Source organism: Ciconia boyciana, chromosome 5, assembly GCF_034638445.1.
Source record: "Ciconia boyciana chromosome 5, ASM3463844v1, whole genome shotgun sequence".
Taxonomy (NCBI): domain Eukaryota; kingdom Metazoa; phylum Chordata; class Aves; order Ciconiiformes; family Ciconiidae; genus Ciconia; species Ciconia boyciana.
The window spans coordinates 41,422,752-41,566,930 of record NC_132938.1 but is presented as its reverse complement, the minus strand read 5'-3'; the positions used below and the strand labels follow the sequence as shown (position 1 = coordinate 41,566,930).

Sequence of the window (144,179 nt, the reverse complement as noted above, 5' to 3'; positions counted from 1 at the left end):
AACTCTGGCTTTTATATTCAGTCATTGTTTGGCTTTGGGCACAGAATTGAGGCACTCCATACTTTACTTTTTGTATATTTAAGAAAAGGGAGAGATGGCAACAGCGTACTTACCCACCTCCCCTTTTAAGGGATGATCAGTTAATGCTGCTACGCTACTTTGAAGATAGGCTTTCCAGAACTTAAATATGATTAGGCATTTATACAGATAATAAAACATCCATACTTACCTAGGATAAGATACGGGGGATTTAAAATACTCAAGCTTCCTGGCATAACTAACTGCTTGAGATTAGGAGGGAAACCTTTCCTACAGGCAGGTTATTACTCAGGGTATTACTTTTGGTGGTTATGGGGTAGCTTAAATGTTTCTTTGAAGCATCACACACTGTTCACTGGAGCAGAATACTAGGTTAAACAAACGGCTTGCCTCAATGAGAATGGCAAGTCTTAGTCTTCTGTGTTTCTAGATCCTCCCTGGCTGGTGGAGATGAACTCTTTTGCTTCTACATGGCTCAGTAAGATGCACAACGTACTTGGCTAGGGCTACACCATATGGCTAAGACATGTCCCACCTTGTCAAGCTCTTAGGTATTTCCATTTTTCACGTGTTGTATGAAATTTTAAAGCTTGTGGTTCTGAGTTCGTTCAGTGGACATAGTTCAAATAAGAAGACCCTTACTAATTAAAACCTTATAAAGCAACCCAGGTACCTTTGGCTGAACTCGAGAGTAATTACACGAGCAATTGTGATGACAGATTTGGGGTTGGGTCTTCTCCACTGACAGAACCAGAACAGCACACCTGAGTATCCCGCTGGTATACCCCTACTCTTCTCTAGCCATTGCCTACCCATTTTGGGGGGTGACTTAAGCCCCAGCAGGCTGGCAGAAAAGACATTAGGCCACCTTGTATCACTGACTGCAATGCCTGTGAGCTGGTCACTTGCCATCGTGGTGCTGGAGTAGGCAATGAAGAATCTGTTTGAAAGTGGTTTGCTAAGACGTACTGAAATAGTAAAATTGCTGCCAGAATGAAGTCCTTTGTTGGACTATTTCGAGCAAAAACAAAAATAAAGCAATAGATATGGGTTTACTACTAACAAATAAGAACATTCCTCCTTAAGAATATGCTGTTTGCAGCTTTGCCCTTAAATACACACAAGTAGATGTGTTTGTGTAATAACTAGCTTAATTTCAGGCCTGATTATTTTTTTAAACTTGCTTATCAGACAGCATGTCTCATTTAATTTTTATTCAGTTCATAGTTTCTGTTTTGCTGCCTTATTATAGTCTTCAGGCTCACTGGATATTTCTTTCTCTTCACCCTTTTCCCCCCTTTTTATACACTTTTTATATAGAAATATATATATACACAGAGAGAGAGAGAGAAAAATAATCGCTCATGAGAAATCTTGAAACCCTTTTCCTTCCCTAAACAGCAACAAGAGATTTAAATTTATAAACAGGGAGCCGGGGGCTGGGAGGCAGAGCACTAACACACGACAGCAGTGAAGTTATGCAGATAAATTTTTCAGTTCTTTTATCTAGTAAACATCCTAATGATCAACATCAAAGGCTGAAGAAAGAAGCCGTTCTTCTCTTCTGTGCCAGACTGAGAAAGAGTGGGCTCTTTTACATCTCATATGGGAGATATGAGGAGCCTTTGAATGGATCATTGCTTTTTATGAGTAGTAATGAGGTGAGAAGTATTCTAGTGTGTGGCACAGGCCTTCATTAAAAGCGTGAAACAGAATGGCTTATGGTTAAAAGGAGTAATTTGTTCTAACATACTTGCTAAATTGTGCTGTAACCATGCCAGGTCACTGGACTACATTTTCCATAGGATTCCCGAATGCATTTGTGTGTAATTATTCTGCCTGTACAGAGTTCAGGGATTTTTCCAACAGCTTGTGCTAACTAGTTGACAACACTCATTCCTTTACTGGAAACTTCTCTAAATGCTATATTTTAAGAGGTGTGGAAGAGCCCAGATTCTGTTGCTCAAGCCTATATTTCCTCAAAAGAATAAGAACCAGCAAAACAACATAAAATACGCATAACTGATCTGAAGGTCTTACTAACACGATGAAACAGCAGGAAAACCGTCCCCACAGTCTCCATCCTCAGTCTGCCAGGATTGTAACAGGGACGTCCACGCAAACCGAAGGTAACTAAGCTGCTACATACTGCTGTCTCATACAGCTGCTACATACTGCTGTAGCGTGTTTGAGCAGGCTGGCTTCCTAAAGCGCTGCTCAGCCACTCCTCACATCACAGCCGATGGCAAGCAACGATGGTCGTCACTTTGGAAAATCAGCCACTTGTATTCTGGTGCTGCTGAGAAACATGATAATAATTATGCAGCAGCACAGATAACACAACGTGCAAATGCGTTTCCAAGTTCTCATTCCTGTCGTGCTTGAAGAGAGGAAACTTAGATTATATGTTCAGTACAAATTTCTGCCCCAGTAATTTTTTTCAGACAGAAAGAGGTATGGTCCCTGGGAACCACACTCTTGAACTGTGAAGGACTGGAATAAATTACACTGGCAAAAGAATAGTTTTTCCAGAGCAGGTTATACGCACAATAGGAGTCTTTTGTCAGCAAAGCACTCATAGCATCCAGATCTGACCTTTAAGCATTAAAACCACGCAATTTGCTGAGGATTATGTGTCCCGTCGGTGGCAGAATAAGGAAGAGAATGCAGCCTACAGCCTTCCCCTGCTCCAGTCACTGCATTGCAGCACTGCTCTGCTCTCTAAACATTTCTCTGTTCCCAGCACTGACAGAGCAACTGCCTTCAATCCTTGCCACACAAAAAAAATGGCAGGTCTGAGTTTTAAGCTTGATCCAACGTAGGCGTAACAGCTGATCAGGAGATTTTCTACGAAGCTTCTTTAAAAGGAAGTGCTAATTCATCTAAATAAAAAATGCAGAAATGATCAGCTTCAATTTGTGTCTTTTAAAACAAGAAAAAAAAATGAGGGAAAATCAAAATAGACAATATGTCTTTTTGTTTTATTTGTCCTCATTTTAGGACAAATAGCAATATCTCAAAAGAATAAAAATCTTACGAAAATATTTTAATTAATGCAAGCCAAGCTTTTGTTTGGAATGCACATTGATGAAAATTTATGAGATTTCAACTTTTTGCCCTGAGTCAGAGCAGGAAAATGTTTCAAATCTCAAAACCGTCTCATTCCTAGCTTTGAACTAAGAGAAGGGATGGGACTGTGTGTGTGCGTGTGTGTGCACGCGTGTGTGTGTTTGGCAGCAATTAAAATATGAGAGCTGTGCTTAGAGCCATATGCTTCCTCAGAAACTGATAGAAGTTGCATGTGTATAACTGATGGAGAATTTGTCCCATAATGTTAAGACAGCTGAGTTAAGTACAGTTGTTTCTTTAAATCAGCTTACTATTTCTTCCTGTACAAATCAGGACAGGCTAGTCCGCTTTAACCTATTTAGAAGAATGGAAAAATAGAGAGATATTTTGTGAAGAACACATGAAACCCAGTCTTTTTACCGTTTGTCTTCTGAGCATCAGTCAGTTAGAAACTGAATCTGAGAATCTGAGAAACAGATGAATTAGTTTCTCCACATATTTTCCAGCCATATTGTGAAATATAGAAGACTTCAATGTTTTATGTTCATCAGTAAGTGTTGTGGTCATTCCTCGTAATCATATTCACAACGTTTTGGTTTAAAATGTTAGTGACAATGATTTAAATTGTTTATTTCAATGATGTGAAAAAAAAATAGAATAAAGCAGAGAAGTACAGCCTGCTTTACTTAAATAGCTGCTCCCCCAAAAGTGTAGGTATATACATATGAGTGTGTGTGTATGTACATAAGTATAGTGTATATATGTTATTATATATGTGTGTATATATATTATTATATAATGTATATACATTACACTGTTTGGACAAGCAACAAAATACAATGTTAGGTTTTCCTATATGTTAGATTGTTTGTCCTAGTTTTTCAGGCAGAGACGCTAAGTGACAGGACAAAGATTAGGTAGTATGTCAATAGTCATCTGGCTACTGTAAGAGCCTGGCCAAGCCACTGTATTTTCTCCCTGAGTACAAGTGAGGAAACTCATCCGGGTTCTTACAACAATGGGGTGAACTCAGGTTGTTGTGAAGGTTTCCAAGGATGCCTCTGACAAATGTCAGCTACTTGCTTGTTGGGAAGATCTGAATGTCCTGGCATTGAAAGATCTTCGTGGGATGAACAACAAGATGAATATGCTTTCAAGCCAGATTAATCAGAATGCTTATATCCATACACTCTAAAGTTATGGTATTAATAGAAATTGTCAGTTTTCTTGTGTTATGAATTGCGATTTTTAACATACATTTTGGCACTGATGCCTTCTCTATGGTGTTTGTTAAATGGTGTTTGAACTGAGATCTCTATTTTTTATTGATGTCTTGGAATTTAGGTCTGCAAAGCCAAGTTTGGTCACCTTGCAAACACCATAGAGTTTTTGCAGCAACTACAATTAAAACGCATTTTAAACCAAAACTGACTTGAATATAATGTTACTAGACTGCCAGTGTTGCCTGACCTTCCCCTTTCTCCCACTTCAGCTGCGGACTGGCTTTGAAATCATTTGTTTGAAATAGTTTATTCCATGAATAATTGCTTAATTGATAATTGCTTAAAAGGGCAAGAAAATAAAGATGAGAAAATCAAAATCACTTGAGGCTCTTTGGGAAACAGGAAAATGCAATACTCCATAGATACGGCGACCAGAAGGCAGAATCCTCCTGACACAGTTTGGTGCTCTGGAGCCAAGTTTACCCATGGAAGATATGAAGATCTAGAAAATGTTGGTCCCAATCCTGCCCTGATCTTCCAGACAGTATTCCGATATATTTTTGTTACATGGAAACGAAGGTTTTTAAGTTTGCAAAGGACTCTCAGATTCTGATAAAAGGACTGTAAATGCTATTAATGCCTTCTTTATTAGCAATTATTAAAAAAGCAGGAATACAAGCATTGTAAAGAAAGTCTTGCCCTGTGCCTCAGTTTCTCTTTACAATGTGTGTACAATTCTCAGCAGATTTCTATATCTGAGTTTCACAGAGTTCAATTGACTTGATGGTATTCAAAGACTTTACTAACAGACAGAATCTGAAAGGGATATGGTTGTGTATATATAGTTGCTTTGTGCAATAATGCCATAAATTACTCCAAATGTCTCTTGATTAATCTTGAGCCAAATTATCTTCAATCATTTGTCCACATATTTCTTGCCTCACAGGACCTAGCAGTGATGATTAAAAAAGCAATATCAGAAAGGAAAAAAATTTACAGTGAGTCTAGTCTCCATGCTGTTTTTAGAAATCTGTGTCAAGGTCCCATTATCCCTATCTATTCGTAAAGCATCACACAGAAGAGGAGCATATCTGTCCACTATGTTTTTCTCAGACAGTTCCATTACAACCAAAATCCTGCTGCGTTCTTCCTGTTACGAGTCCTGTGCATGGCCCAGTATCAATCTAGCATTCAGGAAGAAATTATAGAAGGCAGGGATACATGCCCTCTTCATTCCTCTAATTTTGTACAGGACTGGATTTCTAATTTATGTTATTTTTTTGCCCAGTACAAGTTTCAAGAAAACAATTGCATTCTTTAAGGTGACTGATCACATACTTATGCTAAAAGTTTTACTCATTTGCCTTCTTCCCATGTCTCTTGCCTTCAGACACAGGACAAATCTTCAGCTGGCAGGCCAGGCTCCATTCAGGCTTTCCAGGGCTGCTTTTTGGGTTTTGGGCCTCAACGCTGTGCCATGACTCCTGCAGGGAGCCGCAGCCTTGCTTCGCATTAACGTCCATGCGCTGCCAGAATCTTTGATTTACTCACCCAAAATTTCCTTGCCCTCTGAAAGGCCTGAGTATGTGCTGAAAGGTCCGGTTTGCCAGTGTAACTCTTTGCTTAGAAAGAAGCTTCATTTCTTGCCCTTGTCCTCCATGCAGGCATATGGGGCAGATCTCATCCAAGTTAAGAGCTGTGTGAGCATGGAGCTATACGCACTCCAGCGATCCCCTGCCACTAGATGTTGTACATTTATGGACCTTAGTGACCTGCTGAGACAGTAAGGGGAAAGGATAAGGGGACCAGAGTAAGAATTAGCACATTAGTGGTTTCAGCCATGAATAGGTTATCTCTATCCTGGTACTAAACTTTTCTTTTTGGTATAAAAGCTTGCTTGGCATAAAGAAATTCCTTTTGTCACTTCTGGAAAAGCTGAAAGCCTGTCCTGTGGAATAGGATGTTTCTCTATTAAATTTAGGATTAAACCTAAGCCAGCGGCTGGAGTTGGGCAGACAACCAACCACAGCAATCTCCCTCTCTACCCTGCCCGGGGCAAGAGACCTCGGCTGTCCAAATGGAAGCTGCAGGTCAGGACGTCTCCCTCAGTTTTCTGTGCTTAAAGATACATCTAAAGCAAACAAACCTTGGTGACTTTGCATGTGCATAGTACTGAAATTTCACCAGTGTGGTATTCCTCTAATTAGAATCCCCAAAGTGTGGAGTGCAATGAAAAAAAATAACTCATGGTGCTAACTAAAAGTGTGACATGGAAATGTAGCTACAAGGAATGGAAATAATTCCAAAAGGAATAATTTTCCGAAACTATTGTTCAGTTAACAAATACAAGAAACATGTGACAGTCAGTGAAAGGGAAAATTACTGCTGCTTTTTTTTTTTTGAGGTCTTTTGTAACATTTTATACCACTGCACTGATCTGACATAGAGCACAGCCATATAAACTTGCATTGGCACAAGCTGAGCAGGCAATAAATTGGAGCTGGGGTTGACGGAATAAGTAGATGAAACCAGAAAAAAATAGGAACATCTTTTTCTCATTTTGCTGTCAAATTAATCATAATTTGAGACCAAACCTGTGCTTTATGGAGGTTTAAATTCCTGTCCCAGGTTTATGCACATCTCAAAACACCAAAGCAAAGGAAGATTTCCTGGTAGGGACAGTTGGACTGACTGTGCGCTATAGCAGCGGGGGACAGTGGATACAGTGCAGAATATTGAAATGTATTAAGTACCATATAATGTTCTGACCTACTGAAAGTGAAATCCGTGGGCCACTGCTTAAATTGCCATTTCCCATAAAGGCTGCACTATTCTAATGTGCTTGCTGCCATTTTTCTTTTAAAATGCCTAGAGGAAACGAATTTTTATAAAAATGACAGTTAAGCCTGACCCTCTGTCCTTAAGCTCCTACTTGTGCCTTAGAGATCCAGCACATATGGTACAGTATGTTACAACCAGCTGCTAATTGGGCTCCCTGAAAACATGTCTATTAAGGTCAACTGAATCAAATGAGGACAGCTCAAGCTTTAAATCCAAGGGTTATGTGCCCTTCTGCTGATTGCACACAGCTCCCTTTACTACTGGTGAGAGTAAAATGGACTTATCCAGAAAGAATAGGCTCCTAGCCAGCTTTGTTATTATTCATAACACTTCTAATATTATTATCCACTTATAAGTGCATTTGGAGCTATACATCAGAAAGTGCATGGCCCGTTCCTCAGATACTTTGAAACAAAAGTGTATATACTTTTGATTATATAACATCTAATGCATACTGAATTCATCCTTAAGTTTCTGTCTTGGACTTCTTTTCAGTATATTTAGATAAAAATGAAGTGTAAAATTAAAAAACGAGAAATATTAATATTTCAGAATGCATTAGAATATTAGAAATCCTAGCCCTTCTGTATTGTGACATATTGTGACATTAACATATTTCAAACATTACTGTGTTAATCTTGTTGATGCTGGCATATGGTAATAGAGTACTACTTTTAGCAAGTTGAGAGGATGCGAGACAAAGCTTAGGAGAATCCAGCAGCACTGTCTAATAGCAAAAGTCTGCTAATCTACATGCAATCTTGACAGTGGCCATATAGAGTATTTTTTTTTTAGACTGTTGCTTTGTGAACATCCTGCCAACAGAGCGTGAACCTCGCATACATCTTAAGCTTGACTATCAAAGTCAACAGAAAATCTCCCATTGCTCCCAAATGTCTATATTAATAAACTGTGTAAACAAAACATTCATGGATACCTCACTGGGTCTGAAGTCTTATGGAACTGTTGCTGATTAAGGAGTCTCTTTACTTAGCATTTGTCTTTCACATTTATTTTTCAAAGTATTTCCGTAACAGGCCAATGTGACTGAAGTTTCCTGACCCTCTGCCAATCACAATATAACCTTCAAAGGAAAGAGATAACCTCCCACTGAAGTGAGCAACAAAGAAATGCTCTTCAGAAGAAAATCCAGTAAAATTCAAATAGTAAGTGCAAAACTGGAACTGTTTTTGAGAGCCAAATACTGAGATTAATTTAACTCTTTAACTGGTTAGACCCATAGTGAAGGGGTTGATTTAAATCAGAGTTCCACTTACCTAACCGTGCTGCAGAGAGTAAAAGCAGGGTGAGATAAGACCTTCTGTGGCAGACACTTTGAAAGGCAGTGAGAAGCAAGGATCTTTCAGCTAGGACTGCTTGATGTTTATCAAATGGGAAGAGCTGAGATAAGCAAGACCTGAATCCTTGTTTGCATTAGAACTGAGTGAGCAGTGAAGCTTTGGTCCCTTGACGTATTCTGATACACTGATATTTATTTTCATCCCAAACCATAATTAAATTTGGAACATCATGTTTTGTGGGTTTTTTTCTTTTTTAAATGAACAATTCCAAATGAACGTGATTTTGGAATGATGGATTGTTTTGACTGCATTTGCTTATCATGCTACGTGGCCTCATGAGCGTGGTAACCCAGATCCCTCATGCCCAAATCCTTTTCATGGCCAGATTTTCTGGGTGGATGACATTTCTTTTCAGGTACCGGATGTACCGTATCTCGATCAAAGGAGTTACTGCAGAGAATAATAGAAAGTGTTGCAGGAAGTGCTACTCCTATGACAGCACCTATGACAATGATGAGTCTCCATTTATAACCCTTAGACAAAGATGATAACCTCCCCCTGATATAAGCAACCAAACCAGTGTTCTTTAGAAGGAAATTCAATTGACAGAAAATAAATATAATTTTTTTCATGCTTTACCCAAGTTTCACAGAAAGGGTAATTTCCACTGAGCACATTTTTTCATCTATTTGTCTTCTCCCTAGATGAATAGCAAAATGATGCTATTTAACTGGTGAGAAACTCAGCTTGTTTCAAGTGCTATAGTCAATAGTGTTACCAAATCGTCACTAGAGGCTTTATCTATTTTCAGCATTCTTTTTTTTCTTTTTTTTTTGTGAATGGCATTTACATAACTTCCTAGAAACCCCACCTTTTGGGCTGAAAGTGGAAACTCTTTGTCTGTGCTCCATGGTGGGCAATTCTTTTCTTTTTTATTTTGTTCAAATTCTGAAGGGAAACAACTCGGAATCAGTCTGTGGATGGCCCTTGCACAAAGCATAGGCAACAACATCTTTTCTGCTTTTGAGTAACCTTCAGGAGCATGTGTATTCATTTGGAATACGTGTCTGCAAATATTGCTCACACCCTCACTATCTTCTTTGAATGGAAGAAGATTAATTAGCCATCTCTGTTAAATGCCACAATAACCCACCATTGTTTTAACCAGCACCAGCCTTGATTTACAGATGTGAGACCAAAGAAGAAACCGCTGTCCTTCTTGCCTAATATTCGGTCTAACTTTCTAAGCAAAATGCTGTGTTCCCTCTCATGAATCAAATTATTTTTTATTTGCATGGGTCCAGTGCTTGCTGAAGTCTAGAGGAGGAAAAATGGGAAGAGACTGTACAATAAATGATAGCTCAGAAGTTAGCTGATTGTGAACATAGAATCATTATCATCTGGATAATTATTTTTCTCAGTGGAAGTTAGTCCCTTTTCATTTTGCACACTAGAAATGGAGATTAATTTACTTTTTTTAACAAAATTCCTCAACTAATGAATTCACTTAAGTTTACCAGCTTTGTGGTAGGAAGGTTGTCTCATCCTCTAACAGAAGCTAACAAGGCAGATTTCAGCTGAGGCAACAAATATGGTGTTATGACAAATGTTTAAAATTAAATATTGTCCTTGAATTTTTTCCTTGCCCAGCTTTCACGAAGGCCACTTAAAGTTCTGTTTTGGTATTAAAAACAAGGGAATATGGAAGGAGAAAAGGGGAAGAAATCCCAGCTTGTATCTTTAAAGCTCTGGAATGGTGTAAATTATTACAGTGGTTTCACATTTTCATGGGATCAAGGCAACAACAGTAAGCTCATAAAACAGATACCACTAATTATGCAGAGGAGAAGTCATAAAGTCACTGGTGGAAGCATGTTTTATATTCATGAACACATCATTAAAATTTTAAGACGCGCTATCAAATTCTACATTTTAATACTACACCCAACAGCATTAAACTCTCCCAACAAGAAAATCAGATTGTTTAATGATCGTGTTTGTCACACAGGTTTTATATGTCTGCCGTTGAAGCAGATGTGGACTTTTCTATTGCTGGACAGCTTTTATCACTGGACAATTAAAAATAGTTTTTATCCAAATAGTTTATAGAAAAATTAAATACAACAAAAAGAAAAGAAAATCACCAAAAAGTTAGGAATGTTTAATTGCAGAAATATTTAAATTTACCAAATCACATAAAAATCTTTTTATAGCATTGTCATTTGTTTTTAATTCTCTTGCCTTTTCTTTTTTAATTAAAGAGTAATTTTAAAGTAAAAAGATAGTGATTCAGGAAGGCTACAACCCAGCACACAAATGATAGGTATTTTAAAGGACTCTCTAAATTAAATGTGGCTTTAACATAGCCATTTAAATTAAGGGAAAATCTAACGAGATATTTTGGGCTCGGCTGCTCAGCTGAGTCTCTTGGAAGACCAAAGAGTGTCCTGAGTGACTTTCATTACCGTCATGAAGTGACTGAGGCCACTGTGAAAATACACATATGAATTTTAAGGGTCCAAGTCCTTCAATATAGAAAGAGGTGCAACAGATGGTAAATAGACGGATTCTTGTCGAGACATCTACAGCACAGGCAACACTTTCAAACCTGATTCTTGTAACCTACAACAAAGACTCCTGTTTGTGGGTTTAGACTAACAGATGCAAATAGCTGTGCAGTTCCACATTCACACATGACGTCCCTCCCATACCTCTGGTGTGGACAATGCAGTCTTACTGCTCCATTCCCCTTCACTTCGGAGTGAACTGTGTTGCTTCTAACATTTTGGACCTCTAGAAATAACTGCCCCTCTAGAAAGAATGGGCACAGTCAAGCAAATTAAAAGTTATTCTTATTTACCAGTGTTAGAATCTAAAACCTCAAATACTTAACGCTGTATTTAAAGGACATATTTTTAACATTTAACAACTGATTTTTGTTAAAACCTTATGAAAAGAACTAAACTGGTCTGTGTCTAGTTAATTACTATATGATGTCCAGGTACCAGCTAATACCATACCAAAAAGTCAAGTGAGAGTTTCAATTATCGACATAAAATTGTTAAAGTGAATTCTGTTAGGACTCAGTGAAGACTTCTGCCTAAAAAAATCAGTGGCTCAATGTGGCCTAATATTAGGTCTTTTCTAAACCTGTCTTTCTCCAGAGCCGATATTTGGCCTACACTATCTGCCAGCATCTTTTAAATGAGAAGCACACATCTAAAACCTCTCACAGCTCTCAAAATTTAGAAGTAAATATTTTTAAATTAAAACCGTATGCTAAGCAGTGCAGATTTGCTGGTGCAGATGTTATTTTTGGCTCATTTTCTTTAACTGATTCGTAACCAATATACATCAGCCTATGTTTCCACATTTATTATTATTTTGAATGCCACAGATATAGTGAAAGACGTTAATAGCGTAATATCTCAAGATATTTTAGACAGTTTTCTACTTAGCATCAAAATTGCCACTAAAATTCTGTGAATAAGGTGTATCCTCAGGACACTCTACAGAGCAAAAGTGAGAAAAAAGAGAAAATGGAGATAAAGATGACTTAAATAAAGAATGGGACAAGAAGGACCATTTTTTGTGAAATCTAACACTCTGCCTCTCTCAAGAGCCTCACACAATCCTTTGGCATTTAATTCCTGATTGCGCTACATAGTTCTGCAAGCACAGTACAGTCATGTCAGCTTTTAGGGTTTTGTTTATGATGTTCCCACATTCATTCTAATTATTTAGGATTCTAATAATGTCTATTTTTGCTGTTTAAATTCATGCCCACTATCCACAGTGTCATTCTTCTCTGGAAGAAACTGAAGTCTCTGGTGAAAAGCAGAGTTTTCCACACTCTGCTAATTCTTAATTAATTCAGAATTAGTTAATTCTCTGGTTATGAGGGACCCTGTTGTCAGCCTTATTATATTGGCCAATGGTTTATTAAAGAATGGATCATGCATTTTTTCCATAAATTGATGTAATTAGCCTTATTCCTTCAAATGTTGTCTATTCTTGGGATCTTGAAACCACGTTATCTCAGAAGAACATGGGCATCTTTTTTGGTCCTGGATAGAAAAACGCTAACATATTTTTTGGATTTCAAAAATTGAGATCAACTCAGGTTAACATTCAGAATGGACAGTATGGTGACAGAAGGCTGAAAGCACAGAGATGTTGTTCATGCCATTTACAATGGTCTGTTCAGATATTTTCCTTAGAGACCAAAATTGCCAGTTCTTAGTTCAAGCGTGAACAAATTCCTTTCAGCTGTATTTAAATAAGGTGAACAGGTTTTGACTGTGTGTGATTATACTATTCTTACTGTTGTGAGGAACTACTCTGTAAATAAATATTTTTAATTTGCATACCATGTTGGGTTAATATGGGACTAATTTTTAGCCCAAATTTACTTAGAGAATTGAAATATTGAAATACAATTGTGACACTGGGCAAAAGGATTTCTTTAAGCAAGCCAAGAAATGTGAAATTTGAGAATGAGAAGCCCCTCAGCCATGAAGATGAAATAGTAGTCTAAAATCAATTAATTATACATGAGCTTACACAGGGAGTCTGAACATGTGTTTAGAAAAACGTCTGGACACTAAGGATCCAATCCACTAAACATCTACTAATTTTGTATACTAGTATGATAAGTAGGCCCACAACTGCTAGAGAACTGATCAAGGCAGTAAACAGCAAATACAGCTTTTGCAGGATCAGATCTTCTGGCAGAACTGCATAGGGTTTGCAGACTTCCCATTTTTATGTCTTTAAACATTTTTGTTTGAGATCTTTCTGTTAAGTTTTGCCAATTATATCTTAGACCTATATAAGATACTTTCCTATTTTTGATGATGAAACTGTAACTTTGTAACTTTTCAAAATTTCTTTAATTACTAGCAAGCTATAAAGTAGAAAAACTAAGTTGTTCTGGGGTTCTTACATCTTTTGAAATGATTTTCCCAAAATCATGGATGTTTTGCAGAGTGTCACATTTTTTTTGAAAAGAAACAAAACCCAAACCTGCAGGTCATTCATTTTTATTGCCCTCTGGAACAAAACAGAAACATGCAAGTGATGGGAAATGTCAAAACCAACATTTTCACTGAATTGTTAAAAAAGTCCTGATATTTTGGTGAGAAAAAATTCAGGAAAAAAAACTTTTGAATGACATGTTTACGGACTGTCATTCCATAAGCAGAAGGATAAATATTTAAAACAGATAATTCCCTTGACCAAATCTAATAATGACCCCCTGCTAGAGGCGCTGGCTAATCAGTCAGTAACTAAATCTAGGTATAATTTATCAGACAAACTTCATTAAATAAATTTTATATTGTATATAGCACAAAACCAAACTCTATAATTGGGATTAATTGCTACCTTCATCAGTTTTAGCAAGGTCAAGGATTAAGTAGGCTTGGAGAATGATCTGACCTTTCATTGCAATTCTGCTTCCACTGACATCTTTAGCTGTCAAATTCACAATTGTGGGTTTCACAGGAGATTGCCACAAAGTAGGTTTTGTTGCTGTATGGTATTATCCATGCCTCACTTTACCTAGCCATGAAAAAGACTTTAACAGAATAGCTGTTTTGAAAAGCAATGTGAAAATCATATTAACATGCAAATTTTTCCATGTTTTGGTGGGTTTTGTTACAGAATAGGAAATAAAGCTGAAAAATCAACCAAATTAAAAAGAAAAAAGATAAAGCAAGATTATTTTTTATGTTTATAGGAAGAAAAAGCTTGAAGTTAGTGTGGCTAGCTGAAAATGTCATATAAAAACTCTTTTTCTATGGAAAAATGGTTTATGATTTCAACTTCTCATGAAGATGCCCCTAAACAAAACATTTTCAACCAAAAACTTGTCTGGTTTTGGTTATTTGGGAGGGAGGAGGTTGAGGAAGAATTAAAATTTTACAATATGGGTCTAGAAGTGCTCTTCTGCACTTGGTTATGTATATTTAAGACATATCTCCCTCCTGGCATGATTTGCAACACAATAATGGAGCAATGCTGAGAAACCCACGCTATTGCTCTTTACTTAAATTCCCAGAATTGTCAATCTGGCAGCTCTCACAGTACAACATTTACATAATTTTTAAATTACAGACAATTATACAAAACCCTTCTCCATCAAAGAATCAGTTTCCTTCCCCACCCTCCCCCTGAAGTCAATAGCAAAGCGTCCTTTCTAAGCAGTGGAAACAAAAGTGCCTTGGTTATACTTACAGAAGAGCACTGTATGCTTAAAATCGTTATATTTTTGCTTTTGCTTAATACTATGGTATTTAAGAAAGTATGGTAGTAATGGGGATCCTATAAACAGTAGCTACGAAGACTTTGATGGTAACCACTGTTCAGGGAGAACATATATGGTGACTATTTATAGAATGCTAAGAAATAAACAGGTAATGATGGATTTTGGGGTTTGTAAAACTGCAGACTCCCGTGACTTGAGATGAAAAAAGGTTTACCAGGAAAATTACTGATGGGGGTTTTTTTGCTTTTGGTTTGGGTTTTTTTTTGTGAGGCAAAATTGGCATTTTCTTAAATGAATGTAAATTGCAATTGTCAAACAAGGAAACACAGTTCCCCTAGTGCCTCCTTTCTGTTGCCATCAACTCTTCAGCTCTATGAGAATTACATTCTTTACAACTGTTAGTGTGAAACAACACAGGATTGCTCTTATCTGTCACTGATACTGTGATTTTTTTTAACCAAATCGTAGACAGATGGATAGACAGATGCAAATACAAATGACTTACCACTCGTTTCATTTCAGATGGCAATGTAAGCATGTGTGCGTATGTGTATATAATATACAACATTTATGTGTAGGTCCACATACGCACACATGTATTGTGACTGGTGTTTGGCTTGTAACTGTGAAACAAACGAGTGAAAGAGAGAACTTGACTGATTTTTTATACTTTTATATAATGATTCACAAAAATGTTTAGTTATAAAAAGCTAAATCCAAATGCTTTTTCTTTTGCTAAAGCAGCTGTTCATGCGAAAAAAGAAAACCAACAAACCCAGCAACTTTTCTTTGATTTTACTGCAGGATACATGTTCAGTTGCTCTTCTTGTGATGAATAAATAATGCCCACAGTGCCGTGTAGCAGTGGACCTTGCCCCTTTTTGTAGTCAACCAGTGAAAAAGGCTGCATCTGCTTATTCTCAGACATTAATACAGCTAAAGGAATAAGACATCAGAGGCCTGTGAATGAGAAGGTCTTTTTAAATTTACAAAGCATTTGCTCCTGAATCCACCTCAGCCAGTTTGGGGAAAGCGCTTTTGGCACCAAGTCACCCTTCAGGGAAAGACTGATAATGATCACTAAAGACATACTACGGGCTCCTGCCTCACTCACTTCAAAGGCCTTCTCTCTTAATCAACATTAAATCATCATTTTGCCTTGGATATAGGGACAGCTGTACACAATCTATTTGTTTTAAAACAGATTAGGAATGGTTTTTCTGCCAGAGTATAAGCTGCACGATAAATGTACTTTAAAGACATAACTAGGAAAAACATTGCTCCCTTCGTTAGCTAGATCCCGATACTAGCTGAGAACACACAACATCGGCCCAGGACTGGATCCTTCTTCAGTTGTTTGGCAATCTCCAAGAGCACTCAGGAAGTACGACAAGTTAAAAAAAATCAAGTGTTTGTTGATCTTAGCTGTGCATTCTGGTGAGTTGTCCGTGAAGAGCAATAGTCATAGTAAGTAGCATAAGATCTAGATCTGCTTTCTTCTTCCTTTTTTTTAACTTTAGAGTTGCCCTATTTCATCCACTGACAGTCTCACAAGGTGACAACAAAGGCCTTTTGTTACCCAATTAAAAGCTGATAGATAGTTGTTAAATAATTAAGTAAATTAATTAAATTACAGGGGAAAAAATCCCTCCTCTAGATATTTTTACATAGTTGCTAAGCATCTCTCTACAAGCTGGTTTTCTTACACAATACAAATGCACTGATGTGCACAATTTAAAAGAAAAGTCTAGAAACAAGGCATATTTCCAGAATAGGACAGTATGTATTGGAAAGCAGTGGTTCCAGAAAAAGATTTGGGAGTCAAAATGAGTACCCAAATGAACATCATTCCTAGTACAACTTTGTGGTGAAATGAGCTACTCGGTTTTTGTATGTGGAGAGACAATATTGATAATGGAAGACTGTAATGAGTCCACATTTTAAAAAGATGTTGAAAAATTAAAATGGGCGTATAAAGATATTGCAAAGAATATGTCTCACAATGAGAAACTGAGAATGTTCAATCTGTACTGTTTTTCCAAAAACCAAGAAGATTGACAAACAACTTGATTGTATGACACTTGTTCCTTCATGGAGAGAAAATAGTGTTTGTCATCCTTTAGATATTAGAGAACTACAAAATTAGTTTAAGAGAGTGGAAGCTGAAGTGAGACAAATTCAAATAAAAAATTAGGTCCAGCTTCTAAGAGGGACCAGTAGAAAAATCTATCAAATGAACTGGCCCCTTCTGCGCTTGTTCCTTCTCTTGCTGTCTTTAAGCCAAAACCAGCCAACCTTTTGGGGCATGTATCTTAAGCAAGCACTGGCTGCTTTAATTCAAATTGTATTCCATTCAGAAGGAGCTGACTGAAATGTAGTGCCTTCCGAAATATGTGTGATGTAACTAGACGGGGTGATCTAACAGCCCATCTTGTGCTCAAGCCTTCCTCTCAAGTCCAGGTGCCACTGTATGCCTAGCATTTTCATGAGGCTACCTTAACCGTGAGCATAAACCGTAGGCCTGTGCATGCGAATTGACATGCCTATGGGTGTCACCAGTTACACAAAGAGTATACATGCAAGGGATTAGGACTGTTGTGTCTACACAGAATGACAAACGTGGCCACCTATTAAGACGGTATTGTTCATTTCTTAAAATACCCACTACTGTTAGGACCCTTTTCTAAATCCAAGAAAATAAATTACCAAAAACAAAAATTCAGATTTTTTTACGCTTTTATGATAAATCACAGGTTTGCCTTAACCACTTAAATGTCTCTTTAAACATTCATTTCAAAATGAAGAATGTCTGTTCTTGATGCCCTTATGACAAAATTCAGACTATTCTACTCTAAAAGAAGTCTAACTGATTAATATTTCTCTCATATATATATGACAGTAGTATCTTGTGATAAAGATAATACAAGATGAGCCAGCTTGCCAGAAAAGTGGAACCCAGTGCAGCAAGGCAGATAGTACTACTGACTTCAGTTTTCACGCTGTGTTTATCACATGGTGGATAGGGAGTAAAGGAGAAACACAGCTTAACTTCTTTATATGGGGGCTGTTATAAAGAATATTAGACTTCCAAGAGGCTATTGCCAGGGATGGGAATAAAGGGAGAAGAAAAGATGACTAAATTAAATTTTAGCTAGCAAACAGTACAGGGAAACAGCTAAGCAAAGGGAGATCAGGATATAAATGGAGTAAAAACTGGGTAGATTTTTGACAAAAAAGGATTAAAGATTGAGAGGAGAAAATCCTGGTACTACCGAGCAGAAGAAACTACGCCACATGTGGAAGAACTGTATCCTAGCTAGAAAAAGGCTTTGCTCGCTAGAGCAGTGCGGAAGTATTATTTTGAGTGAAGGGAGGCTCGTTCCTTGTCCTCCCAGAGAACCTATTTCTCGGTGGATGAGAATGCACCAGATGATCTAGCTAGCAAGCAGGATGCAAGGAAGGAAAAAGCATATAAAATGAATCGTATGCGTTTGAAAAACAACAGAATGCAAATCAAGGCAACATAAATTAAAGAGAGAGGGAGAGAAAGTTACTCCAGGGGTTTTATCCCCCTCCCCCCACAGGATACAAGCTATTTCCTTTGACTTTGCAATAGTAATTTCAGAATGCTACTTCTGGCACTGTCTGAGCTGCATGTATTTTCAGCACTTGGCAAGAAGACATATAGAAGATAGAGGTTGTTCTTTTACTTGGGAAAAGGAATTAGACTTCTTGCACTGTGACAGTAAATAATGCATTTCTCCACTGAGGTCACCATTGCGCAAACAACAGTAAATTTGGCATTTCCTAATTTTTCGCTCCTTGACTTTGCAACCTAAATAACTTTCTTCTCTTCATTGAGTAATTGACCACATGGAGTCCATTTTTATTGTGCGCGTGCTCGTGGCTAGCTTCAGGCACAGGGAGCACGTACAGTCCAGGAATGGACTACATGTGGATAACACATTTCAAAGAAGTACAGTTCCTGAGAGGTAAATAACTCCTTACTAATGTACAGTACTGAGAAAATTAAGATCGAATTCTCTGACCATTGCCAATGCAAATTACTGATCTTTCATAATGTGCAGTGGATAGACCCGGTTCTGATTTCTCAACAAATTTTCACTACTAAGTAATTCTACAAAGTAATTTGAGACAAGTAATAATTTGATATGACTGAAGAATTGTGTCCCTTTCTAAAGTACATCAAGCTGACTAAGGAGCCAAAAATTAATTTCCAATAATGTACACCAGCATATTATATTTCTAAGATAACTGTATCTTATGTTATATAAAAATGCTAAACAGCGTGACCAACAGTAATGGCAAGGGGAATGGCTATGGCTTTAATTTATGAAAGCAGTTATAGGACATAGGAATAGCCGTACGGGATTAGATCAAAGCTGGTCTCTAACGGTGACCAGTAGCAGATGTTATGGGAATATAAGAAAGAGATGGTAACCACTCCTTTTCTATGCAATCAGACACTGTAAGTTTATACCACCAGACTTTCATACGGAGGGGCAGATATGCAATAAGGTAACAACTGGCCAATACCTTTACCCGTTTATTGACAGAATTCTCTGTTTTCCAGAACTCTGTTTCATGCTGTGAAAGATTGCACTCTCTTGACAGAAGACGAAAAGAGGTTTTATGTATCGCTGATATTCACTGAGCAAAGAATATCACCTTCTTCAGAGGAGCTATGACACGCTGGATGTCAAGATCAAGCAAAAAATCCAAAGCGTAAATCTGAGTTTGTTCCTATTATATCTAATGAAACTGCTGAGATTGCTGAGTGTCTGCCATCTTTCAGTGTCAGTATATAAAACTCACAGACCCAGCCAGATAACTGACCCTTATTGAACTGACAAATTGTAACTTTGATTTTTAGTTTTATCTAGTATTAAAGGGAAAAGTAAAACTCAATTTAACAAAAATAAAACCCTTAAAATGTGTGCACTTTTAATCACTGAGTAGTGTCTTTTCTTTCTTGTAGGAAGAGACACTTGTGATAGTTATACTGGGACATAAGAAATATGGTTTTAGTAGTTTATATATTTCAGGGCCTGCTTTGTCAGTAACTCCAATTTTGAAAAACTGGTAAACTTAAAAGAATTCAGATTGATAGTTCCACTTCCAAGTAGTGGCGAATGGCTGCCAACATGCAGTATCACAAAGCTTGGGAACTCAAATATGCACCTGTCAGATATGAAGAAGAAAAAGGGAGGAATCTAAATCATGCCTAAACTGTACCTAGTTTAGACCTTGTTGCTCCTTTACAGACCTGATGAAGGGAATCTGAGCCTGCAGGTTTGTTCATAGGAAGCTATTCTGAAAATTTTAATGGGAAGGTCAGAGCCTCAACCCGCAGTGGAGTGCTTGAATTCGTCAGTGTATCTGGGTACTAGCTCAGAGGGAATATCAGGTCTTGTGTAGAAGTAGTACAGCAAAGTGAGTCAGTGTTCATGTCTTTCAATTCACTTGCCTCCCTAGATGAGAAAGGGTTAAGCATGAGTTAGGGATGCATGTGAAAATATATGGGTGAAGTAGGAAAAAAAAATTCTCTTCTAGCTTGAGCCACTCCATCTGTTCCCTTAATTCAGTGGCAGACCTTGACTGGACCCTGGGATCTGCTAGTCCCACACTTCATATGACTTCTCTCTGTAAATTAAGTTGTTGGCCTGTGTTGCTGAGGCTTTAGGAAGGTGAGTGATGGCCTTGGTTTGAGTATGTTTGTATAGAAACATGTCACTGCAGGATGATGTCTTTCCTCCAGGGACATAGGGCCCAATACTAACCATTTGTTAAGAAAATACCAAAGCTAAACATATCCAGTGTATGAAAGGATCCAACGCCCTTGCCAAGTGTAACTTTCACTCATCTTTGAAACATCAATGTACGCTATATTTTAAAGGTTATTTTTAGCACTTGTCTTTTAAACTGTTTCCCATCTGATGTTAACATCTTGCAATTTTAAAACTAATATGAGTTATTTTTATTATTAAAATGGGAAAGCTCTTTAATATATTGTAGTATGGCAATATGTTTAATATGTGTTTTTAAAAGGAGATCTAAAATAGTATTTATTCTCAAGAATGAGGACACGTAATTCCAGAGAAGCCCCACAATGCTTTCAAGTTCTATGTTTCTTTATATAGCAAAGATTAAAAGTAAAATTTTAAGGAGGACATAGTTCTCCTTTATTCCATTTTCCCTGCAGTATTTTCCCGGCAGTCATCTATGTTCCTGAGTTTTGGTGCATGTGTGTTGTTGTTCAGAGAACTGGTTGTGGTTGTTCAATTGTCTGAGAAAGTTCTGTTGTTAAATGACAGGAGTTCTCCTGCAGCATTAATTTTGAAACCAAGTAAGGTGTTCAGTCAGATCAGTAGTTTTCCTTAGTTCGTGAAGTCCACAAGAAAACATGAACAGATAAATTCAGATTAGAACCACATTTTTCAAGCCAAGTAGTCTTAAAACTGAATTCCTAACTGTGGATTTAGACCTGAACTTTAGGCACCTGAGTCTGAAAATGTTGGCCTTGTTTAATGTCCCTATTCAGGATTGATTAATGTACAGTCAGGATGTTTTTCCATACAGCCAGCCTATAAATGTTACCTTGTCTAAAGTTCAGCCCATACTTACTTGGTATATCTTTAAATAATTTATCTTGCTTCCCTACCCTTTTTAAATATTTCAGCCTATTTTAGGTTGTGAAACAGTTGTGAAATTGCTGATTTGGCACTAGAGCTTCTCCCGAGTATGAGGGGTAGCTGGTGCAGGGAACGGCCTTTGTTTAAACAGGAAAGAATGGAATCTTAGCACCATCAGAGTCAATGGGAGCTTTGCCACTGGCTTCCACGCGGCCTGGATTTTACCCAGGGAGCAACCTTTGGTCTTAAGTGGTATAAATCAAGCTTGACTGCACCAAAGACTGTGAGGGTGCAAAATGCAAAACTGGTATGGGAAGGGAAATGAGACCAAAAACAGTCAGAAGAACTGTGAAAAGCTGGTCAAAGGAAAGTACCTGTATTAGATGAGGTTGTATTTTAGTGTTTCGTCCCCTGCAAAATTTTCTCTGAAAATGTATTTCAGGAAAGACAGCCTACCATCACGTGGAACCATTCCTAATGGATGTGTTGTAGAAAGTAAATGACAAGAATGCTGTGTATGTGGGTTTTTTTCTCTCCCACAATGAATGGCTAAAGAAGTTACCTAAAACTGATCATGAACTATTTCTAAATGTCTCTTTTCCTCCACATGTAAACAATCTTTTTGTCACACCTGAACTTTTATAAATTCCCAAGTCCTGCTCACTCCAACATAAACTGAAAACCACCAACACATTTCAGTTGTTCCTCTCTTGCAACTGTGCCCTTCAATTTCATCTATTTAAAGAAATATATCAGTTAGGAATGACTTAATGTAAGGAATGCACTCAAGCTCTTTAGCTGAAAATAGTCTTTATTTACAACCAGTTTTGTATAATTTTTTTGGAAGCTGTCATTCCATTACTTTTCACATAAGTCAAAGCAGAAAAGAAATGTATTTGGGTAGAAGAGCAGGAACTAAAGGTCATTTCATTCAAGAAAAAGCACATGCTTTATTTGGGCCAGCCCTGAAGAACAGAGTAAAAGATTGGACAGATATCTGGAGAAATGCTCCAAATGTTTTCTGGGTGAGAAAACACTTTTAATTTAATAAATTAATAAACTGTTAAATAAACAGAATAAAATGGTAAGTGCATTTTGTTCTATGCTGAGCATAAAGAGGAGAATAACAAACCCTTTTAACAGCAGCCAGGATATTATTCCCAAAATAACTTCAAGAGGTGCAAACGCCTGTGTGGTTAGAGGGCCACAGCTAGATGTCCTTAGGTGCAGGTAAAATGCTCCGCAGGAGTTAGGTGCAAACCACCTGTACCCCCCTCCTTCCAGAACACAACTCCACTTTGTGACAACTATCAGACTCTAATGGAAAGAAACCAAAACCTTTAAAACCCTCTTAGCACCAGAGAGTTCTCAGAATTTGAGTTTTTCCTTTAGGAAGAGAAGTGCACACTAGGGGATCATGTGAAATCCAGAGTGGAGCCAGCCAAGCTCCCCAGGTGTGTGCTGGGGTTGGTTATCAGCTTGATTCTAGTTTTAATTAACATGGTGGGCTGTGAGTTTCAGCAGTTCAGGAGGTAGGCTCTGCTCTGAGGAAGGTTTGCTTCCAAGCAGAGAAGTGGGTGGGTGGGTGGGTGAGGTGGTCACCTCTGAAGCTGCCTCAGCTTGAGGAGTCAAAACCTAGAGACTGGGTTCTCTGTTGAGTTGGTCAGAGCTCAGATTTCAGTATCCCTCTCTACCCTACCTACTGTGGACTGTTTTCCTTTAGCAAAAAGCTTTGTTAGTTTTTCCGCTTCAGAGAGGAGACATATACAGAATTCTCCCACAGATTATAAAGCTCCTCACCCTTTGTGCTGGCAGCAAATGCCATAACCTGGCTAAAAATTGAAAACATCAGATGCTGAAGATGTGCTGGATCTGCAAACACATCAGACTTTTCATGTGACAGAAACTCCTCATCTATCAGGGACTCTCATTGTACTTGGTCACCATCCCTACCTGCAGAGGGAAAGTGGTTCCCCACTTTAGATCACTCCAGTTGCTACACAGGTGGAGCATCTGTGCATGGTAGCTAGAGAACAGCTGTTCCTTCTGCTTCTCTATTTCTTGCTCTGTTTCCTGCCACTGCTTCTTGCTGCCAGGTCTGAGGAAGAATGAGATCCTCCTGGGGCAGTGGTTAAATATAAGACATGAAGAACTACTTGGATTTATTTTCCTTTACTCCTATTTCTCAAAGAGCTCTGGTAGAGAAAAAGGAATGAAGCAAATGGGACAACAGGCTCTACAAAGAAGCATTTTGAAAAGAGATGATAGTACAAAAGGTCAGCATTACCTTGCTCCTCTTCATTCTCTCTTTGCATCATGTGAATCTGGCATAATTGTAATAGATTTTTAACAATATGTTAACTTACCTCAGTTTAACAACCAAAAGCTTCCTTTCCTTAGGGCCTGTTACCGTGTGCTCCCAGACAGAGGAGAGGTGCATGGGCTAAACACAGCCTCTTTATACATGACACTTTAAGAGAATTTACAAGCCTGCTTGAAGACTTAAATGAGCTCTTGTCTGTAAGAGCTCCCTGTGTGGCTTGTTGTCTACTTGTCAGATATGTGTATTTTTAACCTGATTGATGCAAATCTGAGACAATATTGGTTTCATCTGCATCTTCATATCTTGTGGTTTTTTGCTACTCTTTCTCCCGATAACCTAGCAGTAAAGCAACATCTCTTAAATTTGATTTATTTCTTATTATATTCATCACTTGTATTGTAACCTTGCTGAATCATTTTTTGCCTTGGTTAGTACCAGCATCCATAGATGCTGTGTATTTCCAGAGCCACAAGGCCTGAGCAACCAGGGGGACTAAACACAAGAGCAATGGCAGGAAGAATATCTTAAATACCTTCTCCCTGTGTGTTTATTAATGCCGACTGTAGAGAAATACAAGAAAAACAAGTTACACCCTGAACACCTCCATTTTATTTACATATTTGGGATTAAAATGGTATATTTGTGTTTAGTGCTTCCTATTAGATTTTTTTGTTATTTCAGTAAAGTAGATTTATGACTTATGCAATTATGTCACCTCCAGATCCTCACTAGAATTAATTGTTCTGGTAAAGAATGAAAAGTGTGACTTGCACCACTTGCAGACAGGAAAATAATGGTTTCGAATTTTAAACCAGATTTTCTCCAAATGTATTTTTAGTCATATTTTTGAGGGAAAGTCTGCAGATGTCAATCAGTGTTCATGTGCGTGCCTGTGACTATATTTCTATTTTATTAAGAGTTTAATATTGCTTTTCAGTATTTCAAAGCTGTAGGCAAAAATGTTAATGAAAAAGTTATATTTCTATGGCAAGTACATGACATTGTAAACAGAAAACAGGCTGAGCTTTCAAAATCCAGATTTGGACTTGATTTTTGCAAAAGTTGATACTTTATTCTTTGCCTCCTTTTAGAGATGAAATTAATGTGTGAAATTTTGGCACAATTGGTGTCTGAATTTGTCACACCATTTTCCCAAACTGGGGTGTTTGGATTTGTATTCTGATTGACCTGTTCTCTAACAAATTACGAGAATGTCTCCTGGCAGGCTATCTAAGTTTTTCCACTGCACATTTATTTTTTGGTGGTAATTTGCTGTCCCTGTTAAGATTTATTTAAGAAAACCCCACAGCAGTGGAGTACCTAAAGAACAGGTACTTCTCTGCTCTTTTCCTTCAGAATTAATTTCAAGTTCAGTTTTAGTTTTATTACTCTTTCCCTTCCCTGTCTGGCAATCCCCTGGAGAAAAGCTGGCATCCGAGGACATTAACATGGTAATGTAATCCTGAGATCGCATTACTACGAAGCGGAGGGAGACAGAGCAGGAGGAATGAGAGAGGGGAAGAAGGTGTTGTGAAGAGAGAGAACTCAGACCAGCCTCCTCTGAATTTCTTTTCCTCCTGGACTGTCTTGTGGCACTACATACGCTGAAACCCCCACACCTCTTGAAACAGGGAAGAAAAAAAAGTAGGCTAGATCAGGCGTACTGGTTGCCATTACCAAACTGAAAGCGGCACTTGGTCCTGCCTGTGCAGTCCTGGTGCTTTGGGGTAAAAGTCTCAATGTTCAGTAGTTGAACCATGATGATAATGGCAAGGAGGAGTTCACTGCAGGAGGTTTTGGTGTCCAAATGAAAAGAAACCTTGGAAATTATATATAAGACCAACACTAAAGAGATGTTGAAGTTGAAAAATCTGGTGTTTGAAAATGGAAACACCAAATTTATACACTCATATGTTTATGCAATCTGAACTCTACAATCTTAACTCTGTTATAATGTGCATGTGCTTAGGTTGTGATTTTTACTTTTGCTAACTCACAAGCTGTGAAAATGAGCAGTGTGAAATTTATAGCATAGTGGTGAGTTGCACATATACAGACAAGGAACTTTCCAGCATAGAAACATTTGTGCTAAATTTGAAACAACGATCTCTTAATTTAAGGTATTTTTGGATATGTAACTTAAGATCTAATTTGAAGACTAATTTTCTTCTTAAGTCCCCTGTGAGAGTCACCAAGATTTTAGAATTTGAGAACAAAATACATAATGCAATCAGAAGCTCAGTCAGTTGTAGTTTTAAGTCTGTTAATACTTTCAAACTCAGGAAAGTAATAATTTCAGCCGTCTGACTTCTGTAGTGATGGCAGAGTGCTAAATTTATTAAGCACAACAGAAATTATCACAATACTTTCTAATAATGGTGAAATAATATTTGAAAATAATTTCTCTACTGCATGGCATGTTAAATAATGATCTTGGGAGAAAATATGAAGATAAATAAGAGAAACTAATGTAATATAATACTAAATCAGTTGTTTCCTATTAATCTTACAGAAAATTGTATTGAAAATGTAGGGGGTTTAATGACCAATAAGAAATTTTGTTTGCTTCCTTTTATTCAACACTTTTAGTTGAAATTGATAGCTATTGAATAGCTTAAATAGTGTGTGTAATAGCAGTTTATTTGAGGGGTTTCTATTGCCACCTAGTGGCTACACCCCCCTTTCCTGTGCACCAGCTTGAGTTCTCGAAAGACTTTCAGTTGTCGGGAGCAAATGAGTTTGTTTACTGACAAGTCAGGGAGTGATGCAAATGATTTAATTTTTTAGACATGTAAAGAAGAAAGGCATGAAGTTAAGTTTCCTCATTACATGGACTAAAGCAAATTCTTTGAATAACTAGGATCTCCCCCAGCTGACATAAATTAAGACAGGTACAATAACTTAGTAATGAACACCACTTAGAAAAGGAGAAGCTATACAAATGTGCTGCTTCTGTTGTTGTTTTTCGAAGCAGATGATACGGATTTGAAGTGATTCTGTCTTGCCTGAGTTTTAATCTTCTGTAGTTCTCTCTGATTTCTGTCAAATTGATCCATTTTTACCCCTGGATCAAAACCTGCTTCTACTTCTATAAAAAGAGTGAGAAGTCCATGTTGGTCTTGACAAGGTATGTTGAAATAAATCATAAGAAATATGAGGTCCTGTTCTTGTGACTCTTTCTTGATAATGGTAAATATAAAACAATTTTCTGAGCTTTTGCCTTTGCACACTCACACCTGAGAGTTAAAACAGAAATGAGTGAGAGTCTCAATACCTCCTATGTATGCCAATATAAAGTCTGAGGGTTCACTGAAGCCAGTGGAGGTACTCATGTCTATGGAGGTAAGACCTGCTGTAAATAAAATTAGAATCAAGCCCACAAACTTGAATAAAGTCCAGAAGTTTTCCTTTTTACCTGGTCTCATGTGGATAATACAGTACTGTAATATAGATTATAATACATAACACCTGTGTGTAAGAGCTCTTCGTATCAGAGTTTCATTTCTCCCCGAAGTAATTTTTCAAAATATTCTTCCTTTTGAATCAAAAACTTTCCTCTGTATAAATTGCGATCAATTTTTTTGTTTCAGTATAGGCTAAAAAAAATGAGATTTTATTTCTTTAAAGTTCTATTTTAATGACAAGTAAAAATTGTAAGCATTAACTTTGCCTCCACTGCTTAAACAGAAATGGTGTGTTCTGAGTGATAACCACTCCTTTTAAAATAAACCACACAGTTTTGTCTTGGCAGACATTCAGCTCTAGAAGACTTATCTGCTTGTAAAGTTTTCCTTTGCATACATGGTCAGTCAGTTTAAATACATTTTTAAAGTATGGAGCAAACTACAGAATGGAAAAAAGTGTGAAAGCTTTGATATATATTCTATCTTTACTCTGTGTGTATGGAGTTAACTCTCTCTTTCCTGGTGAATGACTCCCCTAGATTTGGTATGTCTTTTTGGAGTCACAAGAACTGCCCATCTGAAACTTAGACTTCCTGCAATCAGAGGCTTTTCTGAATATTTTTAATGTGCAAATTGGCTGGGGAAAGGAGGACTGCTATGAGCCCGACATGGGACTCGGAGACATGCATTAATTTTCCCATTTGGTCAAAGCCTTCCTGCGTAACCTTGGCCAGTTCACTTAGGCTCAGATTTTCAAAGTTATTAAAATACTTTAAGAGGTACTTTTTAAAGACACTTCTGCCTCAGTTTTCCACCTATAAAATAACATGCTCCACAGTAGCGCTTCTTTTCCCTGTCTTTTGCTTTTTTATGGAGGATATTTAGGAAGAGCAAAGCACTTACCTGGCTTTTGTCTCTGCAAATCCCTCTGAAAGACTGCAAGTTCTTGGAGGTTTGGTCTGTCTTTTCACAAGAGGATCTACCTCAGTTAGGACGAGGAGGCCCCATACCAGGTTTAGACTTTGAGTCGCTGCCACATTTCAAGCAATAAAATAAAACAGGAAACCAATGTGAATGGTCATTCTTCAAACTGAGTGTGGCTTATTCACACTGAAACTTCTAATTGCAGAAGGAGCAATTACAATGATTGCACCCTGAAAAATGAACACAGCTGATGGAAGAGACAGTACAATATAGTGAGTATATCAAGGCCATCTGCCAATCCTGCATCCATGCTTGCTTGGCAACTCCAGGACAGGAGCTAAGCTGATGTCCCTGGGAACAGCAGTATCTCCAGCGGTTCCTGATGGAAAGTAGAGCCAGTAAGAACCAGCAGTGGCTTGCAATTCCAGTTTTCTTATTTAAATCCGATTGATCTATCTACCTAGATATGTGCATATATGTGCATATATATTATATAAAAACATTTGAATCAGAAAAAGGTTGTCTGAATTCCAAGTTTACAGGGCAAATTTTCAGTGTCCTCTTGCATTATTTCTTGAAGTGTTTCAAAGTTCATCATTCCTATAGGCTTTAGTAAGCAAATAAATTTACAGTTAGACTTTTTTTTACTTTTATTGTCTCTAGAGGCATTTTTCAGCTGAATGCCCTGCCTATGCTAATGCAACAACCATCTTTGAGGCATGCTTTAAGTGGCTTATTTATACCATATTCCAGGTTGCATACTGTGTTTTTTGCTAGGCAAATTTAAACTCTGGGTTTTTAATTTTTTTTTTTTTAAGGGGAAACACAGCTTCCAAATGCAAGGTTTTTTTCTTAAATAACACGAGGAAAATACCCCTATCAGGTTATATGTTTAAACTCATCTGTTGTGTTTCGCTATGATGAAAAGTACAAATATCTTAATTTTAGGCGTGGTAGTAGCCAGCTGCATAATTTGCCTGGTTAAAGGCAGGAGTTAATGGAAATTTGAAGTCATCTTTACAGCTCAGTAATGTGTTAAGTTTTCTGAGTGCTCTGTGCTGCCAGGTTAAGCTGTGGTTTACAGGGTTAGGCACTTGTGCCAGGTAGGTGGTATACAGCTCCCACAGTGCAGTCACACTCCAGCCAAATGTAAACTTTCCCAGTGTGAGCATTGGAGTGGCTGTGTTTAAGCTACAGAAGCCTAAGAAAAATTTCTGTAAGGACATAACATAGAAAAAACTCGACAGCTAATTGATAGGGTGAGAAGGTCACAGGGAAATGCTGGTCACTTGGATGCCTGAGATTGTAAATATCTTTCTGAAATGTTATGGCGTTTGTACGGCTGCAGTGAGTGAGCAAAAAAAGAGAATGAGACGTGGGAAAAGATTGAAACAGTTGAGGTACAGAGAAGTGCTTCTAGTTGCTCTCCAAGGGGCTCGGTGATTAATGATGGGTTTTTCTGAGCCTCCAGGTTGCCAGGGATATAGATGCTCACCACAGCAGCCCTCTGGGATGAACTGAGGCAAGTTCAGGAGATGTGCCTCTCTGCATAGCAAGACGACTTGGTCCTGTTTAGGTCCTCACCAGAAACCCCCTGGTACGGTAACCAGTACCATATTGGGTGCCGCAAAGATTTTCTTAATGGCTTAGGATATCTTGGAAAATGGGAAATATGATTTTATTTAACAAAACTAGACATGATGCTGGAATTTCGCTTCTCTGCTATCATTCTGGAGGTGCAAAATCAATACTACAGCAGCTTCTGAGATGTCTGTGTTACCAGCAGGCAGTGTGCAGTTTACCTCCTAGGTGGCTCTGGGCAGTACGGTCTTACTGCAGTTCATTTGGGTTTAGCACATTTGCAAGTGCCCAGGTAGATGGGTACCTCCCTGGCCTGGATGTGCCTGTTCTGCATGGGATATCCCCTGCTCATCCAAAAGAGGAAGATGAAGGTGTGTTGCCTGCTCATTTTCCTTGCCATGACCCGGAGACAGGACAAAAAAGTGTTATCAGGCTTCAGGCTTCTACCTTCACATCTTCTCTCAGTACTAGTGTAGTAGCACATAAAGTCTCCCATTCAGCAAAGCGCATAATTTAAGTGAGTAGGCACGTGAGTAATCCCTTTCCTCCTCAGTGAGGCACAGCATGTGTTTAAATCCTATTAAAGCCTGTTGGACTTAAACACATACTTAAAGTTTGGTGGAGTTGAAAGGCAGACATGGAAAATGAAATTGAAGAAACACAATTCTGCCTGTTAGTTTAACAAAGGGCTGACTGCCTACTCAATGTATGTGGATTCTAGCTACAGTATTTTACTTACAAAAGTGTCCCGATACAGGTAGTATCTACTGTGGATGATTGCCATGCTTCACAGCTAGATTAGGATTTAGTTAGATCCTAATTGTCCTCATTCCCCAGAAGATTTGCCAAACTTGCATACTGGGCACAAGCACATGTTTTTCCTCCCATAGATTTTGGGCCCAGTACAAGTATTTGAGAGAGAGAGGGAAATGTCAGTCTACTCTGAAGATAGTTTGCATTTGGAATGGATATTTTCTGGAACCTCATTCTCCAGGTAAATTAACTTTCCTAAAAAAAAAAAGGCTCTCAAGCACTAAGTTTGAGGAGGAAAATGGAGTGAAATCCTAGGCTCAAAAGATTTTTTTTCCCCATAAATAATCTTATTAAAAAAAAAAAACAAACAAAAAACAAAGCAACAAACAAATAAAACCAAAAAACCAAAAAACCCCATCAAAACCAATAGCACCATTTATTTTCCACTAGTTGACAATTCTGAAACCTCGTCTGGGAACAGCAAGTCATGCTGCTGAGGTGGGGAAAAAAAAAGGCACCAGTGTTATCAGGCCCCCTGGGTACTGTACAGCTTTGCTCTCTGATGGCACACAGTTCATTTCCTGACCTCTGGAGAGATGGCAGGGAAAAAAAAGAAAGAAAACAACTCTTAAAGCTAAGGAACGAACATGGAGTTCAACTTGAAATATAGGGAAGACAGTCTTTCAAAAGTTGTAGCTGTATTTAGCATCAGAGTTCATGAGATCCACATGTCCCATCATCTTTTTCTACAAATCCCAGAGGGGAAAAATACATTTATTATGATAGCCTGGAAGGAAAAAAAATGTCTGTTCATCAATTTCCCCTTTTTTTAAGAGATAACCACTGACTCTACCCGTATGTTATCTTTATCCTGAGGCAGCAAATTTATCATAATTTATTCTGGTATATTCTAAATTTACCATGTTGATTACCACTGTATAAACAACGTCTGGCATTTGCCTCAGCCAAAGAATTGAGGCTGGCGCTGATTTGGAGTAGAGATCTGTGGAAGAGCTTCAATTTACTGAAGTGGCTGTAATATCAGTACAAACACCAGAGATAGATAGCTAAGGATATGGTGGTTTTAAAAGGAAAAAAAAAAAAAGGATTCTTCTCCTATGTAATGCTAATGAGCCACTTACTGAAACGTATCTGTTTGGAGAGGAAGGTCCAAATGACACAAGGTTAAAAAACATTAGAAAGTGGTCTGCAAGTACAGCCGACTAGACACTCTCGTGGAAAAGCTGCTCTTAATTCTTCTTAGGGATCAGTGGGTAAGGGTTAAGAAAATCTTTTTGTAATTACTGCACACAAATATAAGTAACATGAAAGCATTCTCATAAGGTTGGACTAAAACCAGTCCTAATCTTGGGGACTAAAAAGGATTAAAAAGGAGGACCAAAAAAAGGGGAGGGAGTGCCTTAACTGGAGATAAATTTCTGTTTACAGGAAAAAAAAGAATTATTTGATCAGTTGGCCAAACTACGTATTTACTGAAAAATAACTGAGACCCCATAAAAGCAAGGAGATGGAGAAAATCTTGGGTCTGTTCCCTCATGCAATTTCAAGGTGACTTCTTTCTTCACAGCTCTTCAACTGCAATTCTAATTTACATGGGAAATTCTGAAATTGAAATCTAAATTTATGAACAAAACTTACAAATAACATGATGAGTTCTTTTATAAAATAGCATATTCAGGTTTTAATTTATTTTTATCTTTCTTGATAGCCTGTTTCTCTGTTGTCCTGTGCAGCATACTTATTCCAGAACATCACTTCTTCTGCATTAAGACTATGGATCAACTGCGCCTGACTTTAATGAGGCTGGAAAAATCTAATTGACTTCCCTGGCCAGAATTTCCCTCTGGTCTTTTTTTTTTCTTCTGTGAGACATACCCAGACAAGGTACAATGTGTATATATATATTTTTTATTAATTAAAAGTAAAAAAAACACTAATTGCAATATTCAGTAGCTTATTCCTGGTTCAATTATGTGTTTTCTATTGTAAAAAAAAAAAAAAAAAAAAAAGACACCAACTTGCCATTTCGGAGCTCTAGCTTGTGTATTAGCTGATTAAAATGAAAAATTAGCTCCTGCTATGTGCAGAGTGCACACTGTCATGATCTGTGTGAACATGAGAGCTTTTGGGCAATAAGTGCGTGTACAAGCTTAGGGAATGCATCTTTGGAAGCATCTTGGAAAGTCTGTCTCTAATGTTGCGTGGTTTTGTTTGGAATTTTTTTATCTTTGCTTAATAGTGTTAAGGAAATCCAGACATGAGCTATGTTTCTGATTTTCTGCGTTAAGTTAGAAAGATAATTTCAAATTGTTTTCCTCCAGCTTGGCACTTTCTACTGATTCTGCTGTACTCTGCTCTTCTTCCCTTGCAGAGAATGGTTAAATTTAATATCAAAATATGATTCATCATTAAACAACAGTGAAGGCAATGGGTGAGGTTATTTACAGTGACATCAATAGATGTACTTTCCTCTGTTTTCAAAGACTCAGTGCATCCTAAGGGCACTGAGGATGTTAAATGTAACTTCTACACAAGAGATGCAGTGTCAGAAAATTCTATTTGCCCTTAGACCACAATTGCCCTGAAGCTCATGCATAACTTCAATTACTTGTATTTCACCAGTGGCTTCCTAAACTCATGACATTGGTTGCTTTGCGGATCAAACTGCACTGAACAAAATCTTGCAGGACTAAGTATTGGAATGTATTTTTCATGTCTCAGTACTCAGTTCTGTCATTTCAGCCTCCGTTCACCATCTTTGATTCATGCTACACACAGATAAGCAATACAGTGTATCTTCCAAATAAGAACAACAGGAGAATACAGGGAACTTTGTATAAATAAATAAATAAAATAAAATTCAGCACAATTCCAAAGCGTCTTTTGTTACCATATGAGTAGCAAACTCACGGGCTTGACCCAGCTAAGTGCAGGAGCACATGCTGACCTTTGAGCATGTCACCTCACCTGCAACATTACATGCTTGAAGGTAAGCACTCTGTTTCAATGCTTTGCTTTCTTGGGGTGTATACAGTATGGTGGCTTTCCACTTTAAATCCAAAAAAAGTTGTTAACTTTGGTCTTTGCTCTGTGCAGGGTTATACTCTGGTATGGAGCGCTCTGCATGACACTGCAGTAGTATGAAATCTGATTTTTTTTCTAGTACCTGTCAACCAAGAAATGAGATTATTATAAGAAGAGCTGAAATTGTATGTTTTTTTGAATTATTCGCTGGTATTCTGAAAGAAACCTATAAAACCCTGTAATTGCAGGCCAAATCAGCCTCCCAGCTCTATGCATGTGCAAGGTAGGAAAGAAAACAAGAACGTCAGGACTCTGCGCCAGTAGTGGGCAACTCCATGGCCCCCTGTAGCACAGATTTAAACATTTTCATGTGCAGCAGGACAGAAGACATTTGGGACAGCCAAAGGCAGCTGTGGGATGTGTTCATTAATCAGTCTGTGCTACCTTCTGTGGTAGCTTTATCGAAGTACTGTTGCTGCACAGACTGACCGTGATCTTTAGCCTGTGTGTTTGAAGCACAGATAAAAATGAGGGCGCATCTCTGCAAAAGTAGCTTGTCTATCAAGTCACATAAAAATTAAAGGATTGTTGCTTAAAGTGACAATACCCTGATGTTGCAATGCTTGATAAGCCTTATACTGTGATTCTTTTGCCCTCCTTCTCCATTCCTGAATCTTAAACTCGGTTTTCTGTAAAGCCAGCAGTCACTGTGAAGAATCCTTCTGTCAGTTCTTTTCTGTGTTCTATTATGAGTGGGTTTTTTATACAGTCTCAAATATCCACTTCTTATAATGCTAAGTACATGTTTATAGGAATTGATTTTGACGGAGCAATTTGAAATGCTAAATTTCTTTTAATGCCATCACAATCTTCTGGGACTTGAAGACAGAGACATTTGTTCCTACTTGATAGCTTCTGAATAATACTTTCTTTAAATATTGTATTTGGGGTAACTAAGGAAAAACACAATACCCCCTTCTGAACGGTTGGGAGGGCTTTTTGGCTGGAAGACAGAGACTGAGTCTTTGCTAATGTTTTCTTTAAAGCCCAGTATTGTGAAATACAATATTTTATTGGAGAGTTCATAACAAACACACTCTGCCAGGAAAAAAAGCTGTGCTAATCCGTTTTGTGGTATAGCAGTTTCTTCTGCAGCTTTAGAAGCTAAGCCGTGTTATCCATACATCAATGTGGAAAGCCGTTTGAGATCATTCAGAACGGTATGGTTAAAAACAATATGGTTAAAAAAATTGCAGGTATTTACATTCCATTTCATGTACTGCCATATTCCTAGTAATGCCATTAAGAAAAGACGGAAGTTCTTTCACAAAATATAATCTAGCTTAAAAATACGTGTAACATTGTCTTATAATTTAGTAATTATTATAAAAATGTGCTAGCCTTCATACAAAAGAATATACTCTCTTTCCCTTCACAGGCTGCAAGCTAGGAGACAGGCTAACAAAGTAGAGAAAAAGGATACACTAGTAAATTTAAGACATAAAATAGTAATAGACCCACTGCTTTTGACAGGGCGATGTAATAACTTGTTAGAGACAGAGAGACTACATAGGAGACTTTGCTTGCCACAGACCCACATGGCGTTGGGTGAGATGCAAGTGGTGATCACTGCTGCAGGGCAGAGAGTGGCTTTCTGCAGTCTTGGTCATGCTGCTTGGCGTGCATTGCTCTTGGAGTTTGGGTGAGTTGCTCTGGCCCAACTTCTCATGCGGACTCATGGTCACCTTTGGGGGATGGCACTGCCCCCTCCCAGGAATGCACCAGCCAACATCTCAGCCATGCAATAATGTCTCAGGGAAAAGGACAACAACATTGTGGAGTGATTGTGTGTTTATTTTGGTATTGTGGTGGAATTTATTCTAGGGAGGAGGGGAAGACTGAGGAGCTGGATAGAGCAGCTCCTTGAGAATAACTGAAGCCATAGATCAGTGAAAACTACTGAGGAATGTGTGCCAGAATATATGTTGAATGAAATACACTGCAAAACATGACGTTACATGAAGAACTCCTTAACACATTGTTCTGCTTGGGAGCAAAACGGATGTTCAAAGAATAGGTTGCTTTCTGCATATAGAGTACAAGCCACCATGCTCTGATGCACTGTAGTGAAAATGGTGGAGGTGGTAACATCAGCATTTTGGGGAATAAATTGTTACCAGAGGCTCATTTCTGTTTGTAACTAGATTTATAAGATCAAGACCTGAGAGAAATGTCTCAGCTGTCTCCTAGGAGACTCCTTTACAACATTCTAAAAAGGCACGGAGTTGATTTGGGCATCCAAATACTACTCTGGGTACTTCTAGTACAAATGGAGGGGGGTGAAACCTGAAGATGCCATAAATAGAATTGGCAGTCAAACAGCCTACATTTCCTGTAAAAATTGCTCTTTATGTGAAAGCTGAAGTTTCCCCACACCTGCTTTGCATTGCTGACTTATTTTCTTGGAAGTTTTTCTTTAGATTTGGTCACTGAAGTTTCAGCAGCTGAACTTCTCAACTGGCTTGCCAGGGCGGACACAGGCTCTTGAAGGTAAGAGTTAGGTTTCCCAGAATAATATCACTGTATCTGTTTAGTTTTATCCATATATTGTAAGCTATTTCCACTATGATGAGTCTAAACATAAAAAAAAATTATCTCAGTCTGTTTATATTTTCAGCATTTAATTTAAACAAGATATTATTATGTCTTTGTACCTAAAGTAAACACTTGCTGCTTTGACACTGCAAAATGTGATGCTGTAAACTAAATGGATCTTTTCCAGCTCTACCTTGTGTGCCTTGGTTGGCCTAGAACCAGATTTTAACGTTACTATGGGGACTACATTTTCAAAGTAATAAACAATTAAACAGTAGCAATGTGGCGGTGAGGAAATTTTTTTACTGTAAGACTTCAGCTGGCTCAGGTTTCTGTTTCCAGTGATTTTACAAGCAAACACTAAATTCCTTCTTTTATTCTTTCCTCAGATGACTTACAATCAAAACAGAGCAGGAAAAGTTCAGTATCAAAATTTTATACAAGAAGTTAAATTTTATTAATTATTTAATTCTGTGATTCTCTGTCAATTACGCAGAACCAGACTTTTTAAATCAGTGGTCTCTCAACTGCTATTTTTATCATACTTTCTGTTGATGGAAATATAGGACCAAGGTGACATACTATACAAAGTCTCACTAAACGGTAAGTTGTTTTAGTTTGATTGCAGGCAGCGTAACTATGGCCTGCAATAGTCATGGAGCAAATAGTGTAATAGTGAATGAGAAAAAAGCTTTGAGGAACATTTTGTTAGGAGTATTCAGTACTGACTTTCACACTGTTTATAGACGTGGAATAGGAAAATGTATATGAAAAGCCATCCTATAATTTTGTGCATTCTTGGAGACTTATGCTCAAGTGTGTTACACCCTTTCAACTCATATTTTGTCTTTCCTGGATCTCAAATGGAAAGCTATGCGTCCTCCAATATATTAAAATGTCTACAGGAGGGTTCTGTGTAGGTGCCACATAGTGTCTGTGCTCAAGACGTAGTATTTGGACTTCAGTCTTGTGGTGTGCTAAATTTAATGATAACTTAATATCCAGTCAGAATAATGGGTGGACTTGTTAGTAGAGAGAATCCTTTAATGCAAAACTCACAAAGGACAAACATAAGAGCAAAAAGATGGGAAAACAAATTTCATTGTACAGGGAGGAAAAACTTTACCATCTCAAAGGTCTCATCCTATACTTTGGATACACTGTTTAGTTTCAGTAGAAATATTAGACAATACTGGACAGAATGTTGGAAATCCTGAGAAGAATTGGTTTTTCTTTGGATTGTTAATTTCTTTGCTCTGCATGGGTTTCAGCAGCCTGGGCCTGGAGAAGCACATGGTGTACCAGCGGTGCCCTCAAACCTGCGGTACGTGGATCACTGGCCTGAGCTGCCGAATGGGCTGAGACGGAGCCTCTGCCTCAAGCAGAGGTCACAGACATGGCTGCTTTCGGGTGTCCTCCCCTAGTTACAGTGTTCATGTAAATGTTACCCATGTTATTTTATTTCCTACTCTAGCCCTTTCTTATGCTTAATCCAGTGCCATGAAATCCTAGCAAGCTTCATTCTTGCACAGCTGTGATAAAGCAATGCATGTCCTTGTAAGCTGAGATCAAGACTGTCCCACAGGTAAAAATGGTGTAAGATAACCCAGGAAGCCCCTTCCCTCCCCACTTCTAAGTGGGCTTTTTTTGTGCTGCTTTCCCAGACAATTTTCCAAAGCATCCAACTGTAGTGTCACAATTTAAATCCTCGTGCAGTTGATGTTCTTTCCATGGACTTTAAAGAGCTTTGGATCAGGCCCTAAGTAAATAAAGAGAATTTCTTCCACCTCAATTTATGTTTAATTTCCAAACTAAGCAGTTATGTCTTTCATCTTTATTCTTTAGATTTTTTTCATGACTCTGCTTGTTATTTTAAGGAAGCAGTAATATACACAGCATCTATATACACAGAGTGCAATATATATATATACTCCTTGAAGTCCAGTGGATTGTCTTGGTGAAGGGATGAATATATGGCTGTAAGAAACTCTTTAGAGTTCATCCAGAATACATAGTTTCTTGTTACTTTGTGGCCTGGATTCAGTCAAAGGTGTATTTAATAGTAATTTAAGATTTTCTTTTTTACCAGTACAAACCATGATAAATGGTTAGGAAAAGATGCACATTCAGGGAGAAAAAAAGCCCCCTGTTAGTATCCAGGTTGCTGCTTAAGTCTGCAAAACCCAGGAAATGTTAATATATGTTCAATAACAAGTTGAAGAATAAAGCCAATTACCTCATCTACTGACCAATGCAAAGTTCTTCCCAACCGTACATTTTCTAGTGTTCAGTCCCAAAACTAAGTGCTTTTAATTCCATTCCTGTGCATGTGTGCATTTATGCAAGGGCCTTTCAGTACAAAATCACATAACACTAGAGATATTAGCTTCTCCTTTCCAGTTTCCAAATTAACTGTTGTCTATGAATGATATCATCACTGGCATGCTGTCTGTAAGCTGTTTTTGCTATGACATGAAGTGCTTTGCATCATACTGTACATTCTGTCACACACTAGCTTTCATTTTCATTTCTGAGTGGAAGGATAAATATTGCCTTTGGAATGAGTGGCAGCAGAGGAAAGAGCACGCCACGCGTCAGAGATTGCTGTGGCTGTGTGCCCTAACAAAGCGTTCTGCAAGACATTGGCCTGGCTGCACCCCACCTCCCTGCAGAGATGGAAACGAAGTCCCTAAGCTAAAGTAACCTTAGCTGAGATAATGTTCCCTGAACTTAACCTTAGTTATGTTAACTTTGAGCCTCACAACCAATAGGAAGGCATCTCCAGAGGGGAATTTGGATTCTGGGTGTCTCTCCCCACTGCTGGCGGAGAGGGTAACAGATACCTCCATGCCTCTGGTTAGGTGGTGTTTTGGCAAGGTGGGCTTTATTGGAATTTTGCGATACTGAGAGAGAAACAATAACGATTTCAGGAGAAAATTAACATCTAGCCATCATCTATGTAAATGATTGTGGCCAAGGCATGTTTAGGGGACAAATATGAGAATTAGAAGAGGGACTGTTAAGGTGGTACATAAAATCTTAATTATATAGACCCATTGGCTGTAACTTAAAGCTTTCTTTCATTTCTGTACTAAACTTACTTTTGGAATAAATTAGGACAACTTGTTAGCCTTTCACCTTCTTTAAATGACATGCTGAAGTGGTCCATGACGCTGCTCTTCAGAATTTTTTTTTTCAATTCATATATATATTTTAATAAAATTTTATTGAGAACTCCCAAGTATGTATTTTCCTAGCACTAGCAAAACAAAGAAGAATAAGGACTGGAAAAGCTATGGGCCAGAGGACACATGGAGAAATGATTGTGGGAATATGCTCTTTGGATTTGAAATATGGGTCTTTGGGAGAGGAGAATAGGGAAGGGGGAATGCTGGCAAGTGTACTGGCTCCCTAGAAAGGAGGAAGGACCAGAACATAAGAACATGTAATGCTGCAGCTCCTGCAAATGTAAGAAACAGAGGGAAGGGGGATGGAGAGATCATTCTTTCTATTTATTTTAGCTTTTAACATGTAGTGTCTATTCATATAATATTCTCTTCATACAGATCCTAAGAATTCAAATTCGGTCACTTGAAGTTTATGTATAAAAGGAATGAAACAAAAAAAACCCCTCCCAGATTGTAAGGAAAGTGTTTAATTTTCAACAGAGTCTAATGCATGATTCAAAAGAAGGAACAAAGAAACCCACCAGGACAAAAAAAAGCCCACCTAGCTATTCTGAACCAAGTGTACACAGCTTCCTTTCCCCATATGTGCCCCTGTGCAGAACCAGCCTGGGAATGAACTTCATCGTGATCCTCTTTGGCCGCTTCCAGGCTGCTCTTTGATTTCAAAATTAAACCAAATTAATGGACACCTCTGCTCAAGTGCCCAAAGTTTAATGTTTCTCTTAAGATGTCACTGTGGTCTTTCTTTGTATAGGCTTCACAGCTTTATGTCCATTTAAAGGTGGTAATGAGCTGACAGTTTCAGCTTATGTATTAATTGGCTGGGAAATACTGTTGTTGCTTGTACAGCAGCTACCTGTTCTCATGATCCTGCTAAAATACAGCCTTATTTACATGCAGCTTTTGCTGCAGGCCAAAAGTATGCTTTTGAAATGGTTCTTGCTCTGTGGCTTAAATGAGTTGCAATTTTTGCTCTTCTACTGAGAGCGCTCTACTTAAATATCTGGTATAGTAATCCAGTGAACATGTTGTCCACATCATGCTATGAAGTTCTGGCTAGCTATAACTATAAACACAATTCTTTATGCAAAGTAATTGAAAATGAACATGACAGTGACTGACTTAGTGAGAAAATCCAGGCATGAGGTTTGAACAGCAGAAGAACTTAATTGATCTGTTTCAATGTATTTATTAATCTATTTTTGTTGTTTCTGTTACAAACCCAGAAGCTGGTGTTGCCTTCAGATTCAATATGAGTATGTCCATTGCTGATTAGCTGGTGAAAGTAACTGCAGACACTGTAGAGGAATTATTTTACTTGAGATTCTTCTCTCCAAGAAGATACATAATCTGTTTCTGGTTTTGAACTCTTTCCAGGGATGCAGGTGACTGTCTGTAACTCAGGTATGGGCCAGTAAACAAGACTTAATTATTTTTTACTCTGTCTTGTGTACAAATTCCTTTGCCCAAAATAATGTCTGAGATTATATGTGTGAAGTTAAGCAACCAGAGAGAGCATGACAACGGCAGTAAGCCTGCTGTTACTCATGTACAGTCTCGTAAAGCTGAGCTCTACAACTATACAGCCTTTCTGCACTTTATACCAAAGATAAAATGTTTTGTGACTATATTATAATATGTGACTATATTACTGTGGGGGACAGATTTTTATGCTAAAACCCCAGCCATGACAATACCTTCATGGAAACCTATAGACATTTCCAAATAAGAAACTTGATGTTCAGGTGCCTTTGCCCTAAAGCATGTAGGATTCTTCAAATTAATCACAGTATCCTCAGAGCTAGTTTGACCAAGTCCAGAGACTGGGCACTTGGCTTTGCTTCCCTAAAAATAAAATATGTCTTAAATTTTTTTTAAAGGAGGAGGGGGTAGGGAGGGTATGCTTCTTCCCTTTTCCTTCAATGCACTCTGAGAGAAAAGAAACTGGGAGACAGGAGGGTGATGAGAACTGAAGCCAGAGAGTTGGTTCTGTGCTGCGCAGCAGTACTTCACTGTGGCCCTGCTCCAAGGTGGAGGAGGCTGTTGTAGCTAAGGTGACTGTCTGTAGGAACTATGCTTTACTTATCACAGATACTGGAAAGAGATAAAACAATAAGGGGACGGGAAAAAATAGGTTCATAGTGAATGCTGCCTTGAGATCCCCCTTTTGGGAGTTTTTCACTCCTGTAGATGAGGCGGACAGCAAAGTATGCAAACGCTAATGCTCTCATTCGGATATTTGCTTTGTATTCATAATTTCTTATGTTAACTAATTTGAAACACCTGTGGCCAGCTTTCCAGGGGTACTGAGCCTTCATGTCTACTGCTGAAATTGTTCAGTGCTGCTTTTCAGAATCTATGTAGTTAAAGTCCAATTTTTCACAGTACTATGTATGCTAAGATGGTCTCACAAATTCATGACTTCTCCTGATCTGAATTTTTGGTTTCTCTATGAGGATAAAAATACCAGTAATCTTCTAGGTCTTAATAGTAAGGCAGTGTGAAAATAAATCTGCAAAGCATTCCATTAAACCGGGTGTGAGGGAGAAAGGTGGAAGTGGGTATAAAAACATGAAGTTCATAGCTTTGTATTCAAAGCAGGACTTGGATAACATGCCTCTGGGTAATACTTAAGCATACAATGAATGCAGAGGACATTAAAAATGCAGTATTATGCTTTCACCAAATAAGACAGGAGTCCTGTTGAAAAGCTAATGCAGGATCATAGAATTAAAGCTGAATGAAAGTGCATTTGCATAGAGGCAACTGATGTGGGTAAGTTGCATGAATTCAGGCAACATTATTCTGGCATTTCCAGACTTGACCCATTAGCCTCCATATTTGTTAAGTATCCTCTGGGGGATACAAATTATACAATGTTTTCCCATTTTGCTCAAAGTGTTGTGAAGTGTTAGCTTTGCTTTTAAGCATAATAGTTTGAATGTTTAGATTCAGGAAAGCAAAGGTGCTATCAAGCAGAAGGTGGTATACATGGTAGGAAGCCCATCATTCCTTGGCATCCTTTGTGGTTATATTGCATGAACCAATTTGCAGTTCTGTCACAGATTCTCTAACACCTAAGTGCATAAAATCTTTGTCAATGTTAAAACATATGATACTATTATTAATGCTAGTAGAACAAATCTATAGACCTTTGAAATATTTAACTATCCCTGTACTGTAGTAGGCCAAACATTCAGAATATGCTGTTTGGATCCCTTAAATTCCAGTTTTGCACATAGTAGGTGCTGAATCTGAGATATTTCATACTACTAAGAATAAACAGCAAAGTCTGAATCAGGAAGGCTTCTGAGTTTCTCTGAAAGTCAACTCCAACCACACCCAACCATTTGAAAGAGAGATCCTCCCAATCTCTCCTCCTTCCATGTCCTTTTTCCTATGGAGACAAAACCTACACGCAGAATCCAGATGAGAGCTACATCCTCTTCCTTCCAGTCTTCCGTTTAGGATGAACAGGGGCACCTTACTGTCCTCACCCATACACTACTCCAGACATAGCCAATATATCTATATCTCGTGTGGCTCTCGTGAAGGAAATTAGGGAAATTTTTTGTTTGTTTCCTATTCATCAGAAGAAATGACTAATATTCAGTGTGGACAGGGGAGGTGCATTGTTCTTTATTTGTATTCCTGTAGTGCCTTTGAATTCTAAATATTGGCTGTGAGCTAAAGGTCTTTGTTGGTCTATAGACCCTGCGAAAAAGGATACAGTATAAAACTACAGCACTTGAGCAATAAATGTACTATGATCTTGGAAATGATGTACGTTCTTCGAGCTTTCACATTTGAGGGTGTTGCCTAAGTTCTTCACTATAGAAATTTTGGCAATTTCTTTTGTCATTTTAGAAATACCATATCTGTACAGAGAAAAGATTGAATTAATCTGAAATGTGCATGGAGTGCTTTCCTGGCTGTGGTTTTGGCACGTGATATGGGAAGTAAGTATAACGCTACAGATCTCTTGATCCTGTGTCCTAGTGAAGTCAATATAAAGCTTTTATTGATTCCAGTGCCTCAGGATCTGGATCAGAGTTTTCAAAATTTAGCTTCAGAAAATTAAACATATACTCTTACAAATAAAGCTTAGAGGGCTGTGGATAGAAGTATCTGTGTAAATCCAGACCATGTTTCATCTCTTTCAGTTTCATTTCCATGCACAGTGTATGCAGCATATTCCTTACAGTTACACACATATCGGCCTTTTAAATTTGCTGGTATCATTTCACGTTCTCATAAACATGAGTTTCCTTGTGAAAGCAATTAATGGAAGTGAGATTACGTTACAGAATCTTAGCTGGTGAAGAGCTAAGAAGAAAACCGCAAGATAGATATGTTAATATCATTGCCGAAGCAGAATGAAAATCTCAACTTCAGCAATGTCAACGAAAACTTGTTTCTTTTCAGATTTAATTTCCATGAGAAACTACGTTAAATTAAAACCTTCCACTGCAATGTCCTTCCATTTTTTGAATTTTTACTACCTAGAGATCAAACAGTTTGACGCAGCAAAAATTCTAGTGAGTTAGGAAGAAATGCTGATTGGTTTGTTGGCTGGTGGCCGGGGGAATGTTATGACCGAGTAATTATGTGTTCTGGACAGATGTATTAACCAGGCTTCGAGCTGGAGCCACTGGGTATTATTTTAGTCATAAGACTAGAGGAACTGAATCATTTTCAAAGAGCTGGCTGGCTGACACTGCTTTAGTGATGCCTGTTCCAATGATTCTTTGGCAACAACTTCCAACGCTGCACTTATGACACAGTAAACAAAAACTACATTAAAGGTTTGTTTTTTAATCATAAAGAAGTTGAACATTTCCACTGAGCTTTTTTGCTATTTATCAAGAAGCACTGGAGGTTATTGTAAAGCTTCCATCCTTGTTTCTCTTACCAAAGAAGGCGAGCTGTTTAGCAAAACTGTTTTAGATCTGGTGATAGTAAGAATGCTTCAGAATTCAAGGTTTTTACCGATTCCTTGACTTCTTATCGCTAAACCTGCTGTGTCATATTTGTTTATTCATTCACTTTGTGAGGTGAGTAAGAATGGGTTGGGGGTTTTTTGTTTGCTTTTTTTTTTTTTTTTTGGACTGACAAGTAGAATGAGGGAGGTTTTCATTATCCGCTTCAAGTTAAGAAAGGGTGTGATTTCTCCTGTTCTGGTAAGTAATAATATTGTTTTGCAACATCCTGGAATATTATATTGATGGGTGCAGAAAGAAGTTGGAAGGGAAAAGAAATCTGTATTAAATGCAGTCTTCACTGAAAAAAATGCAACTTTTACAAGTAAAAGGACATAATGTGTGCATATATTAATATTCAATCTGTTCTAAATGTGATACTCGAGATATTTCAGCAGGTTTTGTCACCTGATAACCAGGCATTAAAAAGGCCTTTGAGCTTTGAAGAAAAGTTGTTTTATTCATTTTTAAGCCACTTGATTCTTGCAACTAATTTGCAAATGCACATTGCCAGGGTTGGGGGTTTTTTGGGAGAGGGGTGTTTTGTGGTTTTTGTAGTTCTAATCTGACTTCATCACTGGTTCTTTCCTGAGGACACAACATAGAACAAGAGCAGCCCTTCAGAATGAAGCGGGAAAGCGTCTGTTGTTTTGATTTCCCTCTGCAGTGATGGATTATGAATGTAAACTCTTACGTAAGGTCATTTTGAACATTGCCCTGGAGGCAGTATGTCAAGTGAAGCATAGCAAACAAGTCAAAGTTTCTCTTTCTTGGAATCAAAATGGATTTAAATGAAGAAGGCTCTCTTCTGCCCTCAGATTCTGAGGACAAAATATGTGACTGGAAAAATATGGATATGTACCTAGAGCCTTGGCAGCTGGTTATAGGAGGCTTGAGAAGAAGTTTTATTTTTAGGCCTCCTACTTGCTCATTTGACTGTGGTAAATGGCAGTCTCTCTTTGCTCTGGGTTCACATTTTGTAAAACACAGGTAATAAAGTGTTGGGGCTGACCACAGCTACCATAGTGCTAAATGTCTGGGGTTTGTGCTTTTTTTGGTTTGGGGATGGTATGAATAAATGAATACTAAAAACCAATGAGAGAAAGAGCATGGTATGGCAAAATGCAAGAGAACGAGATCAAACTCTTTCAGAATTGTGCAGGGGGTAAATTCTGCTGTTCCCTGGTGATCCATGGTGTCTTTTGACTGTTCTGTGCATGTTGGAGTACCTTAAAATTTGTAGACCCTGACCAATTAAGAAGGAGCAATTTGGCCTGCATGTTTGCCTTCCACCCTACTACTGTTGGCAAAAGAGGGGTTTGTCTGCAGATTTCCTCTCCATATACCTCAGCAGCCAAAACTCTAGAGTCAGCTTGCCAAGACAGTAAACAAGGGAGAAGTGAGACCCTGATTATGTATATGTTTTCTTTTCTTCTTTTTTTGAATCAGGGTAGTCCAGTGTTTCAGAAAAGTATAAGGTTTCTCTCTGAAAGAGGAAAAGAAAGTGAAAGCTACAGTAATTGGGCTCCTGTACAAATACTTATTTTATAATTCCTTCCTCTTCTTAATATTTTTAATAAACTGTAACTTGTTGCCAGTGCAACATCAAATATTGCAAAGTTTTATGTATTTCCTGGTTTGATGGAAACTTAGCAAACAGCAGACAAAGAGATGCTTCTCTGACAGGGAGCCATTGAAGGAAGAATCAAGGGATACCTACATGCTTCTATTTCGTTGTCCGTTCAGTAATGAACTAGGTCACTGCTTTGGTTTGGGTCTTTCGAGAATCTTTCTTGTCCAGAGAAGACTTGAAAGAAAGTAATTTTTTTTTCCTTTTCAGAATCCTGTAAGGGAGTCAGAAAAGCATACACTTAATTTCCCAAATAAGACTTCATGCTCTACATCTTTGTGTGCATCCATGTATGTACATCTGTCTGGGTATGTGCATAAATGATTCAGATTATAATCTGAGAGCCATTCAGTGGAAGACTAACAGATGAAAATTAAAGCCCCAAGTGGCACTTCTAAATTTGTTCCAACTCTTGATGTGTCTAGGAATCTGGCCAAGACAAGGTCTGAAAATGTCTTCAAGAGCTGCTTGCTTCAGTGGGCCAAAGCCAAAGCACCCCAAGTCAATAGGAGACTCTCCTGTTGCATTTGTCTGATTTGGAATGGGCCCAATGGATCCAACAGGTTGATGTGATGAGAAGCTAAGTGATCGCATATGCATAAATGAAATCCTGCTGTTGTACATGTCTGAATTATGCTCATTTAAATCCCCAGAACACACATGAGTGCTCAACAGCCATTAATTCCTTTTCCGCCATAATGAGCTTAAATTGTGAGCTGAGGTCCCTGGAAGATTTATGCAAGTTTCTTCTTTTCCTTAATTGGAAAAAGTTGGCTCTTTTTTTTTAAAAAAAAAAAAAAGTAATAATAATAAAAATTAATCCTTCTGGTTTAGTCATGATTTCCTTTCTTCTACTTGCATCCGAGATGTTGACATTAAAGTATACAGCCCAGACACTGAATTCTCATGAGGCAAATATGTTAATGGTTTATAGATTACAATAGCTATTATCCCATTTACTCTGGGAACAAGCTATGAGATATAAAAAATGAATGGTATAATGAATAAATCTACTGTAACCTAGACCAAAAGTTGATTTCTAAAAATGAAAAGTGGAAGGTGATGGGACTTCAGGCTGGCACTTTTTAAATAAAGTGTGTTGATAATTGTGTCAGGCAACTATATTCCTTAGACTACAGCTATGTGACAACTATCCTACTAATTGCTGTGAATGGAAATAAACAGTGATGCTCAGGGGGACTGGCTTAGCTTACACAGAGCAAAATAACCCATTGAGAGTACAAACGAAGACCATAATGTTTTTTCCTTCATTAAAGTTTTAGAAGTGTGTATATACTACTAAATCTATGAAATCAACATTAGAAATATATTCTGCATTGGATATATTACTGCACATACAGAAATGGGATGGATAAATGACCTCAAGCATTGGCATCAGCAATTCATGATTTTCATTATTTTGGTGTGATTTGGAATGGTAAATGGTCCACTGGTATAATCCTGGAAGCTGGGAACCAGCAGCATATTTAGATAGCTGTCACCGAGAAGTGACATTTTGTTGCTTCTTTGGTATTTGGAAATCAGCGGGAGGTAGGAACAGCTACCTTGAAAGAAAAGAAATTCTGCCCATCTGCAAATTGGTGCTATCTTTCCTCCTTCAGCCATAGCAACTCTTGGATCCTGGCTGGCTTATAATTTTAGTTTAAAATAAATGAATAAAGACAACATTCAATACTCTCCTTAAAAGCCAGAGCATTTTCATCTCGTGCACAGTATGTAGCTGAAGCAAAGTGCCACCTCTGCTTGCCACGCTGTGTGCACTAGCTCTACCCCAGGTTAGTTTGGCCCTTGGCTGGTAGATTGCTTTTGAGTGATTAGATTCGGTGTGATTTAGAGGTTGATTTGCTTTGCCCTGCTGTTTTGGTATTGGTATTGTGAGCTTTTTATTTTTGTTCTGGATTTTTTTTTTTTTTTTTTTGAGCACAAGAACAACTAGGAGGATTATGCCACTTTTAAACTCATACACAACAGAAGCAGAGTCTGATTTACAATTTATGGGAGTATATACTAAGAATAAGTCCATTATCAATATGGTGCTACTTGGGCACTATATTTATAAGGCTACCACGCAATCATTTCTGTTTTCTTACAAACTAGATCACTTTTATACTGGCAAGACTCCTGACACAAATATGTTATGGATACAAAGGAAAGCAGACTATGAATGAAGATATTTTGTTTTGTTTTCAAAATGAAGAAAAAAATACAAATCCTGGTGCTAATGGGTTAGTGATGAGGATGTTTACAGGATAATTTGAGTGGGGACTAAAACAAAAGGAACATTTTCATCCTTTCTGATTAATAGATGTTTGTACAGCACCATGAAGATGAGAGGCATGTTAAGTGTTATTAATTAATATTCTTTCAAGATATTTATAAGATATTTATAATATTTATGTATTTATGACAACAAAAATGTTTCAATAGAAAAGTGAATTATCCCAGAAAAAATGCCAAGCTTTTGATCTGCTTATACATCACATCACTGCAAACCTTTTCCTTTCAACCTAGAGTTACATTCAAAAGCAGAAAGATATACAGCTGACGTTTCAAACTGAACGACACCACGATAAACTAGGGTTTCTCTAGAAGATAAAATACATCATAAATCGGTGTAACACTTACCTCATTTTAAATATTACTGTCTCCTTTTATCAGGTAACACTATATAACCTCCCTTTACCTCCTTTCTTCCCATATTTTATTTGGTATATTAATTCTGAACAATGATCACAACCAGAATTCTTTTTAATTAAAATCAAATATATGGCTTTAGAGGCTTAGGTTATCTGATAAAAATATTTTAATTAAAAAGATACCAACTCTTTTGATTCCCTGATGAATTGATAATAATTGAAATGTACAGTGTTAATTTTAATCTGCACTCAGTTGTTTAAAGAAATAATTCTTACCCTTCTTCAAAGTCAAAAATAAATAGGTAAAAAGAAATCTCTTCAGGGGAAGAGGAATCTCTGGCCCAATGGGCTTTTTTTATTGCAGGTTGTCACAAAATCACCCACTATTAGAAAGACCTTATTACATTTACTTATAAAGTTATTTTATTTTATTTTTCTAAGAATAAGGAAATACTTGTCTGACTACAGTAGCTGTGTTGTTTCTACTTTCATGGCACTCTACCTCTACAGGAACATTATATCTCTTACAAAAGTACTTGCTTTACAAAATGCTGGCTCCATCATGATCAATTGGGAAACAGATTTCACTGAAGTGGGGATTTCCCCAGGGCCTTGCCCCAAGGAGTATGCATGTAACAAGGACAAATTTCAAACCGAGAAAACTATCAGTATCTCGGGACCACAGCTGTTGTGTAGCGGGTCTGCAATGCCCCGTTAGAGGAAAGCAGTTTAAGAAGAGGTTAGGAAATAACATTCTAACACTTGAAGAACAAATCAAGAGCATATGAAACCAGGAAAGAGAAAGTAAATGTTTATTTTAAATTTTTTTAAAATTTTATTTATTAATATTGTAAACCACTATCAGAACAACTTATTTTTTGGATATATTTAAGAAATTCTGGGTCAAACTTCTATTTGAAAACTGATTTTAGTACAAGATTTTTAAGATGGATCAGATGTTTAGGAGTGGTTAATTATTATTTTATATGGCAACTCAGTGTAACATGAATTTGATAACTGAGACTGAAACAAAAGCGTAGAACTTGACTGGTAGCTACTATATAACAGTTTCTGTATAATTTAAGAAAAGTTGGAAATACAAGATACATGTGTGTAAGTTACTGAAGAAGTTATTTTTTTCTCTTCTGAGATTGTTGTACTTAATTAGATATTAATTCCAGGTGGGATGTCACCTGGATTTCTTTCATTTAGAATGATTGATTTTTAAGATCTGATCCATTTTTATAAATCACTGTATGGGCATGACTCAGTTCAGGCCAGTGATTTAATTCTATTGTGACTATTCTGACCTGAAATATTAAGCAAGCATGGGATACTCAGTAAAAACTGCTATGGAATACTCTTCTGAATAAAAGCTTTTAGATTTAAGTTTTTACAGAAATTTGAGTTGTCTTTATTTTCCAAATCTGATGATGATTAAGCAAAACCAACTAACTACAATCAAAATCAACTAAATTCAAATAAACTATCATGTTTGGGGTTTTTTTCCCCTAACAATTTAGCTTAATCTATATATGCACTATCTCTAAGCCATTGATAAAATATAAAGCTCAGAAACTGAGAGAAGCTGTGCGTGCCATTGAATACTATGTAAGAGTAAAAACAGTTACTGTGCTACCCATGGAAAAAATAGCACCAACTATGCATGGTAGCAGACCAAGTACACTGAAGGCACGTATGCAGATGTCAGGAGTGTTATTCCCTCCCTTTAATATGCCTTCTGCCTAACCAAACACCTTATTTAGGCAGCTTGGTAAGTTATCGCAATTTTCAGAAGCGCGGGACGCTTCCCACTAGCATTAGTGGGAATTGTTGGCCAGACTTCTTTAGGGGGCTAAATAAGATCCTCAGAGTCCAACTGTAGGCATATACCTCTAATGCTTTTGTTCAGCAGCCTTAACCTGTAAAATTTCTTAACTTATGTGTAGTTGATTAATGTGACTCTTTCCAGAGCTTGCAAATATTCCTGGACTCAAGATTATTCTTGTGAGTTCTGTAGATTGTACCTAAATATTTTCTTGTGTATTAGTTTTCACTTTGCACACATTGTTTTGCCTTGATCCTGTAGTAGGGGAAGGGATAGGATTTATTTATTCATACTTTTTATTATTTTACATGTTATTTCTGCAAAAGTTTCATAAGTTCTAATAAGATTTGCCATTTTGAATATTTCCTGAATATTTAAGCATGTTTAGGGTATGAGAGAGGATGAAGCTTGATTTGGTAAATCAATGAAATCAGGAATCAGAATTTTAGAAACAAGTAAGCAATTGGTTTTAATTCTTTGACATTAAATTTAAAAATGTCAGTGTCTGAAGTGGTGTTGCTATTTTCTCACCATTTAATGTTATAACTTGATGCTTTTGTCTTCCTAATATCTACCTAATTGCCATTAGGTAGTCATAATAACAGAATTAAAGAGGCATTCTGGATAGATGTTTCAAATCAACACTAATCCTTGGTGAGTAGTATTCTGTCTTTAGGGTGAAATGCATTTGTTACCGACTCCACAAAAACATATTCAGTTGGTGCATTTTAGTCTCTTATTTCTGTCTTTTTTAGGTCTGTAGTAGGAAAAAATAAATGAAGATCAGCATAGAAAGCTCCTCTCCACTAGGTCAATAGCGTGGTTTAGAAACAGGTTTGTGGCAACCAGACATCCAATGGGTTTTACTCGTCTTTCATCTCGTGTCTATACTGTTTGTTCCATAAGACAACAGAAACAGCCAATATGAAGAAATTTGGGCTGCTTAAAAATTATGTCAGCCTGTACTTTTCTTGAGTATAGCTTAAAACAACATATTTCTTATCTCCTCCGGTTTTTTTCTTTTTAATGAATCAATCTTTTATTATCTCCCTTCACAGAAGGGAAACATTTGTTTCTTTATTTTGTATATGATGTTACTACAATAGATAACAGGATATTGCAGTCTTTGTGATGATTTAGAACCAAGGGGGGGGTTTCTTTCTTTTTCCCTTTTTTTACGTGCTGTTTCTTTACCTCCTTTGCTTTTGGTTTTGCTCATGTTGGATTGACCTGCACATGTGCTGTAGACAGTCTTCTGGCTTGCATGCATACACGCACATGTGGTGCATATACCAACAGGATCCACCGTGAGAGTCTGCATGCATTCCTGCAAATAAAACTGCTCTCTCTTTTGAAAATGTGGCTTATTGACATGTCTCACTACAAACAAATAAAAAAACCCACTCAAATTCAGCATATCCTGAGAGAGGAATGCTCAAAAGCGATGCTAATATCTGGGAGAGAGGTCTGTGTTCGTGACTGCTTTTAGCTTCCCATGACTTTACAGGAAAAATCCTAGTACTGTGTGGGGTAGTCTTTCAGCTTTGAAAAATACACACACCCCCATTGCAGTGACTGTGCCCTGAATATGTGCTTAGTGCATACTTTGATGATTAATCAATACGTGTCGTTAAGAGTATTTTTGGTTTTCTGAAGATATAGAAGCAGAAATAATCGTATAGATCACAGAACAATAATATTTCTAAAAATTGACATATTAGCCAGTTAAAATGTCAGTCAGCTAAATGAGCACACTAAATTGTTTATTCTTCATTTTTGTAAACATGTTATTGTTTTGAAAAAAGTCTTTGCAAAATTTCAGAGGAAAATCACATTAATTGCTTCTAGATAACATTTATTATTCTGGTTATATGGAGAGCAAAACTGTAAACTCATGAAGTTATGTCTGCTTACGTATTTTGTTCAGAAATTAGTTGTATTAATGAAATAGTCTTTTTTTTAAGCAGAATTCAAGGAAATAATTTTTAAACATCACAAACATAGCCGCCAAGCTTTGCATTTTATAAATCTCTTTAGCATTCTTTAAATAACTTTATTCCCTCATCAGAGAAAAAAGATCCAACTTCTAACTGTGCTTTACTGCTAAAGGTATGAAAATTTGTGAAAAAGGAAGTATAGGATCAATTTACTGTTAAATGTATTACAGAAGTGAAATGTTAAAACGCTGCAATGGTATGTTGGAAGCATTTAATTTTGATAGGCATGATGTATAGCTAGGGAAGTAAGTGTACTCAAATAATTATGCTGTCTTTGAAAGACTAGGCAATTTAAAAGTAGATTATCCAATGAGACTGAAGTAGTAGTTGTCAAATTTTCAGGAAGTAATTAAACAAGCAGAGGGTCTCTCTTTTTTACTGGCCGTTTCTGGGTTACATAGAGATTATGAAGAGAGACAAGAAAAATGACAGAGCAGGCTAAACAGCACATCAAACTCCCCTTGAAGAAAGCTTTTTTTTTCCCTTAGTGGCTTTCTGACTTATGAATAAGCTAGGTAACGCTTTGCCATATTTTTGATGCAGGTATCTGAGAAAGTGTGCCCTTTGGAAAAGCAAGACAGCACAGCCATCTTATTTTTTTGAAATACCTCTCAATGAAATCTGTGTTGCCCCAAAAGACTAGTTCCCTGTTTAGGGTTTGGGGTTTGTTTTTTTTCTTCTTCTTCTTTTTCAGGGCTTTTGTTTAGACCGCGGCTCTTCTGGTCAGCTGCCATCTGGCACTCTGTCCTGTCTTTCCGAAAGTAGGGCCGCAATTGTTTCTCCAGCTGCTGTCGGTGCTGCCTGAGCCTTCGCACAGCTCCACACCGCGCCTCAGTCCTCCTCCGGCATACACAGCCCAGCTTTGTAATGTTCTGGTTTTTTCAGTTCACACGCTGCAACACATAATAGCTGCCTCTGGGTTTCTCGGCAAGATTATGTCTAGTAACGAGCAGCTATTCGCTTGGGTCTTGCTTCGGCTAAGAAATTTCAGTGCTTGCCCCTTGGAGCGGAGAGCAAGGGTGTGCAATGGGATCCTGCACTTGCGGTCCAGCGCAGGGATGCAGTTAGGTGATCAAAAAACCCCCGCTGGCCAGCAGAAACACGGAGGGCAGGGCTGTGTCTTTAACCCCACCTATTTCCACTTGCCTTGCCTACGGATGGATGAAATTGCTCAATTTTTTATGATTCATAAGCCAAAATACTCCATGGAAACACAAGGTAACTCCATGACTTCTACTCCATATCTTAAATTTATTTTAAATACAGAAATTTACTTTTCTCCTAAAGAAAAAAAAAAAAGTTATTTTGTTATTTGAGCACTGAGTCTCTATCTTCCATTTCCTGGGTGTCTGACTAAGCTGAGCAACAACAGCACAACCATGTGCTGTTCTTTTCATTTAGAGTAAATACAATTGCAGTTGATAAGGAACTTGATCCAGCAATTACCAGAAGATGTCTTTTGGATGAGGCACCTCAGGGAATTTCTGCAGAGAAATGCATACTTTCTCAGTCCAGGGTGGGCTCAGGGTTTAGCTGTGATTATTCAGAGTCAACTTCAAGATACACAGGAAACTTTAGAATCAAAAAATACACAGTTATGGAATTGAAGTAATACAGACACAAATTGAAAGCAGAATTAAATATCTGAGTCCAGAACTGTGATTCATAAATCCTAAAGCTTTTATTGTGCTTAATCCATAGTTATGGCCTTCAGTTTTTGTCCCCATAGGCAGGTTTCAGTAGCCATAAGCAAGTCATGCAAGATTTAGTGGTTTTGTAAATTCTTATGTAATCATCCTAGGAATCAGCCCTTGAGTATCTAGGTAGTGAGCGTTGTATCAAATCAAGAGGTTTTCTGACTTCAGGAAGATGATAAAAATGCTAATTTCTCTACAGTATGTGTTCTGCAGCAGCTCTAATAATACAGTGTACTCTGATATTTCCTTGCAGGAAAAGTTCAATAGTTCTTTCTTGTCCTCACTTCCATGCCAGGGTCCTCTGGTAGTGAGGGTCAAATGGCAAGGTCGAGGTCCAGCTATCCCAGGAAAAAGAATAGCCAACTTCAGGGTAGCTAAAATGTTTGAATACTTTGAACCATGGCTGAGTTTTGGATTCTCTAACAGGACAGAGGGCTGTGAACAGTAAGTCTAGTTCAAGGCAGGGCTTTGGCACATAGACACTTCTTTCAAAGGGTGGATGTATCTCATAGCAGTCATTTTTAAGTGAAATAGAGCTGAAACCTGAGGCTCTTTAGAATATAGATTAACTTTAATGGTGTTTATGAATTTGTAACAATGAAGTATCTAGTTTTTGGCAGTAAGGCAGTACTCATGCTGTTTTCTTAAAAAAAAAACCCACAACATACACACAAAAAGAAACCCAGTTCTTCAAGAAATTACTCCATTTCAGCTGTGCCCTGTTTTGTCCAAATGTCATCTCACCATCAAAGTTATATTCCTAAATTTGTATACACTGAGCTGGTCTTCAGGGAGGAAAATAAATAAATCCCAGTATACAATTGTGCAATTTTGTATGTCTGTTACTCCTTTTCTTTCTATTCTTGACAGGCACATAGTGACTTTCTAAAAGCAGCCTAGCCTCAATTTGCAAGATAGCCAAACTGATAAGCATTGCCTGAATAATAAGATGTGCTACTTCCACCACAGGGCTCACGAGCTGTTTAGCAGGATTGTTGGCTTAGGCAAATGGAGACACACAGCTTCTGGATGTCTACACTGACTGCACAAACCAGCTCACATCACTCTGTGCCATCCTCCCAGCTCTTCTTGGTCTGGTACCAGGGAGCCCTGGCTACTTATACTCTCCTTTTGGTAACAGCTCACCATCCATCTTATGCCAACACCCACAGAACATATTTCCAAAGTGTGTAAAAGCAGGAATGTAGGAATCTGATACATGAGTGTCCAGCCGTGAAAATGGCTTTCATCCTTACTCTAAAATTTCCATCCCCCTTTCTCCGTATATTCCAGTAGAGCAGACGCAAGAGGAGAAATCACAACGGTCCCATCCCGGAAGGTGAGGGAGCAGATCAGATCACTGCAGCAGGTTTCTCTCAGAAATGCCTCAGTAAAGGGTCATAGGCAGTAAAAAGCATTCGTCTCCTTGCACGAGCCTTTGGGAAACCTCCTGCTGTGTCCTGTGCCCAGATTTGCCATTGCACTGCACAAAGCAGTAAGCAACACCTGAGACCGCTTGGGGGGACTCAAGGTCCGTCTGACTGGACTCTCAGAAAAATAGGAAGGGAACCTAAGTGTTTCGAATAGCCAGACCAACACTGTAGTTGCCTACAAGTAGTCGTTTCTCTCTTGACTTGTTGCTGAGGCATGACATTTCTCCTGCGAGCAAACTGCTGACCCATTTTCAGTTGCCTAAAGAGCTAATTCTCCCCCACACCAGCCAGTGCTTCAGCCACTCTCTCACCTGGCACTAGGACTAGTGTGGAAACTTTCCGTATCGATAACAGAGCCAGAAAAGGCTCTCTTCACCTTCTTTTTTACCCTCTCATACAATACACTAATGCAGGATTTCTCCCTAAGACATAAGGATTTATGGCTGTTTACCTTACCCGTTCCCTGCTTTAAACTGCAGGACGTAGACTCCTGATTAATGCTGCTGACTACTGAACAACAGCCGCTGTGCTCCGTTAGGAGGACTGGAAGTCACCGACGGGATCTCCTGGAGCAAAATTTCCTTTTAATAAGTCCATAGTTGCCTGTGCAGCATATAATCCAGTAACATTTCCATAAGTAAACCTTAGAAGTGAACTTGTAAATTAAATGTACTCTTTAATTTTAAAAGTGGGAATTTGAGAACTTGAGTAAGAAGATTTAAAAAATATATATTTTAAGTAATCACCTTAAGTGTTTTCACTTCCACACCCCATGAATGGTTACAACTTTCTAAAAAATAAACTAACTTAACTTTTTTTCTGATCAGCTTTGTATTTCTACATGAAAACTGCATTTTCAAAACGCTATTTCTGGTAGTTGGAAAATTGAGATAGTAGGAAATGAGGACAGTAGATGAATGTGATAGCTATTTTTCCTAAGACTTTCTGCAGTCACAGTCGCGATGGCCTGCAGTAAGGTGAGAGGGCATTGCTCTTCTGCAATTGCACCATCTAATTAGGAGTGTATGCACGACACTGGATAGTGTTGATGACACTAAACAGGCCCTTTTCAACCTCTCTGATCCTGGTAAACCCAGATATGCACCTGCGTATCAAGAATATTATACACCAGGTGTAAAGACACTTCTGACTGCATCCACACTATACAGATGTTTTACAGGAGAGGTATCAGAAACAGTACTAATATTCACTAGAAATATGTAGATGTGCACATTAATTCAGTTTTAGGACAGGCCTGTTAACAGACTGATTTTTTTTCTGAACTGGAACAGCTGAATGGAACTGATCGTACTGTCTTTGGAGTCACCAGCCTGCTGGTTTTTATGAAAGTGATGCTGTAATCAGTGTCCAGGGAGAGGCTGACTTGTGAAGAGGCTGAATTGTTGCAAACTGTTTTGGGATTGATGGGAAAAGCTCCCCTTGATACCCCGGAGAGGGGTACTTGGAAGGTCACAGTTGAGAAAAGAAATGTTTGAGAGTTGTTCTGCGGGTGGTAGTAACAGTGAAATCTGCAAACTGCAGATCAGCAGTATATTTTCATGTGGAGAATACTATTAGACATTAAATTGAAGCTGCTAATTGCAGTTGTTATTAACTACTGTGGGTGTGCAAGGGATTACAGGGAGGAATAAGATTGATTTGCAGTCTCAAAGCGTGTCCACAGCGTCCTTCGATATTATGCACCCTCTCAAGCTGAAGAGCAAGAGACTAATTCTTCAAACAAGCGTGGTGTGAATAACTTCACAGTTCCAGTGGAAGGGTTTGGTTGTATGCGTCATCCTCTACGTTTGGGCAATTATTGGGCATGATTATAAATACAGGGAGAAAAACTTGTGGGTATAAGCGAGAGACACCAAACAGCCCTCTCCTGAGATTCGTTTTCCGTCCTTTATCGTACTGGCTCAGAATTAGAAGGCTTCGGAGTTTGCCCCGAATAATTAAGATATAGTCGAATTTGGGAACCCCGTTTGATCCTTTGGCTTCTATGCAGAGAAACATGAGTGCGAATACACTTGCCAAAGCACTTAGTTTAAAAACAAAACCAAAAAGCCCTGTCCAAGCAGATCTGGCTGCTCTTTTTTACCCAGCTAGAAGGCTGGGTTCTTTCGTTAGTCCCGCTGCACTCCTCGAGCAGCACAGGCTATTTGCAGATGGGGAAAAAAAAGCGATATTTCCTTTCGTCGGCTTTTCTTCGCACGGTTTTAGCTTCATGGCCCGTTTCCCGCTCGTGTTCCAGGAGCGGCCCGCTCTCGCGGCTCCGTACCGCGTCCCCCTCTACCCTCTCAAACACATAACCCCGGCTCCCCGCAGCTGGGGAAGCTTTCCGTGCCTCTCATCCTTTCTCCCTTGTCACCGGACTCCTCCTAAGACTTTTTTTTTTCCTTCTTCTTCGGGTGGGGGAGACGGCTGGGCTGGAGCTAAAGGCGGAGGTAAATCTCCCGCCGACGGCGCGGGCAAGGGGAGCCCCCAGCGCCCCGCCGCCCCCCTCGCACCCCCCGTGCTCTGGCTTTCCTCTCCCTGAAGCACTGTGTACACAAAGGGCTCGTTGCTGCCTTTCAATTAGGTAACCGAGATTTATTTACTTTTGCTCTTTCTCCCGTCCCTACACGTATTTAGTGTTTGTAGCTCCCGTCTGCTTTGCGGTTGGGGTTTTGGGTTTGGTTTGGTTTTTTTTTTTTCCTCCTCCCGAAGAAGTTATTTATTTGTATTTCTCCGGAGGCAGCTTTAAATCACATGTCCGTGTCAGGGAGGACTCCGTCCAGCCTGACTCCTAAAATAAGCAGGCGGCTCTCCGCCGCTCCGGCCGCAGCGTGCGGGTGGCAGAGCGGGTTTAATGAGCTGTGGGGGCAGATGAGGGCTCCGGCCGCGCTCCTAACCCCCGCCTCGGCGGGGCCGGGGCTCCCCGCGGCTCTGGGGGCTGCCCGAGGAGCCCCACTTGGGTGGGCGGCTTCTTCCCAGCACGTCGCGGGGGGGCACGCCGAGCCCAGCCTCAGTACATCCCCTGAGAAAAAAAAAAACCCAAACAAACAAAAAACCAAAACCACCGGGGTATTGTTGGAGAAGGAGGATTTCCCCGTGTTTAAGGGGCTGAGGAGGGGTGGGGTGACCCGGAGCGGCGGGGACAACGCTTGGCACCGGCGGGTCCTCCGGGGCTTTCCCGGAGCGCCTTATATGGCGGCGGGTGGGGGGCCGCCCCGGGCACGGCTGCGGGGCGCCGAGCCCAGGCCGTGGGAGAGCGTGTGCGTGTGGGAGCTGCTGCGCGTTACACGCCATCGTGTGTCATTCTAGGTGACGGAGGGAGCGGCTACGGGAGGAGAGGGGGGATCTCAGAGCAGAGCCCATCCCGCCAGAAGGGAGAGTAATGGCATCCCTCCCGGCCACGAAAGGTAAATCTGATTTGGCCACTGTAGGGGTTTTTTGGTGGTGCTGGTGGTTTGGGGTTTTTGTTTGTTTGGGTTTTTTTTGGGTTTCTTTTTTTTTTCTTTCTTCTCTTTTTCCCTCCTCTTGCCGTGTCCTGAATAGCACGGACCTACGGGGGGCGAGGCGGCGTTGGCACCCCGGGGAGCGCCGCTGTCCTGTCCCCCGGCAGCTGCCTGTCCCACGCTGGGAGACGGGCCCCGCCGGCTCCGCGCCGGCGGGGGAAGCAGCGGAGCCGTGAAGTGCTTCGTCCAGCAGAGCCTGCCTCCTCTCCCCGGCGGCCCCTCCGCCTCCCTCGCTCCTTCCGCGCAGCTTCGCCCCCAGCCCCGCGGCCGCTGGGCGCCGGCGGAGCTGCGGGCGGGCGGGAGCGCTGCCCGGCCTCGGCTTTCGTTGCTCCCCGCCGCTACCGGCGATGCCACGGGAGAAGGCACTCCTCCTCCTCCTCCTCCTCCCTCAGAAGCTCTTTGCGTTTCGTCCGTGAAGAAATGGATGGGCTGAGGGGGGTGGGAGTAAAGCCGAGCGTTTGCCTGTTTTGCATTAAAACGGGGAAAAATAAAAACCGCGTCGAGCGGCCACCTGCTCGCACCCTCCCGCGGCTCCCCCGCGCCCTGCCCGCAGGAGAGCCCGGCCCCGGGCGGCGCGGCGGGGCCCCCGCGGCCGCCCACGTCCCGCGGCCCCGAGGGGGGCATGCGGGAGCTTTTATTGTCCATAAGCAGTAGAACAGGTAATAGGTAATAAGCTGAGGAAAGGAGGCGTTAGACGAAACAGCGCTCAGGCACCGCACGCGTGGAAGCGGGCTCTCAAAAGACGCTTTCGGTCGAGCCACAGTAAAGGTTTTATTGGTAATGGAGCAGCGACTCGCACCCGCAGGTTTGGCATTAAGGACCACGTCAGTGGGTCGAAATTACACGGCCTGGCTTGTGGAGGAGACCCACCGGGCAAAGGGCACTGCGCGGTAGTAACAAGTATTTACTAAAGGAGTTACTGCCAAATGAATGCCGGGTTTTAGGCTTCGATTTGCCGGATAAATTTTAGTAACTATGAAAGCGAGCCAATAACTTTTATAGAGGAAAGAAAAATATTTGAGGTCAGTAACTTCTCTAGTAGCTGAAAATTAACTTCTGACAACAAACGGGGTTTTCCCTCCTCGTTGAGTCAAAGAAACTTCTATACTTAAATTTCACCGTGAAAGGTCTACTTTTTTAAAAATAACACCACCCCGCAGGACAATTTTTCAGCTTTAGAAGAGCCTTTTAAACCAAACCAAACCCAACCCAACCAAGTGTTGCCCGCGGGCAGACGTGTACGCTCGGAGCCGTTGAGAGCAGAGCATCCACATTATTTTTGTTAGGATTTTCGCGTGTGCAGGGAGCACAGAAATGTTATTCTTCCCTGCAGATGCTGAAGCTCTTCCTGCAAGGTTTTCTTTTTCATCCGTTTGTTGTCAAACGAAGTAATTAGTGAAAGGAATTACCCGCTCTGGCTCTGTGCCTTCAGGTAGCAGGGGCGGTACGGCTGTAAACCTCGCATTTTCTGAATGTCTCCGGCTCATCTTCCTCCTCCATCAGCACCAGACGCTTCAGGGTTTTTAAAATTTGACTGTCGTCGGGTGTCGTTCCCTTGTGGAGGGGTGGGCGATGCGGCCGCCTCTGCCCGTTCAGCGTCAATAGCCTGGTCCCAGTGCCTTCGCGTCTCTGGGGGGAGGCAGAGGGGAGGGCTGGCTGAGGGCAGCGCTGCCGGCGCCTCCTGCTCGGCCGCCCCACCGCCCCACCGCCCCCGGGCGGGACTCAGGCGGGCACCGCAGGGCAAGTCCGATGGGGCGTCACACGCGCAGCTTCCACTGCCTTTGGGAAGGCCCCCTTCCTTTGTCACCGAAGATCTACCACGCGGATTTCCCCAGGTGGGCCCCTATATATCGACACTCTCTTTAATGTTATCGTTACTTTAAAAAAGAAAGAAAGAAAGAAAGAAAAAGAAGAAAGCGATGGCTCTTGTGACTAATTAACCTTTGAATTTTTACCTTTTCTCGGACATGGTTCTAAGCTCTTCATTTTATCCGTGCAAATGAAAACAGGAAAGATTGAGGTACGGATTCATAAAGATACATAAACGAACAGATAGCCGTAGTGTCAGTGCGTGCATATATAACATATAAGCAGTTTTGTCACTTGTTCAGAGCCCCTTCCTTGAAAAAGAAAAGACGTTGAAGAAACGGTTAACCCTTCATCAGATTAAAATCCGTCTGTTATTTTTAAATGTTTAAATCCTTTCGTCAGAATTAGGGTTTTATTCCAAATGACGAAATATAGGGATTCTGCTTGTCGCAGGAAAAAAAAACAAACAAACAAGCCCCCAAAACATTTTCTCCACCTTCCCATCTTCAAAACAACAACAAAACCCCAGAGCATCCGAGCATTTTTTTTTGCTTTCATTATTCAAGGCTGAGACTTAACAAACGATTACAGGTTAGAAAACACATTTGAAAACAGTGGGGTCACGTTACGACAACGGTCTGGCCAGCATTAATCTAGTGTTTGGAAAACAGTTGACAGTTGCGAGGGTTCCCCCCCGCTTTTTCTTCCTTTCCTTTAAAAATAAACCCCTTCAAAAAGAAATCACAAACCCTACCTCGGTGACTCCAGGTAGAGTCTCCCTTTCCACTTGCAACCAGCACGAAGGGGTAAATTGAAAGAACATTTAATTATTTTTCGTTCTAATCGCTTTAATCCCCCTTATACTAGGAGCAAATGATGATAATGGGATCCACATGGACAAGACCCCCGGGGGGGTAGGGCAGGGGCATCCTCCCGGCCCTGCTCCCTGGCAGGTGGAGCCCGGCGGGGCGGAGCTCGGCTCGGCTCGGCTCGGCTCGGCTCGGCTCGGCTCGGCTCGGCTCGGCTCGGCTCGGCGGTGATGGGGGCTTTAAAATAAATAACGCATTGGAGCAAGGCTCCCTAATCTAAGGACAGCTTGTTTTTTATTTTATTATTTTATTTTTGCTCCAAGTGACGCGGCTGTAAAGTGACCCGGTTGTCACCCTGTGGTGACAGGGGACCCTCCTGAAACAGGGGAGGAAGAAGCAAGACCCCGCTCCCCCCCCCGCCCCGCCATCCCCCGCCTCCTCGGAGCCTGAGCAAGGACAAGCTGATTAATTTTCTCGGGTCGCCCTCGCAATCCCCGAGGGCCGCTTCGCTTTGCCGCGATCCGCGGCCGGCGACCGCGCAAATCCCTCGGGCTGCAGGGGCTCCGCTGAAGCCCAGGGAGGAGGAGGAGGAGGAGGAGGAGGAGGAGGAAGGGCAGCTCATCGGCCGTATTAGCTATAACCGCCGCCGTAACCATACTCCCATCTGAGGCTGCAGGACCAGAGCCAACAGCGAGATCACCGGGCGCTTGGTGTTCTTTGGGTGTTTGCAGATCTGTACAAATACGGGACCTGCCGGTTTTTATAAACATCTTTCGGGACACAGTCAATCAATCATACTGGCAAGCAAGCAGACCAGGAGCCAAGGATATATACAAGGCATAAATATATACATATAAACCCTGTCAACTCTGTAGTATTTACACTTCTTTTTTTTTTTTTTTTTTTTTTTTTTTTTCCCCCCCTGTAAGCCTTTCTAAGAGAAACTATATCTAGAAAGATCCCGACAAAGTCAGGAAATCACAGTGAAAAAGTAGGAGGTATTGTTAGGGGGTTATGTTGCATTGTATGTTTTAATACCAGCAAGGGAAATGTTAGAACAGAGAAAGAAAAAAAGTGTCTAAGCAAGTTGAAGACTTAAAAAAAAATCCTATTATACTTAGTCAGGGACACAATTTCAAGAATACGTGGCTGAAAAACATGAAACCCGGTCATTTTAAAATACGATGCAATAGATATATCTGGAAAAGACATGAGTTTACCAGATTTTCTAGTCAGCAGAGTATTCTTTATGTTGCAGTCATTTCTAGTCTTACTTTAATTTGAAACATATTTGTATCCAGGGATAGGTCCTTGCAAATGAACTGTGGGGTTTTTTTATGATCTTTTGATAATGAGCTCTGCACAGTGTGGAGTTTGTGCCTTCTCTTTCTGACACCGAGTCTTTTGCTTGCAGAAGGACATGTGTGAACAAGGAATCCATAGCACGATGAGCACAACAGATCTGAAGCATCCCAGTAATGCTGAGAGAATAGTTACATATCAAGGTAGGAGAAAATCAAGATTCAGGACTTAAAAGAGAAGGGGGGATTCTGAGCTGGTGTAAATTAGGAGTTTCACTGAAACAGAGAAGTGTCTGGTGCTGCAGAAATGGTGGGTTGCTGTGCTTATGTTGCCATGATCCGAAACTGTGGCCCCTTCTTCAGAACAGTGAGCATCAAGGAAAGCCCTGGGCTGCTTTGGCCTGGTGGGGGAATCACGCTCAGAGAGCAGAAGCTGTGCTTTGGCAGAGACTATCAAGGGGAGCTTTTCCCAACTGGTGAAACCTGCCAAACAAGCTTGTAAAATTGGGGACCAGAGTGTTGGTTTTGCTCAGGAAAGACCTTGTGACTGCATCGCCTCTATGGAGCCATTGTCAAGCATATTTTTCTTTTGTTGCAATTACTGCATTTGTTGTGCAAGTTTTCCTATCAAGAATAAACTTGATATTAAACGCACTTTCACTCCATGGTTGTAATCTGTTAAAACAAATCATATAAGGTGCCTGAGCCAAATACTACTCATGTCAGGAGAGTGGTTTTTGGTGCTGCCCTTCCAAACTGGCTGGGTCCTACAGACATAAATAGTATGGAAAGTTGGTTCATTGGCTTCTCAGAAACTTAAAAGCACATGTTCAAAGATGTGTACTGTCAGCAGAATAGGGATTGCGTTATTCATCTGCTTATATCTAAGACCTCCCCTGTAAGGACTTGTTTTTAAAATGGATTGGATCACTTGCTTGCTTAAAGGCTGTTTTCATTTTTATATAGCAATTTATACTTATCCCCATGTGAGAGCTTCATCAGTCAAGGCCTTATTCTTGTGAACCTGATGTATTATTTTCCATAGCAATGTATTACAGAGTCCTTTCACAGAAACTTGTCTTGATCTGTGGTAGATAAGACTGACACTGTGAGGGATAAAAGTATTAACTGGCAATTTCCGGTTAAAATAGTCCATGAAATAAATAACAATAATTGAAATAGTAGGTGAAGATTCTGTAAATATTGAATAACTTTGACTTAAGTGATATTTTTGTAATCGTGGTAACACCAATTCCACGTTCTAACCTTCTAGGGCGGTAATAGTAAGGTGACCTTCTTCTGCTTTCAGATATCAGTGGATCAGTTTGCGCTCACATGAAGTTCACAATCTTTATTCACAAAAATTCTTGGCAACCATAGGAATGGTATTTTAATATTATGAAAAAACTGCGAAACTCACACATTTTTTTTACCCTTAAAGATTCACAGTCTCCCCCCCTCCCCCAAGATAAATGGTTGTTAAGAATGATATAAACAAGCTTTTTTGGAAACAAAGAAAGTGAAAAGGAGGAAAGGGGGAGAGAAGTATACAATACTCACACCCAACAGTATAAAAACCCCACCCACCCACCCAACCTGACTTTCTTCAGCCTTTGAGCATACCTTCTAAACTTCGTGATACAGCAAGTGACAAATCTCTTTCTGGAAGATCTTACTTCTAAAGAAAATGCTACTGACTCACCAAAGACTGTTTGTGAAAAGTGCCAGCCAGAGCAGACAGATTACTATTCATCATCCTATGAACACACAAATTCTCCTTTGCTATATTACGTGGTGCACCTGTACCCTGAGAACTGGCTACCAAGGGGGTGAAACCAAAAGGGCACTTTAATCATCACTTGAGAAAATTAGATTATAGTTTACTAAAACTGAGACACCTCTTCTTTTAGACCAATATTCTGCTATGCCTGTACAGATGGGACTCTGCTATTTATTTTACAGATCTCCTACGCATCATGGGCATTGAATTTTACTATTTTGCTTTTCTCTGAGGTTAAATGCTTTTTGACTAAAAAGCATTACTTGTATTAAGTAACAGTATTACTTGCATTACTTGTAGTAAGCACAAAGCCTCCAGAGAGTCAACCTGCTTTTGTTTCTCTTCTTTACTGAGAATAGGTTATCCAAAAAGATTTGAGAATACTGCTATGTTGCAATTGATAACACAGTGACATTTATCAGCTTAAACAGTGTGCTGAGACCATGGGTCTGTCAGAAGGTGAGGCATTAAAGAGACTTCTGAGCTTTTGCTTCTTCCAAATCATAATGAGATCCTGACTCTACTCCCATGAGTTACTGATTTGCTTTTGACAGTGGTGGGGCCCAAATTTTACAAGGGCGTATCTTGCTAGGTGTGTTGTAAGGATAATGCAGATAAGCCTCGCCAAGTGTTATCTCATAGTCTATGTAAAATTCTACTTAGTTCAAGGATGTAGTGGACAACTTCTAAAATAGACTAAAGATCGTTAATCAGCATTTGTGGAACTAATTTGAGGATGATTTTGGAATAATTATGAGATTGAAGCTATTGACATAAAGCTGTATGACTGGCAACATGGGCTTCCTTTTCTATTTCTTTTGTATAATAGAACAACTGTCTGTACTTAAAAAATATTGACACTCACTGAGAGTACATCTTAACTGCTAATTTCTTTTGTTTCTGTTATCTACCCAGTGTTAATAAATTACAGAGAACACTTTATGTTTTTAAAATAACAAGATTACACACAGTCCATTTACTAATTTGGGGGGAAGAAAAGAGTAGGCTGCAAAGGAAGACTCTGCTCAGCCTCACTGCAGACAGCTGTGGGGAGGAGCAGACTTGTTGGACAGGGCAGGAAGGCTGTTACGTTACCCCAGGAAAGAGGGAGGATGAGGTATGAATACGGCTGGGACCAGGCATCCTCTTACAGAAACCTCTAATCTCGCCTCTTCAGAACTTCTGTCTCGATCTGCATTAAAACTTACAAAATTTTAATTTTAATGAAACCTTTAACGAAAAGTCCTATCAAAGAAAATTTCTTCCTTTGGCTTTCCTCCCCTTTTACTAATTTGTGTCTTTAGACCCAGACCATAAATCTTGATTTACGTTTAACAATTTAACTTAATATTACTAAATATTACTCATTTAAAAGAATTCTCAATACATTTCAGGGTCTTTATGATTTTAAATAAAATCTACTTTATACAGGAAGTCAACACAATGTCTATCTATGTACCATTTAAATCTTCAAATTAGGCCTTTAAGTAAGTGCTGTGATTTTCAGTATATATTAGGCAGCATAATGTACATTGTGAACACTTAATACCAAGTAAAGGAAATAATATATTAATACATTTATTTTTAAAAAGCTGAAAAAGTTTTAACAAAAGCTGATTACTAATCATGTGACTTCTGTATTTTAATACATGTCTAAACCTTATATATAGGGAAAAAAGATTAAAGCATTTTTAAGCATATTTTTACTGTGATAGATGAATGTTGTGTATCTATCCACTGTAAATTTAGCTGCTATGCTGGAAAAAAAAACCCCAACAAAACTAGCTTTTGCTAGTACAAACCAGAAATGGTACTGTCAGACTTTAGACAGCATGGAACGGTAACAAATACATTTATTGATAAAAACTCCTAAGAGGAATATAGAAATAAGGAGTTACATTTAATGTGAAAAAATGCAGGATCTTGATTGTCACTAAGAAGCACACTGAGAGATGCACTTCTATAGCACTTCTAAAGCAGTTACGTGATTTCCTTGCTTGTTTGGTCATGCAGGTGATTAATGCTGCAGAAGGCAAGTAAACTCAAGAAGTTCTCCAGTTACAAAATTGTATTTCAATTCAATTGCGTTACATGTAATTATGACAATTAGTCTGAATTCTGGATGTGATGACAGGGAAACAGCAGTTGTGAAAATACTTTTTTTAACACATAAGAATTAGCTAAGATAAAAGTCATGCAAAGAATACCTGTGGCATCATCCCCCATAAGGAGTATGTTCTGCCTGGTGTAGCAGAGCAGTACCATGTCTTTTTCACCATCTACATCTCTGTGAAGCCTCACAGGGTTTTTGGCCTGCTGAGTTAATGGACAGAACTCGTGTATAAAGGGGTCCACAGCAGTGAATGAAAGGTCAGTTGATACAGGGTTATGTGACTGCAGAAAGACTTGTGCAGCACAGGCAGACATATGCTTTCTTGCAAGGGGAAGGCTGCTTTTGAAATTAAAGTCTTCTTTTCAGTTTTTGTGTATTTCATGTGCCAGGAGAACACAATGCTCAAGCTGTAGCCCAACAGAACAAATTTCCACAAGGAAAGCGGCAAAGACAAATCATAAATAATTTTCAATATCTACCTTACATTTCAAAAGAATTGCTCATTTTCTTATGTTATGGTTACACAAGAAAAGTATTGCGAACGTGTTAGGTTTTGGCTATTAGCATACATGCGCACACAGATGCGTCTGCCTCAAGTCCAGCAGAGCATTCCTTGCCACTCGGCAGCCTATTTGCGTGCGTAGGGCTCAGAGGATGAGATCCTCCTAACGGAATACAGCCAAAAATGAGACAGGTTGCACAGATGGTCTTTCTCCAGAAAAACTTACCTGAACAAGCTTTGGTATTTTTTTTTCCTTTTAAAGAATTTCTCTTTTGCATGGATTATAGGATTTTCCATAAGGTTAACAAGAAAGGCTATGCCTGCTCTGAAAACTTAAGCATTTACTAGTATCCACTGTCAAAAGCACACTATTGAAATAACGAATAAGGTTCACTTCCTCAGAATGTGTAAATGTCCCAACTTAGAGTTAAACTTTCAACAGCTGAAAGACAATACCATTGACATGTACCTGGCACTAGTTACTCAGGTTTATTTTTTCCTGGAAAGCTGTTTTGGGCGACAGAGTGGCGTCCGGGTTTCCCAGGTTGTTGTGCTGACAAACTGCAGTGGTGGTAAAGGCAGGGAGTCTGACAAAATCTCATTAATCATTTTAAATTAAATCCAACATTCCTCTCCAACACTGCCAAGAAGAAAGCTAACTTTTACAAATGAATACTCTCTCTGAAAAGAACTGGTATCCTGACCATGTTGCTTTCACATAAATATGCTTGATTTCTGTCATGTACACATACTCAATAAGTAGTATTTTTAAGCTTAAAAAATAATGCATTTGTTGGATTGCTAGAAATCTGAAAAGTGCTTTTTGCTAGTTTTCTGTATTGGGTGCTATGAGTGAACCACATATCTGAAAATTAGAGCCTCTTCATTCTTTCACTGAATTGTAGTTTTTTGCTTTTTTAAACTATAAAGCAAATACAGAAAGTTCCTTTTTAATGCAAGAAAATTTCACATAGGGAATGGAAGTATTCTGTGTAAATATTTTCTAAACCATCTCTTCTCTAAGCTTGTTTATATGAATAAGAAAGGAAAACTGCAAATTTACTAACATCATTGTCAGCAAAAGCACTGAAGTGATGAAGGAGCAATGTGATCTCTTTGAAGCTTTTTACATACACATTCATTTCTGTAACTAATCCTAGCTATCTGGTTATGATGTAATTACACACATCGTACGGTAAGTCTTAATTTTTAACATCTGATAAATGATACTAGAAGATCACATAAAATTTTATCTTACTAAAATCACTATTATATGTAAATTATAAAAGTTTGTATATTATTTCTCTTTAAGGCAAAATGAAACCATAATGTGCCTATGGGAGACACAGGAAATCCTTTAAGTCTGTCCTTTGTCCATTTTAATAGTGGTTTTGAGATTAGAGTGGTAGATTTTACAATGGCAGAGAACAAGTCATCAGCCTTAATGTTTATTAGTTTTGATACTTACATGAAATATGTGAAAAGAAAAAAAAATCCCAATCCAATATAAGGCAAGTAAATGTGACTTTTCTAAATACTTAATATTGTTATTTTGACATTTTAACGTGATCAAGTAGGTATACCTCAATTTTGCTTAAGTACTTAAAATAATTTAATACTTGTTTTCCAAAAACAGAACTATAAAAAAATCAGATTGCATAATGACAACCTTACACAGAGAACAAAACTATTACCACTTCAAAAAAGAGCAATTCCTGTTGATAAATTTGTTTATGTAAAGAACATTAATAAACTGCAGTATACTGAAGAGGAAATAGTAACATTTATTTGCCCAGCTAGACAGTTTATTTTCCTAAATCTGTATTTTGAAACTGTTTATAATTTTTCTTTTTCCAGTGTGGGGGGTGGGAGGGAAAGTTTGAAGAGACCAAATTGATTTTTGTTTCTGAATGCGAATTTCTGCCCACTTCAAAATTGACAAACGTGTCTCTAACTTATAATTGTTTAAGCTTTTGTATGTTGAAACAGCTTTGATTTATTTTAAAAAGCCAAAGCTGTATAGATCTGTTGTTTAGAGTATGAATGGAAAGTATTCAAGACAGAAATAGAGTTTTGAGAAAATGTAGAATATCAGACACTGTCTATAACTAAACCATGTGAATATGTAATATACGCTGCATCCTTGAATAAATGCAATGAGAGCCTCAGAATTTAATACAGGCAAAAATGAGCTGTATTATGTGACACTTTACATGGACACAGGTACACTCATTTCCCCTACATGAACAAAGAACAGTTGTCCTTCTGTCACATCTGTGTATACTAACGTTAGCAAAATTTCAGCAATGACCATTCAGAACACAACTTCAGTGTCTTTTAGGACCGGAATAACTAGCGTTTGCAGGGGGCTGGGCTGCAGGCTCATTCCTTCCTTCAGTGCTGCATACAGTTAGTGTGAAGGCAAATCACATGGCCAAAGTTCAAAGGACATGCAGTGATGGAATCATGATAGCTCGGGAATCACTTTGCAGGTATGAGTGTGATCATGCTCATGTCATTAGGCTTGGGATCCTCTCTCTAAGTCTTCTGAAGTGCTTGATCAAGTAGCTATTTCCACATCACATCATTTAGTCACACCTGGATCAATGAAGTATCTATCACTGTTTTCTTTTAAAATGTATGTGGAGACACCAATAGTGTCCTGAAGAAGACACTGCCCAAAATGTATTTTTTAGAGGGCTTTTGGAGGATGACTAAGAGAATTCAAGCTTTATCTTTCTCACTTTGTAAGGGTATTGTTACAGCTGCTTACGATTTTTTTTAAGACAGAAAATTGCCTAACTTCACGAAAAGCCTAGATTCTTAAAATGAAAAAAATTACTTCTCTGCCACTCTGGAGAAAGACTCAAACTTAAAAATAAAAAAGGACGGATGAAATGTCTATTGTAATTTTTTGTTTCTTGGTTACCTCTAAGGGAATTCACACTTGGCATGTTGTCTGCTGTTTTCTGTTCCACTTTGAGTTAGTAACATAATGTACAGCATGAGTTGGGTGCTAACCATCTAACACTGTTCCAAATCCTATTGTGAAGATCAGATGCTGTTATCTGTATGTGATTAGGGTTTTGTTTTGGGTTTTTTTTTTTCTTTTCCCCTGGACTTGCGTCTTATGGAAACTTTGACCATATCATCCTGTTTCTAATTTATCTTCTTGGCTGTTACACTGGCCTTGAAGCTTTCTAAACATCTAAATAGATGTACTCATCTATTCCAGAAAAAAGACATGCTCTCTGCCTGGAGGTTTTGTTCTGTATCTGTTTGAGGATGGGAACTGAGGATAACTGGAAATTAAGAGAAATGCAGATTAAAAATTCATATTCTCATATCAGTGCAAAATCAAACCCAGTATCACTAATGTCAACATAAACACCAGTCAGAAGAGAATTAGACCTCGCTCTGCATTTGTGGTTTGAGAAGAAAACATTTCCTGATAAGATTAGTTGCAATTTCAAAATTCACTGAATTCTTCTTTTTAAGTGTATAACTTCTGAGGAGTGTTTTCTAGAAAGCCATATTCTGCAGCCTTCATGTAAGATGACTTTAAGGAGCAGAGAGACACTTATCCATTATTGTTGGCTTTACAGATTATGTTAAAAGTTTTCCAACTTGTCATCTTTCTTTTTTTTTTTTCTTTTTACAGGACCAGATACCTGAGCCTTAACCAAAGCTCCCTGACGTACCATATACTCTTTATTTGTTTTTGAGATTAATTGACCACTGTGGAATGCATCCTTGGGCTTTCTGAAATATATGAAATGATACAGGGTGAAGTGATGAGAAGTCATCCTGAGAGAGAGGAGTGATATTGTAAAACCTGTCTGGAAGACAGCTGCAATACTGCTGGCTCCTGGCTTTGGCTGTGTATGCTACACAAATACAAATGGCACTTGCACTTGATTAACGGTAACGTAAAAAAAAAAACCAACAACTTTTTCTGGGTGCATTTTTGCATCTGGACCAGAGCTATAAACAAAATGTACTAAACACTTGAAACAGCACCAGTAGCTACAATTTTTTCTCCCTGTCATTTATGTAGCCCTTATGTGGACTGTCATTGTCATCACTCTTCTCATATCTAAGACAAATGTAACACCCCCTAGGTGCCAAACGGAAAGCAGCAGTGTGGGCAAAGTGTGTGCCTATGAGCAGCATGACCTGCATTCAATTCCTCGTTCTGCCATAGGCTTCTTACGTAAAAAATCAGATTAATCTGTAAAACAGAACTAAAAATATCTTCCTACCTCACCTCATGGTGTGGTACGGAAAAAGGATAACTCTATTTATTACCATGATGAATCCAGATGCTAGCGATAGCTGAATATTATGTAAACAAACATAATCAGGAACAGCTCTGATTTCAACTACATGTTATGTCAATTTAAGAAAGGCACTGTTCTATGAGTTATCTGAACAAAACCCAGGCAAATCCTCATTCAAGTCCTGCACATGCACAGCAGTTGCACTGCTAATATTCTACACACTTCACAAAATGTAAGACACAACCTGACTGAAACCATTTTTGAAGTATTTTCATAAATATAGAACTATTTAAAATCTAGCTACATGACAGATTTAGAAAGAGTAATTCAGTATCTGAGCCTGAAACGGCTCTCCAGTCCTGCACAGTCACTGCTCTATCTTGCACAGTCAGTTTTTAACAGCTTTAGCAATGAGTCATCTGGTATATATTTGCCTAGGCATTTCCATCATTGACACTTCTAGACCGAGGGAAGCAGTTGAAAGCAGCAACACATTAGCTGCCCCTACCACTTTCCCTGTTGAGATTTTTCCTTGCTTACCGTACCAAATAGATTATTGTAGTTGTCTTATGTCCCCAATAACTAGTGTCTGCAATACAGGTTAGCTCTCTCTATGTAAACTGCATGATCTCCCTAGGCTATCCCTGTAGGACATCAGGAGTGATCTAAAATAGAGGTTGTAATCTTGAAAACTGAGTGAATAGCAGATTGGCAATATGTTAATTCAAGTTAGTCAATATAGCATTAAATATCAGCTTAGATATTTTACAAGTGTTCTGTCATCTCCTAGAATAAACTTTATTGTAGTATTCAGACCAACATTTCTCTAACATGTATCTGAGGTAGTCAGCATTGTAAAAAAATGCAAAAGAAAGAAGTACAACACTATTTTAAGAGATAAAAGGAGAAATTTTAGTTAAAATATTTTACAATAAAATAATTATGATTATAAATCTCTTTAGTTAAATATATACACATTACATGGTATTCTAAAAAGAATGAACTTATTAAAGTTTCAAGCAGATCTAATGCACAAATTCACCACTTTGTCAGCTTAGGCTGTAATGTCAGTTTAACATTCGTAAATGGCTGTGTCAGACTAATGGCATTGTTTTGTGCAAAACTAAAAAAAAATACGAAAAACAAATCTCCAAATCCTTCTGTTCCCACGGTAAATAGATAGAAAAGGTAGTTTACACATACACACACTTACACACACAAACTTTGATTGCATACAGAGGTTAGAATGACCAGCACTAAAATAACCCCCATCTCTACAAAATAATTAATTTCTTGAATTGATGTAGTTTTTGAAAATTACAAATTTTAAGTGCTAGCAAATTGTGCTTTTAGGCAGCCACATGGCCAATAAGGTAGATGTTGTCATAAAGGTGCCCTACAAAATCTTCACTAATATTCTGTGCAGCTCGTCGTGTATTTCGGATGAATTCCCTCTTTGACATTTTGTTCTTCACGTGAGGGCTTGTTAGATCAATGGAAAGCAGAATCAAAGAGTAACACAGTACATAAACTGCATCTAGACAAGAGAGAATAAATAAGCAAGTTTTAAAAAGGAAACAGTGATCATTAAAAATATTGTTCCCTGTCCAAGAACCTTATGGTCTTCATCATCTGGGCTTATAATTATATATATACACACACACACATTTGTAACAACTCAAAAGGGTATCCCAGTGAAATAAAATTTAATATAGCAATTTTCAAAGTAGTAATGTCAGCACATTGCCAAATGAGCATTTACAAATCTCTTAATATTTCTACATTATCCAAAAGTCACTAAGGGCTTTATGCACATTCATTTAAACAGATTCTTGAAGTTTTTGTAAACTAAGGCCAACATCCTGCTAAAGCTTATCTTTATATATGTAAGCAGTCCCACTGCTGAAAACTGGCTCCCCCCCAATCAATTAGAAATGCTTGTTAACTTGAGTGAGGCCCCAAATTCCCTCTCATTTCTGCGGGACTATCCACAAGGTAAAATGTTAAGTGTATAAGTCTTTGCAAGAGAGAATTTAGAGATAGTACAGAGCTTAAGCACAGACAAAAGTGAAGGTAACATGAAAATAAAACCCACTTATCACCTAGGTCTAAGAAAAGAATCTGTATGTTATTTTTGGTTTTTTTTTGTTTTTTTTTTTTTCAACCTGAGTGGGATGATGCCTGTACACTGAACCCTCCCAAACCATGTTTGTACTTTCAGAAATACTTGTTTAGGTGCTGATTTTAAAACTATCATAAACAGTAGCATCATCCAGAAATATGAAGACTGATCCACTGAATCAAAGCTCTTTTTTGCTTACCAGGGCTAAGGCCAAGCTCTCTCATCAAATCAGGGTTACAAGCACAGAATCTGTGAGAGAACTTTGTTATGAGAGTCTCAAGGTACTCCCCGCGCTCCTCAGGAGCATGAATGTGTCTGAAGAACTCTCTCAGTGCATTTGGCAAGAACTGATTTCTGAAGTTGTGCAGCGTCACAAGGTCATCCAAAACATCTCGCCTGGTAGAACAAAATCCCACATAATTAGAGAAGTTTCTTTTAACTGTTTATAAATATGAAAGTGTAGGTTTTAAAAATAAAAATGAAAGCTTTAAAATAGTTTATGAGCTTTGTTTTTTGCTGAACAACAATTATCACTAACAGCACAAAGATAATATAAACACATGTTCTTCAGACACAATAGTAGCCAAATACTATAAAAATACACATTAATCAGAATTCTAAGTTTCTTTATATGCATATTCAATCATAGTCTACATAGAGGCTTCGCTTCCTTTAAACTGTCTGACAAAGCCATTAAAAAAGACAGTAAAGGGAATAGATTCATGTGTGTCACACATTTTGGTGCCTAAGTAGAAGCTGTCTACAGGTTCTACAGAAGCTGTTGCAGGACTGACTTGTTAAAACCAGGCTTAAGTTAGATAAAATTTGCTCACGGAACCCCTTTAAAGTCTAAGTCCATCAGGGTGCGATGCTCTCAAGCATTGTCCACCAAACACAGAAATGTCTAAAGGATTCAGACTAGCCTACATTAACAGATGTGCAAAAGACATCTGAAGGAAATTTGGAAGCAAATTTGAAGTGAACCAAAGAATATTCTCGTATGTTTCTCCTTTCTATTAAACATTTCAGTACTAAGAGGGGAGTTTCAACATTTAGAAAACTAGTTTTTATTTTTAGTGCCTGATTACACTCTGTTTACAAAGGGAAGATGAGTGGCAGTAGGGGTTGCCAATATTAACTTGCAATCTCATCCGTTAAATGGTTTTATATTTTTTTTTCCTATTGCCAGAAAAATTGATAATCTAAAGTTTTACAGTACAGGACTGTCAGTGGTGATAACACTACAGAATGACTCCTTTTATTCCTTTAGTGGTACAGGCTGAGGAGGATGAGAAGCAGGAGAGGATTCCTGCTAGAAGCGCTGCTGTCCCTCTGCTCTTCCTATTTAAGGTCCAGTTATTATTCTCCTCCTCTTTCAACTTCACTTGAACGTGTTGGTGCTCCTCTTTCCTGATATTGCACTACCCCAACCTGAAGGTATCCTGGAGGGCAAGAGAAAGCATTGTGGAGGTAGGAGAGCATGCTACAGCAGGGAGAGTGTTCCCCACTGCAGCCCATGCTGTCTCCAAGAGGATGCTCTATTGCATCTTAGGAGGCGGGTGTGACTTCCATTCGAGAAATAGCAGACAACCAAATAATGGTTAGATGATTCAACATTAGTTAAAAAGCTATCATCACTTGGTAAAGTGATAACTGCTTTTTCTGATTAACACCCATACTAGATAGGAAAAAAAGAAACCTTAAGTCAAAGAAAGCAGCAAAATATCTATAAAATCTGAATGTCATACAGCACAAAGATTATCCTGTGCAGTTTAAATGCTCACTATAACTTCAAAACAAGTTATGCCCAGAACTGCAAAAATGCAGAAAAAGCACAGAATGTGAGATTTACTAGTTATAGGTGGTATTTTCAGGGGATCTTAAAGTGTTACAGTCACATAAATACTGGAACTGAATAACTGTTCAGATTTAGCAGCAGCATTACTTAGTTGCATTCTCTTGCATTTTTACATCTTTAAAATTACATAAATACAAGCAAAATATTGTTGAATGGTGCTGTACATTGAAAATGATAGGAAATGTCTCAAGAGAAATTCAAATTACCTTTCATCAAGGTAGATTCTCAGCTTCTTCCAATTTAGTGTTCTTGTGCAAAAGATAAACTTAGCTATTTCTTTTGGCGAATCGTCTAGTATGCCCTTGGACATAAAGTAGTTGACTCCCTGAGATAAAATACATGTACGTATAAATATATTTAATCTTCATAATGTGTTTAGGAACAAGTATTGTACGTGGCAATGTAGGAACATAATCCTACTAATTAGTGGGTTTGTTTTTCAGAATGATTCCTCTTCCTCTAAATCACATTTCAACATGCACAATACACTCTAAAACTATAAATCAAATGCAAAGAAACAATTTATTGTTATGGTTGAGATTTTACATATGCTCACAGTAGGAAATTTAAAGTTATGAACCCCATAATGAGCATGATGGTTCTTTAACAATTTCTTTACAGTGTAGACCAGTATTTTGGTTTTCACGCTTTTGTACTTGCATTTAAAATGGTGCAGGGACCATAACTTTTAATTTCATAACTTTTGTAAATAAGAAAATCTTAGCCATAATGTGTTTAGTCTTTAATATCTTTCATTAAAACATTAATGATCTCACATGTATATGAAGTATCACATTCAAATAGATGCATTAAATGCATTTGTTTAAATGTGTAATAATGCAAATAAACACAAGCACGCTGATTTCAAAGCATAAGTAGATATCAACATATGCATACACATAAGAACACTGTGCCTAACATAAAAAAGATAGAACAATTGTGTATATTTTATATTCATATTATGATTTCCAGAATTTTCCACACTTTGCCAAGCACACATTTCTTATAGAATACACATGCCAAATTTCATTTAAAAATATTTCAGTGGTATTCTGGATTCTTTCTGTTCATTGAAATATCCCAAAGCATGAAACTGTTTTCCTTATGATCTCAGAAATCAAACCCAACCTAATGGATTTTAAAAACGTTCCCATTTTTCAATTAAAAAAATCTAAACCTGAGAATAACTAACCAACTAGTTTCAATTCAACTTGGCAGGGGCTGGGAGTAGTTCTGAGCATTTGTTACAAAGAATTGTTATGATACTTAAGTACAGTATCTCTTGACTATACCATAATGTTGAAATAATGTGAAATGTGTAGGACAATGCATTTCTGCATAGGATATGTACCAAGGCCACAACCTAAATCACCTTTAAAATACTTCTGAAATATTTTTTCATAAATCTTCTGATATCAGACTTGACAATATTTTGCAAGTCTGCCCCTTTTAGTTTACATTACATCTATAAAGATGTAGGGGCAACCTGTCATTCAGCGTATAAACTAACTTCCCAGTGCTCTTCAATTTTGCTTAAAAAAGAAATAAAGGACTGAGTGCAGGTTTTGAAAGTTGTTTTATGAAGTGGATTAGTAAAGCAAGGTCTCAGTTATATCAAGCAAAAAAGACATTAGAATATATGCTTAAGATATCAGTAACACAAGTGAAAAGCCAACAAATACCTGTAATATTGTCTAGCTGTTTTTACCAGTCCATAATTTTTGCTTATGTATTTATAGAAAATAGCAGTTAATCAGCATACTTTAAAAAAATTAATATTTTATAAAATAAATAAAAATATAAAGGTTTTATACAGGTAAGACAGAAAAAAATCCTAGCAATTTTAGACCCTGATTTTAAGAAGAATCTTTATTTGGGACCATAATGAAACGTACTGCACTACAAGCTTGCATTTAAGTCCAAATCAGATCTTATTTAAGTTTGTCCATAATATGGATGGACAACATAAAGTTAAGTACTTTCTTGAATTAGAGCTAAATAAGAAACTAAAAATGGGAGATCAAAATAAACATCAATTGCATATTAATTCCTCGAATATTTTGGCAATTTATACAAGACTAGCAGCAGAACATCTCCTTTACATATATCCTGACTTAATGAGACTTATGCATTTGCTTCAGTAATAAGTATTTGCTTAAGGTAATACAAACTGAAGCCTGGTGAGGAACTCTCAGTAGTATTCCTGCTGCAATTTTTTAACAAACACTTCTGCAACATATCCAGAAAATACCTGGCACATCATAGATGAGGCAGGATGAAAATAACACTTTCTTTAAGGCAGAAAATGGGTTGGTTTCTCTGTGACAGTAAATGCCACAAGTAATTTCTTTCATGCACTAGATTTCAACTCATTGTAGGATCTTCACCTGATAGGCTACCAAGTCTTTGCAAAGCATTTTTATTCCCTGTCTCTAATTCCCTCTCTCTCCCACCACCACATATAAGGTTTGACAATATCTTTCTCTGCAGTCTCATTATTAATTTTCCTCATCTCCTTCACAAATAAACAGGGTATAAATAAAATATACTTCAGCACATGCCATCATTTTAGTTCCTTTTATTTCTTCCTAAGCAACCACAAATACTTTGCAACAATAGAAACCTGATTTCTCTTTAAAGGTCTTAAATTTTGGCTCAGAGCAAATTAAATTTATTTACAAGATTTACGGCATGTCATTGAATCTGCTTTTTGTAACACTGTAAACACTGCCTGGAATCCCTCTCAGAACCCACACTTCAAATAAATCACTTTTGGTAGCTAAAATGGTCGCTTGTGGCAGGTATACTAGCTGAAATAAGTAGTTCTACACACTATTAAAATCTATGCTAAGATTATTTATCAGTCATCTGGTGATTCTTTTAGGAAACATTTGACTGAAGTCAGGTAGGCAGATCTGTGCCACTATCTACCAGCTCTGAAGAGGTCTTTTTAACACTTAGGAAAGACTGCAGAATGAGCACACACAGTATGTTCTTCTAATTCCGATTTAGTGGAAAAGTAGTCAGGTGAACAGTACAACAGCCAAGACTTCCAGTAGCTCTGTGTCTGCCTAACTTACATGAGGAGCCTGCTTGTCACTATAATGTTCTCAGCATTAGAGAATTAGGAAAGATGCTTTAAGGATACCTTGTCTTTGTGGCAAGAATGCTACCACTGAATTTCAGACAGCTCCGGATAAAATCTTAATGTATGAAAGTGTTGATTTAAATTATGTATGCAAATAACAATCATAACTATAGACTAATAGTAACAACAAAAGCCATTTGTTGTATTTCAGTATGTTATTTTTTTACAGTTGCTCCTTTTTTTCCAGTCACACCATGCTTGTTTTACCAACCTATTCTGTTACAGCACTGACGCTCCTAGCTTGCTTTCTACCTGTTCCCAAGAGCCCTTCCACTCATTTATGTCCACTAATACAGGATATCTAAAATTGAAAAGCTTTCTTTTTCAGCATTGGTTTCATTTCTGCATTGATTTTCTTCTCTGCTAAGAGTACTTTCAGAACATTTCAGTACAGCCGTCAACATTAAAACTTTTGTAGTTGCATTTGACATCTCTGTTTAGATATGCATACAAACCAAACCAGACATATTCTAAGCCAATGGCATAGAAATTTTGGAATCAGTATTTTTCTACACATAAAAAGAGAAATCATGTATAATATTTAAATGGAACTGTTTGCAAAGTCAGAGCTGGGAGACAATGAAGCTTTTTACCTAATCTGCATTTAAAAGTAGTGCAGGAAAATATATGACAAATGTATTTGTGAATGAAGACAAATTTCACTTAATATTTGAAATTTCAAATGTCACATAAATGGTTGTACACATGCAATATTTGTTTAGCTTAAATAGTTTTAAAAGGTGACTAAGGAAATCACTAGTAGCATATTAACATTAACATTTTTAGGTGATTTATAATTCTGTGAGTTATATGCTTTTACATTTTGGTAGGATTACATAAGTATCAACAGAAAATGCTGATTTCTTTCTAGTCTGTACTATAGTAAAAAAAGACAATTTTGATCACTAACCAAATTAAACCTTCTTAAATAAAAGCTGAAGACATATGGGAATTCAAGTTTAAATACTAGCTTAATTATTTAGATAAATTATTTGGGGGCAGTGACTGTCATTTTCTTCTGTATACACAGTATCTGGCATAGTAGGGCCTCAATTTCTAATTGAGGCTTCTAGGTAACATTAACATTATTAGTAAATAATAATTAGACATGTATGGTATTATTATTCCCATTTTTCTAGGGAAATGCAGTATCTTACTATATGTCATGGTGCATCTTCTGGAACAAAATGCATGGTACTGATGTTATATTTTCTAGCAGCAGTTTTTAAGATTCTTTTCCTAAGTTACAAATCAAGTCATTCGGTGACAAATGTGGACACAATATACAACATACATTTGAAACAGTGTATCTTTCACTGTATGTCTTTAAAATACAGTCTCAGTGATACACATTTATGATGGCAGAAATCACAAGTAGAACGTAGAAAAATTTTTCATGTTACACAGAATCCATAAATAATAATTTACAGGATTAAAGTTCTCTGACTTTCATGTAGTTTTCAAAATGTTTCAGCTGTCTGGTCCATTCCAACTTTTTAGATAAATCACACAAAATAACTTCTTCCCTCTACAACATACACACACTTTTAATATTCTTAGGAGAGATAAATCAAAAATGCATCTCAAAATTGGCTTGCTTAGTACATCACTATGAAATAGGACAAGTTTTCAAAAAATTTGGTTAGAAATATAGAGCACAGTAAATATTCCATCTTCTAGACTATCTGTAATGAAAAGTCAGGTAAGGTAGCTTTATGCAAGTGACTAACAATTCATTTATAATCAAGAAAAGGCCAGACAACTGACCTCCCTGGCAAAAACTAAGGGCAGATGGTAATGAATGAGACAATCAGAAGAGTGGAAAGCCAGGCTTAGTATAAGCATTGTCTTACTGTACTTTATTGTTATTATGCTACATAGAGGAAATCCTGACCTCATTAAAGTCTGAGAGTTTCGGTGCAGTCCAGATTCCAATAGAAAAAATCTCCATAAAAATAAATGCTATTAAACAGAATAAGTTAGAATCATTATCATTAAGAATGAAACAAAAATTAGATCTTCTTTCCTGACCAAAGATTCTCTTTTCCACCTTCAGTTCCAATTTTAACTACATAGCATAGCTCCATGTAATAAACTTGACAAAATATTTTGTAGGGAGTTAGAAACAGTATACAAAACAGTGGGAAATAACTTCTGTTTGCTTACAAATTCTGAGTCATAAGCATATGAGATATGAAATGAGCACTGCATGAGAAACATTTCACATACACTTAGAATAAAATACAGCAGAGACCATACAGGCAGATTAAACAATGTAATATTCATATTCAAGTGTTACTACTAACACTAAACCACCCCCTCTCCCTAAAGAAACAAAAACCAAGTTCCAAAATCTTGGCTACAATGGTGCTGCCATATGAAAAAACCCCAAAAACAACAAACAAAAAAAATAATGAGAAACCAAACATGCACTGGAGGTTTTTTTTTTTTCAGATTACATGTAATGTGATTAGGCACATCCTTTCAGCAGAATGTGACCACCTGCTATGAATTATGCAAGCTCATGCACACAATCAATACATTAAATTACAGCAGATATCACAACACCATGCACACAACAATGGCTAACCAGAGAATCCTACCACAAAGTGTGTAGATGCTCTTCCCTACCCCGTGAGCCACCGCTAGCTCTGGAGCTGTTGCTGTGGAGCCTGGTTACCCATTTTCATGACATGGGAGGTGTCCTTTGGAGAATCTTGCTCCTGTGGCTGTAAGTATTCCTATTTTTATAGTAATTTGATCAAGTCTGTTATCAAATGTAAAGCAGAGTTTGGCAGGAAATTCGGAGACGCAATTTGTAATAGTGGAATGTTATATCATGTATTCCAGTCACAGTGTCCTTATAATAATAATTCTGCCAATATCACAGTCGTAAACAATAAAAGCAATAGTATTTGTGAATTCTCCTGAAACTCAGGCCCTGCCTGATTCCTACCAGGCTATGGTGCTCCACAGGGAGAGAGGAACAGAAGCCCTTAGGAGATTTCATGAGGTTCTTGTCTCTCACTAGGCCTGAAGCAGACTGTATGACTACTGTACAATGTAACCATAATGAACCCAGAAGAAGTAAGTGTAGCATAATAAATTTAATACCTAATTTAGGTATACTATAAGGTAGCTCTAATTTGTAGATCTTAATTTCCTTTAAAAATAACAATTTTTTTATTCAGTGCCTTTTATGAAGGCTCTAAATGCTTTAAACCTACCAAGATTACCTTAAATTAGGTTGGAATATAACAGCATATTATAAACTAAGACAGTAAGGGAAAAATTACGTTAAAACAAATTGAAAGACAAAGAAAAATTTGGGTGGACAAAGCTGTTACCCATTAAAACTTGATATATTCCTGAAAATACATTTAAGTTACCTAAAATGCGTTTCATTTGAAAAGCTTTACATTTATTACTAAATTCACTACAAGCCTGCTGAAAATCAATGCTAATCACTCAAGTGGCAAGGTGCTGATAAGACGTCTCAGCACTGCGTATCACAGTTCAAGGCAGAGCTCTACCAGGGAAATTACAAAATACTGTAATTTGTGACTAATAAAAGTAGTGGGTTTCTTTATCAAGCAGAATATGAGATAAAGCAGGAATTTAAACAAAATCACATTATTGTAATGATTCATACAACTGCTTTATTTATTTCACACCGTGGTCACAAGTTCATGTTTTCTGTATCATACCAGCAGAGTGAACTATTGGCTCCTAGAAGTATATCTTTTAATGTCTCTTAATCCTTTTCCTACTTTGGATTTATTCAATTACCACTTCCTTGTGTATGTATAAATGCATGCAGGAAGTTAATACTACTTTTTGTTCGGTACCTTCTTTTCCTAGGAAACATGAAGCAGGAGTCTGGTTTTGTACGCAAAAGACTCTCTTTGTCACTTGGGCATTAACTGCATATCTCCTAGGCAAAAGCTGCCTATTCTCAAACTCTTTTCTTCTTTGAAAGGTGACAGAGCAAAAGCAGAAACTGACTTTTTCAGTCAGTTACATGAATTAATAAATGGAAACCTTGTAGGTTGACATGGGGTATTTTTTGAAAATAAATATATGTTGTTATATACTATAAAGAAAGATTATGTTTGTGCATAACAAACATCCACAGAAATCAGATGAAACTGACCTTTAGGACAGTTTAGCAGTACATCTTTTTCATCACATTTCAAGATTTGCTCCTTGATAGAGAAATATTTAAAAATCCCTTACAAGAATCTGTAACATTCATAGAAGTAATTGGTGTTACTTTATACCTCATCCTGCTTTAACTGAAGTAGGATCATACTCATACTCTGCAGAAGCATTTTAGCATTTTAATTCATGTAAGCGTATTATTATCCTTTTTAAATTCACCATTGTCTCTTCAGTTAGGATCTCTGCCTCATTCCTAAATCAATATGTGGTTATGAATTTCTGGCATCCATAGGTCGGACTGCTGTACAGAGCACTTAAGAGGCAAGCCATGTAAATGATGTGCACAGGTACCATATGCAAAAAAAGATCAGGATAGGGCTGTACCTTAGTGTTAACCATTCCTATAGTAAAACAAGCACCTATTAAAACTTGGCTTTTAATATGGCTGTAATTATAAAACAATAATCACAATTATTTTAACTGTTTATTACTGTCAGCAACAGTTCACTTACCTCATCAGGGTTGGCATTAAAGGTGAGACTGCCCTCATCTAGCTGCATATACAATTTTCTAAAAGAAAATCCTAGAGGCGGATTCTTATTGTATATAGAACAGTGACCCCAAGTGGATTTGCACAACCTATGAAAATAGAATTAGTCTATTATCAAAATTATTTTCTGTATTTCATGTATTTTACAGAAGCAAAATGTAATCAACACTGCAAAGCCAAATACTCAAACTATAAGAAAAGTTAGAAATAGGTTGCTTGTAACAGTTATTAAGCCTTTTGCATGTATGTTGCTAAAGTCTTCATTTATAAGATTATTGTCTTCTTCTCACACAGGTTTTGGTATATTTGAGTGCAATCTCAAAACACGTCCCAGCAGGTGGCATCATAACGACATACACACAGCTGAGACCTCTGGCACTCCTGGTATCTGAACACTGGATAACTGTGACAAGTTGTTCTTCTGCAGCAGTATGACAGTTTAAAAAATTGTGTTTCTTTTCCTGTGCCCCAGTTGTGCAGTGAGTGGGACACCACATCTGCACAAAATTATGCCATTAGCTCACTGCTTTCTCCATCTGTCCTCTTCCATCTGACTGTCCTTTTTCCAGTCTTGACCACTCCTAATTATTTGATCCAGCCCCATCCCTCTATATCTTCCATCACTTCTCAGTTGCTTTCCCTTCTATCCCACCCTGACTCCATATCTCAGTTTCATTGGTTTCTGTCCCTCATCTCAGTCTCCTTGATGACACCATCTGAAATTCCCTTGAATTTTCACTTTCTAGGCACTCCAATTGTTATCTAGATTCCTTATTGAATTGGTAGCTCTGCTTCAACACATCTGTTTTGTAAATAATTAGACACAACGCTTAGGACCCAGCAGGTAGCCACTTGAGGACATGGGAGAGACGTTGTTTTCAGTTCAGGAACCCGGGAATTATTTGGACTGAGTTTGGCAAGTGCTGTGGATGCAGTTCCAAAGTCTAAACTCAAACACATCCAATACAGGTGGAATACTGAAGACTACGATGTCTACAGAGATTATGCAATTTGAGATTTTTATTAATTTGCTACATCAGAACACATTTTCACTACCAAAGTGGATACTTTGAACTGAGTACTATTTGGGAAGATTTCACTAAATGATTGAGCTATTTCCCAGGATGAACTCTGAGGAAAATATCTATTCCCCCCCACCCTGTACATTAAGAATATATACTGCATACAATTAAGAAGCTCTAGTATCTTCAAGCTTTGGTCCAAGGAATTTATTTGTATTTAATGTGGTTTTGATACCAAGAACCAAGTACAATACAATGCATACTTACTCACCTGCCAAGCTATTTGATATAGATAAACTTAGAAGCTTAGCAGGATCTTCACTAGAATTCCTGTTTCCTGCCAACAGCCCTCAACAGCAGAACAAATGTGACTAAGAAGTTGTAATTGTATTATCCTATTACTGAGTTCATAAAGCATGATAGGAAAGGAAGCTGCCTAATTCAAATGCAGAGGGGTAAAGAAATACACAAGGAAAGAAGAGATGTAGAGCACAATGAAATGAAAAGAAACAGGACCTGAACAACCACCCAGCTATTACAGTAATACTACTTACTGTCTGTTAACTTATGAGGTAAGAATATGTTTTGAAAGAAGATACAAGTTCTGCTGACCATCTACGCTAAAGATAAGTATGATTTCATGAGTCTTTTCTAGTGTTGTGAAACACCAAATATCAAAGAAAATATTTTAAATTAAATTTTGATCTTATACTATTTTATTTGATAGAATGTTTCTTTATTTATTTCCTGGACATACAAACTCTACATATGTTATATAAATGTGTTTCAACTCTTAGACTGCAGAACTTCCACTTGACACATTTGCAGAACTGACCTTTTCTCTCCCCCTTCCCTCACCATCTTCCAAAAAACATACACTTAAGTTGCTCTAAGTATAGTAGATGACTTCTCATCCCTTTCTACCTGGAGCTTCAGCTGAATAAGCTTGTTTGCTCAAGCTAGATACTAGTTTGAAGTTCAGAGAAGTAATAGTACAAACATTTGAGATGTGCTTTGAGCTAATACAGAAGTGAAGACAAGTCCTTGGTTTTTTTTCCCCATGATATATCAAACAACAGGTGTGTAGTAATACACATGTATATTTGTACCAAGCACACTTGTGTATGTAGTAATTTCCACTAATACCTGATAGTAATTAGAAATCCAGAATAACACATTTTTAAACTATATTCGTGTTTCCCTTATGTCAAATCTCATTTAAGTCAGGAAACCTTTGCTAAGGTTAGAATGACAAAAAGCACATGTTGAGACAAATTTAAAATCTAATAATTATTTTTACTATGTCCAGCTGACACTTTTTTTTTTTGCTTACCCTTGCCAGAGAAGCTCATCATTAGCAAGATCCTGCCAGACACATGAAGCTAGACAGAGATCAGTTGCATTCAGGTATGACAAAATGGTAAAACTAAGCTCTGGTGGCAGCATTTCCAGGTTAATGAATCCTTCTTGTTCTTTAGATTTTCTTGTCTTCAACAGGTGGTAGATGTCAATGCCTCCTTGGGCTTGTTTGCGATGGCTTGTATTGGAAACATTGTTAGTAGCTACCCTCCTACCATGTTCTCTGGTAAGATAGCCTTGTCCACTGTACCCTTGGTGTTGCAGTTGTTGGTTCCTAGCAACTCTCCAGAGTCCCTGACCCATCTGCGAGCCTGCTGGACATAAAATCCAAATTAAATGTTGACAGCTATTTACAAATATTTGTAAGACAGACTCAGCACACACTGGAAAAATAAAATTGTAGGACTGATCTGAATAGGAAAAAAAGTGAGTTTTGTCAAAGTTATGCTGACTATGTAATCTGTCTCCAATGGAGCAACTGAATAAATACTGAAAAAAAACCCCATAAACCCCCTAGTTTTTAAAAAATTTCTGTGCTTGAAGAGTTACAAAATTAACACTAAGCTTCTGCAAACAGTACCAAACATTATCTATGTCCTATGCAAGTTAAGAAGCCTTAACCATCAGAACATTTGGAATTATTATCTTCAGAGTTCCTTTAAAAATAAATAAAAATAGCTTATTTAGAGTCAATGAAGTGCTATAAAATGTGAGGAGAAACAAAAATGTCCTGAGTAGTGGGCAGCACACAAAATTAGACTGTGACTGACATTAAGACAAACCTTAATGACTTCAATGATAATGCATTAAGGATTTAGTTTCTTGTTTCTGAGCACCCAAAATATCTTTTCAAGCTTTCTTGCACAGTAGCACAAAAACTTCATGATAAGATTTCTGTATCTTACTTATCACTGTGTTTGTTATTTTTTGTCAAACTTTGCTGCAGATGGTAATAAAAATAACAGATCCTGAATGTTAGTCAGTTATCAAGATTTTTGAATGCCACAACTCAAATTTCAGTAACCACCAGTATCTACCAAGAGAGAAAATCAAAGTACAATAAATCATACTAATGCAGTATGGGAATGTTGTCTTAATCCCATCACAAGTAGTGTATATATGGTGATCTATCTTATTTTTCAACCTTTGCTATGATGACAGATCACTAAAGTGATCATACTAGGAATCTGCAGGTTCCTGATGCTGACTTTCAAGAAAGAAACACTTATGGCCTGGTCTGGTAGGATCTCACATGTATTTGAAATTATTTATATTCTATTAGCACAGGGAATTAAAAATGGGGCTTTAAAACTGTTAAAGGTTAGACATGAATGGAAACTGTTCTACATAAGCAGAAAGAAACAAGCCATCGATGCAACGAGTGATTATGGGAGAAAAATGGAGAAATTAGAGAAATTACAGGGAAAAAAAAGCATAACCAAGATGGAAGTAGACAAAAGACAGATTCAGCTGGCTGGTGAAGCAGTTATCTACGTAAGTTTCCATTCAGGGGAAGTTCAATAATTCATTTCTAGATAAGGCCACAGTTGTGAAGAAACTGCAGTCACATATATTATATTCAATTTAGTAATACGCAAGATTTTATGTAAATTCATCATTATTTTTATTCTCATTTCTTGTACAGTTATATATTTGGCTTAATTTTTTATCATATAGAGGCAGGTTAAACCATGATCAACTGCTATAAATTATCAGGCAAGTTTAAAAAAAAAAAAAGCTTACTGAGACACACCATAAATAGAATATACAATTGGCTGCAAGAATATATGCATAAAGAAGGTATTCTCATTTTCTTGAGACCAGCATAAAATTTTTAAAAGTCCTCAGGGCTACCGGTAAAGTTGCTTCATGAGAGGAAGCTATACCACAATCTGCCATTTAAAAAGTGGCAACACAAGGATAAGCGGTCTGATGAAGTGGGCCTTGGTAATTCATGCTAGTGTTTGCAATTAATTTAGGAAACTTCTAGCTGTAAATAAAACATATTTCTTCACAAGATGAAGAACTCTGCCTTTGTTTTTCATTGCCTAGCTTGATTAAAATAAGAGGTAGCAACTTTTTTTAAAGAGACATTCCCAGAGCTGCAGTTGCTCAGTGCCACCTTTTCTGTTTTTGAGCAACTAAATCTCTCCAAGGAGAAGGAAGTTACTAACCTTCATCCCAAAGGAGGATCACCAAGCGCTGTTACAATAAAATCAAGAACTATTAAATGAATCAGTGGTAGGTGTGCCAGAATTGGCATTTGGGACTACAAACATAAACCCATCAAGTCGCCTGCCGCTCCAACTCCAGCTGCTGCTGCTATTGCCCCTGCTGAGCAGGCAGAGCATACAGTGACGTGCAGCGAAGAATCAAGCTAAAAACCAGTTTGTGTGGGTGGGCAGTAACAGCCAAGGGCTGGAAGGAGGAGGGGAGACTTTCCCAAGGGATGAAAAGAGCAGATGAGGAATATTTCTGAGCAAATACAACATTTCAAAAAGGGCTACTATCACCGCGCTAGAGGATTCAATTAAGATAAAGTTCCCATTTTGCTAGGCACTGTATATGAGCTTGTTAATTACTTAAGTACAGTATTTAGTAAACAGATATCTCTAAATATCTTGGGAGGCTTCAACCAGTTCTTGACCTTAGCCCTGTGAGTAAATTGAATACTGTCAACAAGGCATTACACTTTCAAACATGCAGATGCCAAATTTAGAGGCTCTGTTCGCTCTTGGAAGATACCAGATGGTCTGAATGATTGAATAATAATGACTTTTCAATTCAATTATGTAAAAAATTTAGGGTTTTGAAAGAGGTAAATGTATACATACACATGTAGATGTAACTCAAATATAATCTACACACTTCCTCAGTGTAGCTCTTCATGAAAAAAACAAAAATAAGATCTGCCTGAAAATATAGCATTGACTCTAAACAAAATGATAAAAAAGCCAAACAGCAAAATACTATTTTCAGGGACAGAGAGAACCAGGAGTGAGGGCTTGTAATTCCTCATCATCATTTCAAGTCCTTAACCACTAAAGCAATAGAAATCAGCAAGAAAAAATATGACAACATTGCAATATTAAACATTGCGTTTTACAAAAGATGAAATGAGACAACCTATTCTATGTAAACTATGTATGTCAAGTAGAGAGAAAGGACAGTTCTGTTAAATGCAGAAATGTGTTTGTTAAGGTAACTTTTTGTAAGACAAATTAAAGAATTTATTTTGCTAGTATTTTTGCCATCTTTTCTGACATTAGTTTATATCATTATAACAAAGCCACATTTCTATACAAACTTGTTAACTCCTGTTAAAAATGATCTGAAAATACTAATTATTTGGGCACAGTTTAAATAAAAGAAAAAAAAAGGAGTAACAGGAGATTCAAGGCTCTGAAGATCATTAGGAATCATATTGTGACAAGTTTCATAATCAATACACCAGAAAGACAAGAGAGAAAGACCAGCAGCATTATCAGAAACAGTTCATAGAAAGGCTGTCCCCAGTCAATTATCAAGTGAACTTTATGCTATCAGGCAAGCATCTGTCAATTTTATAATAGCTTTCAAACCTCTTCAAAGACATATTATCTTTCCATTCTATATGCACTATCTGTAAAGAATTTGGCAGTGGTCACAGAGGACCCAGTTTTCCTACTGAGCCCTAAATCAAATATCCAAATTTTAGTTGCTAGTTTAGTACCTTTACTGCAATATTTAGCTAGAAGTTCCTGTTCACAAAATACATTCTGTCAAGGAATACTGAGCTAACAAGAATATCAACAGTTCTTGTTGGCGCTCACAGGGGTTTTTGTCCCCCCACAAAAGCTAATTGCTATACATCACCAACAGCATAATCACTTCTAAATTATTTAGCACTAGAAGTGGCTCCAAGACAGAAAAAAAACAATACCATGTCATTCAAGAAACTAGCCTTCTTATAACGCACTCATACAGAAGGTATCACTGCAGATTTTTAAAAAAGTATTTTTTAACATAAAAAATGATAAATATTACGTATTTGTTATTTTAAGTACCAAGTGAAGACATTTCAGAGAAGAAACAAAGTGAGACACAATTTAAACCATTCTAGAACCAGCTGCTGGAAATCCACAAGCTTTAATATGTGTGTAGCTATTCAACAGCTTATATGCTATTTGTTAGATCACATCTTATTTTCCCCATCACGCAATTACTTTCAACTTTGTAGTAATCCAGGATGAATGCTTTGAGAACTCATTCGTAAAACAAGATGAGTAAACTCATTGTTATTACAAAGCCCTTTAAGTAATGGTGTCCAGAACTATATTTTTAAATTATTTTGAACATACATTTTCAATCTCCAGGTTCAATGTATGTTTCACTCAAATGTATGTTTCCAAACTTCCAATTATGTAACTTTATCTAATAACTGAAAACTCTTGATAGCTTGGCTGTAATAACTATCACAGTAAAACCAACATCAACCTTGTTTATAAATTGCTGATCTTCTCTGGCTCTGAAATCAGACTCTGATAGAGATCAATTTTAATCATGTCTTCTTCATGTTACTTTGCTATTGCATAATAAGTTCTTTTGCAGTATTGCAAAAGAGCATGACAGGATACTAAAAGCTAAATGCAAGCTAGTTTAATGCTGTATTGGTACTGGCCTCTGCTTTATTAAATAAAACACAACACACACTCTCGATATAAACACCCTCCCCTCCACTTCATGGTAACCGAGCCCTACAGCTGGTGCTTTACGACCACAATTATCCTAACAGGAAAATGTTCCTTCCTTCGATGTTATCGAAGCTGAAGCTTCGTTCATCGCACCTGCATTCGTAACCGAGGCCTGCTGATCCCCCTAACGCCAGAACCTTTCCAACCTGACTCCAGGCAATTACGCTACGCTGGCCGTTCCAGAGGCACAGCCAGTCCCTCACGCCCAAGGCCGCCCCACCTGACGGGAGCGCCCCAGGGAGCCCCCTCCGCCGAGGGCCGCGGCTGCCCTCCCGCCTCCCGAGGAGCTCCGTAGCCGCCCTGCCCGCCGCCTCCCCGGCGCCTCACCGAGCCACACTTCTCCCCGCAAAGGGCAGGCGGGACGTCGGCCGGGGCAGGCCGGGGCACGGCCGCCCCCCGCTCGGCGGACACCGGCAGGCCTGGCCCCACAGGTGCCGCCCCCGCGCGCCATTGGGCCACCCTAACGGCCCCGGCTCTTGATTGGATGCGCCGCCCGTCCGTCCGCAACCGCCTGCCCCGCTGAGGAAACCCGCGGGGGCCCGTACCTGTGCGAGCTGGGGTCCTAACCGCCGCCGCGACGAGCCCGGCTCGAGTCGGTGCGTGAGCCGCGCCGGGCAGGAAGGGGCTGAGCAGCCTTCGGCGGCGGGGAGAGGTGGTGGGAGCCAGGGAGGTCCCTCCGGCACGCAGGGAAGCTGCCACCGCCCCGTCTCCTGCCCGGCAGGTTTGACGTTTGCTGTTGTTGCTGGAAGTGACGTCACCGCGGAGGGACGCGCGGGAAGCGGAAGCGGCTGTTGGCTCCCGCGGCGGCAGATTCAGTCTGTGCCCGCCGCCGGTTGGGAGTCGCTGGGGGCCAGCGGACGGGAGACAGCGAGGCACCCGCCGTCCCGGGGCAGGCGGCCCGGCGGGGAGGGCCTTCTCGCAGCGGGGGCGGCGGTTGGCGCGGGTGAGCGGCGGGTTCTCTCTCGGGGCAGGGGTTTGTCCCCCCTCAGGGGCGGCGAGCCCCGGCGCGGAGCAGGGGAGGCCCGGTCTCCGGCTGGTCTAGGGGCGAGGAAGGGCGGGTGGAGAGCCGGCTCCCGTCCCGCTCTTGCGAGTTCTCCTCAGCGCGCTGGCGCGGCGCCGGGACGGCAGCCGGCCTTGCCCGTGGCAGGGCCAAGCTTTTTTTGTGGCCGGTGTTTCGATGGCTCCCAGGGCAACCGACCCGCGACGCGGAGTTCCTTGAGTGGATCACTAGTTTGCAAGTATCCTGTGTGCTTGAAGTGTGTCTTACAGCTGGCACGATAGCGAAGTGCAATATTTGTCCTTGGCGTTTTTGCTTCTCTGCATAATGGTGTGATTCCCCCCCTGCTCCCCGCCCCATGTAACAGAATAGTCTAAATACGATTTGAAGAAATCAAAAGTCTTTTTTGTTAGCTGTTTCAAAGACAGTGTTTACAGTGTTAAGATACTTGGTAACTTGCATGCTTTTATTGGTGGGGGGTTTTTTTGGGACGTTCATTAGTTCTTTGAATACCATGTGCAATTTTGAGAGTTCTTTAAACCACTTGCAATTCTAGGTTATAATCTCTTAAAACTTTGTTATACCTGATTTTATTCTGGATAGCCAATGTTCTGTAACTGTTCTGTCCTGAATTCCTACGGGCAAAAGCTATGTGCCACTTTTTACGGTGTTCACCTTCCCAAGATGTTAAAGTATTTTCTGCGAACTTAACTCTGTTATTTTTACGATCTCTTGAGCTATTCAGTTTGTAGTGATGGTAGTTGCCAGTTTTTGCATCCAGAGGTCCAGTGTAGAAAGGATTGTTGATACTTTTGGGAAACAGCCAATATGATTAGATGAATTCCTGTGAGAGTGTCTTCTATGAGTATTTGCATTGCAGAATAGAGCTTCAGTTTTATGTCAGACTCTTTGAGACTTGTCTTGAGATCTGGTTGAATTGGCAAAACCATAGGGTGAGTCACTTTGTAAGGTAATGCAGGAAGAACAGCTGCCTTAGCTTCCAAATACTTGAGGTTAAATTGTCCCTAGCCTTTAACAATGAGTGCTGTGTACTTATATTTAGCATGACTAATAACCCAGAACCTAATGGTTAAAGAGGAAGAACCTAATAATTAAATGAGGAAAATACTTTAACAAGGGCAGAACACATGTGAATATCTTCATCTTGAAGACTGCTGATTTAAACACCACAGAGGCACAAGAAGAAAAGAAACAAAAAACCCAGACCATTGTGAGTGCAAGCTTTAACTGTTGTTTTTGTTTTGTTTTTTGTTTCTATAAGCGAAGTGTGTGGTCAAGAAGTTCCTTTCAAAAAAAGTAATTGCTTTAATGAGTAGGACCAAATAACAAAGCTGCAAACTGGAGTACCCATTGGAGTTGATGTCTGACAAGACTGGACATAATCTCTTTGGAGTGTTTGATTTTTTTGGTCTGAATCTCATGTGTCAGCAAGAAAAATGATATAAAATTCTGTATCTTGAGACTACCTCTTCATGTATAGGCTGTCAAGCAGTGCCTCTTTGCTGCTTGGATTGGTAGGCTTCAAAGTATTTATTTTCTTGCCAGAAAAGAAATTCAGTGAAGACAGTGGCAGGCAATTATCTCCCAGGTTCTAGCAGGAAATTGAACAGTAAATTTCTGTTTTAAGGCTTTATAGCTGAAATCATTACTTTTACTGAGGCTTTTGGGGGAAGTACTGTAGAGGATTAAGCCAGTCAAAACCAGATCTAAAGGATGTGAGGAAGGAGAACTCTTTTTGTGAGAAATGTCAACTTTCTGTACTAATGTACTTTTTCTTTTAACTAACTTTCTCTTTTTTTTTTCCTTGTTTTTTCTCTAAACCATTCAAAAACCACTGAGTTTGGCAGTTTGCTAATAGACTTTCTCAAGTTCTATCAGTCTGTCCAGAGTGCTAAGATGCAGGCCATTTGTTTTCATTTGTGACTTAAGAGCTGGGCTATCATCCAGTCTCTGCTTTTAAAGTCTTGTGTTGGAGAAGAACTAATATTGGTTGCTTATAAACAAAGGTTGCAAGATATAGTAAATAGTACTTATAGGCTATCTCTAAATATAAATGTATTTTGAAGCAATGGAGTGAGGGACAATGTTCTTTAAGATTATTATTAGTACTGATATTTGAAGGTGCTGCTTCAGGTGTTTCTTCTTTTTACCATCTGCCAGTCAGGGGGAGTTGCCAGTATTTTTAGATATCTTATGGCAATTTCCACCCCCCCACCCTGTCTCCTCTTCCTCCATTTGAGAATTTACTAATCAGTTCTGTTTGGTAAAATATATTAAAAGTGTGACCTTTCTGTTCTTACTTATCCCTTTGATAGATCTTAAAAACTGATTTGGATTATGGTGATTTTATACTTTGCTGATTCTCTTTTGTTGTCTCCCCCCCGCCCCCCCCCCCCTTTTTTTTTTTCCTCCTTTCTTTCTTACAGTCTTCACTTTCCTTGCAGGATAGTTCTGCAGGGACAAAGGCACCTTTTTATAGTTTGCACCGAGTCCTTAGATGAGTCTCTTTCTTCTGTGAAGCAAAGCCCACAATAAATTAAAAGTGGGTTCTCAACTTGTGTGTTACAATGTAGAAGTTAAACAGGGACCTTTTGGTTATCATCCCAATATACTTGTACCTATTCTGAAATATCTACACAGTCTGTTACCACCTCCCCCTGTGAACAATGTTAAGTGTATTTAATGGAACATCTAAACAGAGAAGTATTGTCTGTGATGAGTTGCTAGTCCTGCCTTCTGATGTTTATGCATCCAAACATTGCTCTTTTGCCCAGTGAGCTTGGGGCCAGGTGAAGAAAAGAATAAGAAGCATTCTAAACTAAAGAATGCAAAAGGTTTCCATGGTTTGTGGAGTTTCTGCTCCTTTGAAACAGTGAAGAAACTTGTTTTCACTCAGTTTTAATGGATTTAGCGAGGCGTAAATTCTTAATATGCTTTCAGATGTCTTTATCTTTAAAGATCTTTGATAGTTCATCGGATTGAGGATTACTACTTGCTCCCATTTAGAATGAATGAAGATGATTACTGATATTAATTGGTATTGAGTCCTAGCTCTGTGCTGTATTGTAACACTTTGGAGGTAGTAGTGTCTAGAAAAGTGGAGCAAAAACCTTGAATTTCAGTGATAATTCTATTGCATTTTGTAATTTTTGTGTACTTTTTTTTTTAAGGAGGAGAATGTACTATATTACATGTATTTCATAATCTGAAAGAAGAATAGCATTTGGAATAATGGCAACAGGAGACCTAAAAGGAAGTTTAAGAAAAATAGAACAAGGACTTCGCTTGTTAAATTATCCAAGAGATGTGGATTATACAGTGTAAGCAGCAGTGTGAATAAATTTATGCTAATATATGATGACAGCAAGATGCGTAAACAAGATATGTATAAATAGTAGCATTGCACCCAGTGATGAGTAAGCGTAGCGTATGTCTGTGGGAAGTTGGGGTTTGATACATGTGAACTGGAAGATAAAAGGATGCAGTTTTGCTGTTCTGAGCAATCCTTAGAATAATCCTGAAGTGTATCACTGTCTTGCTATTCTGCTGCTGTTTTTCTCTTTTCTTTGATTAATCTCTCACCTTTATAATTTCTTTGTAAGTGCTAGCAAAACTTTATTCAGGAAATTTCATCCTGTGAAGATTAAAAAAAAAATGGTGTTGAGCATTGAGATGGAAATGCTGGTGGGATTTAGACCTGACAATGTTAAAATTATATGAGGGTCACAAAAACGTTGTTTGTCATTCACGTTTTGTGAATGAGATATGCCTAGAAAAAAACCTTAAAATGAAGGAGATATTTGGGTATAACATGCTGGCTATATTAAAACACCTTTCAAGTTAAATGTTTGAATTCATGTAATGAAAGGCTTTTGTTATCTTCTGCTGTGTAAAATACTTTTGTTTCTCAATAGGTTAGTAAGGGGTGATCCAGCTGCGTTTTTACCTATCATCAGCTATTCTTTTACATCTTTTTCAACTTACATAGCAGAACTTTTGGTAAAGTGCGATGTGGAACTCACAGCAAAGAGTGACTTGCGTTTTATTGAAGCTATTTATAAGGTATCTGTCTTCATGTTCTTCACAGAAGAGACACAGTTTTGAGTATGGCCTCATAAAAATTAAACATCTAGTATGAGTTTTACTAGAAAGCGAAAATTTTTGGCAATGAACATGAATTGTAATTCTGTTAGGATTTAAGACAAGTAGTAAGTCACTGTGTGGCAAGGCTTTATTTATATTTTCATGAAAATAAGGCTGGATGTTATTAGACAAATCTCAATTTTGAAACAACTGTAGAATCAGTAATATTATTGTGTTTCATGTTAGTTGTGAAGAATACTGAAATATTTATTACACAATAGATTTTATAGAAGTGACCTTAGAAGAAATCATAACCAGCAAAAAATCACAGGAAACTTCAATAATTGTAATGAATACACAATTAAGAAATACAGTTATTTTAAAACACCATGCAAAATTAAAATGCAAAATCAAGTTTTTAATAGTTTATAAATTGGAATAAAATTATTCACTGAATGAAAATAATTTTGAACTATCTTTAAAAATATCCATAAGCACATTTTTATAAAAGGTGGCTTGATACATTAACAAATACTAGCTTATTCAGACTAGTTTTCCATCTGAGGAGGACAGAGACTCCTTTACAAAGAGGCTCTGTGAGAGCCTTACTTAGCCCTCTGACGCATTTGCTGAGATTAATACAACTTTTTATTGTGCATTCACTTTGGAAAGTTTTTTGTTTAACTTTTTTAATATTAATGTCTACAATCATTTATTTCATGAATCATGACTGTGAGTTAAACTTTACAAGAGTGATGTGAAGGAAATGTTCCTGGAAGAGGTATGTTGAAAGTCTAGTTAGAAGAAACAGCTGAGAACGTATAAATAACCAATTGAGAAAAGGTTTAACTGCTGAAGTGCAGAACGAAAGAGAAGATTGTAGAAAAATAAGAACCCAAGCATGCCATTTCTACAACAAATTGCATGGTGATCTTGAAAGTGAAGTAAACTCTTATTTTGTTGCAGCTTCTTCGTGATCAATTTCAATATAAACCAATTTTAACAAAACAGCAGTTTCTTCAGTTTGGCTTTGCAGAAAGAAAAATGCAGATTGTTTGTGACATTATCAACTGTGTGGTGAAAAAACATAAGGAATTAAGTAACTCAAATAAGGTACTGATTAAACGGTAACTTTATTTATGAGATAAGTTTCTTTTGACATGCTTAATGCTGCAGGTAGAAGCTGAAGACCAGTTTATTTGAGGTGCAGCATTGCTGGTAGTCAAAATAGGGGGAAAACTAGTATGAAGTTCCATTGTAAGATGCTTGAGTGCTATCAGGTATACAAAAGACATGAAGCTGCCAATGCTTCGTAGTATAAACAAAAAATATTAGAATGAAGATAAATCTAGTACTCGGTATCTTTACAGTAAGTGATATATTTTCTTTTAGACTTCTCAACCTAGTGAATGTTTGTGTAACTTGGTAGACTTTGCAGGCAGATTTAAAACCAAAGCAAAACTGTCTGATATGTTGAAGTTCTGGTAACATTTAATTTAAACATGACACTTGTATTTGTGTTTCAGTGGTATACGTCTCAAATATGATTATTTTCATTAATCGTATTTGTTTTACATTGGTAAGGCATTTTTTTTATCAGTGTATGCTGTGTATCAGTGTATGCTTTAATAAAAGGCATTTTCAGTCTTTATATTTTACAGGATTTTGTTTCGTTTGAGTTTATAACAGTCTTCAGGACTTCTGTATACTTAATTTTTCACTTTTGGGGGCATAACTACATTTTTTTCATATTTGTTTGTCTTTCAACTCTGGTGCAAGTTGTCTTTTTCTCTTTACAACCAGCTTTGATGCAGCCTTGCATAGGCGTTAATGAGTGTATGAATGTCATTCACTTCCAGATCTGGTTTTGGTGTAAATTTGGGTCATAGTTAATTTTTTTTAGACATTATTGTACTGCAGAGGTCTAAATGTGTTTGTGTGTGTGCCATGCAATATTCCTGCCTGTTAACAATGGCAGAAAATGGGGTGTGTCATCCCATCCCCATGTTGGTGTGTCTCCCTGTGTCGTGTTGTCCTGTTGTCATCGTGTCCCGTGTCTGTCGTGTCCCCCCCCCCGCCCAATCCCTCCGGAAAATAGTCCTGTGTTAGAAGCATAATATTTTCTCCTCTTTACTTTGAAGGTTAAATCCCAAACAAGGAAAAAACTCAGGTCTTTTAAATATGAAGTATGGTCAAATTGTGATAATGTCCTTGCTGATCCTAGTGGCAATGCTCTGAATTCCAAACAGGTATGAAAATAGTTTTTATGTTGTATGTCTAAAGGTTAATCTCATTTGTAATGAGTCAGGCTCTTTCTGGAATATGTGCTTTCATTTAGGTTTTAATGCTTGACCAGACCAGTTGCTTCTTGTTTGTTTGTTTTTCCCCCGAAGTATGGTTGACTGAAATAATAGCTGAAATACAGAGGATATTGCAAATGGAGGAACAGCAAGGAAAATGAAGATGCAATTGGAAAAAGAATATACATCGTGTTTGGAGATTGAAGTGTGTTTGGTCTAACATTGCAATGTTTTCAATGTAGCTTTCAAAACACTTTTTGATCTTTTGTCTGAATCTGTTCAGCAAAGATTTCTTAATGTAACATTCCTGTTAGCTTTGGTTTTACAAGAGTAATGCTTGATCTTAAGCGTTATGCTACTCTTGGCTTGTGGAGGAGACAGCTTTCATAATAGTTTCTGCTAAAAGGGTGCAAAGTAAAATAGTACAAAACGTTTAGGACTGTGACTGCCCATTAAATGTTGGTGACTTCTGTTTAGAAGGGAAAATACTGTTTTAGCAGAGGAAAATTTCGCAAAGAAACTATCTGGAGTGACTTATCTGGCACTTCTGGTTGTTGAATGGTAGAACTGAATGAGGATATATGTGAGGGTATTAAGAATTCCCTAGAAGAGGAGAGTTTCAGCTTCAGTAAAACATCTAGGAATCTGTAAGTGTTAAGATGCTGCACAAAACTACCTAATGATTAAGAACCCACAATTACTAATTTATTTTGTTATGTGGCAGGTAGTGATCATAGGACTTGATCCATCTGCAAAGAAAGGCAAAATTTGTCTCTTATTTTTTTTCTCTCTAAGCGAAGCACTCAAAGGAAATGAAATGTGTAGCTAGTAGGGCTATTTTGCTGACAGTTGTCAAGGAAAAGAGTTCTAATCTTCCTAGTTAAACTTTTCTTTTTTTCTGAATGTTTAAGTGGTGGTTTGATGTTGGAACTGTCTATACATATGTTAATACATACAGGGAGATTCATACCTCCCAATCCACACTTAGAACAACCCTTACAATAAGAGAGGACATTAATGCCTTCATTACTGTTTATGGAAGGGAGCCAAGGTACACAGTACATATGGTAAAGTGTGTGCATATTTGTTTTACAGTTCTTTCATGTCTATATGATATTTTAAATTAAACTGCCTGCTGTTGCTTTCTGTGTTTTGCAATCTGTTGGGATAAGATTGTCAGATTTAAATAAATAAACACTAAAATGATAGGTCTTCTGTGTCAGTTACTTGGCTGATGAATTGAAATGTTCTTGTAATGAATAACACTAGTGAATTTTTTTTTTTTAACATGCTCAAAAGAAGCCTCAAGTAGTACGGCATTCAGGAAATGAAGTTAGTGATGACCTCCATCCACTACCCCTTCCAGCACAGGGAGGTAATGAAGAAGAATTGTACCCAGATCATGATGTTGTGGAAGTTAAATGCGAACGAGTAAGAACTTTTATTTTAAGATGCTGCCCGCATGTATTAACTTTTCTTACAGGGCTTTTCCAAAGGGCTTTAAAGAGAAAGCTGGATGCTCCTTAAGTATAACTAATAGATGTATAATAAATATATTGAAAGAGTTGAAAAAAAGTCAGTTAAGTTGTACTGTCCTTTCAAGAGCCAGTTCTGTCAACAGTTTCTTTAAAAGCTGAGTTCTATGAATGGCAATTCTGAAAGAAAAATAATTTTCTAATGTAGCAGAATGTGGTTACTGAACTTGAGGAAGATTCCACTTAATTTCATTGATCAAATTATGAATTATATCTGTTTTGAAATTAGAGGACATGTGTTCTTATCCATATTTTCAGGTCATAGAAGATAATTGTCAGATTGAGTTCCTAAAGAGTCAGCTTGCTGATTGCCAGGAAAAGCTTCATAAGCTAGATTGGATGGAAGATAAACTACATGTTTTAGAAGAGAAACTGAAAGGAAAGGTGATCATAGATGAGAAGGACTGGAATAATTTGTTGAGTCGAGTTTTGCTTCTTGAAACAGAACTGTTGTTGCAATCCAAAAAGGTATGTTAACTTCTGCTTTTCTTCTATAACAAAAATTGCCCAAACACAATGTTGTCAGCCTGTTTCTGTTCTTCGTGCCTCCTGATGCATGCTTTTCACTATTTTTAAAGGCATGATCTGAATGGAAGTGCTGTTTGTGGAGTTAGTGGTATTTTTTTCTTCTGTTAAATTCTGTTGTTTCCTCATGCTCTATGAAACAAAGCTCTCCATTGGAAATTGTTTCCTTGCAGGAACAGCAGGTGTAGCTAAGCCTGTTTTCATTAGTAATGACTCTGTGTTTTCATCTCCTAGCAAACTTGTAGAAGGAAGCTTTTGAAAGCTCTTTAAGTTTAAGACTAGGCTGTCTTTGAAAGGTTGTGTTTCTGTGGTTGAGAATTTCATCAAGCTAGTGACACATTTAAGGGTTTCTTTATTCTAGTCTGTATTATTCTGAATTTCTTATACTGGCCTGCAAATGTTGTTGTTGGTGCTGTTGATACAGTTGAGTGTCTATTTGTTGTTTATATAGTTGAATGTCTGTTTTAATTCTCCAAACTCTAATCAGATACAGATATTCCCTTTGGAAGATTAAGTCTTCATTCTATAGAACTACCATTGACAAAAATAGATGGCATGCTCAATGGAAAGTACAAAGTTAATGGAAAAGTTAACTTCTATTTTAGTCCTATTCTTAGTTTGTGACTCCTTGACATTTCTAGCCTAATCTATGATCTTTCTCCTTTTTGCACCCTGCCCTGCCTTCCTATGTCTTGTCCATGATGTTCATTGCATTTTTAAATGTGTGAAAGCACTACAGTTGTGATGTGGCTAGATTTGGCATATTTGTCAGAGCAAATCAAGTATTTTGTTGCATTAAGACTCTGTATTATTTTTCATGCTGTTGAAAGGTCCTTGTATGCACATTATATAACTTCATATATGTGCACATGTAAGTATTTTGAGATGCAGTGAGCCACAGCATCAATTTTGTGATCACATGCTTAATTTCAAAGTGTATTTGCATATGTGTCTTGTGTATCCTTTGGATACTGTCAGATGCTTTCCAGAAGTTGAAAACCCATGTGGAAAATAGTTGATCAGTGTTGTGTTTTTCTCTGTAGTTGTAAAACCATGAAATTTACTTGTAACCAGGAGCTCCGAGTGTGTTGCTGGCACTACAAATTTGAAAATGTCACTAATACTTGTATACAAGATATGGGTTTTTTCCTGTGTACCTTGAAAGTGTGCTAGTTATGCAAAGTCTTGAAATGGAGAAGTGTTCAGACTGATCACTAGGTTATTTCTAAAGGCTGTAGCTCAGATGATAAGGATTGACATTCTCAACCACTTTTTCTTAAACACACAAGTTTCAGGTCAGTAATGGCTCAAGTGATTTACCATTTGAAATAAATTTCTTATGAATATTGTAATTTAATTATCAGTGGACATATGTCCAAATAACACCACCAATGATAATGTTTTCTTCTGCTAGCAGTCTCAAGAGGCCTTCAGCTGAACAGCCATAGACAGTTTTACTCCTGTTTCAAGTGTATTCTCTTTGAGAGATAGTTGCTGCATTTATGACAGCAGCAGTACAGGAAAGCTTGTGTTTCAGACTAGGCTTGTTCTTTTATTTCTGTAAATATGGTTTATTATTACTTCAGTAATATGTTTATTGCAGTTGTTTAAAGGTTTGGAATAGTATGTGGAAAATATTTGGAAGATACTTAACATTAGTATCACTCAAATTTCCAGTAAGATAATTATATTTCTGAACTGCATGTTACTGAAAGAAGTAATCTGCAGAAACAAGTTTGAATTTAGTTTGTGTGTGGCATTGTTGCTTGTCTTTTTTCAAAGCAAAAGAAGCTGGTTTTTATATTTAAAAAAAGAAAAGTCTTCAAAACCCTAACTTTTTTCAATAGGCGTTTGAAAACTGCCAAGAAATAATCCTTTGGGCCAGAGAATTGCTGCTTCTTTGTTTCATGAAATTCCATCCAAGCTGTGCTTCACAGATATAGAAGCAATTCAGAATTACTCCTTTCTTCTTACTCTTGCATTTTTCAGGGAACTTTTGGCATCTAATCAACATAACAGGAACACTCTAAGATCTGTCTCGCACTGCTGCCAAAGTAGCAGCAGCTGTGCATTTAGCTCTGGGAAAGTCTGAAAGCTACCAAATCCATTTCAATAAAAAGAATTGAGCAGAAGTAATCAGTGCAGATTTTTTTTTTGTAAGAGTTATCCATTATTACAGTTTTTTTCGGCTTCTTCACACACAGTACCTACTATTTCTCCCTCATTCACTTATTTGGGTATAATATTCCCCTGTTAACTGATATAGTTACTCTAGTATATAAAGTGATATACTTTATCAAAGGCTGAGATTTCAAATCATAATGATAACTCATTGGTGAAAAAAGTCTAGATGTTGTTTATGAGTGTTGGATTTTTTTTTTATTTTGAAATTAGAAAATTGCACTCAAAAACATTGTTAGTACAGCATTAATTTGGTTTCCTTGTTTATGAACAACCTTTTCTAAACTAGATTGAGTTAAACTGAGAACCCTTCTTAAAAGAGCCCTCTCTCATTTAGGAGCCTGGGAAACTAGCTTGAAATAGACTTTTGAGTTCTAAGCATTTAAGTGGAATGTATTTCAGTTCATCTATAGGCTAATTTTTTAGGACCAAGGATCTGCATTTCTGAATATCAACCAGAAGTAGAAGGTACGCTTATTTTGTTAAGGTAATAGCAGCCATCATCAAGATGTAATTGTTAGCACAGGCCAAGAACAGTCTGATTGTTCATTCTACTTATACCTAAGTTATATGCGCTATATTTGGACCTGGTTTTGACCTGTTTATGAACAGCAATATTAATATTAAAAAAGCCCCCATGAAATAGACTAGTTTTTTAATGCAATGTATGTATGGAAATTTTGGATTTTTTTAGTCCTGTAAAGACATGTGTGCAGTGCCAGCATATCTGGATGGTGTAGCAAATGCATACATCATTAGTACTTAAATATACTTTTGTTCAGTCAAAAGATGATTTAACAGGGTATGGCTAAAATGCAGTAAACTTGTATTTCAGAGAGACTTATCTACAGAGTTCAGCAATATAAGTCAAGAATGTACTTCTAGTAGGATTTCAGTTTCTCCTGGTGAGTATTAATGATTTTCTTTTTAATTAACATCATGTGCTAAACACTTCTTGCTGCCCTGGACTAAAATAGTGTTTAAGTAGACAATTGCAATTTAGTGACATCTGAATTTATATACATGCTGCAAATTAGAAATTAACCTGCTAGTCATTTCATGTTTGTAATTTATTCTTTAGAAGCTTTATTTACTGAAATAGTTTTTAAAGCATTAATGAAAATATATAGCATAGTAACTAATAGTGACAAATAACTACTAAAAATCTCAAAGGTGCAAATTTAATTGAGGTGCTATAGCTAAAGCTGTGAAAAAAAATAATGTTAGCTGCACTTTAAAGTAGTTATAATGTTTTAAAAATAAGCTATTTGCAAGCACAAAAGAAATTATATTTGCTGCCACAGGTTTGTTATAATTAAAATAGTGTCACATTTATGTTGTTTTTTACTTTTATAATGGGGCTCAGGACAAATCAGGGCTTTTTCATTCATAATCCGTGTTGTTTTTCAAATCACTGCTGAACATTCTCTATAGCTTCATCCCTTTTGAAGCAGTTAGCAGCTATCCAACTAGCATTTTTGCTAAACTTTCTTATTTTGAAGAGCAAGAAAAAAATCTTTTTCTTCCATTTCCAACTTAATTTTGATAACGTACAAGTAGTAAATGAAACAGCCTTAAGTGGGAAAGAAATTAAAAACATTCCCCAGGCCATAAGTAATTCTTCTTTCTTCCTCAATGGTAGCTCTTTAGCCCTTACCTTGCATCGTTCTGTATATTAATTTGGCCTGTTTCCCCTATGGCAACTGTTATTCCTACCACCAGTAGTAAGGAGGATATTTTATTTCCCATTCTCACTTATTAGGCATTTTTGTCCAGTGTTGGGCTGTTGCATTGATAATTAAAAGGGAATCTCAGTAATCCAGTTTCCATGGAAATTAGGAAGGCAGTTTCTTGGTTATGGTAAAGTTTATTTTAATTTTGAAGTCTCAGGAACGGGCCCTTCTTTTTACAGACCTTAGAAAGCTTGTGATGTTTACTTCCTTTCATAAGTTTAGTGCTATGTTACTGACACTTGAGGACTTCAGATGGTCTTTAAAAGAGAAGTTTCGCATTTTCAGACTTCTGGAATTCTTCTGAATTTGTTATTCCTGTTTTTCTAAGATATGATTCAGGAAATTGTAGGCATACAAGTTATGCGGCCAATCTTAACTCTTATATCTGAGATGCACAGTACTCAGAATGTTTTGATGCTCTTTTTTGTTGTGGTGCTCTTCGGGAATCACAGCTGTACAGAAGAAACATTTTTTTAATTTCAATTTATTAAAAATAATTTAGTATGATTTTAAATACAGAATAGTGTAGCTAAACATGTTCCAAAGGTAAGATCCATAGATGATGGCCTTACTGAAAATAAGGTTATGGGAACACTTTTTCTCTTTTTCTAAGTACTAACTTATCTTCCCTGACAATAGTATTCTGAAATTGCAAAGAGTATCAAAGCCTTCCCAATGTAAAAGAAAAGTCTGTTTCTGCTGAATGGATGCTAAACCTATCCCAACGGGAGGAGAGCTAGGGAAACAGAGATTGATACAAATTTTAAGCTAAACAAGAAGGTGATTATTTTATTTATATTTCTGCTGCTTATAAGACAGGTTACTTCCAAATTAAAGACATGTTTGAACAGGTAGTTTACAATAAAACTAATGTAAACTATTTGAAATTACTTTTAAATGTTTGACCCAGTAATTAGACTTTCTTAAGTGTTGATTTCACTGTAATCAGGATAAAGGTAGAATTCCTAGTAATCTTTTTTAAATTTGTCTTGTATGTGTTATACATAGTACACTGCACTTGTTTTAAGAAAATGAGAAACCTATTTTGGATCCTCACCAGTGGCTTTTCTTTTTACCTCTCTAAACAATGCATTCTCTTCTGTTATTACATACTGTAAATCAAGCTATTTGATAGCTGACCTTGCAATAAGAGAGCAAAAAGGCAAAGGTGACACAAAAATGAGTATTTCTCCATAGATACAGAGAGGAAGGAGGAGATGCCAGAGAGTCTTCATCAGTCGTCTGGATACAGCTCGCTATTATCCACAGACCCATCTCACAAAGCCACAACCATTAATTCTCATGGTCTGACAGACATTTCAAAGGTAGGTAAAACTTGTAAATGCTTAGTTGATTTCCTTTCTGAGGTCAAGAGAACAAGTAAGCATTAGTTTTAGTTGTATATACTACTTGTGAAAAACAAGGAAACTATGCAAAACTACATCTAGGTCTGTCTCAAAAATCCTTTTGATATGTAAACAGTGCTTAAAGTCACATATTCTCTATGATTTTTTCAGGTTGAAAGTCCATCTGAAGAATGTTAGCTTTGAAGAGTTCACTAACTTTGTTGCTTTTAAATTGCAGGAGACAACAAGACAAAGAATGGAAAGGATAAGTAAAATGTAAGTAATAGGAAAGGGCAGCAGGAATTCATTTCCCAGGAGGGAGTTGTACTGGACTAAGGCCTATAGAGAATGTACATATGTGTTCCAAACCTCAAAGGTCTCTACATCAGGTGTGGCATTTCCTTATGACTCCACTGGATAATAAATCCACTTACAGTTCTGTATTTTTGGGATGAGTCACTGTTTTGGTTTCTAAAAAGCAATAGAAAGCATTCTTAATAGTATTAACTAGAGATTAAAGAGTGTTTAGAATCTGGTTGACAAGGAATAGGAATATTATTTATCTTCTGATAGGAATTCCCCGGTACTTGTAACTTTTCTTCCTGAAAAATAACTACAATATCTTAACTCTGTTTTTTATTACTTAAGAAAAAGTAAAACCAATTTCAGGCTAAGCATTGTGAGAACTGTATTAAGATGTATTTGATACTAGTCCTGAGATCGGTAATGAAAATTTTTTTGGTAAGAAATATTTTTATTACACTTGAAGAAAAATGCATTGCTGTATAATGTTTCTTTAGCAAGAGATTTATATTCCATAAGTGCCTGGCCTGAAAAAAGCTGTAGACTTTTTTGTGATTTAATTTTATTGTGTGGGTTACTTTTTTCTTTATGGATACTTAAGGTTTATTGATATGTGGTAGGCATTTAAAATACAAACCAATTGCAAAGGAAAAGGGGGTATGAGAGGAAACTTAAGGTTTCATGCTGCTTGTTAGTATTTTGGATTCATTAGAAAGTTAAAGACAAGTCAGTTATTTCTTACTGTATTTTAATGTGTGTGTGTAAACAAAATTTATTTTCAGAATTGAAGAAACCTCAGAATTGTTGAAAACCTCAGGCAACGTCTCTGAGAAGACCTGAAAGCACAGGTCTTCAGACCTGGTCTCTGTAGACTTATGGATATCAGAACTAATATGTATGTTTGTACAGCATTAAATTTTTAATATATCAGATTTGTAATGATCACCAGTGCTTTTATTCCTTTGAATAAATATTGTCTAATGCATCTGTGTACTGATTTCCCTCCCGCTGGCCCTGATTTTTTGGTTTTAAAAAATATTCAAATAGCTTCCCCCCACTTTTGTGAAGTGAAGTCATTACAGCAGTGTATTTTTGTGTTGACATTTGTTTGCAGTGTGCTAAGTAATATGTTTTTTAAAGTGCAGGCTTGAGGACCGTGGTTTACATCCTGTTGGAAACATTCCAGCTGGGACTTGCATATTGCACCCAAGAGGCTTTCTTACATACCATCTTACCATCTGTACTGTTGAATAAGTCTTAATGAAAACTTAAATACACAATTTTAAATATGTACCTTTTTTGCTGTTTTTTTAAAATATAAATTTTTATGCTGAGCTGGAGAGCACCAACACATTACGGCTTCCATTAACACTGACAAAGCGAGGGTCAGTTTGATCCTAAATGCTAAAACGTGCAAGTAAGTCCACAGACTTTGACTGTAAGAGATGTGTTGAGTGTTTTAGTGCTCTTACCCAACACATTTTAAGACCAGCAGCACAGATGGAGACCATCCAGTATACGAAGATACACAACATTTTTATGATTTGAAGCCATATTAAAGTTTCTCTTTAGAGATGTAAGTAGATGTAAGACTTCCATAAATGTTATATAATCAAACAAAAAATGTGTGAGGTTTGATAAGATTTATTTATTTATTTATTACACTTTGTAAATTGGTAGCCTATCACATCAAGGTTTCTTTGTGCTATAATACTCACTTCACTTAAAAAGATTTTTGGAGTTTGATATCACAAAACCAGTGAATTTTTTTGGCAGAGTTTGCAAATAAAGGCAAAAGCAGCTGTTTGACATTATGCTGTAAAAAGTGGTTTATATGTTTTAACAATAATTATGATTTTTTTTTTCTGTAACCATATGGAATATAAATTGACTGTATTTTACATACAAACAGAAGAATGTACGGTGATCCATTATGTTATATAGACTTTAGTTGAGGGTTTTGGACTTTTGCAATAGAACTTTTCCAGTTGTTTAAAAAAAAATAATTGGAAAGTTAGATGATGTGAACATGTTTTGCGCCTTAATTGAAAATAGACCTTGCAAATCACTGTTAATTTTCCGAACAATGAAATGAAAAGAGGTTTTCTTCTAAATGTTAGACCAATTCAACAGAAAATAGGTGATATTTTCTAAAATAGGACTACAGCACCATCTTGTGGAAATCTTTATACAAAATAATTACCAAAGGAGGAGGAAAGTATATTCCTGTACAGTTAAAGTTATTGCTTTAAACCAGTAATGATAAAATATTTTGAAATATTATGTCTCTTAAATTTTCCTTTTTGCCTTGGAATTGAAGAGGCTTTTATGTTAAGTAAGATAATATTCTGTATGATATTTGATAATATTCATCGCAGGAACCATGTTGTTTTTTGATGTTATGGCAAAGATGAGAAGTGTTAGTCAATATAAATGATTCAAGTTACAAAGATTTATCATTGAATGCATGTGATTGATGCAGCAAACGTTAGAAAAAGGTCTTTCTGTAAGTGTTACAATTTAATATCATCTCTATTTAGTACTGCAAAATTGAAAATCCAGAGTTGTTCAACCATTTCCTTCATCCAGAAGCTTAAATGCAGTACTTCTCTCTGCACAATGGGATTCATCCTTTGTAATTAAAGGCTTTGCTTCTCCTGTTTTCAGGACCAAGCAGGGGCTCACTTTGCTAAAACTGAAGTCAAGGGTGTTTTACTCTTAGGGCAGTGGAGCTGGTTCTCTAAAGGTCTTCCTCTTGCATTTGCTTTCTTTTTTAAAATGAAATTTGGTTTTGGAAGATAGTACCATCTTCTGAAAAAAAAATATTCATAGTGCATTCAAACCCTCTTTAAATATTTGACTTATTTTTTTTTTATTCAGTTCTATCATTGGAAACAGTTAGTACTAGTAATGGTATATGTCACAAAAACTTCACCAAAGCAGTGCAATGCTGGGAAATACGTGTCATGACTGAAAATAGCAACAGTTTTTGAATAATTACTTGTGCAATGCTACTTCGAGTATTGTCACAACAGTCAGAGTTGACGTTCTACATGTGCAAACAGTTGCATGGGTGGATCTTGCCGAGTGACAGGAAATGTTAGATACCTTCCAAAACACAAATTAAATAAATCCAGAGAATATTCCTCACTATAGTTGCTATCGTGCCTAGCTCTCTCCAATGACTTTGAAAAAGTTCTTGTTGTTCAAGATATATGTTCTATGATTATAAATCATTAATTGAACTACTGCTGTTTCTTAAAGTTACTGAATTTAATTATTAGTTTAAAAACATAATTATTAATTTTATAGTTAAGAATTGTTTTGACAACTCTTATTTCTTTAAACATCAATAGAATAATTCCACCTTATATAACTGAAAGTGTTTATGCATTACGTGGGATAATGAAGCATAATTGCATTAAAGTAGAATGCTAAAACTGAAGCTTCTACAAAAATATACTTGATTTTTTTAGCAAGATTCTAAATCTATTAAAACTTACAGAATTCCCCTTAAGATTTTTTTTTTTACTCTGCCTTATCTAACATCAGTATGCACTTTAATTCATTTACTGAAATTAAAACATGCTATGGAAAACATAATAAGAATCCTCTCACCCCAAATCTGTAATATTGAAAAGCAGTCTGATAACCTCTTTCAGTTATATTTTCAGTTTGTGTATATACTGCTGCATGTTGTGGAATTCTAGTGCTCTGAGTCATAAATACTAAGAAAATTACTGCAGTTATGAAACTAGAATATATTCTTTATTATGTTACTTCTGATGTTTAAGATCTGATACTTAAATTGTATTGCAGATCACTCAAGTTTGGTTGTACCTAAGTATGAGACAGGCTGAGTTCATTTATATCCTGGTGTTTATGCCTAACTTGGAATTGTTTCGCATCATCAGAAGTGTATTCAGAGCTCAAAGCCTTAATTACTAAGTGTGTCCTATTTCCTTATAAGTATATCCAATTTTCTTATGCTTATTCTTGGAGTTCTTTTATGTGTTTCTGTCCTGGTTTAGTCTCATATCCCATGTCAGGCTCAATTCAGTTTCTAGTCCAACAGCAAACATGGTACAGAAGAAACCTGGACTGAAAATGTTTTTTTTTAAGTTTTACTTTCTTTAAATTTGCCTGATACAGAATACTTGCCTTGAAATCAGTTCCATCAAGGAGAAAATCTCTTATGGAATTTGCAGAACTGAAATCTAGAGACTGCGGGGAGGGAGGTTACTTGTTTTCACTTCCCTGTTAGTCTAGTAGTGATTAGTAGAGCCATCTTGTTTGAATTCTAATATAAAAATAATTTTGTTGCTCTTTTTTTCCTGGTAATGTATATTTATTATAGATTTTTGAAGAAATATTCCAATGTGAAAAATACTGCGCATATATATGTATTTTTTATTATTATTTTTTAGCTTAAGCTGCTGGTAGCGTGTAGTGTTGTGACTTCAGTTTAGCTATACCCAATAAGAGTGGCAGTTCTCTCCCTGTGGAAGATGAAATAGGTGATTGTTCTTTCAAATAACCTATTCTTTTTAATTTCTTAAACAAGAGTATGTGTTGAATTGTGGGGATAGCTGTCTGGTGCCCATATGGCTTCACAGCAAATTTTATGTGTTGCTAAAGTTGCTATTACAGCCTGTGATACAACCAGTCTATAAGCCTATTGCTCATACTAAACCCAAGTTTTTTCTAATGGCTATTTTGTCCCGTCACCCCCCGCCCCTTGCTTGTTGGCTTTTTTTGTTTGATCTATTGTATCTATTTTTATTTTATTATGGTAATGAAAAGCTAAAATCAAGGATATGGACACACTGAAGTTTGAGAATTGCGTTCTTGTCTTGTAAAGGTTAGTTTTTCTGGAGAAAGAGGAAAGTAAGATGATCAAAATGTATGAGAAGCTACTAATTGTGGAATTTACTTAGTTGCTTTTTATTAGAGATGCTTAAATTTTTTTACTAATCATCAGTGAACAGGGGTTAAAACAGCTTTTTCTATCAGCTGCTTGTTTTGACATTAGAAATCAATCATCATTTCGAACAGTGGCCGTTGTAATATATTCCACCTTGAAATTATTTATTTGGCATTACAGTTATCTTTCCAAACACTTTATGACACTTATAGTTCCTTTTCAGTTTCTTTCTAGGATCTTTTTTTAACTCTATGTAGTGAAAATCTAGGTAGTTCACTTGTAATCCTCAGACGGCAAAATGCACTTCTTCAGGAAAGCTATTAAATGTGCAAAAATTGTTTAATGATAGTCTGTTGCTTCTGTGGTATCTAGGCAGATTTCTGTGCGATAGAGGTCTGTGTTGTGTTCTTTGTAGGATACTTATGATGATGCAATCAATACAAGGGTACTAGTTAAAACACTTGTGACTTGAGCATTCCAAATGGGGGGAAAGAAGTCATACTAAAATTGATATTCCTTCACTTGAGCATCCTACAGCTTATTTCATGATATGTAGTAAACTTAGTAGCTTTGTTTATGCAATGTGACCTCATCTGAGAGAGAAAGATGCTATAGCTGTGGTTACAAAACTCATCCTCTTTAGGCTCTATCCAAAGCAGATGCTTGATTTGGAAGTGGCGCGGCTCTTCTACTATCTGGGAGAAAACTGCTCTAATTATAGGTTAACAACAATAAGCAGTAGTGTGGAGCACTGATGTTCGAGTACAGCAATGTGTGTTGGTTTTCCCCTCCCCTTTACCTTTCCAGTTGTTGTAAAGGAAGCTTCATGTGCCATGAAGCAAAATAACTTTTGATGATGGGCTCCGGAATCAGCAGAAATACAATTTTGCTGATGTTAGGTTTATAATGATTATTTTTTAGTGTAAGTGATATCAAAGAATATTATGCCTCAGGGTATTTTAATCAGACACAATATATTTCTAAAACATACTGCGAGGTCTTCATAAACTTTCACACTTGTATGTCTATTCTCATCATACCTGGAGTTGCTGTACTTCATTGAGTGCATGTTGAAATATGAACTGGGATTAAGAGAACTGCAGTTAGAGAGCCTTGAATACTTTCCGTGAATGCTGAGAACAGTTTCACAAAGCTGAAGGTTTTGGCAGCTTAAGGGATTTCCTCCCACTGCTGCTCATTCCCATCTGACTATGCTATGAATTGCATTTTGTAACTGATGTGACTTAAATATAGTCTTCTGAAAATACATCGTCAGGGGTATTCGGGGGTTTTAGGGGCTCTTTTTTTTCCATCCACATCATCTCTGTGATCCAGTTTATGATATTGCATACAAACATTTGTGTCTGAACTTTCAGTTGGAGCAGCATGCTGTGGTGTCAACAACTAACTGGGCAGCAGGAGAGAGAATGGGTCAAGTTAGTTTTTTACTGCTGAAGGATTTGTTCTCTGAGCCCCTAGTGAGCTAGAAGTGAAGAAGTTCCTATGCAAAGTCCCAATGTATGTATTCATGAAAACTTGTTTATTGCATGTTTGTTTAATTTACGTTTGATTTGACTGAATGAAAGGGCAAATGTGTGTCTGAAAAAACGTGGAACATAGGATTAAAGGAAATCTACATTTTGGAATTGGGTCAGTTTTCAAGTGTTAAAATAGCTCTCTTTATTACATGTGCTTCTGATTCCCATCCCCCCCGGCCAATTTTTGTGGATTGAGAGGCATGGTTTTTTGTTGTGGTTTAAAAAAAAAAGTTCTCCCCTGTTGCTATGTAAAGTGACCATAAAATGTACATGCAAATGCAAGACCTATCCTCAGGGAACATGTTTGGAAACCTTTCGTATTGTGTTATAAACATATATGCACATGTAAGGCATTTAAAATAATATTTCATAGAGGTGATCACACTGTGTTATAAAAATGTGAAACAAATCCTCCTCTCAACCTTGGTTTAACTGTAAAGTGATAAGCTAGACAATGTAATTAATGTAGTTCAAAGCCTTTCATTACTATCAACCTAAGTGAGTTTTAGTATACATGAAGACTCTCCAGTTATTTTTAGCAGTGTATGTTCGTTTGTTTCATAGGTGATCGAGTTGAATGTGCTATCCCTTTCCTATCATACTGACTTATGATCTGGGATTACATAGAGTCTTTATCCCTATATCGTTGCATAAGTCATGTATAGTAACTTCTTTGTCTGCTTTCTCCAACTATAAAATTAGGTGATTCCCCTTGTTTTCCTCTTGAGAGTATTATGCGGTTTGGTTCATTGTTTATGCCTACTTTAAGTATTACTTAAGAAAAAAGCTAATGGAAAAAAATGTAGTCTGGTTTTAAGAGTTCTCTTAATTGAAACCATTCCATTGGAACCTATGGAAGGAACTAAAGGGTGAGTTCATGAACTTACTTGAGCTTATGTATTAGTGGTAACTTAAGCTCCAGCTTCTTGTAGTTATAAAAGTAGTTGACAGCTGTCATAATTTCAGATAAAGTAGTTGTGCTTTTGTGTGAACTACAGAAAAATAGGTGCTGATACGGTGGGAGGTTGCTAGCCTGAATGCTTTATCAGATTCCTTTTTAAGCTGTGATATAGCAAGACCAGTAACTCAAGTTTTCTGTAGGTTTTTTTCACACATCACTGTTGGAACATTTCTGTATTCTCTATATTACAGATAGCCTTTTTCATGAAGATGTACCAGCAAACAATTTATTGCTCTGAAGTATTTTGTGATTGAATGACATATTAAAACCTGTTAAAACTTTTCATTTGAAGCTCGCTTTGACTTGCATAATACTGCGTTGATGCACTGATTGTAAATTGTCTTCAGTATAAAGTGTCCTGATACCTCCACAGAGGGAAGGGATACAATCACTCTGTTATTTTACCATGGGGGGGGGGGAAAAAAAGGCAAAAGCAATTGTTCTAGTGATTGGGAGGGCACTGAAAGAGATTAATGGCTTTAGTTATTTCATAGTTCATTTCATGACCTTGGCCTTGAGTGAAAGTATTTTTGTTACAGGCGTGGCTTTGATATACTTTTGGATTTTGATTTAGTGGTGGTTTTCTGGTGGTCTTGCCCCCAGCTTAAGATTGACATAAATAAGTACTAACTAATACTGATCTAGAACTACTAGAAGCTGCGATGATCTGTAGGTGTTTTGGAAAGATTTGTGAGCTTTGCTGTACAGGTACAGTTTCATCTTAGCAACAAGTTAGATTAATCATCATAATGAATCACGTCTTGCTTAAGGAGAGAAGCTGTCTTGAGTAAAGAGCAAACTGAAGTCCTAGTAGAGATGTTTATGGCCTTGAAAAATGTATGCCCAGAATATGGAGGTCTTTCCTGTTTGCAGGAGATTCTTCTGGATGAGATAAAAATGGAACTACAAGGGAAGCAGGAAGAAGGCTCTGGATGAACCAAAAGCAGGTGTCAGCAGGTCATATTTTATTCAAATAATGCTTAAAAAGTTAGGTTCACAATGTAATGTGTCTGACAATCAAGCAACATGCAATACAAAGGGGGTGCATTTAATTGAAAGTATATTGATATTGAGAACCATTTGAAATTAAAACGTTTCAAATGAGTAGGGAAAATACACTATAGTACGATGGTCATAGTGATAATACAATGGAATAGCTCTTTTCACGACCAAGGCAAAATTATGATTACAACTTAGTCTTCAAAGGTGATGTGCAGAAAGAGAGGAGATGGCTCAGACTCCTAGACTCCTCAGAAGTTCAGCAAACTTTCCACCCAGGAACCCCTCTGAAACTGGGACAGTGGTGAGCAGTGGCATAAAAATGAAAATGTTTGACATAACTCTGTTTTGTAGGAAAAAAAAATGAGGCTGTATCCCTTTGGAAGGAGGTGGTTGGACTTGGAATCAGAATTGGTGTTTCTGTTCAAAGCCTTTGTTGTTGTTCTGCTTCCAGGATTTAAGTAATCCCCTCTGCATTCTCCATGTTTTCATGTTTTCATTACACTTTCAGCTCTCTGTTAAAACAAAAATATCAAAATCTCATGCTTTAGAACACAGCCAGCAAGGTCAAGGAGGAATCTGTGTCCAGTGCATGTATGATTGGTGAGGTGTATTGAGGGCTTGGGGGATATGGCATGGGACTTTTGTTTCTCTAAAAAAAATATTGTCCAATGTTAATTGCTAATATTAATTTATGCTAATATTTCAATACAAATTTAATGCAAATTTTAATATAAATTCTTTATTGGTATATTTTTCCTCCTTTGCTGACACCCATACTGACAGCTATTCAGGGTCAGGGTCCCCTCTGACTCACAGATAGAGTGTTAAAAGATCTCAGGTATTTTACTTTCTCTGCTGCATGAAGTTGATTTTTGCTTTCTAGCCTTGTTTGGGCATATCTGAGCTAATCAGACAACCACTATTGCAGAAGCTTGTTGGAGGCACATCACTTTTGATAAGCCAAAACTGGCAGCCCTCTTCTTTCCCATGAGGTTCTGCCCTGATCCTGTGTCTGTCTCTCAATGAATTGGTTTAGCTGTCAGGAAGCTGTGCACATGGAACAGCGTGAACTGGGTCAGTTCAGCTGGGGGGAGACCAGATGCAAGAGAGAAGCAGATTTCAGCCAAACTGGCTAGGCACAAAGGCACAAAGACAAGGCAACACCAGAGGGAGGGGACAGGGGTAAGCACTTGGGGGTCCCCAGAAGTGAGCGTGGGGTGGGTATCCTCTTTGGCAGTAACAGGCTGGGATATTGTTGCATTACGATATTTATTGCACATCACCCTCAGTTTTCTGGGGACTAAAAATCCCTTCACTACTAAGGACTTTCTTGTTGATAGCTTGCCTGCACAGGTTAATTTGCCTCTTTTATGATTTATGAGGTGAGTGCATAATTTGGTACTTTGTCTGCTATTATAGTACCTCCTCAGAGAGGCTCTTCCCAAACTTCTTTAGGCCTGCTGTGGTGATTTTTGAGTGCTGTAATGTTTTAGGATATATATGAGGTCAAACCTAGAATCACAGGTATCTCAATCACCTTGAATACAATGAGAAGTAAAGCATTGGGTTTTTTTTGTTTGTTTGTTTTTTTTGTGTGTGTGTGTTTTTTTTTGTTTGTTGTTTTTTTTGGCGGGGGGGGGGTGTTGGAGGGAGGAGGGGTTGGGTGTTACTGGACAGATGGAGTTGTGTGTTCTGGTATATGTCTATATTTTTCTTTTCCTGTCTTAAGAAGACAGGCATGACTACATGGCTGTGTAATAATAAAACATTGTAGTAGTAAGTGTAACAATTAATAAATACTGTCATTGTTCCTAGCTCTATAAAGCACACAAAACACTCTCCTTTGATCAGTGAATTAGTAACATTCAGTCACTTTCATTAATCTTTAAATACCTTCCAATGCTTTCTAAACTATTTCATTTTGTAATGAGGTGAAAAAGGAGAAATAAACAGATCATTAAGGAAAACCAAACACTGGCACAGTAAGAAGCTTGCTGCTAAAATAGTGATTAGTACACAAAATGAATTGTCTTCAAGGCTCTGAAATACAGCTAAAGGAGTTCCAGTCGTTCCTTATTTAGGTGCTTGTGACCATATGGTTGAACTGATGTAACAGATGCATACTGCTTAAAGATCCTAGTCTTTTCCCCATGGTTCACTGCAAGCTTTCGCTTACTCTCCTATGCCTTTTCTCACCTCAAGAGAACTGTTCCAGAGTTCCATGTTTCATCTTTAAAACGAGTGTTTTGACCCTGCAGGGAACCATTACAGCTGAGCACCTATGCAGGGATGGCAGGAGTTCCCTGAGAAAAGCAGCAGGCCCAGGACCACGTTGGCTTACCAGATAGTTGAACTACACCGCTGCAGCTTCTCAGCGAACCTGTTGTGTGTCTTCTCATTATCAGATATCATTGTTTGTATACTTTATTCTACTCCAACCTTATCTACTGTGTAAGTCTGTTTCTGTATTTTCTTGCAGGCTTTTAAAGTGCTACAGGTTATTTAACGTGTCCCAGTACTAGGACAGTAATATTGCTTCAGCAAATGATTTCATAGACCTTTAGTCATTGTGAGGACAGAATGTGACAGTCAGTATCTTGAATCTTGTACAAGTCACAGACCTGTGAATGAGAGGAGACAACTTAATTTGGCAGGTTATTTAAAATTGCATAGATGTCAGAAAGGCTTTTCAGGCTTTAGGTAATAGACCTTTCAGACCTGTGCTGACCCTCAGCAGAACACTTTAGCACATAGCTAATTTTAAAGACATCCACCTCAGTTAAGTTGTCTTGTTTACTCATTTAGCTCTTTCTTGGCTTGTGGTGTCTTCTGCATTTGTCTCGCAGTATGAGTCCCATCAGGTATGCTAACTACTTATTTCTGTTATGCTTATGTATTTAATGTTTGGAGAGGGGGGAAGAATGATTGGAGGTTTTTTGTTGTCAACCTGAGCAAGCTTTAATGTGGACACTTAAACCGCAGGTGTAGTCAGAAGAGTAAGCTAGCTCAGGTAATCTTTGGTCTTTTTACTCTAAGTCCATTTAAATAAAATTGTAACTGTAGCCTATGTAAGCATACCTAAGTTATCAGTAAATTAAGTAGCTCGGGTCCTGACTTGTTACCAGGGCTGTAATGTTGAGGTCAGCACAGGCTACGAGACCCAGGAAGTCTGTTGGCCAGAACATGCCAATCTCTGTTGCTGTAACTGTGCTCTTGCTGATAACTACGCTAGTTTGATGACTCTAGTCTTAACAACTTGGACAGCAACGTATACATCATTAACTGAATGTGGGATCTAAAGTTAAATAGTGTTCTCAGTAGTTCATGTTACGCAGTTGTAATATCCCACGTATCCCACAACGATTGTTATTATGTGTATTTTTAATGTGTTTTCCTGTGGGAACTAAAGGGACAAATATGTTTAAAAATATGAAGAAAAAGGTTCAAAACATAGTTTAATATTAGTTTTAACAAAAATGGTAAAATCAAGTAAGGAATATTCCTTGCTTACCTTTGATTTTTTTCATAACACTTTAAAACTAACGAGTTTTTGCGAAGCTTGAACTTACCTGAACTCAAGATTTCTATTTTAAAATAGGTTCAGTGCCTTCCTGTTAAAATTGAAGTTGTATTTGGAGTGATTTAAGGAATAATATCCTGTCCCATGTAAAGTAACCCCGCTATTCATGCAAAAATAATGCTTTTAAATCTGAACTTTAAGTCAGATAATTTACTAGAGGACCATTCTTTTTTTGTTGCTCCAGTGTTAGTTGTTATACAAAATAAACAGTTGACTCTTACTGCAAATAGAAGCTATAGCATGTCCATCTAAATAAAACATATAAATTGTGATACGTTTTCCATTTCAATGTAGTTTATTGGCAAATGTAGACAGATGTGTCTACTATAATATAAACAATTTAGTCTTTAAGCTAATTTTTTTTTATAAAAGATTGGCATTTGCTGCTTTTTCCAGATAACAGTAGCCAACATTGTCTTATCAGGAAAAAGGTTAGCTGCAGTTCTGTAAGTCGTAGAGAAGATAAGGACAGCTTTGAATAATGGAGCGATGGTGCGAGTTTGCAGCAAGGCCTTTGTGTTTGGGAAAAGATTAAAGACTAAAGAACTTGCCAATAAGCTGACAAAATGAGCCCTTTTTCCGCATAAAAATTCTCAATAGCTTAGAAATATGAACTTCAGATAAACATGTTAAATTATACAGCTTATTATAATAAGCTTAAGTTCTTAAATTTTAAAATTATAAAGCTGTCTGCAGTATAGAGAATATTTCAAAATTTTAGGGTTTTCCTTTTAAGAGAAATTCAATTTTATTTTCACTTTTTATTCTTCATGTGGGCCTTTATTTGTAACACTAAGCCTGTGCTGCAGATATAATCCCTATAATTTGTTTATTTTTTTTCTATCTTTTAAGAGAAGTTACCCAATAATATTTTCTTAAAATCTCTATAGAAATTGCTGGTTTGCATTTCTTGCATCTCTAAATGTGTATCTACTCCCTCGATAAGAAAGATTTTGCTGATGTCAGTGACGAATACACTATTGCACATAATGAGGGATAGACCCAGTTAGTTCCAGCTCTATTATTATAATTATTATTAGGTATGTCACATAGTCCTTATCATAAGTTCAGTTAGGACTATTTTTGTAGCTGAAAGGGCATTTTACTCCCCTTTCTCTTCCTTTCCTCATACCTGGCCTGCTAATGTTTTCTTTCTTTACAAATTGAAGCTGTGGTTTTCTGTTTCAGAAACTGCTTCTTACATTTAATGTCTTGAATACATATCTGGGAGAAGAGAGAAGAGCGAGCTCATAGCTTTAGTACTGGTAGCAGCAGCAGATTCTCCTTTCTAGTTTTATCTTCATATTTCCTGTTGTTGAAAATGAAAAAAGATCAACACTGCCCATATTTTAGGATAAACATAATTTACTCTGCGATTATTTGAAAGAAAAAGAATCCAAAAGCAGTAAGGAATGCCAGAAATACTGTTTCCAGCCACATTAGAATAATATGGCTTTGAGCATGCCTACTATTTTCAGCCCTTGCATTACCTTCTTTGAATAACATTGCACTTAAGCTGGTCCATTTTTCTCTCATTCAGTAAGGAAGGAATTATTAATGGTGTTTATTACTGTATGAGGTGAATATGTGATTATTTTGCTTGCCAATACTTTTTTTATGCTTACATTTCAGAAAGACAGCTACTACTGTGATGGGTTTTGCGTTCCAGTGTGTCTACAAGAAATAGAGGGAATAAACAAACAGGATCAGTCAAGTACCCTAGCGAAAGTGCTGCTTTTGTTACCTCATCCTGTTGTATTGGTAGAGATTCTACATCATTTAGGATATTTTTCAGAAAAGGGAGACCACTGTGGACTTTCTGCACGCTCTTGCAGAACGTGAACCGTGAGAGAGGTGAGGGTCTAGAAAAGGTAATGCTGGGAAATGTCCCAGGGAAGCTGTAGTTGAACATACTAGTAAAACTGTGACTATATTTGTATAAATTGCATGACTGGAGAGAAACAGTAGAGAATACATAGACAAAAAACTTCAGGTATGAAAACAATGCTTGCAGAACATAAACAGGTCAGCAGGAAGCTAGCATGAGTATTTCCAGTGTTATTTAAAGAGGTAAGTGTTAGTCTGGGATTTTGTATAAATCATATTCTCATCTCTGTTTTCTGTTTGAGACCCGAATTCTTCATAGCAAAATGTAATGTCTCTGAGATTTTCAAAAGGGGCTATTTTGCCTCTTAGACCCATCTGTACATCCAGCATCTCACTTCTGGATAGGGAGAATCAACTCGGAACCCATCACTGCAAAGTTAGAGTTGTCATATATCTTGTTTTATGTTTGTCAGCATTGAAGTTTGTCAGCAATTTTTTTTGCTCAGGTAGAATTTTCCTTAAATATTTTTTTTTTTAGTATTTCTCATCTTAACAACCTGCATGTTATCAGCAAAAATTATCATATCACAAGATAATCACCTCTTCCAGAGTGTTTATGAATAGATTTGGACTTGATATTTCTACTTTCTAGAGGTAGCTGCTCAGCTAACTCCATGAAAAGGATAGTACACATTAAATCTTTGTCCTAACAGCCGCCTTGTAAGTTTACTTCAGCTTTTTGTTGTCTCTTACACTTTTGTTTCCTGCTAGCTTTTCTAAGTTTTTACTGGAACAGTGAGCCTATCACTATGTTGTCTAACCCTTAACAAAATTTCACTCTAGATATTTCGGAGAGTTGTCTGAAAGAAAAATGCAAAAAATTCAGGAATGTCTATTAACTTCAGAACCTTTTCCAAATTACAGCCTTGTATATTCATATATTTCTATTTCTTTACCTGTTTCCCCTGATTTATCCAGGCAAAACAATTTTATCTTTTCACTTCCTTTTAACCTTTTTTCAGTCAAATGCTGGGTTCTTTTTGGCATGTTAGGTCTATGTGTATTCTCCATCCTTAGTGGAGAATATTTGAAGCGTAGTATTAAACAGAAATTCTCACCTAAATATCCCTTTAAAAGGAAGATGTTGAAGAAGGCTTCTGATTCTCCTTTTGAATCCTTTGAGGGTATTGCATATCTAATGTTTATATGATGTGAAGAAAATTAGACATTTGTCATAGAAAAGTGCAAAAAGACAGTATAGATAAACCTGATAGATTCTTAGGAATGTGCCTACCTCTCACGTAATTGCAGAAACCACAACTTTAAACTGAGTACAGCACCCTTCAAAGGCAACTTTGAAGGCAATTTCATACTGTTAGTGCTGTAACATAACTTATTGCTTGGTACTTAGTAACAACTTTAACTTGGGGGTAATGATTTTACATTTAAACTCCCATTAAAAAGATAAACACCTTTAAACTGACTACTCAGCTCAGTTAACCATGGTGTCTATTCAGTATGAAAGACTTTATGGATTTTTTCGTCTTTCTTTTGGGTTTCTGAGGCCCTCTGTCTGGTACTAAGCTTTAACAACTTGTCTGCCTGAGACCTTAAGGCTACTCAGAAGTCTCTTTGAAATTGAGGAAGATTCAAAGCTACTTACTTACATAGCTAAAATTGCATCAGATGACCTGTGAGAAACAGGTACCATTGCAAATTCAAGTTGCTGTTAAGATTCCTGTCAGCAAAGACAATCATTTCAGCTCTTTCTTGCAAAAGCAACCAAATAAAGTATTACTCAAACATCTGTCAACAGAGACTTGAGGGTCTAACCCTCAGCTAAGCTAGAAACCCATAATGAATGACAGCTGGTCCAAACTCCTTCTGCTTACATGAAGTTTCAGCACTTCTTTGATGTATATGTAGGTCACATTTGTGACAATATGATTTTCTAGAAATAATCTGCCCAATGTAATTTATGCAGTCTGTTTAACTTTTCTTCATTAGGCTACTTTGTTATTTATCTTCAGATTCTTAAAATGCTCTGCATCTGAATGTATCGTGTGGGTTTTTTTTTTAAACTGCTCAAACTTGCTGTGCTAGTTTTTACTTGTAAAGCAATTAAGTATTTCATAATTTCTGAGATAAGCAGAAACCTTCTGATCTGCTTTCCATATCCCTGTCCTGTAGAACCCACTTCCTCCCTTTTCTAAAATGGTAAATATTCCACTATTTATCCATAATATTCCTTGTCGCTTTATCCTCCACTTTACTTCAATGTGCATACTTGCTATTCCAACCTCTTATCAAAGGGCTGGGTTTGTTTCTTTTAGATTCACCCTCTTTTTAGGTACTTGGATGCTTCCAGAGGTTTTTCAAAGCTCAGAGTGATCTAAAAGTTGAGAGCTAAGAAATACTAAGATTTCACATTGCGTTTCCAAATGAGGTAAAAGGCAGAAGGTGAAGGGCTGTTTTTAACAAAATAGTGGATAATCATCACTTCAGTAGAGAGTTTAACCGCTGCTGTTGACTAGAGATGGGATAGTTCATTTACTTGGAAAAAGCATAAGAAAGGCCATTAACAATTTTTTTTTTTAATATATAGTGCCTGACAGTATCTTATAATTACTACTATTCTACTAGTAATAACCTGAAGCTTAGTGTTGTCTTGGGGACAAAAAGAAGTCTGAATTCGACAGAAAACAGGATCTTTGTCTCTCTTTTTTTTTTTTTGTACTTTTAAATGGTGTTTCTGTTAAGAAGCTTAAAAATAAATACCTAATAGTTAAAGCTATTGCTGAACCTGAAGATTTTTTTTTTACACTGCTGTTCATTTTACTGTTCAAATTTGACTTTCATGGATCTCTTACATTGCAAAAACCCCTGTGTTTTCTCTTTTGTAGCCTTTCTGTAAGGATCCCTGATTCTATGTTTCAAACACTCTCTAGAAACTGTTGAGAACAGTTTCAATTGCCAATTGCTTAAGTAGTGAATCTCTCTTGTGGTATCACAAGGCAGGATATTTTTTAGAAAATGAGTGTATACAACCAGAGTCCTTGATTTCTCAACCTTGTAGTTAGAAATCCTGATGAAACTAGGATTAGGGTTAGCTGTCTTACTTAAAACTATCACCTTCCTCAAGAAGCTGTAGAAAGTGTTTTGTAGGTGGAGAGTGGTTAGTTGGTGTAGAAAATCTTGTGTAATGCTGAGTAATATCTGACCATTCCAGGGATCTTTTTTTAATGTGTATCCACACTAAGATGCTTCTTCCATGTTTGAAGGTGAGTTGGCCATGTTCTTGGTGCTGAGGCCCTGATGGAGAAGTGACCCTAAGCATTGTTGACTGACTGTGTGTAGGTAGATTTTTTTTTTTGTTTGCTTGTTTTGCAGTGCGTCCAACCCTACATTCATTTTTTCCTATCTCCAGGTATTGTTTTAGGTTACCCTGACCCTTCTTAGCATGTGCAGTATGACTTCTGGTAAAAACCTGAGGTACACTGTAAGACATATCTGAGGTTTTTTAACAAACTCTAAAAGTGTTTTAAAAACCTCTATGGATTTTATGCAGACTTTTGGCTTTACTGTAATTTTAATTAGGTTTTCTGTATGACTTTCGTACTTGAAAGCTACATAAGATGTAAACTATATGTGAATTGTACTTCTGTGTGCTGAGGGGCTTTGCAATGTTCTGCTATTGATGAAGTAGCTGGAACTATTCCAACCCTTACTTTAACAGTGACCTCTTCTTATACTGGGTTGTTATTCAAAATTTGCTAGTGTTTACTGACTTACTTCCTAATGACATAAGAGCTACTGCAAGTCTCCCTTATATTCAGAAAAGAAAACAGATCATAACTGTGACGTGTCTGGCAAACTTATTTTTTGAATGGCTGTCCCTGTAGATGGTGAAGTTATATCTTTGCTGATGCAAAACAAGTTAGTAACATGTAAGTTTTGTCATCTTCCTCACACATGTTAATAAAGTTATATTTTAAGCAATGCAAAAAAATGTCACTTTTCAACATAAAATATTTTTCTTCCCTGAAAACATTCCACTTCTGATAATTGCTGAGGGGTGTGTAAGTCCATTTCTAAATACAGAACAGATTGAAGACCCAAAATTGGCTACAATAAACATGTTAATGTAATTTTGTTACCTATTCTAATGTACAATTAAAAAAAAAGGCCACAAAATCCTTTTCTCTGTTTTTCACTTCAGAAAAATAACCAGACTGGTAATAGCCAGCCAAATTACTGATGCACAGTACTTCATCGTGTTTTCTCCCTTTTTGTCCTGGTTTCAGCTGCATTAGAGTTAATTTTCTTTATAGTGGCTGGTATGGGGCTATGTTTTGGATTTGTGCTGAAAACAGTGTTGATAATACAGAGATGTTTTAGTTGTTGCTGCACTAGTCAAGGACTTCTCCGCTTCCCGTGCTCTGCCAGGTGCAGAAGAAGCTGGGAGGGGGCACAGCCAGGACCCCAGCTGACCAAAGGGCTATTCCATACCATATGATGTCATGCTCAGTATATAAAGCTGGGGAAGAAGAAGGAAGGGGGGAATGTTCGGAGTGATGGCGTTTGTCTTCCCAAGTAACCGCTACACATGATGGAGCCCTGCTTTCCTGGAGATGGCTGAACACCTGCCTGCCCATGGGAAGCAGTGAATGAATTCCTCATTTTGCTTTGCTTGCATGTGTGGCTTTTGCTTTCCCTATTAAACTGTCTTTATCTCAACCCACGAGTTTTCTCACTTTTACTCTTCTGATTCTCTCCCCCATCCCACCGGGGGGGAGTGAGCGAGCGGCTGGGTGGTGCTTAGTTCCTGGCTGGGCTTAAACCTTTAATGTTTAGTACAATTATTATTATTTTCTCAAGAGTATGATTTAATAGTTACCGTAGATTTGGAAGACATTATTCACATTGTGGTACACTCCTGTGATTAAATCATGTGAATAACAGGTGTCAAGCATACAGCAGGTCTCAGTCTTGCTGACTAGTTTTCAGAATTATGAAGAAAGAGGAAACTCCAGAAAGTACTGCTGCCTCTTCGGGTATGCGTATGCACCCCAGTCCATTTTCTAGAGCTAGAAAACCTGAACCAATATAAAAATCTGAAATGCAGTAAGAAAATTGGATGATTAAATTATTTGGAACTTGAATAGGCTTGGAACTTGATAGGCTAAATGCAACATAGAACCAGTGGTAACTGACAGAAGTGCATTGGCAGATAAAATGTAAACAGTATTTCATATAATGTAAGCGGGGGAAAAAGGTCCAAATTATTGTTTGTATTAAAAAAAAGTCAAATGTGAAGAATCATTAGTTTTACTAAAGCAAATATAATTGAATACCTATTGAGACTAAATCACAATGATCAGAAAATAATCACTCTAAAAGTAACTGCGCTATTTTGATTCAATGAGTTACCTAATAGTGGATGTCTTACTGTCTCCAAATCTTAAACTCCCAGCATTTCTAGTGGAAATCTCCATTACCCATCTGTTGTTCTGAGGTAAATAGAAAGAGAAATATATGCCTCTATAAATATATAGAGAAAGTAATCAGTAATCAAGGAAGTTCTTGGCTGGTGCAAACAGTGTATGAGCGTTATTCAGGCAGTCTACCCCAGCACTGTGTCCGTAGAGGATTTAAGTTAATTTTCCTTCTGATTAAGTAAACCTGAAGTATATCACTGAACCTTTACCCTCCTGGAACTGAAGCCTAGAATGTAGTGTGAGTGACTGAGTTGCTTGCTAATCGAAGCAATCAGTCAAGATAATGAGGGAGGATTTTCTAGTCGGGGTCGGGGGGGGAGATAGGGGAGACATTCAGAACCTCATTGAAAGTAGAAACATGATTAGTGGGTACAGACTTGGGAGGATTTGTGTTAGGGTTGGCAGTGAAGAAGTTTTGCACTCTGCACTCGGGAATTATGTTAGAAAAGTTCATTGTTTATATTTGTTATGCTGAGCTGTTTTACACTCTCACTAAGCATATTTTTCTTATATATGGCGACCACAGAATAGCTATTGACTTAAATTGGAAGAGTAACTGCAAGTTCTAATTTAAACTGAATTGTTACTTCAGGGTGGAATTTTTACTTGCTTACTGTAGTTCTGACAACGAAGTATGTGATCTGGATGATGTTCAGCCCTCATTTGTCACTTTTGCATACCCCTTTTACAGCTGGATTTTCAAATCTGGTTTTAAAGTTCATTTAACATGCCTTCCAGAAAGTAAATATGTCAGTAAGTTTTGGTTTATTTTACATACTCAAGATAGTTTAACTTAGTATAAACCTATACTGCATTCAAACTTTATTCAGAGTTGGTCAAGACTAGTTTCACTTCAGGTTATGAAAAGTGATTCAGAAACACCTGGAGCCAAGATTTATATCCTTACCTAAATTCTGAAAGCACTGTGTTTTTATAGCTCTTTAGAGGAAAGGCAGGAACTGCATTAACACTTGTTAGTGCAACAGTTAATGCAATGCTGACTAGAACTTCAAACCCCCAAATGTTAATGTTAAAATGTTAAAAAAAAAAGGGGGGGGAGAGCAATAAGTTTAAATATTTGATATTTAATGAATGAAATTATTTTTTCTCCTTTTGAAAAAAAAAAAGTCAAGTTTTAAGGCATTTGAGGGACATTATAGTAACGTGAACATGGCTTGCTTCTTTATTTTCTGTTGATCTGGTATCAAAAATAAAGACCTCAAGTCCTGAAAATTATTTAACTGGAATAAGTATGTGCAGATTTTAAATCCTTGCAGATGATGTACTCCACTCAGAGACCTGGAAGCAGATTTATTTCTCAAAGAATTGAAATATCTAATTGTTATTGAAAGTTACCTTCTGCTTAGCTTTTTCTTGTAGCAGAGATTCAGGCCCAATGTGTTGGAAATCTAGGTTTCGAGTTGCAAGGATCTGAAAACATCTAACTTTGAGTGCTTTTGTATAGCAATGCTATATGAATTGGAAAATTTGTGTCTGCATAAAGCTGTACTGATGTCTAAATCCTTCTCCAGAGATGATGAAAATTACACTGTGTGTGGCCTCAGGCCCCATAATCTACACTGTGTAATTCCCTTGCTTAAGGTAGATAGTGGAAGGTCACTCGTTACAGAATTTCTGGCAGGTTTCAGCAGTCCAGGCTGCTTTCCCAAACTTTAAAATAGTGCAATGATGCCAACTTTTGCTTTCTTTAGTAAATTTCAATCAGCTGGAGTTGTCGTTCATCACTGACAGCACTCCCATTCAGTATTGTTTCACTTGAGGTAGGGTGATAAATCATACTATGCAATTTCTCTGAAGAGTATAAAACCATTCCAACACTACATCTGTTAAGAATATAATGCTAGTCTTTCCATGCAGCAGAATGTTGAAGATTTAATCATAACAGCACCATTTGGAGGTGTCCATTAATGTATTTGGATATTTTAACTAAGAAAGATGGGTTGCTTCCTGAATGAGAAACAAATACGTCTTGGGATAATCTCTTCTATCCAAGCTATTTTCTCTATGAAATGGGATTTTGAGATATACTTGTTTAAAATACCTTCAGACACTTGAAAGCAATAAGTGTTTCCAGTATTTCTACAGCTGTGTGAAATGTTTTGCACGTAAAAATGAAGGTGATCAATTATGGTTTCACAAAAGGGGCGAGCAAATTCTATTAAGACTGTCAGCAAAAGTTTTTTTGTAACTTTCTTGAAGAGGGTAAAACTTTTTCTCTTAAAAATCACTACAAAATAAATGAAAATGATGCATTTGATTTTTCACTTATTTTTATAACTAAATTGTGATACATTATTTTTGTCTGCCTCCCTAAATATGTTCTGGAGAAAACCAAATTTCTTCAAGTATTGGAGGGAACTGACTGAAGTTGACAAATCTGTCTCTAAATAGACCATACTCTCTTCTTTTCTACTGCCTAAATCCCCAGGACTAATTTATACATTCTGTTGTCTCCCCTCCCTGTATCCTTTTCTCCACTTAGTCTAGTTTGTACTATGAATAGGTCTTATTCTTTTGCAGCCAATGTGACATTAGTTCTCTTTCCAGCTTAAAGAGCTGATATATGTTTTAAGTCATATTTTATTCACTGAAGAAATATATTTTTTTTTACAAGCTTTTTGTAATATGTAAGTCTTCAGGTACTGTTATGTTTAAAAACCCCTCAGTGCTCTTTTTTACCCCCTTCAGGGCATCGATTCAAAACCTATTGAAAACCTTTATTTGGCGACAGTTCAGAGAAGCCTTTTTTTGTTGTTCTTTTCTGAATGTGCAACTGTCACACGGTAGTACGATTTGAAGGTTACTTTGTAATACTTACAGATGATTTCACACTCAATTTCATATAAATATTGAATACTGGATTGCAGGATAATTCATTTTGTGCCCAAAACAAGTCTTTTATAGTGTCTTTTACCTGGTCATTTGGCCTAGAATCGGAACATGTAAGATGAGTATAGATGCACTGAGCAGGGCAATAGTCAAGAAATTAAAAGTGAATGGGTTTCAGAAAGTATGTTACAGCAAAAATGAAGTCTCGTGATGAGGGGAGAGGCAATTTTTGTAAGACTAGTTCTATCTTGGTAAGCATTGCACCACTGTAAAACTAGATCTTTAAGGTGAAACAGTTGGTAATGTGGACTCAGTGTCCCCTACAGTGTATATTTTGCATGTTTTGATTTGGGTTAGACCTGATCTAGCCCCATAGACTGAATACCTATCAGTAGTTTGAATGTTTTAGCCGCCCCCCCCCCCCCCCCCCGACAGTTGGCAAACCAATGTTTTTGTTAAATCTGACCAATTTAACATTCCAGAGGTATCTGTAAATTTGCCAAATATGTGACAAAAAATTAAAACAAATCCAGTTCTTCTTGTGAGGCTAGCATGCAGTTAGTGGCAAATTAATTTCATATGTATAATCTATCATTTTATCATGGTTTATACTTTTAATTTCACACCGTGACTGTAGCTTGGACAAAATGATGAGCATTGGTCTGACTTGCAGGATTGTAGAATGTTATAAAACATTTTCAGAGAGAAATATTTTTCTGCTATTTCTCAAAATTCTGTGCTTATAGAAGCCTTGCTCTTCTTGGCGTATGTGTTTATTATTCATATAACTTTTATTATTCATGATTATTCATATAACTGAATTGTTTTCACCGATTAAATTAAATCATGATATATTCTCTTCCATATAATGCTTATTTTTAAGAAAGCATCAATCTTTTTTTTTTTTTTCCAGTAATATCATGTGTGTCTTAACTCCTTTTTGGGATATGAACAAGGATGTTGCCTTTCAAATTAGAATAACAGGAGGATTCAAAGGAGCTGTTAAACTAAATTTGAAGACAGTTGGAATCGACTTAAATTAGGATGCCTACCTACAAAGCTGTCTCTCAAAGGCCACTAGAAGTCAAAAGAAACATTAAAATAAAAATTCAGATAGTCCAGAGCTCCACGGAATTGTCCATCTATTTGTGTCCAGTCCTAACCAGTTCTGAGAAGCATTTCACCCAGTCAGTATCTAAAACCAACCAGCTCATTTAGACTAATGGGGCTTGATCCCATAGATGTCCTCGGAGCCCACTTACTGCACTGATCTGCTTGCAAGATCGGTGGCAGGTCTTGCCTTTTGTATTATCGCTTAGGATATGTAGTAGTTTCCTCAGTGGTGGGAATAGAAATATATGTCTCCACTCTCAGGCTTTGTCCCAACCACCAATCTGTCGAGTAGTTCACACAAGGAGCATTTTTTTTTCCCAGCTTCACAAAACTTTTCACTTGTATTATACATACAGTTACCAGGTAAGCAGTCTTGGGAAAAGCAAGGGGTATGTAACCTGTCTCTCTGTGAGCTCCCTCATGGCTAGACCAGAGTTTCATAGTTTTTATGTCATTGTGGCCCAGACAATTTCCTCTAAGAACATAGGAAAAATGTTGCGCAGCCTCTAAGAACATAGGCAAAAACATAGGAAAAATGTCTTAGGTAAAACACCTTGTGTTTTAGGAAAAATGTGTCTTAGGAAAAATGTCTTAGGTAAAAAATGTCTTAGGTAAAACACCTGAGTCCCAACAAAGATGGGGTTTTTTATAAGAGTTTTCTATAATTGGCTCATTTCAGGAAGCAGCTTGAAGGAAGGAGTGGCTGGGGTTAGGGAGAAGAAGCATGGGAACATCTTAAACTGGCTTTGCTGACTGAAGACAAGACAATGTATAATGTAACTACACCTTAATACAGATGTTTGGATTCCTTTGTATTCCTTTGAGGGAGGACCCGGTCAAGTGCTTAAGTGGTTCTGCAGCACCTCTAAACGTTTTAGACATGAAATTATAATTTATTGGACTGTGGTGTCCTTCACAGTTCCTGTCAGAATTAAGTACTCTCAGCAATACAAAGGAAATTAATTGTTGTTATTTATTTTAATACTTTTGCATATAGCCCGAAATATAAGGCTGCATTTTGTCCTAACCAGCAATTAAGGTATTAAAATAAGGTTATATGTAAAAAAAAAAAGAAAAGGCAAACAAACCCACCCAAAACAACCTTTTATATATAACCCAAAAGATAAGAAGTACTTTGGAGATAAGTCTGCATGTTACTTCTCCCCGCCCCCTGAATAGCTTGAAAACAAAAGCATAAATTCATCACTCTTGGCCAAAGAATTCCTATTCAGGAAAGGCATTTTGTGGGGAATTAACTCGTCTCCCTGCCACTATGCACTTGGATCTCAAGTGCATACCAGGTGCTTTCCTGACTTGAGACCTCTGTCAACACATAAATACAGAGGAAAACAAGTAAGATTATAAAGTGAGTTTTAAATAACATCTTAAAGTAGAAGGGTGGGAAGATGGGGGAAAGCTGCTTAAGGAAGATCATTGTATCATGATAGATACTTGCATGCGGTATGTGTGTGTATTTGCTGTTTTCCATCCTGGGCAGTCCTTGCCAAGAGAGATTATTTGCATCAAATTACTTTCCCCTGGTTTACTTTAAAATTAAACAGTTTTATTCATTTTGTCTCTATTCAAATAGCATAGACCCAATTAAAATGTGGATGCCTTTATTTGCAGAGAGCATGCTTTGTTCATCTACTTTTCTCTGAAGCGTTTCATGTTTTCTTCTTAACTTCTCATTTTTTTTAGTTGTCTTTTGAACACATGCTCACCTGCTTCAATGGATCCAAAGCTACTAATAAAAACACCCCTAAATATATAACAGATGCAGAAGTGAATATAAGTGGAAACAGCTGAATAAGGGAAGCAGACCCAGAGCTGTCATCAAGCTCTTCACAGTCAGTAGAGTTTTTTTTCACCTGCTCATGCAGTGCTTGCTCAAGACCTGTTGGCAGTGACTATGTATTTCATCTCTCACCAGCTTTTTTCCTCCACCTCACGGGCTTTTTCTGAGAGTTTGTGACTATATTAGATTCATCTTTAAATCCTGCTAAATGTGCTAAACAATGTAAAGTGGTGGCCATTAAAAAGACAAATTTATGTGCTGCTAATATTTTAACTAGGACCTCCTTCTGAAGTTTGTCCTTGGAGACTCTCTGGAATCCTTCCAGCTTCTGAGAATCTGGTGTGGAGGGGTGCATGTCAGCTCAGGGAGCGTTGCACCGAAGGGCTAGGAGTTTGTTGGTTTGTTTTCCTATATAAACCAAACCCATTTTGGGAGGAAAGGTGGAAATGCTATTTGGAAACGTATTTTGTGTAGTGTTTTGAATCTGAGGTGTGGTACGTGGAGACATACAAAACCTATTGAAAATACTATGATTCTATGTGTAAACTTGAGAGCAAAAAAACCGGTATTTATCTTTCTTCAAAAATGTTTTTGATAGCAATTGATGCTCACTGTTCTCTGACACATTCCACATGGGAGGGTTGTGTTTACAGAGATTTTCTAGATGTATGAACAAACTTGTGGGCAAGATGACTTTAAACAGGGTACAGAGAAGTATTGGTTTGGTTACAAAAACAAGGACTCCAAAAATCGTAATTTTATGTACGTGCCTTTCCCTCCAGGAGTGTTCTCAGATCCCATTAAATGCACCAGGCTTTGTTGCCTTATGTACTTTGTGGATACAAAAAAGAAAGTAGATGCTATCAAAACAAGCTTACAAAACAAGCTTACAATCTAACAGGTGATTTGAGATAATAAAATCAGTTACGTTCTTCATTGCGATCTTTATCTCCATTTGTTGGTTGTAATAATGTAGTTGGACAGTAAACTCATGGTAGAAGGACCATCTTGGTGGCACACTGGCATGATTCTATTAAGTTAAAACACTTAAATGAAACCAAATTGACAAATCCCTTTTAAGTTCTGCTTACATGTCCTACAGTGCTTTCTGGCACGATGCTGGGCAGTGAAATAAGTTATAGACACAAGCATCTTTTTAGAAGCTTTTTCGAGGACATGTGATCTGACTGTCTCCATCAGCACCCAGTTCCCTTCCAGAGAGTACAGACGGAAAAACTACCTTGGTCTCCTTCCCTTTCTCTGTCCCCTTTTCCCTACCCACATGAAGTGAAATACAGCACTCCAGCAAATAGTCATAGGGTTTTTTCACAGCTAAATTAAACAATAGCATTTCTGCAATCGATTGGTGCATGTTCAAAGGTGTTTTGTAGTTCGTGGTGTTGATTGAATTGATTTATCTGTGTTCAATGTGACTGTTTCTCATTTTCTTTCTGGAACTGAGCTGCAGGTTCCTCTACTTTCTCTTCCAAGACCCCTTGAAACCACACATCTTTCTTTGTTGTGCAATCTAGTGATCACTTGCCTGTGCAGAGACGGAGTAGGACAGCAGTGAAAGTCAGTTTGGTGGTGGCTTGTGAAACCGCTGTTCTTATACTGTGCACTTCCCTTCCCCCTGCTGAATATATGCCTTTAAATACAAAGTTCAAACTAGCTCTGCTATAGAGAGACCCGTTTCTTTGTTTGTGCACAGATGCTCTGTATTGGGCATACAGACAAATTAAAAGTAGAACCTAACTTTCTTTGCAGCCTCATTAGTTCTATATGATTCCAAAGTTTTAAGTATGCATAGAAATAACCATGCACTAAAACATATGGATCTAAGTGCTGACCCCAGTTACATCACTGTAAATCTAGACAGTAACTTATCATTTGGATTTATGCTAGTGCTATTAAAATAAAGGGAGAGATTTATTAGCGATGAACTGAGTTTTTATGGCCATGTCAGTCTTGCACAAGTTTATAACGTTGTTTAAGTACTGATACTCACAAGTTTAACTCTTATTATGTGTAAAGAAGTCTACAGCAGGTCGTTCATTGCACAGTAAGTGAATGGTATCTAAGAGTATATTAATTAAAAGTTCTGTTATTTGAGGAAATGGCTTCTTGGATTTTCTTTAAAGTCTCGGAGCTCTTGTACAGTCCTTAATTCAACTGGATTATTTATTTATTTTTATTTAATCTTTATGTTTGATATGCGTATCGCTATTGCATGAGAATATCCTTGGCTCAAAGGAAGAGCATTAGCAGAGAGTGAGCATGTTTGTAATTTTTCAGGGATACAGATGTGCAGGTGTTCAGTGCGATACATTTTTGGCCACCTGCTGGAATCATAACCCACATTCAACGACAAGGGGTGGGGGCGCAGGGAAAACTTGTTTCGGGGTGGTGATCATGATTCAGATTAACACTGCTGTTTGGTCTATTCTTGTCTTTCTATTCCCAGCTCTTTGTGTTGTTTCAAGCTGTACTGAAAAGGAGATAAATAAATAGATTTGCATATGTAGAAAGAATAAAGAATAATATATGAGAAGAATAATCTCTTCAGTCTATAAAAACTTTTGTCTTGGATAGACAGTTTAAAGCATAAAACTGTATTGAGCATAAAACATATTGAGCATAAAATACTGTGAACTTATGTCTTTTAAATAGTGTCTAAATAAATTAACATTGTAGGATATACTTAATTACTACATTAATGAATGCTTTGAACATTATAAACATTCTGTAATGTGCCAAAATAAGACTCTTGTGAGAGAACTGCCAGTAAAATAATTCGGATTTAGAAGTCACAGAGAAGACAGGAATGGCTGCTCTTGTAAGGCCTGATACTGCACCACTTAAGTCTGTGGCAATAATATCTTGTGCTGTAATCACTGACTCTCTGAATAAACAGTACATTTTCTCTTTAAGAGCACCACAGTCATTTCAGATTTAGGAGAATCTGAAGGCTCAAGCTATATTTATAGACCTTAGCACAACAAAATCATAACTTCTAGGAGGAATGCTTTAAAAATAAATCCTTTAAAGAAGGTCCCTGATTTCTGCATCCTGAAAAATTGTACAGTGTCCGAGTATAGCACTGAAGGAATTGGGAGTGTGTACCATTGTGCCGCTAATATAACCAACATGTAGAAAGTAGAAATTTTCCTGAGGTACACATATTAATAAATGCAAAGTCAAGGCCCTAAAGCAGCCCAGAAATATTTAGCTCTCTTGGTGTCTATAGCTTTTCAGAATAGATCCCACTCTTACCTGAAAGTGGTTGTTCTCATATTGATACATGTATATAAAAGTTCTATGAGTTCCCAAGAATCTGTGAGAAATTATGCAAGTATATTGTGGGGAAAAGGGGCACAAAATCCCCTAAAGGTGGATGTTTAAATGATACAGAGAAATTGTGAACTAGTATCAAATCCTTATTGAACAGAGCATGGAACCGTGGTCTTTTCAGACACACAGAGTTGATAGCTCTAAAATATTGAAGTGATTTCTGATGTCCAGCTCTAAGGCAATAAAAATAGATCTTCAGATTTTTATGTATGAAAACTGGTCTTATAGAATAATAATGGCCATCAGGAGGATGCTGCACACTTGCAGACCTGCCATTTTCAGTGCTGGTATGCTACCCATATGTTTCAGTCTGCAGTTTTGAGACCACTGAGGCTGCATAACAAAAGCTCTTGTTCATCCGGCCTCTGAGTAGCCTACCTCAGTGCTGAGTACACGTGTGGCAGTCAAGACTTGTCTTGCGGGATGGCTTTGCACTTTGTAGCACAGCAACTTAATTCTGTTCTGTTCTGAATTAGAGGAAAGCAGTAAAGATGTCTTGAAGTAGTTTTAAAAGTAGGAAAAAGAAAGACCTGTTATAACAGGTGACATTATTCTTGGATATCCATTCTTGGCTTATATGTCTTTGGAAGAAGGGCAACATAGTAACCTAGATAGAACTACTAATTTTTTAAGTTATTTTTTTAAGAGTAGATTTCTTCCATGGCAAACCCACCTTGTTGTTATCTCTGCATGAATCAATGATGAATAAAAAAAAAAAAGCATGAGGGTAGAGAAGCATTCTTTGAATTGGAAGTGGTTTTGTCAAAATCTTGAAGGGTGCTGGGTTTTTTTACTTCTAGCTTGTTTATTATTATTATTTTCCTTCTAAAAAAGGCAAGAAACAAGAAGATTTTTGAAAGACACAGTCTTCAGCTTGCATTCATTACATAGTATCAGCATTCCAGTTTATATTCTGACAAAAATATTAAAAAATAAAAGTAGGAACATGAAAAGTCTCACCTACTTTTTAACATTAAATAAATTTTTGCAGGCAACTACAGAAGAGTTCAATCCCTGAAAAAAAGTATTTGTTATTCTCTAAAGCCAAGCAAGCTATTTGATAGACTTGAGAGAGTCTTACGGAGCACAGCAGAGCCCTTAGATTTCCTACAAATGGTTCCTTATTTAGGGCCTAAATGCCTTTGCTCTATAGGTTCCAATTAATTCAGTTATCCTGGTAACCATGTTACCTGACTGACTAGAAAGTATTATTGCAAGAAGAGAGTTAAACTATTATCTCAAAATATTTCTTGGTTGGTTCTAATTCTCTACAGTCAAACTGACATAGAGTCAACAAGTCTAAGTTGAAGCCAGAAAACATAGTTTCTGCTATTCAATACATCACCATTAATTTGATATTTGAACACTAGAAAACTATTAAGAATTGACAATGGAGTCAGTTTTGGTGAATTTGTCTAGTTGCTCTAGTTTTCCGGGATGCCAATTTCCTTTTAGTGCCTGGGAGCTCCAAATCAAAGCATCTGGGATATTTGGCATTAGCATGTATAGAACAATTTTACCAATATATTCTATAAAGCGAGAGGCAAGTCTACTCATATCAGCAAAAAAGGGATGGGATACTGGATTGCACTAAACAGAATGGAGTACTTCTATCTGCAGTTAAATAGGTAAAATAATTCAACATTTAAGAAATTCAGATAGTCACATTTATATGTAATGTATGCTTATCTAAAGATCAAATTATCTTTCTCCTAATAACTGCTGGTAATTTGTGTTAAATTAGTCTATCCTCCTGTGTGATGCCTATATAATGGTTTCTGCAGTATTCTGTGGAATTATACGTACTCCCTAAGACAGGGAGATCTAACAGTAAAAACAGTTATTGTACTGGAAAAGACAGGAAAACAATTAATTTCATGATATGTAAGGAGGAAAATCCTGTCTTTAACTGATTTAGAATCAGTTTTCAAGAGAATTGATTAAGTGCAGCTGTCAGGGACTTCACATATAATTAGACATGTGGAAACGTATCCTTATGGTGCTCTGCTGTATTGTGATTTTTAACTGCAGAATCTGCAGAATTTGCCTAACAAATAAGAGCACTATGGTTTGTTTTTTTGCTTGATTGTGGTGGATTTTTTTTTTGTTTGTTTGTTTTTTGGTGGTTTTTGTTAAGCATGTGAAGTACCTCCGATCTTTCATGCCTGGATTTAAGTTTATGCCTGTCTCTGAGGTTTGAAAGACTCCAATCGTATGCTTCCTATCAAATACGTTAAGAAGCACCATATGTACTTATACATACAGCATATGATGAATTCTGAAGGTCTTCAAAGTCATCTGAGCTAAATTCAAGATAGAATTTCTTTGGGTTTAACTGAATTCTGAGAACAGGTTTTATTTTTCTTTGGGTTGTTTTCATTGCAACACATTTCACAGTAGCATTACATAGTTCTAATTTACTTTCAGCCCAGTTGGTGAGGTGCAGTTGATATTTGGTCTGCTGTCAGGATATGCCAGGTGATAGTTACCTTGCAGCATATTTACCATCAACGCAGTGAATTCTTCCAAAATATTTCTGTATATTCAACAAAGCTGAAAGAAATGACCAAATGGCCCTAAAGCATGTGAAACTGGTTAATACCTCTTCACAAAGTCAGACATCCATTACTCCAATTAGATATCTGTCTGTTTGTGCTAAGAATTAGTATGAAATGTTTGGAAAGTATGTTAATTCCGTACATATATTATGTATCTATCTGTTTATCGCTACAGTAATAAAGACATACATGTGTACAGACATATTTGGCTCTGCTAAAATAATCACATCTTATAAAGGAAATTAATTCAAAGAATAAGTCACCAGGTACAAATAGTTACACGTAAATCTCTGTGTCACCAGTCTAATTTCATTGAGAATTGAGTTGGTTCCCTTCTAGATTAATTAAAATTAATGCATTTTATATTTTGGTTATTTGTCCTCAGATTTCACCCAAGAGGATCTTGGTTTTCTTGAGCACTTTAATCCAGTCCTTCCTTCCATGATAGATACCTATTTTTCTAAAAACTGGGACAGTGACAAAAATATTAGCACTACATTTTATAATTTCATCATGAATCTTTGGAACAGCCTTAATGTCATTTATTCTGTGATAACACAATGAGAAAATATCACATATGACAACATATATTTGTTTAATTTATATCATAGAAATAAAATTAGCTCATCACAACATTTTGCAACTGCCTGAGGTATTCCAGTCTGTCCATACAGGCAAGATGTGCTTGCTAGAGTTATCTGACAGGCAAGTATCCAATATATATTATATCATGTCCAGGAAACAGCAGTGTCTAGCTCTTTGCCAGCCTTACAGATATTGTGCCAAGTTCTGTGTTTGAAGTGGAAATTATTTGCTGAAGATTTATTTATGTACACTATTAAAGCATGTTATACATTGGTCAAGACAGATACAGTGATAGCTGGCACATTAAGGTACAGAATGTATATTTGGTCTTAGACCTGCCACAGTTAATGTGTGCATATATATTTTTGTGTACATGTTTGAAAAGATTGAATGTTTCTATTAAGTAATTATTTTCATGTTTGTTATCATTTATTGAAATTTAATAAACAGGCGTTTTCAGACTTCCTCACACTCTTACCTGGATTTATTCTATCTTCATTTGAAACTTCCCCAAACTCCATTTCCCCTTCTCTTTCCTCTCTTGCACCAAAAATCCCAGGCTGTTATGAGTATTAACCGAACCTGGGACAACAGTACATTCCCAAAAATGTCTCTGAGAAAATAACTTCACAATGCTGAAAAATATCAGTCGTACTATTCATTGAATAATATTTATTTATTAAAAATAAACCTATTAGCTACAACCATCTTATTAATTCTGTTCTTGTTTCTTGTAACTGCCTCTTGCACCTCTGCAGCAGGTGGAGATGAAGGTTTCTGAATTGGGCCAAGAATGTGGTGGTGGTGCTGCTGCTGCTGTGCTTGAAGAAGAGCCTGAGGAGGCCTGAGGGGAGACCACCAGGATGGGTAGGGACTAATTCACATCTTTACATAAGTAAACATTTAGAGTTATTTCCTATAATTGTAAATACGTAAGCAGCTTTGTACTTACTGTTTTTAAAAACTTTAATATAGTACTTGTCTGTGGAAGCAGAAGTTTTACCTTTTCATTCTGTTTTAAAGCACATTGACTTCTCCATTTTAACAGATGTGCAAAACCGGACAGATTTAATAGGCTATGCAGAAGACGATCCTATATTTGCAGGATAAAAACAGAGCATATTTTTGATAGAACTGCGCTTCTTGCTAATGCAAACCCCAGCTCAGCCCGGGAGCTGTGAAAGAAATCAATGCATTGAAGTTCCCTATCCAACTAGCCATTTGCAGATGGCGAATTACATGGGATTTTTGGGGGGGTTTGTTTTTGTTTTTTAAATGCATGATGGCAATAAAAAATCGCCGGATTTTGTGCCTGGAAATTGAACCCCTCTCCAGGCATGTGGTCCTGTATGTCATAAGGATGATTGTAAGTTTATTTTTAAGTCCAACTCTGACTGTAAAAGCCTTGACAGCTTGTCGTTCTACTTTCAGTCAGAAAACTTGTTGTTTGTCTAATTCAGAAGTCTACCGTGCTGAGGAGGTCAGAATTTTATTAAGACTTCAAGGTCTCTTTATCTCTGATAATGTCTCTGTAAGTATACTTTGTAAAATACTATATCATGGCAGTTAATTGTTATGCTACATACTTGAATTCTCGGATTACCAACATCTAGTTTCTCTTTGCTCTTCCAATGGTAACTGGAATTTATGGTCTGGAGTAGACGTAGTGGTTGTCTCTTTCTCAGTAGTTCATCATAACTGAGGAGGGTCTCATTGTTTGTTGTGGTTTTCACTCAAGTAAAACATGTTCCATGCTACTGTTGGTCTCCCACCCCCTTTGCCCAGTAACCTCCTCTGCTCCATACATGATGGACAACAGTTGGCTTGTTTGTGTTTTGGGGGCAAACAATTCCCAGATGGCCTCTTTTGTGGCATTCAGGATCTTGGAATTCAGTAGTCTTCCTGCTGGGGACAATAAAGTAACGCTGTCTTAAGAAAATATTGTAGAATCTTCATCACCTCAAGAATGCTGAAGTATTTTCTTAGAGCTGTTTGGGGGATGTAGTGTGCACTAAGATATATTCATACTCGTGGTGGCCTGTGGAAGTGTGGAAGAGAGGGATAAGCGAGAAGAATTAGGGAGATTGATGTGAAGATAGAGTAGGTCCAGGTGAAAGTGTGGAAGACTTGACGATGTTTGTCAAATATATCAAACTGACAGCCCATAAAAGACGCATCAGAGCACATCTGCAAAACTTCAGACTTGATCTCAACTGTAGTTTTGCTGCAGTTATAGTTCATGCTGCAAAGTTTTGTACCCTGTGTTGTGGTATTTTGTTTTTTTTCACTTTTATGGGTGGTTCCTTCAACATTATCAATCTCAATATAATGAAATTCAGGCAAATAGAAAATTGGACAAGTTCTTATCCTTTCACTGAGTCTACCTGATATAACACTAATTGTAAATGAATAATGGTTACTTATCAGCCCTCAGTGAAAAATACATACGTTGTGGTTCTTACAGGCTATAGTGGGGAGGAAGTGTGTTTTAACCTGTAAAGGGTGATGGAGAGCTCCTTACACAGGTGCTTCCTTCATATTCACTGCAGAGCTGGTCCCAGTCTGGCCATGAATTCTGCTCAGCGATGGCTCCTCTGAGGGCAAGAAATGTACAGGTGTTACTGGGGGCCTTGTTGGAGCTGCTGAGCATGTAAAGGTTAAATTGTAGGGGAGAGCATGTGTTTGAAAGGGGGATTTTACAAAGCTGGTTCTGGAAAATGAGTACGTTCAAAAAGTTGGTCACTGAGATGCATTCAGCGTGATACTTTTGCTGGGACTCAGGAAAAAAAGGAGTTTACCACTTTTGGAAGAAGGGGCAGGCAACTCAAGAAGAGTACAGGGATCTCATCAAGTCATGCAGAGAGAAAATTAGAAAGACAAAAGCCCAGCTAGAACTCAATCTGGCCACTGTTGTAAGAGATAATAAAAAATGTTTTTACAAATACATTAACAACAAAAAGAGAGCCAAGGAGAATCTCCTTCCTTTATTGGATGCGGGGGGGAATACTGCCATCAAGGATGAGGAAAAGGCTGAAGTACTTAATGCCGCCTTTGCCTCAGTCTTTACTAGTCAGACCAGTTATCCCCAGGGTATTCAGCACCCCTGAGCAGGAAGACAGGGGTGGAGAGCAGAATAAACCCCCCATAATCCAGGAGGAAGCAGTTAACGACCTGCTACACCACCTGGACACCCACCAGTCTATGGGGCCAGATGGGATCCACCTGAAAGTACTGAGGGAGCTGGTGGAGGAGCTTGCCAAGCCACTCTCCATCATTTATCAGCAGTCCTGGTTAACAGGGGAGGTTCCAGATGACTGGAGGCTTGCCAATGTGACACCCATCTACAAGAAGGGCCAGAAGGAGGATCTGAGGAACTACAGGCCTGTCAGCCTGACCTCGGTACCGAGGAAAATTATGGAGCGGTTCATCTTGAGTGTGCTCAACGGGCATGTGCAGGCCAACCAGGGGATGAGGCCCAGCCAGCATGGGTTCATGAAAGGAAGGTCCTGCTTGACCAACCTGATCTCCTTCTACGACCAGGTGACCCACCTAGTGGATGAGGGAAAGGCTGTGGATGTTGTCTACCCAGACTTCAGTAAAGCCTTTGACACGGTTTCCCACAGCATTCTCCTGGAGAAACTGGCTGCTCATGGCTTGGACAGGTGTACTCTTCGCTGGGTAAAGAACTGGCTGGATGGCCGGGCCCAAAGAGTTGTAGTGAATGGAGTTAAATCCAGTTGGCAGTCGGTCATAAGCGGTGTTCCCTAAGGCTCAGTTTTGGGGCCAGTCTTGTTTAATATCTTTATCAATGATCTGGATGAGGGGATTGAGTGCACTCTCAGTAAGTTTGCAGATGACACTGAATTGGGTGGGAGTGTCGATCTGCTTAAGGGTAGGAAGGCTCTACAGAGGGATCTGGACAGGCTGGATTGATGGGCTGAGGCCAGTTGTATGAGGTTCAACAAAGCTAAGCGCAAGGTCCTGCACTTGGGCCACAACAACCCCATGCAATGCTACAGACTTGGGGAAGAGTGGCTGGAAAGCTGCCCGGTGGAAAAGGACTTGGGGGTGCTGGCTGACAGCCGGCTGGACATGAGCCAGCAGTGTGCCCAGGTGGCCAAGAAAGCCAACAGCATCCTGGCTTGTATCAGGAATAGTGTGGCCAGCAGGAGTAGGGAAGTGATTGTCCCCCTGTACTCGGCACTGGTGAGGTCGCACCTTGAATACTGTGTTCAGTTTTGGACCCCTCACTACAAGAGAGACATTGAGGTGCTGGAGCGTGTCCAGAGAAGGGCAGCGAAGCTGGTGAAGGGTCTGGAGAACAAGTCTGATGAGGAGCGGCTGAGGGAACTGGCATTGTTTAGTCTGGAGAAACTGAGACTGAGGGGAGACCTTATTGCTCTCTACAACTACCTGAAAGGAGGTTCTCCCGAGTAACTAGCTATAGGATGAGAGGAAACGGCCTCAAGTTGCGTCAGGAGAGGTTTAGATTGGATATTAGGAAAACTTTCTTTACTGAAAGGGTTGTCAAGCATTTGAACAGGCTGCCCAGGGAAGTGGTGGAGTCACCATCCCTGGAGGAGTTCAAAAAAGGTGTAGATGTGGCACTTCGGGACGTGGTTTAGTAGGCGTGGAGGTGTTGGGCTGATGGTTGGACTAGATGATCTTAGAGGTCTTTTCCAACCTTAATGATTCTATGATACGATTTTTCCTCTCTCAGTTACTGGTTTTAGCCGAGTTGCACTTTAAACCGCAAGTTCGGTGCGGGATCTATCTCATCTTTTTTATGTTATAGAGTAGGAAAATGAGTTCAAGTTAAACTGATACTGTCCTAGTAAAAAAATGTTTACATGTCTAATAGGTGAGAGCAGCATACTAAAAGAAAAGGAAATTTCCTTTTGAAATGGTGTTTGATCTGGCAAAGGAAGAAGTCCAATCAATACAAAATGGATACTTTCCACAAGATGGCGGTGTAGGTGCATTTTTTAACTTTTCTGAGCTAAAATAAATTGTTCTGCAAAAACTGAAAGAGAGTTGTGATAACCTAGCCAATTATAACTAAAATAATTACTGATGTTTTATTATTGCAGTTAGTCAAATCCCGAGTGATACAAAATTTCGGTAACTTCCATTATGCCTGGATTTTAGTATAATTTATTTAAAATATATATAACTGCTTTCTTGCCCTTTGTTTTGTGGTTAGAAGCCATAAGCAGCACTCTGAGCAATGAGGTGTCTGTTTAGATAATGTACGGTGAGGGAACACCAAAGATGATGAGAAACCTTTACATCTTTTAGCCCAAAGGTAAAATCAGGGCTAAGGTTTGTCATAAAAACATACAGAGTAGAAGTTTATACGAGGAAAAAATATTTTGGTTTGATAAGAAACAAAATGCCCCCTACCTTAAGTATTATTGGCTTTTAAGTATCCTACAGTTTTTCAAGATGAGGCAGGTAGGGTTTTTTTGGGGGTGGGTGTCCCCCTCCCCCCTTAGAAGTTAATTGAGGGTTTTAACTAATGCCTCTGGTCAATTTAACAAGGTGCCTTTCGTAAGTGTTTATATCAGTATGAATCTTGCTGCCGTGTATTTCATTCAGCAGGACTGATTGCTCTCTCTGGCCCATCAGGGAGGGGAATTTCATGTGCACCCACAAATCCATATCCTGATTTTTAAAATTCCTTAATCATGGAGATCCAGTACAAATCTCATAAGGCAATACTTGAAAGCCTGTACCTCATATAGCATTTGGAGAATACCCAAATCACAAAACTGTATTTTGACAAAAGCACAGCTTACTGTGCATGTTGTTTTAGAGAGTCTCCAGCAGATGTCTCTTGAGAACTTCTCATTTTATACAGGAGAAACTGCTGCGTCTGCAAAGGACTGGAAAACGTAGCTGGGAGGCTTTCTGGAGACGGCTTTTAGCACTGCTTTCCAGAAAGAGCTGGACAGAATATCTGCTAGATTCTTTAATCTAGGAATTCCCCAAAAGAGCTTTCACAACACAGATTAGTATTGTTTTGAACAGAGCTGAGAGGCATCCAAAGACTTTATTTTTCAGACCCATGTGCCTTTTGATATTATAAGATGTTAATATATGTTCTGCCTTTTTTTTTTAGACTGTCCAGTAGGAAAAATTAGGAATAACCATTTTTTAAAATAAAAAAATTAATCTACGTACAAACTTTTTATGTAATGCTGCATTCTCCTCTTAGTCTGAATCTTCAGACTTTCAAAAACTGTATAAATAGTGTATAAATAGTGGAGAAGTTATTGTTTGCACCTTTGAATGTAGAAGAGGTTTATCTGTCTGTAATGCAACGTGGGCTTCACATGCAACTCTGCAAGGTCATGAAAAAAAAGGCTATCCGAAGCTACTAGGAAAAGAAAAGGCATTATGGAACCACATTGAGAAAGTAAGCAAATTCAAATACCAGAGAATTACATAAGGCTATTCTTAATTTGTTTAAAGGAAAAAAAAAAAAGGATTGGCCATATCCACCCAGATCCTGCATTAACTTTATTTCTCCCCCCCAATTTTTTCTTAGAGAGGAAATCTGAAATATTTCCTTTTGAGAGAAACTCTTTGCCTTTTTCAAAGTTTCAGGTTTCTTGTAGGACATCCCAAACACAAAAGGATTTGTCCTATGTGTACTGGGAGGAGAGGAGTTGGGGACAAAAATATGCTAATTTCTGTGTTTCATTGGCTTGTTGAAGGTGAGTCTGTGAATAATCTATTTCTGCATGGATGTTTTAGATGTGCATCATGTTGTGGCAATAAAGATCAGTATATTGATGCCCTTTATATGGGGGAATGACTGCTGGATTGATATATTTTTCAACTAAATAGTACATTTTTAGGTCAAGAAATAACTTTTGCATCCTTGTTATACTTTTAAGTGATTTTTTTTTTTTTTTGCTGTGTTTTCTTGTGGCCAAAGAACGGTAGTTTTGTCTACTTGTTAGTTTGTTTGTGAGATCTGTGTGTTTTCATTTCTACAAAACTGGTGCAAACATTCAAAAGAAAAGGAAGGACTCTGAAAGCACTTGTATTTAGAATATTTTGAAGTCTTCGAAATAACCAATTAAA

General features: G+C 37.7%; 2 protein-coding genes and 1 long non-coding RNA gene across 10 annotated transcripts; 2 read left to right on the top strand and 1 right to left on the bottom strand.

Moving 5' to 3' along the window:
* Nucleotides 1–36,529: 36,529 nt before the first annotated feature.
* On the top strand, nt 36,530–45,324 carry LOC140651887 (uncharacterized). The gene is made up of 4 exons (XR_012042581.1): nt 36,530–37,343; nt 40,434–40,611; nt 43,075–43,166; nt 44,780–45,324. It is a non-coding gene; the product is annotated as an uncharacterized lncRNA (long non-coding RNA).
* A 26,997-nt stretch (nt 45,325–72,321) lies between these two features.
* On the bottom strand, nt 72,322–91,158 carry FBXO8 (F-box protein 8). Of its 4 annotated transcripts, none has more exons than XM_072861517.1 (6): nt 90,806–90,916; nt 85,720–86,059; nt 83,327–83,453; nt 75,712–75,830; nt 73,847–74,043; nt 72,322–73,062 (listed from the first exon to the last, which is right to left on the bottom strand). In XM_072861517.1, the coding sequence occupies exons 2-6, from the start codon at nt 86,046–86,048 to the stop codon at nt 72,875–72,877; spliced, it is 960 nt and encodes a 319-aa protein (XP_072717618.1). In that variant the 5' UTR covers nt 86,049–86,059; nt 90,806–90,916; the 3' UTR covers nt 72,322–72,874. The 4 variants fall into 4 exon arrangements, with proteins under 4 accessions (XP_072717618.1, XP_072717619.1, XP_072717620.1 ...); XM_072861518.1 differs by having other exon boundaries at nt 85,720–86,056; nt 90,806–90,915; XM_072861519.1 differs by lacking the exon at nt 90,806–90,916 and adding an exon at nt 91,024–91,158 and having other exon boundaries at nt 72,323–73,062.
* CEP44 (centrosomal protein 44) lies at nt 91,071–107,766 on the top strand. Of its 5 annotated transcripts, none has more exons than XM_072861513.1 (12): nt 91,071–91,199; nt 92,539–92,706; nt 94,667–94,816; nt 95,411–95,558; nt 96,546–96,692; nt 97,721–97,828; nt 99,179–99,310; nt 99,673–99,882; nt 102,956–103,025; nt 105,051–105,178; nt 105,438–105,475; nt 106,285–107,766. In XM_072861513.1, the coding sequence occupies exons 3-12, from the start codon at nt 94,728–94,730 to the stop codon at nt 106,340–106,342; spliced, it is 1,128 nt and encodes a 375-aa protein (XP_072717614.1). In that variant the 5' UTR covers nt 91,071–91,199; nt 92,539–92,706; nt 94,667–94,727; the 3' UTR covers nt 106,343–107,766. The 5 variants fall into 5 exon arrangements, with proteins under 5 accessions (XP_072717614.1, XP_072717617.1, XP_072717615.1 ...); XM_072861516.1 differs by lacking the exon at nt 91,071–91,199 and adding an exon at nt 91,220–91,421 and having other exon boundaries at nt 92,619–92,706; XM_072861514.1 differs by lacking the exon at nt 91,071–91,199 and adding an exon at nt 91,220–91,421 and having other exon boundaries at nt 92,614–92,706.
* The last annotated feature ends 36,413 nt before the right edge of the window (nt 107,767–144,179 follow it).

Coding starts and splice junctions, on each gene's coding strand:
- CEP44 (XM_072861513.1), top strand. CDS start 94,728: ATGGCAACAGGAGACCTAAAAGGAAGTTTAAGAAAAATAGAACAAGGA. Junction 96,693..97,720: donor AATTAAGTAACTCAAATAAG/GTACTGATTAAA, acceptor TTTACTTTGAAG/GTTAAATCCCAAACAAGGAA. Junction 97,829..99,178: donor ATGCTCTGAATTCCAAACAG/GTATGAAAATAG, acceptor CATGCTCAAAAG/AAGCCTCAAGTAGTACGGCA.
- FBXO8 (XM_072861519.1), bottom strand. CDS start 86,048: ATGGGTCAGGGACTCTGGAGAGTTGCTAGGAACCAACAACTGCAACAC. Junction 74,044..75,711: donor AGAATCTACCTTGATGAAAG/GTAATTTGAATT, acceptor TTGTTCTACCAG/GCGAGATGTTTTGGATGACC. Junction 73,063..73,846: donor AGAGCTTGGCCTTAGCCCTG/GTAAGCAAAAAA, acceptor TCTCTTGTCTAG/ATGCAGTTTATGTACTGTGT.